The following is a 144,179-nucleotide window of genomic DNA, read 5'->3' on the forward strand; positions in this document are numbered from 1 at the left end:
TTGTCTTCTAACCTCCTGTGTTTCAGAAACGCATTATGCAGTACCCCCAGCACCCCCTCATCCTCTATCCATGCCTGCAGTCTTTCCTTTATAATCTGCATCGCCAGCCTGTAGACCACTGATGTCACTGTTATAGGACGGTAGTTGTTTATGTCAGCTTTGTCCTCTTTTCCGTTATAGATCATGCTCACCTGCTAAGTTTCCATCCATCGGGGACTTCAACATCGATTATTGTTTTGCTCACTGCCTCTCTCAAAGTCTGCTTAGGCTTCGGACACAATGTCTTTATCAGCATAATTGGAATGCCATCTGGGCCTGTTGATGTACTACTAGGAACCCTTTTCTCAGCCCTTTCCCACTCTTGTTGTGAAAAATGAGCCATTGCGCCAATTGTTTGTTGAAATTTTTCTGTTACCCTTGTTCTTATATATTCAATAGCTTCATCCCCTTCTAGCCTAGCACATTGAGCTGGTTATAAACCTCTGCTCTAGGCTTGTCTCATATCTTAGGGAGTTTAAAAGGTTCTAAAATTTCGCAGCTGCCTTTCTATCCTTTTTATGTACTTCTGCCAGCCATTGAGCCCCCTTTCTTCTAACCTTTTCATTGATCAGAAGGGATGCTTCCCTTCTACAGCTTAGAAAGATGTCCCATTTTCTTTTAACATCATCTCTCGGTTCACTCCGCGGCTTAGCATGTCTGTGTTCCCTAGAGGCTTCCTGACGTTTTGCTATGGCTCTCTTAACTTCCCGATCCCACCAACTCTTGGGCTTGTGTCTTATTTTCTGGGGTGACTTGTCACGTGCCTTAGCAAGCTCTAGCTCAAACAGTCTAATTAGATTCGTGTATGTCCACTGTTCTATTATCCTCAGTGATTACTGTTGTGTATTCATATTGGTTCTGCGACGCCACCAGAGATGGCGCTGTGATCTATGTACCTGTTTGTCGTGTATATAAGTCCACCGTACAATAAACACCGGCAGTCGTCGGTAGCCCATGGCGGCAGTCATGTGTATGACTTCCTCTCTTCCGTGATAGCGGCTCACCGCGCCGCAATACCACATTGGCGACGAGGATGGGATCCGGTATATCTCCCCCGCCACTGTTCCTCGAGACTCCGGGCACGCCAGCGATTCCTTGGCACCGCTGGTTCCGGTTGTTCCAGAACTTCGTGCTCGCGTCCGGCGCCGACGAGTGGCCAGCAACCCGCTGTCGCGCGCTCCTGCTTCACTGCCTGGGCCCCGAGGGCCAACGGATTTTCGACGCCTTGCCGGCACCGCCCCCACCCCAGCCGCCACTTTCAACTGAAGCCACGGTCAGCGAGTCGATGGAAAAACAGACGTCCGCGCACACCGCTGCCGCAAGCCCTCCAGACCCATAGTGTGCCAGTGTGTCGACGACGTTGCCGTCGACACACTGGCACACTACTTCACCGCCACCGTCAACGTCCGAGTGGAACGTCATCATTTTCGTGAACGTCGACAGCTTTCCGGTGAGTCGGTTGCCGAATTTGCTTTGGCGCTCCGGGAACTGGCAGCCCCGTGTAATTTCGCCGCTACCGTGGATGATAACTTGTGCGAACAGTTCATTGCCGGAGTAACTTGCCCGCAACTCAGAGAACGACTGCTCATCATCATTCGACGCATCACGCAGCGCCAACGCGGACGCAACCCGGCTAGGCATGATAGCCCCCGATTTCGCTTCAACGGGTCCCGCCCCCCTAGTCAGCATCGTCATAGCTTGTCGCGCACTCGCCAAAACTACAAGCCTGAACCGGAAACTGCCGCTGCCGACCCCCTGCACGCCGTATCTCGTGATAACTGCGATAACTGCGGCGCAACAGGATGCGAACGGTCGCGCTGTCCCGCCCGCGGCTGCACCTGTTATGGTTGCGGACGCCGCGGACACTTCCAGAGCGTTTGTCGGAGCTCGCGTCGCGGCCAACCACGAAGGCCTGCACCAGTCCGCGAACTCCTCTGCGACGATGACGCTGAGAGCGGTCACAGTATTTTGACCATCTACACTAACAAACGCAGAGGCCTGTATGTTGACGTCGACGTGTCGGTGATTAACCCGAAGCCGCTCACGCGCAAAGTCTCGTTTCTCATCGACGCAAGCTCTGCAGTGTCAATAATTGGGGAAGGTCACTTTCGAAACCTTTTTCAAGATAAAGTACAACTCAGGACACCCAGCATTACTCTGACTTTTCACGCCAGAAGATCCCTGTGCTTGGCCTGTTTGAAGCAACGCTGTCGTACAAGGCACGAACAGCCGTCGTACCGCTTTGCGTAACGCGCAGTGAGACCTCCCTTTTGGGATTAGATGCTGTGCAAGCCCCGAATTTTCAAATTTCAGGGAAGGAGCTACGTTGCCTGCACACGGTCGTTCAGCAAACGTCCGCCTCCGCAATCTCAACGTTGCCTGCAACGAGCTCAGACGCACAAGGGCGCATTCCACCGCAAGGCGCTATCGTAGAGCAACCGCAGAGTGAGCCAAAGTTTGGCATGCCTGCATTGCTGTGGGCCAGGTTTTCTCACCTGTTTACCCCAGGTTTGGGCCTTGTCAGAGGTTTTCAGCACAAGGTGAAGATGAAACAGGCAGTCTCCCCAGTCGCCCAAAAGTTGAGGCGCCTCCCATTCTCAGTACGCCAACCAGTAAGCGACAAACTACAGACCCTGCTCTCTGCCGACATCATCGAAAGGATCGATGCCTCTGAATGGGTTTCTCCCATCGTCGCAGTCCAGAAAGAAGATGGAAGCATCCGTCTTTGTGTTGACCTAAGGGAGCCAAACAAAGCCATTGTGGTCGACAACTTCCCGCTGCCTCACACTGAGGAACTGCTGCATGCCTTAAACGGAGCCCGCCACTTCTCAAAGCTAGACCTCGCCTCTGCGTACCACCAAGTCCTGCTGCACCCGGACAGCAGGGATCTCACAGCGTTTGTTACGCACGAGGGTCTTTTTCGGTTTAAAAGGGTCTGCTTTGGATTGGCGTCGGCCCCAGCAGCCTTTCAGCAGCTCATGACAAGCATCCTGCAAGGCTGTCGTGGTGTTCTTTGTTACATAGACGACATCATCGTCTTCGGGAAGACTGAGAAAGAACATGCGAAGAACCTGGAAGAAGTTCTGCATCGCATTGCGAAAGCAGGTCTGAAACTTAACGAAAAATGTGTTTTCAAAGCAACAGAACTCTCTTTCCTTGGACATCGTGTCAGTGCGGAAGGCATAGCACCCCTTCAAGCCAAAGTCGATGCAATCGTCCACGCCCCCACACCAGCAGAACCCGGCACACTCCGTTCATTCTTAGGACTTGTCGAATACTACGCAAAGTTCATTCCTAGGCTAGCCGAGGAAGTCGAGCCTATGCGTCGACTGCTGCGCAAAGACATATCTTTTGAGTGGGACACAGCCGCCCAAGCATTTTTTGAGAGAGTGAAGAATCTTCTGGCCTCCCACAAGGTGTTGCACATGTTTGACCCAGCTCTTCCAGTGACTGTCGCAACTGATGCTTCTGCATACGGGCTAGGTGCCGTTTTGCAGCAAGTGGACGGTCAGAAAACCCTGACCATTGCGTTTGCTTCGCACACTCTAACCAATGCAGAAGGGAAGTACTCCGCCAGCGAGGGTGAAGCATTGGCTTGCGTGTGGGCATGAGAAAAGAGGCATGTTTATTTGTGGGGACGGCCTTTCACTCTTGAGACGGATCACCAGGCATTGATAGCGTTGCTGTCTAACAAGGGAACAGGGCGACGTCCCTTTCGCATTGCAAGGTGGGCTGAGCGACTTCTACGCTACAACTACACTGTCGAATACCGCAAGGGCTCGGAGAACAAGGTAGCAGACGCGCTGTCACGTCTTCCAGCGGAAGGTAAGCCGAAATGCACACCTCAACCTAAAGACGACTCTACAGAAGTTGTGTTCCTAGTCGAGCCGCTGTGCATCGCTAAGGACCAGTTCGAGCAGTCCACCAGTGACGACGCCACTCTGGCAAAAGTCAAGGAATACGTTACTTCGTCATAACCTCCGCACAAGCTCGTCCCAAGCCATCTGCTGCCGTAATTCATGCTACGCAACGAGTTGTCAGTAGTAAACAACTTACTTCTTCGTGGGGAGCGACTTGTAGTTCCACAGTCCCTTGCGCATCAGGTAATCTCCACAGCGCATGAAGCTCATCCCGGCATCGTCAGGACGAAAGCGCGACTTCGAGAACGGTTTTGGTGGCTGGGTATGGACCGGCAAACAGAAGTCGCAATACAAAACTGTAGCGTCTGTCAGAAGGCCGACAAGAGTGCGAAAACGGCACCTGCTCCACTGCAACCTGTTCCATTTCCAGAGCGCCCTTGGCAAAAAGTCGCCATAGACATTGTTGGCCCTCTGGAAAGAGCTCCTCAAGATTGTAGGTTCGCCATTACACTGGTTGACTATTTTTCTAAGTGGCCCGAAGTACAATTCTCCAACGAGGTATCTACAAGAACGATCACCAACTTCTTGCTGTCAATTTTTTTTCGAGAGGGATACCCTGACGAGATAGTCACTGACAACGGGCCCCGATTTTCTTCACGAGAATTTTCGCAATTCTTGGATGAGCGTGGTATCCGACTGACACATTCTTCGGTGTATTACCCTCAAGCCAACGGACTTGTCGAAAGGTTTAATCGTGTTTTTAAGGACTTTGTACAGGTTGCTGCGTTAGGACATGGCCCTCTTCGACAAGCGGCACTGGAGTACTTGGGTGTTTACCGGTGCACACCTCACGCAACCACGGGAGTAGCAGCAGCCTTGCTCCTACATGGACGACTGCCCCGAACACGACTGGACATCATTGGGCACCCATCCCCATCATTCTTCACAGACCCTGCCAAAGAACTTGGCCAGCTTCGGAAGAGAGTCGCACAGAAGCAAAAATACAGCAAGATGTACACAGACTTCCGCCGTGCAGCCAAGAAACCAAACATAGCAGTTGGAGACATGGTCCGTGTGAAGAAGCCGGCAGTCTCTTTTAAAGGAGACCTCTCGTTCAGTCGTTCTCGGAAGGTGGTGGGACAACGAGGGCCAGCCTCTTTCTGCCTAGACGATGGGCGAACATGGAACTCGTCCAAGTTGAGCAAGGTTCCTGATTGATTGATTGATTTGTGGGGTTTAACGTCCCAAAACCACCATATGATTATGAGAGACGCCGTAGTGGAGGGCTCCGGAAATTTTGACCACCTGGGGTTCTTTAACGTGCACCCAAATCTGAGCACACGGGCCTACGACATTTCCGAGCAAGGTTCCTGCACAGGCCGCCCAGCCTCACCCAGTCATCCAATCACCAGATGTTCACGCTCACCCAGCACAGCCTTCAAGCCCGTCACCTGTGCCTTGTGACAGTGGGCAATCAGCAGTGCCACTCGGTACCCCCCTCAGTGCAGTGCCTAGTGTTCTGTGCAGCCCTTGTGTAGCATCGCAAGAGACACAACAGGCTGTCTCTTCTCCACCCTCTCCACAACCGCCTTCTCGCCGGGAGCTACCCGCGAGGACAAGACGACCGCCTCGAAGATTTATGGATTACGTTTAGAGTGGATCCAGTGACATGAACGCGTGTGCTTGCTGCAATTGAGTGTATATTTTGGTGTAAAGTTTTTGGCATTTTGAGTGTACAGTTGTGTAAATATTCCATGCTTATTGTATATAGATGAAATGCCTCTCCACTAACACGTACTAACAATTACTAATCAACTAAAAAAAAAATAAGAGAGGGAATATGTTGTGTATTCGTATTGGTTCTGCGACGCCACCAGAGATGGCGCTGTGATCTATGTACCTGTTTGTCGTGTATATAAGTCCATCGTACAATAAACACCGGCAGTCGTCGGTAGCCCATGGCGGCAGTCATGTGTACGAGTTCCTCTCTTCCGTGATAGCGGCTCCCCACGCCGCAATACCACAATTACTTTCTCAACTTGTTTAGTAGCTATTTCTATTTGCCTTCCTGAATAAAAATTATCCTGTAGTTGCTTACCTTGTCTCCTTCCCACTTTAACTGCTCTTCCAAAACATAGCTTGTTACGTTTGTGATCACTACCACGACTTCTGGAGCCACATTCATCTATGTGCATTCTCCTAGGCCTATCGTACATCCTATGTGACATATGCTCAGGCAGCATTGGCAGCATGCAAGCACTTGTCATCGCCTGGACCCGATGGAGTCACTTACATGGCCCTTGCTAACCTAGGACAAACAGCTCGGCGTGCCCTTCTAGCTGAATACAATGACTCGTTGAGCAACGGTTTGGTTCCTCCTTCGTGGAAGTGCAGCCGCCTTGTGCCCCTGCTCAAACAACACAAATCGCCTCTAGACATGGCCTCCTATTGCCCCATTGCCCTTGCCAGCTGTTTTGGAAAGGTGATGGAGAGAATGGTGCTGACTCGCCTGGAGTGGTACCTGGAACATAACACTATATACCACGATGCTTTGACCGGCTTTTGATGTGGACGGTCTTCCATAGACAATGTTGTTGATCTTGTCACGTCTGTACAACAGCAGAAAAGCCTAAAGAGATTATCAGCAGCACTTTTTTTGGATATTAAGGCTGCATATGACAACATACTACATGAAACCATCCTGGACGCCTTGGGCAGCATTGGATTGGGAGGCCACATTTACCAATGGATCTACAGCTATTTGAAAGACAGAACTTTCTTTGTTCAGACAAGATGGTGCAACAAGGCACCATCATACTTATCGCGGCGTACCTCAAGGTGGGGTCCTAAGCCCCATACTTTTCAACCTTGCACTCATCGGTCTCGTTGACGTCCTGCCACACTTCGAACATCTGTCGATATACGCGGACGACATCTGCATCTGGGCATCAGGGGTCGTGCGTCTACACGTACAAGCCAGGCTTCAGACAGCGGCTACACTGACGTCAAACTACCTTCAAGGACGAGGACTGGAGCTCTCATCTGAGAAATGCTCACTGGTTGCGTTTACGCGCAAGACAATGACGCCATATCGCATCAGAATTAATGGACCCACGATCAGCTATCCAAAGACCCACCGTTTACTGGGAGTAATAATAGATTGTGACTTGTCTTGGAGCCCTCATATCACTCACATGAAACTGACCATGACCACCCTTGTCCTAAGGTTTCTTGCGGGAAAATCATGGGGTGCATCGGTACGAGCCATGCTTCAACTGTATGCTGCACTTTTTCTTGGCTTCATGCGCTACAGCCTACCTGTACCTGTGCTTGGCAAGGCCCGCATAACAAACGTACGCGTCCTGCAGTCATTACAAGCTCAGGCACCGAGAATATGCCTCAGGCTTCCGAGATGCGCATCCTCAGCAGCGACTGTCGCAATCGCTCATGAACACCCTATCACAACCTACATTCGTGTCGATGCTTTAAGAACGCACATAGGACATACCACCCGGATTCAATCGCATCACCTCGCCTCCCTTCCAACTTCCAGGCCACGCTCTGCGTTCTGCTCTATTATTGCCCCACATCGCACGGTGATTCCCACGAGCTTCATGCACGCAGCAAAACCGTCGTTGCCATTGTGGTGTCTACATCCACTGGAAGCCCTGATAACCATCCCCGGAATGCAAAAGAAGAAAAATTTGTCAAATTTGACCCTAAAACAAACAACATTACTGTTTCTGCATGAGAAACACAGTGGAAGCATTCACATTTACACGGATGGGTCGGTCACTTCAACAAGTTCAACAGGCGTAGTGGTGATTCCGGAGAAATCCATCACGATAAAGTTCAGGACCTCGCATCTGACATCGTAAACGGCGGCAGAACTCGCCGCCATTCGTGCCGCTCTGGAGTTCCTAGTTGAAGAACCGCAACAGACATGGTCAACTCCAAAGCAGCCCCCAGGGCATTGCCTCGTCATATCGTCATGAACCAAACGAACAGCTAATTGCTGAAATACGACTGCTTCATCACCGGGCTATAGAGAAACAACATGACATAGCGTATCGATGGATACCAGGCCACTGCAGCATTGATGGAAACGACCGTGCAGATGAAGCAGCCCGATCTGCTCATGATAATGTCCCTTGTGCAGCTATACCATTATCAAGAACGGACGCCGCTACAAGGCTTCGATCACTTGCACGAGAACTGACACTTGCTCAGTGGAATTCACCGGCATTCACCAACGTCCGTGCACATTCATAATTTGGACCCACACCTACAGCTCCGTCTTCCAGCAGGAATAACCAGAGCTGAGGAGACACTTTTGTGCCGTCTGTGGATTGGGGTGGCCATTACGAATGCTTGTTCGTTTCGAATCGGAATGGTCAGCAGCCTGACATGTGACAACTGTGACTGTGCAGACTTTCTCCGATCTTCTCTGCGAGTGTCCTCGCTTCAGAGCGCCAAGAACGAACTGTCGAAAGCTTTAGATAGACTAGACAATCACCAACTTTCGGAAGAAAGGGTGTTAGGACACTGGCCGAGACCGGCCTCTGCACGCAAGGCATTGAGAGCGTTGTTGCGCTTTCTGCGGGCAAGTGGTCTTAGAGACAGACTGTAAGCAGCGTTGTGGATCGTCCTTCTCTCTCTTTTTTAACGTCTTTTCTCTCATCTTTTATCTCCTTTACCCCTTCCCCAGTACAGGGTAGCCAGCAAGTCTGAGAACTGGCTAACCTCCCTGTCCTTCCTCTTTCAATCCTCCTCCTCCTATGTGACATCAGTGCATAATCTATCGTGGACTGCAGCCTTCCTACCTCCCATGTTATTTTGCCCGTCACACTACTTTTCGACACGCTTCTGCCGACCGGACTAAATGACACGTCTCGGTATGCTCGGGATGCAATAATGAAGGACCACGCGGCGCGCCAAGTTGCTAGACGAAGACTACTGGACTGACGTCCACTTCACATCCGGCATGCTCGTTCTGTTTTGGTCCCCCTCGCGGCACGTTGGACTAGAGGCGCAGAAGCTGCTCAGCATTTGAGGTACGGGTCAAAAGACTTCTCGTGCGTCCGAAAACGCTGTAAAATTGAATAAATACAACTGTCTAAACCATTGTGTGCTGCGTCCTGCCCCAAATCGCTCCACCTCGAGAATAAAGTGGGGGACTTGAATACTTCACATCGAAAATACGGGCGCTATTGTGGAACAGCATTATGTGACGGTAAGATGCACGCGATCATAGCCTCCCATATTTTTCTTGCCTGCCGGATGAGCGCAAAACGCCCGTCATCTATGCGGCGTCACCTACGTAGGGTTAAGGGTCTTTGTTCCTGGCCTTTGAGATTAGCAACTTTGGCTTTTGCTAATTTCAGAGGCATTGCTTTGCATTTAAAGGGAGATGCGGGTCGAAAAACTGCGATTTTTTTTCGAAAAAGTCAATTTTGTGTTTTCTTGCGTTTTGTATTCCTTCAAGCCTTCTCTTAATATACTGTTACGGTTAAAAATCAAAGCTGAGAATCGGCTAGAAGTTATCGAGAAATACAATTAAAGCGCTCGCGGTGGCTCGTGAAAGTGCGAAGTTACCCGATTTTCACGCACGCGGCACTTCGCTCTATGGCATCGCCGGCTCTTGAAATTTTGCGGGCGTGTAGGCCTAACCCTCTTCTCCCAGAGCCCACTTCGGCAAAGTGGCATTCACGCTAAAAATACAACAAAAAAATCTTTTTCCCGCAGCATTCTAGCGTGGCGACTGAGCCTTCGATGTCACGTGGTATGATCGGAGCCCTGCCATTGGTTGCGAGCATTCTGCCGCGCAGTCGGATGCGAGCGCGTTCTTCGTTCTCCTGCTTTCGCCGAGATATCGACTAACACAACCGCCGGAGTTGTTATTTCTGCATCTTGTATGCCGGCGAGAAATGCTACTTTCGTTCACAGAAGTTCATTACACGGCACCAGTATGAAGGAAGGCACCCCAAACGCAAGCAGTGAGCGCCGGCGAGAGGTCTGTCTGCTGCTACGCCTAGCCGCGGCAGCGACGCACCCGATTTGGATTGTTCGAGCTTTATTCCTACCGTCTATGACTTCGGCAGCACTTCGGAGTGAAAGATACAGATTTTCGACGACTAAAGCAAGTGTCAGGACGAACGCAGAAGCACATTTATTTGTGAGACTGATGCCATGCAGAACCTTGTCAGTGGCGTAGTATGCTCCAACTGCTGGCGGTGCGAGCTGTCTATTTGAGTAATGGCAAGTAGACGATAAGGACTGGCATCGCTTTCGGAACTTTAGTGCCGAAATGACGCATGTGCTGCAACTGTTTCGTCCACGTATGCGTCAAGTCGCGTGTATCCGTCATGCAGGGAAGCGAGGAGACGTCCGCCAGCGGCAGAGCACGGGACAGCTTCGCTGTGAGTGTGAAGTCTGTGGTCGCACTGCGTGCGATAGGCGTCGGACACAAGCAGCTTGTGCAGGTTTTGTGCAATCATTGGTGTTAAAAAACCGGTGTGTCACAAGAAATGCCATTCGCAAAAAAAAAAAAAAAGTTCATACCGCCGCCGAACCTCGAATGAGCCCGAAAGCAACAGCCCATCGCCGCAGTATCGGGAAAAAAAAAAAAAAAAAATGCCCATTGGGAGGAGACAGCTTGCAGAGACTGTAAGGGTCCAATATAGAGTACTGGATTAACTGTCAACATTTTCAAGATAGCTTTGCCGACATTCTCTGTGAATTTCATTCAGATTGGTTGAAGAGTATAGTATTAAACATGTTTTTGAACTTTCAAACTGCTTTTTCTCAGTTGCTCATTTTTCGGTGTTTTTAGAGCTTGTGCACTATAATTTGTACGCTTTACGTAGTCGGATTGCAATGAAACTTGGCATACTTAAAGTTTCACATGTCCTGAATTCAAATTATCAACTTTCAGAGGTTTCCAATGCATATTCAGCTGGATAATTTCAGAAGCTTACTCCTTGAGTATGGTAAAACTCAAATACAGCATTAGAATTTTTTTCTAGGCCAGCACACAAATGTTACGCAATGTTTCTTTGCGTTATTAAGTTCTGCAATTCATTAGGAGCAACATTGGCTATCTTTTAGAGCTTTCTTGAGCTTACTATTGTTGCCTAAGCTAGCACAAGAATGCATTTTTTGTACAAAAGCATGGTCTGCAAAAAATTAACCAAATGAGCCATGAAAAAAATAAAAGCAGATTTGAAAAGAGGAGCTCCAACTCTATAACTGGAGAAAGTTTCATTGAGCTGTCACAAATATCTGAAGAAGTTTTTCGAGGAGCATCTATCTCCCCTAAAAGGGTTGCCTGCTGAATGAGCACAAAAGGCCTGTCATCTATAGCGTCGTCACTTATGTAGGGTTAACTATAATTATGTTTATGCCCTTTTAAAACTTTTAAACGTAATTTTCGTTGCATATAAGCCCCCAAAACGTAAAAATTAATTTGAAGACAACCCTACTTAAGTGGTGCCACCACTGCAGTTCCGATGACGGCCGCTTCCTAAGTGACCGCCGATACTCCGACAGGCAAGAAAAATCTAGGAGGCTGTGACGCGATTTGGCTTCATAGCCTTCGCTTCAATCAATGCCAAGAAAAGTTGTCGCCGAGATAGTGCGCACAAACGGAGTCGGCCTAGCCGAATGCCTGTGTTCGCTGTATGTCTCTATTTTGTAACATATTTTATGCCCATATCTTTTATTATTTTTTTTGCTCGAATTTCAGCATACAAGTGTATGCTATCTTGTAAAATTGTATTGGTTTTCTACTTGTGTAAAAACTCCAACTTGGCGTTGACATGATCAATAAACACAAAAAAGGCGGAGTAGAGGAAAAACACAGCTAATTATCAATTGTAGCTTTTTTATTAAATTATCAATTGTAGCTTTTTTATTAAAGTGTTTCGACTGAATTATGGCACCAATAATTTGCTCCAGTAATGGTCTTAGCAAAAATGAAACGTCAAAGAGCTGTTCCAGAGATCGTTTAAGATTCGTTCTTTAGAGAACAAAATAGTGAAGACAGCGAGCATACATTTCATTTTTCAGATTTTTCGAAAATTCTTGACAGATTGCTTGAAACAACCGGTATATGTTTTTTTTTGCTCCCTAAAAGAACTAAGCTGGGAAAAATAGTTTTTGCTACCAACATTATGGTTGGGTGTGCTCCATTTATTTTTGTCAGCTTACTCATGTCACAAAATTATCTGAAATCTATAAGGTGGCTAACATCTACCTGTATAGATTACTATCGTTTGCACTCGGGAGTAACATTTGGCAGATAGGAACATTTAATTTGGTCTTGAATTCGCCAGTGAAGTAGTCTGCATTGCAGTGAATGATCGATATGTCAATATTTTACGACAAACATAACACCATCCTTGAATTCCATTGGTACAGTCTATTGCTGCATGGACGTAATGACGATTACTAGACATGAAAAGCGAATCGTGCCTTCAGGCAAAAAGAGCATCATTTTGAACCATCAGACGCTATTTATTATTCTTAAACATCTATTGAAGCCTTGAAATATGCTCTTTATACACCACGCTGTTTCGAATAACTTATTCACGACTAGATTAACACATGGGTGTCGGCGGAATTTCGCAGAATTTCAAAGAAGCGTTCGTGTGGCTTGAAGGGTGTAGCTGCCCCCTTTTGATTCTCTTGCTGACGCCCATGATCCCATCAGATCAACCCTTGGCATTATATCTAGCATCCATGCAACAGTCAGTGGAAGTGGGTGGCTGAAAACACTCTTGGCCGAGTCTCTTGGATATGTTAACATTTGCAGATTTAAAGCCTCGTTATAAACTAGTACAATGCTAACACAAAGCTTAAAACAGTCAGCTAATCAAGTGAAGGACTTCCTTGTTTTGTCAACTCAATGTGTTAGTAAAAACTCGTCAACATCATTGAAGGTTCACCTTCAAGAGCTACAATGAAAATAGGCATGTGCTGGACGAACTCGTTTCATGACTTAGTTGATCTTCACGAATGGGTTCTTCTAGGCTTTTATATGCAAACCCTCGAAGGCACTGCTATGTTGTGAAGCCTATTACGGTGTCCAACTTCCAAAAATCGCTCGGCCAGCTGACCGCATCTTGGTTTGTCCAAAATGCAGTTGGCCATCACGGTCTATATTAAGACCTGCAAAAAGGGGTCAGCAGGGGGGGAGGGGCAAACACATACTTTGTCTTGAAACAAAAAAATAGATTACGTGCACGTAGAATAGCACCTTCCAATGGTTTCTTGTAATCACACCAACACTGTCACATAAAAGAACAGCTTTTATATACACACAAGTTTTCAAGCATCATGACTGAGGCTTTACAAAACACCTCCCGAAACCCCATCCCCTTCCCGGGGAGAACCCACTGCAGGCCCAACTTGCTCGCTTCTAAATGCACAAGAAAGTAAAAGAAAAAGTTGACATCAAAACTGTAACTGTTTGTACGATAGCATAACAACAAAACAAGGGCAATCATCACAGCTAGTAGTTCGCAGCTAATATTACAACAAGCGATGCATATAACCATTCACAAAGCTCAGCAGCCAACTTCGAAAATAGGGTTTCCTGCTTAGGCTTTGGCCTGTGTACACACGATGCTATACGCTAAAGGCATAGCGCAAACAATGCACAGTGTACTAATGAAACGCTTCCAGAAAAAAACACTGGCTGTTCCAGCGACTGCCGACAGGCGTTGAGGACACCCCTCCCCCTCCGAAATTGGGAAATCGCAATTTATGCTGGCTAAAGTCAGTGGCGGTGACTGACACAGGAAACTAAATTAACTATTTTTTACCGACAAAACACGATTATTCCAGAATCATTACTTCAATCTTATAAAGCAGATGGTATCACATAAGCTGTTACAAGCTTGACACCTTCACAATGCCATTTAAGCGCAGCAAACTTAAAAAGCACAGCTTGCTTGTTTATAAGCTTGAGTGAGCTTTCAGTTACCGATAGTTCAGCGAACCGATCGAACAAGTTCCCACATCTTTTGCCAGAATACCAGTCGGCCTTTTTTGCAAAAGTGCGATTCTTCACCTTGTAATGTAGAATTTACAGTTTCTGGCGAAGCACGAAGCTAGGAGCATGTTATGAAAATACACAAATATAGCTGGCAACCTTCTAATACATGGCAGCTTGTCAGGAATCTGTCAGATTCCAATGCCAGTTTCAACATCTTGCAGGTTTGGGACTTTCAAGGGCATCTCACTATCTCTCCCTCGCACAAAGCCTTGCTCGAGCAGCGCAAGCAAAAAGCTACACGAAGGGGCCGTGCTCGAACAAGCAATTTTCGTTCTGCAGTTTCAAGACGCACAATAAAATCGCCAACTGAAGAGCTTAACTACCGAGCCCTGTGCTGCGAACTCTTGCCAGCAAGAATGGCTCGGTCAGTGTTAGCATAGAGCTCTTGGGAACTGGCAATCGAAGACAGTTATCGCTGTAACACACAGTACAAGGAATGAACGCACGAATCACTGCGCAGGAGTTAGCCAGACCCATCTCAGTGCAGCGACATCACAATATAGTGCCAGAAGTTCACACTTTCGCTTTGTAAAACACTCGACGCTTAAAACTGGCTAAGTAAACAGATTATCACAACTTGGCAAGAGTAATTCGGCATATGGCAGTACTACAACTCGTACAGGTGTATTTTCGTTCAAGCATGGGCTTTCAGGCTAGCAAAGAATGCCATCTCCTTTGAAGAAATCGGGCTCATAGAGTGACACAACGACCCATGTTTGTGCCACCTACAGGCCACCATAGATGCAATGAATCGTCTCATCATGCCATTTAACGTTACAAATGGACGGCGCTTCAGCAACCACCATATTTGCAATGTACGTTGCTCATAATACCAGCATTGTGCTGCAGCTGTGTACTTAAATACAAGTGTGAGGGCTTCAATTGCGCCAAAAACACAGCAGAGGCATAACAAATTTCTGATACACGACCCACCGTGCGCAACGGTCTCTCGCTCGAGACAAATTCAACAAAAAATACCCAGATTTGCTGGCAATCTTATCAATGCATTGTTACAGTACTAAAACTGGACAACAAAAAACAAATCGGACTTCTGTGCTATTTTCGAGCTTCAACATTTATCACGAAGGAGGAGGAGGAGGGTTGAAAGAGGAAGGACAGGGAGGTTAGATTTATCACGAACTTTCGCAAAGAACTGCCCTCGTAAATTCATGAAGGTTCCGGAAAAAATCTTGGCAAGGCCAATGAAACCACCGAAAACACACACTCCCCACTAATGAGCCAGTCTCTCAGCAGTAAACCCACAAATGCAGTGCAGGTTTTGAAGGACATTTCTGGAGAGTTTTAGCAAACCGCTAATATTTTACTGCTACCCTTGGGCCCGCTGCCAAATCTGCAAGTGTGAACCACACTGCGAGATACCCGCACTCGCTGCATACTTAGCACTCTTGAAGTTCACACATGCTGAGGTGGTAACCACAACAATTCACCCAAACACATCGAAGACCACGCACCAATAAGTACAAGGTCTTGAGACCATGCAGCGATTACGACTCAGTCAGAGAGAGAAATCGGACAGCAGCTAATTGTTAGCGAGACGCCTTGCAGTTAACGCTTATTGGTGCTCCCTTCCAATAAAATTTACAACCACACCATGAGAGTTCATTACTAGGAGCTTTTTCAACACACCTGTTTTGAGCTACACAAGGAACTTTTGACATAGTATTCCCATTGCATAAAAAAGCCATATGAATTGCCATCTCTCATTAAAAAGAAGACTTCGGACTAATGTTTCCGGCTACCATCTTGCAAACCACAGATTTCGTTTTGACACAAACACAAGCACCTTCGAATTACTAGTATCAGTTGTACAATCTGCTAGAAAACAAAAAGCGTGCTTTTGCAGAGATTCTTGCATGCTCACAGTAATGTACACGCGATAATTTTTCTTTTCTGCTTGAGCTCAGTTTTAAACAAGCACCAACTAATAAAGAAATGCTTCGTGTAGTCTTGCAAGGATAAATGCCTGGTTGTTAACACAAGGCTGATGTCCATTCTTGAAGGCATACAGAAGCAGCCGCCATTCACTGCAACCATATACCATTCAACCTTAATTTAACAAAGTCAATGAATCTTCTAGCGTTGATTTAACCAAGTGAAATCAGTTACTGCACATTAAGCCCAATTATTAAACCCAATATTGAAACCCTTTATGGACACGGTAGACTGCTTGTCTAAAATATGGTTTTGAGGACAGTTGTGCATGCAAAGTTTCAATTCATGAGATGGATGCAAATGATTCGCCAAGGAGATGTGCTTTGTAGTTAACTTATGTGCTGCTAAACAATGAAGCTTTGCTCCTCCTATAAGGAGCAGTGGTTCCATTGTCTCTAACTTCATACAGGGCAAAAATTGACCTCTTCACTGGCTTCGAAGAACTACGTAACGTGCACGAGCCTTTCAAAATCTACTGATCTTCATTTCCCAACTTGTGGGCTCCCTCAGCTTCGTGAAACCAAGACTTAATTAACTGTATTACTATCATAGTGCTCAACAATAACAGTCACCCATATTGCATGGCTTTTCACGCATTAACCGCTTCGTGCCTCATTATTACAGCTAGCAAACGACAAGTACGTAAATGTTCTCAAAGAAGTTTTCGACAGAAAAATGGCAGGGGCTGTGCTTTCAAGAAACAAATGATGGCTATTGTTGTGGGACAAAATGGCCATCTAAATTGCTTCAGAGGGCAAATAATTGCTTTCAGAGAGCATGCCGCGCTAGGTCTACCTCCCGCATCCCTGCCGTGTGCTAGACTACAAGAGGCTATAATGAAACGGTTATCGTTCGTTGAATGCAATCCACCGTCGAGTGGGGCCTGAACTGAACAAACGGAAACTTCTATCGACAATGGCCTGTGAATAAAGACAACTGGACGTGTTCTTTTTCTTAAAGTAACAATGAATTAAAAATAACAAGCGCGGGGTAAAATGAGAAAAAAGATAAAACAACTCGGCTTTTTAAGGTTTACAGAGTTGTTTGTCGCGAACATGCGCTTGCGCTGTGGCGCTTTCTGGTGCTGCTCATCAGGGAATCGTGATGATGGCTGCGCGAGATTTCCCAACGCCGATCCATTTGACTGCAATGAAATAGAAAGAGGAAATGTTATATGTTATGACCTTAGTCTTTTTTCTTTTTATGTGTTAGAATACAAAAGTTAGACCCTACAAACAATGAAAGTTGGTCTATTTAAGGACACACGAGGTGCGTTCAAAAATGAAAACGAACGTTTGAAATAGTACGCCACCACCGCCCTTCAGCAACTAAGCCCACATAGCCGCAGTTTAAGTGAAACAACTCTCGTTCGCTGCGTTTCACTATAAGTGTCGATTCATAAGCCACAGCCAATAAATTGGGCCTATCGATGAGCTGTCTTTCGGATTAGTACTAAAGTGATAATAAAAAAGCCAGAAGAACAACATGTCAGTGGGTGTGTGAAAATTTTTTTGACAGTAGCGGAGCCTGGAAGGCAGCTTTGTCGCAATACGAGGGTGTGCTGAGGTGAAGCATATTAAAAATTTCAAGGGGGTAACTATTGATTGGACGACTCTTTGAAAAGTTCAATCACAGCAGAGCCTTAAAAACAGCTTTGCAGCAAGCAATACGAGAGCGACATGAGGTGAAGCATATTTAAAATTTGAAGGGGTCACTTCTAATTGGACATTGGCTGTATCTGTATTTTTTGGCTTTTGGGAAGTTCGAATAGTAAAATCCCAGTGCGAATCGAATCAAAAACACAATTAAAAAATATATGCACTATTTCGAACATTCGCGCAGCCTTAGTACACCATCGTCAGCCTGATAACGCCCACTGCAAGACAAAGGCCTCTCCCTTGTTCCGCCAGTCAACTCGGTCCTGTGGTTGCTGCTGCCACTTTATACCTGCAAACTTTTTAATCTCATCGGCCCACCCAACTTTTTGTATCCCACTCACCCATTTGCCTTCTATGGAAATTCAGTCAATTACCCTTCGCGACCAGCGGCTATCCCACCTATGTGCCCGGCTCATGTCAATTTCTTCTTGATTTCAACTATGATATCCTTAACACCGGCTTGTTCCCTGCCCCACTCTGCTATCTCCTTGTAGGTTACACCTATTATTTTCCTTTTCATCGCTCACTGCGTCGTCCTCAATTTAAGCTGAACCCTCTTTGTGAGCCTCCAGGTTTCTGCTCCATAGGTTAGTACCGGCAAGATGCAGCTGATATATATACCCTTCTCTTAGTTGGACGGCGGGAAGCTACCAGTCATGATTTAAGAATACATGCCGAATGTGCTGAATCCCATCCCTATTCTTCTAGTTACTTCAATCTCGTCAATGACGAGATTGAAATAACCCCTAGTAGATATGGTGCATTAAAAAATCACTGAATTGTGATTCAGTGATTTCAGATTGATAATCTGAGAGCTAGTCATTTCTGAAAATCGGACAATTCTTATGTGTTCGCTGGTTCCGGCCAACACAAGCAATGTATAATGGCATCAATCCCTTGTTCATTCCCTCATATTGGCCACAACCCAGTTAAATCGGACAGTCCTTGGAGAGCACCGAGCACGAACTGCCACAAATGTCCGACGCAAAGGAAAGAAAACGGTGTTCGCGACGACTCAAACAGCTGCTGGCTTTCAGAAATTCATGGTTGCCAACCACAATCAGGTTGTTGGTAAGTAATAAGGTATGAACCAGGCTGAGAGCACGTCTCTGATTGAAACATGGAAGTCTTAGGCTTCACAAATGACCAAAATTGCGGCTTTCGCATTACTCCTACACAAAATGATGGCTGGATTTATGTATTCCTTAAGATAATAGTGCATTAGTGTAATAGACATTTACTTACTGTTTGCTTGACCTTTTCGATAATTCAGCACTCAGTGTTTTCATAGTTTTTCCGGTCCCATGAAATGAAAATTAACAAGCTTGTACTGTACTCTGATTGCTATGTCTGGCCCCAATGAAAAGCATACCTAATTCAGAGTGAAGTAGGGCAAACCTAATGTGCCTTAAGCTCTTTGTTCACAAGAAAATGCTCTTGATTTGAAAGCCGACACTTATAGAAAACGCCCAACAGCTCCTGGAAAGTCTGAGTGTAAAGCGAGCATCTGCGAGTGACTGCACATTTGCTTAGTTCATACTTTGTCTAGCTTTGATTGAAAGTATGTAAGATTAAGAGTGCAGTAGGGGCCTGCCGAACGTATGGTAAGCTTTTTGTCCACCAGGAAATGCATTTGGTTTAGAATGCCAACTTACACACGTTGTCTAGCAGCTCCTGGGTGGTCTTATTGTAGTGGCGAATGCCAGTTAGTGGCTGAGTGTTTGCTTAGTTCATACTCTGTCTGGCTTCAATCAAAAGCAAGTCAGTTTCAGAGCGCAGTAGGGGCTAACCGAATGCACCATGATCTCTTTGTCCACCCGGAAATGCAATCAATTTAGAATGCCAACTACAAGGGACGCCTAGTAGCTCCTGGACAGTCTCAATGTAGTGGGGAGTGCAGGTGGGTGGCTGCACCTTTCGCTAGTTTACACTTTGGCTCTGATCAAGAGTAACATTCAGAGCGCAGCAGGGGCAACCAGAATGTATCGTAAGCCCTTCGTCCACCAGGAAAGACCTAGCGGCTCTTAGTCTCAATGTAGTGGGGAGCACCTGTGAGTGGCTGCACATTTCCTTAGTTTATGCTTTGTCTGGCTTCGATTGAAAGCACGTGAGATTCAGAGCATAAAAAGTCGCGGCACGTAGTCTGGTCATGATCAAATAGCCAAGACAAGACTACATGCAGCCACTTTTTATGCTCTATGAGCCAGATTTGACCGGAATCCACAAGTGCTTTGTGCGTTCCAGTGGCCTGGAACGCACAACTGTGAGCGCACCAATAGACACTAGTCGAGTTGGTAGTGTCTAGTGTCAGGCTATATGTACACAGCCCTCGCGTTTTACTAGCATGTCGTTGTTGTGGCCAGCGTGCCCACTCATGCAAGAAGGGAAACACGTGAATCGATTTTCATTCTGATCCTGCCATTCGCTCCAGGGAGAGCATGTGTGTTCTATTGGTAGATTCCCGTCGGTCGCTCTCCACCAGTCTAGTGCTCCGGTGCAGAGCTCACCGATTATTACGAATCTGCCAAGAGATTACACTATAAATTATAATGCCAACTTTGGACGCCTAGCAACTCCTGGACGGTCCTAATGTAGCGGCGAATGCTGGTGAGTGAGTGGCCGCACGTTCGCTTAGTTCATACTTTGTCTGGCTCTCATCAGGAGTAAGATTCAAAGCGCGGTAAGGGCCTTCAGAATGTACCATAAGCTCTTCCGTCTACTAGGAAACGAATTTGATTTAGAATTCCAACTTATAGAGGTTGCCTAGCATCTCCCGGACAGTCTTATTGTAGTGGCGAACGCTAGTTGGAGGCTCAATGCTTGCTTAGTTCATGCTTTGTCTCGCTTCGATCAAAAGCATGTCAGATTCAGAGCGCAGTAAGGGCTAGCCGAATGTGCCATAAGCCATAGAGTTTCCTAAAATTAACTAGAGGGGACTCTGGCACTGCTATCGTTCAGCGACCATGGGAATGATGGGTAGTGCACACATTTGCCTAGTATTCGTACTTGCGGGCGGCGGATCATACTTGCGGCTTCATTTATTGCTGGTTACAGTTTATTTTGCAGGAAAGAACCAATCCTTTTGAACTTTGTGACCCGATTCAAAATGGTAAACCTAAAAAAATAAGGTTGTAAATCGCAAACGCTGGACATTTGCTAACTTATTTTTCGTGAAAAAGCAGCTCCAAGCCACACGAACACACACGAAGCCAAAAGCAGGCCAAAAGTATAAAGATTAGACAAATGTGTGTACTACACATCCTTCCCATGCTCGCTGAAGCACCGTGCGTTGCAGCTCCCATAGACACTAGCACCAGAGTTCCATCTAGCGTATATTAGAAAACTCTAGGCCATAAGCTCTTTCTCCACCTGGAAACGCAATCGATTTAGAATGTCAACTTGCTTGGGGACGCCCAGCAGCTCCTGGGCTCAACTCAACGTAGTGGCGAGTGCTGGTGGGCAACTGCAGGGCTGCCTAGTTCATGCTTTGTCTGGCTATGATCAAGAGTACGATTTGGAGCACAGTGGGGGCCACCAGAACGCACCGTAAGCTTTTCGTCCACCAGGATACGAATTTGATTTGAATGCCAACTTAAAGGATATGCCCAGCAGCTCCTGGATGATCTTAATGTAGCGGCGGGCGCTTACGGGCAAGTCTGAAAATTTCCGGCACTCGCACGTTGATGTTCGCCAGCCACTTGCAGTGGCGGACATCAACGTGCGAGTGCCGGAGGTTTTCAGACATATTGTTTTTGCAAGTGCCAGCTCACGGCTGTACGTTGGCATAGTTCATACTTTATCCAGCTTCGATTAAAAGAAGGTCAGACTTAGGGCGCAGCAAAGGCAAACGGAATGTACCGTAAGCCTTTTGTCAAACAGAAGATGCATTTGACTTGGAAGGGCTACTCACAGGGAACGCCTAGGAGCTCCTGGACGGTCTCAACGTAGCGGCGGGCGTTTGCGGGCAAGTCCGAGTACTTGCGGCACTCGCACGTTGATGTCCGCCAGCCAGGCATGACCATGTAGTCTACTTCCACCCTGGACATCTCATCGGCACTAGCTGGAATAGAGAAAAACTGTTGCAAAGCTTGATACAGCAGACCACCATGAAAAAATGAGATTATGATCAACAGATACTTAATTACAATTTAATTATGATTAATTACTCAGGAACACATAAATTAATGTACAGAGGTACCTTAAATACACGACTTCAAAAGTATTGTGCAAGACCGCTGTGCAAGCGAAAATTAAAGAATACGAGCGGTGATGCTCACTTTTGCCGCCCAAAAATGGCCATAGACTGCCCGACTAAGCCCACGAAATGACCCTGCCCTTCTCCATGCAAAGGCTGATCACATCCCATTTAAAAATGACAGTTAAGCATTTCAGTGGAGGTAGAGAGAGTGAATATTTATATTCAACTCAAAAAATCAATTTAATCTCATGTGCAACTTCTCTATGAAACAAGTACGAAAACTGGCTGTGTATAAAAATGAACCTGAAACCGCACTGGCAACAGCCTCCTGTCAGTGAAGTAGGACACAGTGCCATTGCCATGAGACAATGGCGATGGAGCGCACTTTGTTGCAAAATAGAGTAGGACGATTTCGAGCACGACTGAGCTGCGACGCGTTGTTCGTTCCCTTACGACGTGCAATTAGTGATGTGCCACTATTATGAATTCTCGCATAAAAGGGAGCTATTTCGCACATTGAAAAAAGCTGTGTCGCTTCCTTTGCATGCCTGTGACCTATCACTGAGAGCGCTGCAAACCATCGAAGATCTTCAGCTGCATGTTTGTAAGGAGTTTTCACAGGCCGAAAACGTTGAGATATCCAGGTCTCGAAGGTCAACGCATCAACTATCTGAAGCTACACCATGTAGAATGAGCTTGCCTAGGTAGCAGCCCTGGGATAGTCCCACGATATAAGCGTATTTAGAAGCGAGACGGCAAAACTTGAACGACCAGAACAAACGTTCTACTCTATAAAGGCGTACTGTACCTGTCTTGCTCTTTAATAGTCCACCTAGGGGCCCCAAAGTTTTTTTTTACTCAGCCGCAAATATTAGGTGGAGTAAAAAAGGCGATTTTTCCCTACCACATGGTGTTGTAGAGTTGTTGCATGATACAGGGTTGGTGAATTCCAAAGTATAATCGAGGTTTTGAATACCATTTTTACCAGAGCACTTTCACTGAAACCACACTAATTTGTTATAAAATGCGAGCCATTGCAAAACCAGAGGACATTTAATTGAGGTTACACTGCATTGCGATATTTTTGTAGCAATACAATATTACCCTTGAAATGTGCGAATTTTGTACATTTAGATGAAGCTCTCTGTAGCTGGCACTTCTGAGGATTAAAACTCCCTCTAGACTTAGAAACATGCTTGCTTGGGCTAGTTGGCACTCCACTGAACTGCTATGCAACGCATGTGGCAGCAGATTCGTGAAACAGACCAGGGGCCCTGCTTAAATGACCATCTCGGGGAGCATGTGTACTATGTCCGCAGAGGTCTGCGAGGCCACGTGGCGACGCATTGCCGAAGTCTGCTCATGCAGACTACAAAATGCGAGAAATAGTAGAATCAGCAGAGATGGCTAAGGATGATAGCCATTGTATCCGTGTGGCTTCCATTGCTTTGTCAAATAATAAAAGAATTGTGTTTTATAGGTGTTGGTGCCCTGTGACTTCACATTTATTTATTTTGTTCTTCGTAACTGTTGTGCATTTGAGACTAGAGAGCTGAATCCCATCACTTTAGGGTGTTGTCGTTTTGTAGATGTGAAGCTGCGCAGACACGCAGTTATCTGCATATTCAATGCATTTCTTAAAAAAAAATTTCTTTGTTGGAAGATAGCGCTTAAGTGTGTCGCGTTATGTTGTCTCTCGTCCCAGGAGTACCTCTCGACACAAACTTTTCAGCAATCCTTCAGCTCCACAACTACAGCTCTAGCTCTTGCAACTGTAACATTTTCAACCAGGCATTTCCGAAGCGCTCACACACGCTCTAGCGGAGGTTCAGGAAACTCAAATTCGCTGTGCTTTGGCTCAAACTGCGGAACTCGTCGTGCGCGGAAAGACCAATGACCCACTTACCAGGCGGATACTTGTACACCTTGCCATCCACGCGATAAGCCGTGCCAATCTTGATCTCATCGAAGGTGTCCAGGATGTCAAGCTTGGTCAGGGCCAACCTGTCAGCGGGAGAGAGGCATGCAAACATTATGGAAATCTCTCCCGCGCTCGCAAACAACGCCTGCAAACCTCGGCAAACTATAGTGTACCGAACTCTTTAGGCTAATCCTGAATGCGTAAAGCTCATCTGTGCTGACTCAACGTAAAAATTTTCCATCAGCCCGGCTTTCACGTAAGGCGATAGCCATTGTCACCAACCCATACCTCGATATAATGAACATGGATATAACGAATTATCGGTTATAACGAAGTAAGCGAATAGTCTTATCATAGATACAGCGCTACTGGTAAACGTTTATAAGAAATTTTCGATTATAACAGTTATTTTTGTGCCAGATGTGACTGTTTAAACGAGGTTTCATTGGATGACGAAGTTCTACATAACACAAAAATAAGTTTATGTCCAAAAATTCGTTATAAAGCTATATTCTTAACACTGCATCTACTACAAAACATTTTTTCATTGAATGCATTAAAATTAATTTTTACAATACATCCAGGTTCGTTATTCAAAGTTTGAGCGTAAATGCAAATATACAGGGTCTCTTTGACACCCACTCAAGACGACTGGAAGGCCAAAGTCATCTCATTTTTCCTCTTCAGTAGACGAATTGTGCCGGTGTCACCAACCTCCGAAAGTTTTCTACACCTGGCGTGATTTTGCGTAGCTTCCGAGATTGGAGGCACCTCACCCGGCTTTGCAAATCCTCTGTGGTTCAAGCCACAATGTTACATCGTTGACCAAGCTATAACGTAACGTTATGACCTTTCACGTGACGTCACACGGCGATGTCCTCATGCGATAATTTTTCGCATCATGAGGATGCAAGACACTAATCACTTTTTTTGGGTTTAATGAGATATGTGGCTCTTGCCTTAAGAATAGAATGCTTTCACTAGGGCACCTTGGTTTGAACCCGGGCCCTTTAAAGGCGAGTGCCTTATCTAATACGCTATGCAGCCGTTCTCGCAAGTTATGAATGCAGCTGAGCCCCTTTATAAGAGAGGATGCGCAGATGCAAGACACGGATGCAAGAGACAAATAAGTATAGGTGACACCAGTGTGCTTGCATAAAAATAGGTGCTCATAAAAAAACACATACGCGGTATCCTGTTTCTAAGAGACACCTCCTATAAAAAACAAGAATTTCTCCCTGACAGATGTCTCCTATAGCAGGTTTCAACGGTACACTCAAACCTTGATGTAACAGTCGCATCTCCTACAAAAATAACATCATTATATCCTAAAATTCGTTACACACATTCATTAATAACGCTGTATCTATGACAAGACTATTCTTCACTTACTTCACTATAACTGAAGTGGTTATACCCAGGTTCATTACATCGAGTTTTACGTCTGTACCCTACTCACACTATCGAACAAACGTAGCGACATAATTTTGTGGAAGCTGCATGGACACCTGAAGCCGACGGGGAGGACTATAGAAGTCAAGAAAATTCAACCTTTGCGCAATTTCGCTGCCAGCCGAACAAACGCTTCAGTGGTCGCGGGAAGCATGTGCCGTGGGACAGAGTCTTTTGGCCCACCGAAAAACAATCTTCCCGAATTTTTTGAAGAAAAGCTGAATGTCGGCTAACACAACATAATTGTAGACCAACTTCTGGATTAGTCAAGTAGAGATAAATAGTAAGCAACCTTCAGATAATGCAGTTACACTGCACGATCTTGAATCTGTATTTGATGCCAAGATCATTAATGATTGTTAAGTAGGCCTTATTCACAAGCTAATGTAACATTCTATCTGATGCAAATTTCTACCTAATACAAATACGACATTCGATGTTATACGAGATTCGTTGAACAAAAACTTCGTTTACGTATTCATGTTCTTGTTAATTATACTGTTTAATAAAGCTTGAAGATATGCTTAGCACAAGTTTATATTAATGCAGAGTTGATTAATAACGCAGTCCCTTATGAACCGGGTAGACATGGCAGTCTCGAACCGCGAAGCGCAATGGCGGGCGGCTCTGCTCAGCCGTGACCTCGCCGATCAACTGTGGGCCGTCCGGCACGCCCAGGAAGCCGCCCGTGTCCAAGGACTCGAGGCTGTCGCCTACGCTGGGGTGCTTGTAGCCCCACCCCGCTAAATACCGCCTGACAATGTCAATAAAGTTTTCACTCACTCACTTGATTAATAACATGCTTAATCAATGCATCTCATGAGTGTGAATTCACATTGATATACACAATTACACATTGGAAATAATTAGCAGAATCAGTGTCTTATGAAGTCCGGCACATGAAGACCTGCACATTGCTTTTACCCTCCACAGGGTAGCAAACCAGACCACCACCCCGACCAATAAGCCATTGCACTTCCTCTTTTACCCTTTCAGGCAAATGGAAATGAACAACGCTTGTCCAGTTTTCTTCTTGCCCTGCGTTCATTTTGGCGCTATGTATTCTGCTCAGTAATGAGCTAGTCGGACCCAATTCCTTTAAATTGGCCAGACAGATAGATAGATGAACAGACGCGTAGAGGACGTTAAAAAAGGCTTACGTACGCGCTGTATCCATTGATCATGCTGGAGTAACGTAACAGCACCACGTCGAGCCAGCCGCACCGCCGTTTCCTCTTGGTCGTGACACCGATTTCGCCGCCGATGGTTTGTAGTCGCTCCCCGACGTCCTGCAGAACGCAAAGAAAGGGGATTACCACTTGCCACCAGTTGCCTGGTGCCCCCAAAATTCAATTTGATGTCGTTGCACCGCTTTCTTCTTGGACAAGAGCAGGCAACCGTTCAAGTCCCCTTCGAAGCTCGGGGTACAAATTAGTGCACGCAATTAGACCCTGGGAATTGTGACCATTGTTGACAAAGAAAAACAACAGATATTGAGCTTTAAATGGCACAATGGAATGCTGGGTAAGCTGGTTCTCTCTCGCAACGTAAAAAAAAAAAGAGAGAGAGGGACACTTAGGGATTCTTGTTTAAGCCAAATTACAGACCTCCTAGACTATGCCTCAGCTGCACGACAATTGGTTCTGAAGGCGACAGGCACGAACACCAAGCAGCCTACAAGACCTGCAAATGTGCTGTGGGGCTATCCAAATAATCGGTGTGCAAGCTGTCTGTAGGAGACGGTCGTGAACGACGACTTCGTGGGTTAAATAAGCCAAATCTATGGCGTGACTACAAGATGCATTACAGTGAAGGGATCTCAATATATTCAACCACTTATGGTTCCTCAATGTGCACCTATATTTACACAGGCCTCTGGCATTCAACTTCCAATGAAATACAAGAACAGCGGCTGGGATCAAACTCGTCATTCACATCAGCAGGAGTGTGCTCTTACCATTGACACAGCCTGATAGTAGTTTGTAGCCAAGTGACACAACCACTTTTTACCTCAGTTACTCCACAGCAAACATGCCCTCAACTCACATTCTTCTGCTCGGTGGGGAAGGGGCCGTCACCAACACGCGTTGTGTACGCCTTGACCACGCCGTACACGTTGCCGATGGCTCGCGGCGGAATGCCGAGACCCGTGCAGACGCCGCCCACGGTGCAGTTTGAAGACGTCACAAACGGATACGTTCCTGCGAAGAAGGCGAAACAAAAAGAGAACCACAGGTAAGATGAGAGCATGGCGACAGCTAGAAATAATGACAAGCAAAACGGATAGCAGCCTATGACTAATACGAAACGTGGCTGTTACGAAGAGCATGAACATTTGTTTAACAATCCTACCACGCATGACATAGCATAAAACTTGCAACGTAAGAGATGTTAACAGCAAGACAGACACCGGGTGAACTACACGAATCGAATGATGAACATTTTTTTCAACCCCTTTGGAGACACTAGTGATTGATAAGACTCCTGCAGACTTTTGAACTTGAAAATTGAGGATGCATGCAGAAGGGTTGCGCTGCCATGAAATGCATGAAAAAAAAAAATTAAGGATAAGTTCAGCTCATGGCTACCACTCTTTCAACCCATCTCATTGCTTTTAATGAAACTCTACTATGACTGCACCTTCCCTGCAGATCAATGCTCAAAATAGCAAACAGCAGGCACAAACAAGTATAAATAATAAGAAGGATAAGAAAGGCAGTGTCATCAAGCCAAACATTAGTTCTATCGTCAGCACAGTTGTACATGAAAAGTCTTCGAAAATAAATCAGCAGTTAAGCATAACCTACGGGACTTGCTGCAAACTGAAGTGACGAAAGTCTTGGAGGCCACACATTAGTCCTTAAATCCATCATGTTTTGTATAAGCCCCAACAGACTAGTTGGTGGCAGTATGGTGGGTGCTGCTTAACTACGTGGCAGAAAGCGAAGAGCTGACGCCCCAGTAAGGCTCAAAAAGAATGCATGTATTGGATTCATCAATGGCACATAAAATGTTTTTTTTTACTTGGTTTATGCAGCTGGCTAGGCATTGTGCTAGTACGTACAAAGATGTGAAAGAGTCGAAACTGGCGTAAATACCGTATTTACTCGCATAACCGGCGCACTCGCATAATAGGCGCACTCCTAGTTTGGTCGGAGAAAATTCGATCTTTTTAAGCACATAATAGGTGCACCCTGAACTTGGCTGTGGTCAGAAAGGATTATTCAAAAAAGTGCACCTATTATGTGAGTAAGTACGGTAAAATCGGAAGGTATCTGGACAAAACATACAGATATGCTTTGAAATGTCAATACTTCACCAAAGAGAGAGCCTAACACACTCACACACAGACTCACCTGCGTATCTGACTGTCAGACTCAAACAGGAAATACTGGATCTTTTTACATACAAGCTGCAAAAATACAATGACACAGGTATGCAGCGGCACTGCTGTCACTCTTTGAAAGCTGGGAAAAGTGTATCCCCAATACCAGTCGCAACTAGTTGTGAGCAATGAAGGCTTGATGAAAACAACACACTGAACACCAATGGATTCTTTTGAAAGTGGAAATCATGGCACCATAAGCATGTGACACTATCATACTGTAAGTCTGAAGAATGGTGAAGCTCTGTCAGTTCTCAAAGACTGCACTTTTGAGAGCATGCTAACATTCATGTGCAGAATATTAGTTATGTTTAAAGCACTTTAAAACATGAAAGCAACCTTGTTTCCGACAGTACTACAGTTGACGTCCGATTTCTCGGATGCCCTAATTTCCGGACAAGCCCGATTTCCCAGATTCATCTGTGGCACCGTCAAGTTCCTCATAGAGTCACTGTATTAAAATAAGTCGGAAATTCCCTATGTTCATAGCTTTCGCCAGGCTTTTTACCGTTAATTGCAGGCTCGAAGTCACCATAGACGCTGCCATATTGAATTATTTTTGGACCCTCGAACCCACCGCTTTGCCGCTGCCATACGCTTGAAACCGAAAAAGCTGCGATCTGAAAAAGTTGCCAGCCATAGCTTAGGCCGCATGGTGCTGTGCAGCCTATGCTCCTACAGAGGGAAAAGCTACGCCATTGACCAATGGTCTGCCGTTGGCATGCTTGCAGGCTCGTGGAAGGCAGCTATGCAACAAACCCCCCTAAACCATTTTTGCCATGCGAGCTTCATACTGGACGCCAAGACGGCCGCCTCGCCCAGAGTGGACAGTGCGTGCGATGAACTTCCACCCACGAACGTTGCCTTCAACGATCTGCCTGTTGCCGGTGTTTCAATTCCAGCTGGGATAACCCTTAAGGGTTTCGCCGACGCTGGCAAAGACCCCGAGCTGTGTGCAGAATTGACCGATGACGAAATCGTTCGTCAAGTTACAAAGGATTCAGACGGCTTCAGCACCAATATTGAAGAGACAACGCCTACACAGCCAACAAGCTCAGAGATGACGGCAGCACTGACACTGTCATTGGAGTACAGCGACAACATGACGTTAACTTAAATTGAGGCAGACGTCATCGTGGGCGAGTGGAACGCCATGCAAACGAAACAAGCAATTTCTTTTTTTCGCTTAAGTGTTCACAAATGCGGTAGCGCAAGCTACACTGAATCCTTTTTTTTTTTCGTTCGGCTCTTTTCTTTTCAGAGCCACCTACAAGATGCATTTGCTGAATTGCAATCCTGCACTCCTGCTGCGACCCTTTCCATCAGCGAAAAATACATATTAAAAACATTCGGTTTTCCGGACGTTTTTGTCGTCATTTGAGGGTCTGGGAAATCGAACATCGACTGTACTCGCAGCAACGACAGACACATGTGCACTGCTTATGGCTAGTAAAAAAATGATATATATATATATATATATATGTATAAATTGCGTGAGAAAAAGGAATGCAAACTGAAGAAACCCATAAAGAGACCTCTGAAATAAAACCCATAAAGAGACCTCTGAAATAATTTAAAAATTTAAGAGCACAGCAACTGGAGAAATGAGGCCAAGTGAAGCTGGGCCTAGGTGTGCGTGCACTGCTTCCCGAAATGCACACTTCCGAATACCGACCTTGCTTGTTGTCTATCAAATCTGTTTTTAGTTCGACCACACAATTCAATTAAGTGCCCAGTGTACTGCTTCCCAATTGTTTTTTTGCATCACCAGTAGAACGAATTTGTATGCTACAGTTCAGTTCACATTGGGCAGGCATGGGGATGTGGTTCAAGGCACCAACATTCAGACAGGGGTGGGGGGTTGAAAGTACAACCCAGGAAAGGAAATCTATTTTGTTTTTATCTATTCTTCTGATGCGCACCAGCTGTCGGTTAGGAGGGTTTTTTTGAACAGCATCACTGCCAGCTTACAGGTATGCCAATACAAGCTCCACACGAAAAAGAAGGGCAAGAAAAGGCACACCGACTTTTGGTCCAAATAATGAAGCCTTTCTAGATGCTTCATTATCCTTTCCAGGATAACGAAGCCCTCCGTTCCCCGCCGACACACCTAAAATGCTGCACCGAAGACTTAAGCCGCTGCCTCTCACCGAAGTCAATGTCTAGGAGGCAGGCGTTGGCACCTTCGATGAGAATGTTCTTGCCTTCGGCCAGCGCGTCGTGCAGGTACGACACCGTGTCGATGACGAACGGCCGCAGCTTCATCGCCAGATCCTGCGTCGAAGCGACGGCAAGCGAGGCATGCAGCATATACCGCAAAAAAGTGCGGCGACGTAAAGAGACGTAACAAGGAATATATATAAAAAAAGCAAATAAAACAAATTAACGCAGATGCCACACAAATCACGAGTGTGCTGCGTCTTGAATATTTTTTACTCACAACACAGGCACATACATTGGGAAAGAAAAAAGAAAAATACCCCCCCCCCCCCCCAATCGTACAACGAGGTTACGAAGAAATCCATCCATTTTTCAGAGAGAAAGAGCCTTAGTTGCTGGACTATTTGTCCAGGTCTGGTGATCCAAACCATCACCGGTGCTTTTCCGAGGCAGCCACTCTACTCTTCCAAGAAATCCGTAGATTTCCTGGCCACTTACCTCTACGACTGGGTAGTTAGACCATTTCCCTTTTCTAAGCCTTCTAACACCTTGCAAAATACCGCAGGACTAACTCGCGATATGCTGTGTCCATGTGCTTTGCAACGTTCATTCCTACGCAACCAGATGCTATCTTCCTAACCGACTCGTGTGGCGGAGCGATTGTACTCGAAAGGCGGAAGCCCTGCTCTTGATACCATGACCACTGCGAATTTTTCACCAACTGAGAAGCTTTCTTTCCGAGAAAGCCATACAGATCTCCCAGTGGCTTTATGCTACTTTTGGATAGTTGTCGATTTCCCTTTCCGCACCCTGCTTCCAGCTAGGGGAATTTGACAGAATTCGCTTGCAATCGGCATATATATGCACCATACTCTCCTTGACCACTACTGTGAGCTGTAAATTAAACTTCTCTGTATGCAAATTCATCATTAATGGTAGATCAGCAAATACGTAATGCAGAGGTTGCGGGTGTATCCAAGCTGGGCAGCAACTTGTTGCTTTATTTTTCAGTCCGACTTGCCTGCGGCTAATCATTTATACACTGCCAGCGAAACTAAAAATAACCACGTTACTTTTGCATGGTTGTAACGAACAAAAATCGGGGTGCTAGATTTACTTTCACTGATGTTACATGGTCAGTCGTAGGCCGTTAAAAAGTCTTTGAAACGGTTTTTTCATATTACGTTTTTGATTAGACCTGTACTGCAGCAAATCATTGGCACCAGAGTTAAATCGAAACAGCCATCATTAACGGAGCTACGATAGTAAAAAAGTACCCTCCTCCTCCGCTCTCCCTTTCACCTTCAACTGCCCTCAACTCTTCCTTCAAGTGCTCGGGGCTAAGCTCCACCTTAACAGCGCCTGCGTCACGATGTGGCGTGAGACCGCATATGCGTAAATCTCGTCGCCGATCAGATACCAGCAGTCTGTGCTGCACGTTCCACAGCCAATCAGATCAGCTGGAGACGATGACGTCAGTGGGGCAGAGCGTGTCGCTTGGTGTATGGCCGGTTGAAAATGCTTTTGGCCGAGTCGCGGCTATGCGGAGCGATTCGCAGCTTTAAAGCGTTGCAATAAATTACGCAGTTTACGCAGAGAGCTCAAATTGGTCTCTAAATTACCCTTAGCACTTGGTCTACCAGCCCAATGTGTTTGTAAAAAATCGTCATAACCGTTTCTGGGTCCCTTCAAGCATAAAACTTCTTCATGCTACTGTGCAAAACACTTAGACAGTATCGTACCCACGCATGAGTGGCAAGCGACATTTATTGCATAAATGGGGATGACTGTTAGAGAGCACACACTTTCGCAAATATAAAAAGTTTGCATCCTCACCTTGTATTTGGCAAGCTCCACGTCGAGATCAACCTTGAGGGCAGGAAATAGCCGCTGGTACGTAGACACTAGACTCCGAAACCTAGGGCAGGCAACAGTGCCAGCACGAGGTCACGGTTTCGAAATTTACAAGCTTTCACAAGAAAAGCAACTCCTTGTAGAATGAAATCTTAATGATTAGACCCCCGTTAACTTGGAAAGTCTGACGATTCAGACCTGTTTTCTCTGTTTAATAGCACTAGACTCTTATTACAATCAAAACAGTTTGTTATAGCCAAAAATTCATTATCAAGGTACATTTTTAACACGACATCTATTGCAAAATTGTTTTTCATTTACTTCGTTATAAGCAATATTTCGTTATATGTAAATTAATTACGTTGAGGTTTGAGTGCATTTCCTTTGTACTTGGCTGCAACCCAGTTAAGGACAATCCTTGAGACGCACCAAGCACAGTGCACTCCAAATGTGCGATGGCAAAGAAGCGAAAACAGTATTGGCGAACAACTGAAACGACTGCGGGCCTTCAAAAACGCTTTGTCACCATGCAAAATTTTACTACAATCGCATTGTTAGCGACCAGCTCTACAGCGGCTATGGCCGACCTGTTTCGTTTTCGATTTTACTCGGCCCACACGAAGTGTGCGAGTGCTATTCGCTTCTACAGCGACTGGGCTCAAAACAGCAAGCAGCAGTAATTCTATTTCCACCGTGCGCATTCAGCACTGCATAGACGTTACAAGTAATTGGGCATTAATGAGACGGTTTTATTAGCAAGCAGATGCAGTGCTCGGCAGGTCTGCATCGACTCGACGCAAGCTGTGCGCGAGCCTTCCGAACTGCGTGAACACTATGACAATGTACTGTGGTTTTGTCCACAGCAGACGTGGCAGTCAGTAGCTATGTTTTGACTTTCGGCATAGTGCGTGCAACGTCGTAAAACACAAACATGGTGGAAGCCATTGACGAGCTTCAGTCACTGTCCTCATGCTGGCTTAAAACATGCCTGCTGAATTGTGATGAATAAATAATTAGTTGCCACCCATCTTTTTCTTTTTGCAAGAAGATAATAGTAACGTACATCTGCTGGTGGCGGCGATACGTAATAAAGAATGGGTTCAGAGCATGTTCTGGCTTAAAGGGTGTCTTGAGCTGTGGCCACATTGCGAACGAAGTTGTAAATGCAGTTTTTACACTGATATTATACAAAGGAAGTACTATATTTATTTATTCATCTCAAAAATGAAAGTATAATGATAGAATGGAGATTTGCTTACTGTTTCTTTCAAATATAATTTCAAATATTTGGCATCCGGTTCATTTGGACATTTTTTTTCCTCTGGTCTTCTTAAGTTTGAATACACAAGCTATATAGTATAAGCATAACAGTTAAACACCAATAATTCGAAGTTTTTGATGCAACAGTATACTTCACTTATTACAACTTGACATCTCTGATAAACAACATATAAGAAACTTTTATACAACGAAACATGTCATTGCCATTTCAATAAAACAAAGTTTCAGTGCTGTGCCACAGGACGAAAGAGGAGATGTGTTAAAATCTTCTGGGGCTTTGGTCATATGGTTGAGTTACACACGATTTTTGCGAACGTTTATCCTAAACTACTACAGTGAACTGCAGCTGCATTTATTTCGTGTTTCCACATGACACTCAGCCACTGTTAAGAGAGAGGACTTCCTCACCAGTGCTGTAACACGCTACGGTTGCCATATTTCAGGCTCAAAATGTTTGTTTTTGAGTAATTTGAACTAATTTTATTTTTAGTGCCCTAATAATTCAATATTCTTATAGCATATCCTAAGCAAATAAGCCTTTGGCAACTATACTTTGCTGAAAAGCTCCAATTGGAATTTAAAGGGACCGACAATCGATTTTTTTCAATCCTGTTTTTTTCGGCGCCACCGAAAGCTTGCCCTTCATGGTGTTCGTAGCTGCCGTAGTTAATCCCAAAAGCGAGTAGTCATTTTATAAGCAGTATTTTTCGATCTGAACAGCTCTGAACACGAGTGAGCCCCTTCATCCAGCAACGCTGAGAATTGATAGCCACGTCAGTAGCCTTTCTGGCAACTTGTGCACGCTGTCGTCCTGCTTTCTCAGGAGTTCCTGTAACTATGCTTAACCACGTTTGTACTGAGCTTTACAACTACTTTTGAAAATAACAAGCTGTTACAATGAGACGATGTTGCTTCATACAGCTTCCCTGTATTTGTACCGCATTGCGTGCACCTGCGCCCCAGGTTGTTGCGCCTGTGACGTGGATGGCTCCTCCCATTGTCGTTACTCTCTCAACACACGAGCCAAGCCAAGTCACTATAAACTGCGCATATGCGCAGCCGTGCCGACTGGCAGTATACGTCATTTTTGAAACAAATTGCAATTAGAAACATTACTATAAAATCTTAGCGACACGAAAACCGTGTGCACGGTTTCACGAGAAAAGTTGCTCAAGACACGCTGACAAGCATGAGTTGATTACATGTGAAGGCAGCGTTACTTTAATGCATACTACTAACGCAGGCTTATATGTACATTTTTATGGAGTAATATCTTTAAGAATAAAGAAACAAAAAATATTTCAATACTAACAAGAAAACTGTTGACCATGTACACTAGTTTACGATCACATGACAGGGCACATCAGATATTTTAATTTTTGGCCCTCAGGTGGCACCACTGGCTATTTCAGAGATTCTCAATGAAGAAACAAAAATATAGCTGCACTTCTCACAAGAAAAAAAAACATTGTTGGTTTGAGTCGCTATGAAAGACTATCTTTCCATTTGTGCAGTCATCTCATTTCATGTTCTTGGCAGTTGTTGAATTCTTTAACGAAGTTGCACTGTAACAAAGAAAATTGCCAATTTTATCAACCTTTTTTTATGTGGAGGTTTAAGCAGCCTATTCACAGTTCTGGCTGAATCATACGAGAATAAAACACTGTTTTGCTAGCAGGAAGCACCAAACAATGATGTTTGCAGCATTTTGAATCTTTAATGTGTAATAATGCCCCCAAGTGCTAACAAGCTACTAATAGACGAACCTAACTTTTGTCAACAGCACATAGCACAATGAATTGTGTAAAAGACCTCGGACAGAGCCATTGTAAAAGAAGTGCCAGCAATACAGGGCCGACATGCAGCGTCACTAACAGCTCGTTAACATTCATCAGTACAGAGTAATCGTGCGACTTCGTCCCGGACACCTCCATTCATCTTGTCTACAAAAGAAGCGTGTTGAGAGCCCCGTTGTGCAGCAATGCCATTATCTGTTGACACGCGACTTGCCTGTTCCCACTGCAGTAATTACTCGTGGGTACAGGTTCAAGTAGCCACTAACAAAGCTCATTTGCCAACAAGCTTTCACGACTCGGCAACAATGAGTCCTGGGAATGCACAATACCCGTCAATGGGCACAAAAGCAAACAGAGCCGGAAGGACTTCGCTAGTAGCATGCATGTGGAGTAACACAGACAGAGGATTGCAGTGGCGTCTCGCCTAGCACAAGCAATTTTTGTGAGATAACGCTTGTAAACTGTGCGACAATCATTGAGATAAGGACTGCAGGCAGGTCTGGTTGCGCAACGCTTGCAACATCTCCAGCCTGTGATTACGAGACACGTGCCGGTCTTATCGTCTGTCGCGAGTGCGGATACGGAGGAGACAACAATGCGTGCGAGTGTGTGTGCCTTTGACACCATGTCGTTAGAGCAAACGCGCCTATGAGCATATAGGGTCGGTTGAGGAAAGCTGCATATCTTATCTGGCAGCAATTGCATGTTTCTCAGAGGTAGACAGCAACCAGTTGCAGCCCTAAATATAACGTTTAAGTTTTTTATCCTGTACGGCCCAAGCACTAACAGGCTTCTCTGCACGATTTCGGAAACTATGCGCCCAAAACTTGGACATCAGATGTCTTAGCAAAAGATCACTGTGCATACAAAAAACAGATCAGTTCACATAGTGTAGTTTAATTAAGTGATGGTCAGGCACAACTTTAGAATGAAACAGCACTTTCACCTCAAAGGAGAATACACACAAGCCCGCAATGAGTACAAGACAGCCCTAGGACGGCTGCCGGTTGCATCAGCGACTTCCGATTGCACCCGTAGGGCGCCTCTCTTGCCTTCTTGAATTGTATCTGATTACAGCCAGAAAAGTCAGGCTGAGTAAGAAGTCTGTATGAATGGGAGCCTTGCTAAACACTGCCAGACGATAAGAAATAACAGCATAATGGTCTTTCTGGTCACGCTTAACACATCACCAACAATTTGTACGCTGGGGAATGAAAAGATTCACAAAGCTTTTAGGTTCAAGAATCCGCAGCACTCACCTCTGTTCAAATACTGCAAAGTCACCAACTAGATCTGCCATCCTCAGCCCTGTTCTCGAAGCCTGAAAATTGACATCAATGTGCATCAGGTGAGAAGCAAAAGAAGGCGAATGGCTATTAGACATCACTCAAAGCTGTCCTTCATTGCAGCGTTCTTTTTTTATCGAGAAATATGACGAACGTGACCAAACTACAGTGGTGCACTATGATCGAGCTCGTTTAGCCAATAAGCCCTGAACGACTAAAGGAAAACGAGTCATGTGCGTCCTTAAGTATTCCATTTTCTACCAGCCATGTTATTACTGTGTAGAGATGTCTGATCATGGAATACCAACCACTACAATTCAAACAGGCAATGCTGCCCCCCATTACAGCGGGCATCGACCCTAAATGGTTTTGCACTCATCAAATAAGGTGCGAACACATTGATGCAAAACCTTTAACCGTACAAGAAAAAGATGACAATCCAAGCAACTAAGCATTGCCAATTGTTTTTTTGTGAGTATGGTTCTAAGCATGCGCAAGCGTTTGCATGCGTTCGTGCCTTGCTTGATGCGTGCAGTACGAATTGGCTCACGCAACAACTGTTCTGTTAAATTGTTTCGTTTTCAGTTTTGCAATGACCTTATTACTGACAACGAGCACGACTGCACGCTGTGTCGGTGGTGCAAGCTCGACTTCAGAAAAAAAGAATAGGGATTTGCTTTATTAACCATTACAAGAACGGGCAGTGAAACAACACATTGTCAACATGACCGTTTTGTTCACTGACCTTGCATGCATAGGTTGGACCAATGCCTTTTTTCGTCGTACCAAGACTGGAAACAAAGACAAGAAATTTTACAATAGGATCGCCCACACAAACATCGCACCACATCACAAAAGAAAGAGGCTAGAGGCAGAAGTGAATCATGTCGTACCAACTCGCCCAAGCAACCACGTTAGAAGAAAAATTAGTCAGGACATGATGGCAAACGCTGGAGAAATGTCTAATCACTAGACGGACCGACAGTTGGCTAGAACTCGCGATTAGACTCTGGGGGATAGAAAAAAAAGACCTTGAATTATGGTGACTGATTCAAGCATCCTTTACGCGACTCGTACAGGATTTGTATTTTTAAATCGCGCTTAAAAGTCACAAGAAACCAGTACGTGGCAAAGCCTGGCGAACATTTTCAAATAATAAGTCCTCAGATGCACACAAAACAAGCGCACATAAAAAGACGCGAATAGAAGAGTTCTTTTTTTATGTATACGTGTTTTGTGTCCCTCTATGCACTGCTTCTTTAAAAATCATGCCTCAACAACTAGTCCATGAGAACTTAGCAAAACACCTTGAAACTTGATTGTGGACTCCGTTGCTTTGCCATGCTTTCAAGTACACAGATTTAGCGCTTAAAATGAGAGTATGTATATTATTACTCATCCCCATTCTATTCAGCACTGCTTACAAGGTAAAAAATGTTGCACACTTGGAAGCGGCGCTGCCTTCGTGGAAACTAGCATAATGTGTCGAGCTGCGGGGCAAGTGTGCAGAGCGGAGTTCATACACGAGTGGCAGACCGCGGTGCCCAAACACCGAGCTGCCCTCACACCCATATCCAACTGTTGGCAGTATGTGTTGTGTGTATAAGACCTCATAACCACTGAAGATTGAAAATTTCGATTATAAATGTTTCGCAAAGTTTCCCCGATTGCCATTTGGTGATCGGATACTCTGACTGGTAAACTTTCCACTCAGCTAAAGAAAACAGGAAAACCATAAAAATTGGCAGTTGGACCTTTCAAACTATTTTGGCAAATTACCTTGACAGCAAATATTAGATATAGACAACAGTGCTGAAACTGCAGAACTAAACAAAGCAAGGCTTTTTAGTTTAGTCACACCGGCACTGACCAAACACTTGTTTCTTTTGCAAATACTTCCGCTCGAGCACTTTTATTTTTTATTTTATTTATTTACAAGATACTGCAGGAATGGTACAGGCAGTAAGGCAATCAAGCCAAACATCACTAAGCATACAATAATTCAATCATCACACACATACAACAATAATGCAACCAAACTTATAGTAACAGCGATGATTTAAGTGGGATTGCGTGAATTGCAAAGGGAAACAAAGGGAAACAGCATGGCACTGAAAGTAAGAAAAAAAAAACTGCAAAACATTTTTACATCTTCAGGAAAACATGTGCGTCAATAGAATCTGTCGACAGCAGGGCGGCGAATGGTAAATTGTTCCACTCACAGATTGTGCGCAGGAAAAACGAAAATTTGAAGAGATTAGTTTTGGAGAAATACGGAGTTAAGGCAAGGGAGTGTGAATGACGACCACGTCGTGTTTCCAGGCGACTAATGTAGGGGCTGTGATCAAATAAGAGCTTCCGGTTAACTATTTGGTACAGTAATTTTAGCCTAAATGATTTACGTCGTGATTCTAATGTTGGGATACCATGTCTTTCCATCTGGGCAGAAACGGAGTCTGTTGAACCGTACATACCATAAATAAAGCGGACGGCCTTTCTTTGAATTCTTTCGAGGCATTCGATATTGGTTTTAGTGTGAGGATCCCAAATAACGCAGGCATATTCAAGTTCCGGTCTAATTATAAAAGTATATGCTAAGTATTTAACCTCAGAGGGAGCGGTTTTGAGTTTGTGTCGTAATAAACAAAGTTTACGGAAAGCGGCAGCGCATATGTTAGTAATGTGAGAGTTCCAACTTAAGGTACTGGTTAATGTTACGCCAAGATATTTGTGTTCATCTACTTGCTTAAGCGGTTGGTCACAAGTACAATAAGAGACTTCAAGGGGGTGTTTCTTTCTAGTCATTCGGAGGTAAACTGTTTTGTCATGGTTTGATTGCATGTTTGTAGTTTTACTCCAAGAAGCAACGTTTTCTAACGCCGAGGTTAACGTAAGTTGGTCCTCGATGCTATTAATTTCATTAAAAAGTATACAGTCATCTCCAAAAGACGTATTTGGACTGGACTGTTTATAACGTTAACAATGTCATTACAAAAAATAAGGAAGAGTAAAGGGCCTAGCACACTTCCCTGCGGTACGCCAGACGTAACAGGGAGAGCGTCAGAAGTGCTTCCATTAATGTCGACGTACTGTCTACGGTTACTTAAATAGGCAGTTAGCCAAGAGACGATGAACGCTGGAAACCCGATTTGAACTAATTTATCGATTAATTTGTCGTGCGATACGCGATCGAAGGCCTTACTAAAATCTAAGAGTATGAGGTCAACCTGTCCCCCCTTATCAAGAACTGAAGAAGCGTGGTGAACAACTGTAAGTAGTTGAGTGACGGTTGAGAATCCCTTGCGAAACCCGTGTTGAAATGGAGAAAGGATTTGATGGGTATCTAAAAATTATGTAATGAACGTAGCAACGTGTTCAAGTAACTTACAGGCGAATGATAACATAGTGCCACCTGATATGCTTGGGTGAGATCCGGGAGAGGAAGAAGACAAAGACGATCTGTCTGAGCTGCTGCTTGGCTAGTCGACTCAACGAACCCAATAAACCAAGTTTGTCTTAAGAAACGTGACAATAGATATGGGTCTGTAGCTGGGAATTAAGAGTGGGTCACCTTTTTTGGGAATAGGTACGATACAGGCTATTTTAAAATCAGAAGGTAGCGTGGCCATATGAAGAGAAGATTCAAAAATAAGTACAAGAAACTTCGTCAAAGTTTCAGCGTAACGACGGAGAAATGCGTTCGGGATGCAATCGGGCCCTGGCGTCGATTTGTTTTTTAATCGAAGTAACATATTTAAGACACCATTGTGCGAAACAATATTGACATCAGGGTATGAAGCTACTGAATTACTCTGTTTCAACTGAGACTGCGAAAATGCGCTATGGAAAAACAAATTGAAGTGATTCGCGATTGCTCGAGGATTAGTCAATTTAGAGCCGTCGACTGAAATTTCAGTTATGTTTTCATTGCGCTGTCTAATAAAGTTCCAGAATTTACGTGGTTCCTCTCTTAGGAAGTTCGGTAAAGTAGTGTTAATGTAGAAATTTTTGGCACGAGTAATAGCATTGAAAAGGGTAGTACGAATTTCGGCGAGTTGTTGAGGCGCTGTACGTTTTTTTCGCAAGCGCTTCGCTTTGCGTTTAAGGTGAATTATAGATCTAGATATCCAGGGCGTATATTTAGCGGGCTTCTTAGCTTTATCGGGTACAAAGTTTCGCAAACAGAATAAACACATATTTTTAAATTTATTCCAAAGGACTTCAACATCGTGATCATTGAAATTTGGCCAGGTATTTTCCAAATACTCAGTAATTGCAGTGTCATTAGCTTTCGCAAAGTCTTTCACATTTTTGAGAGCTGGGCAACTTTTTGCATTTTTTTAATAAAGGTAAATGGATGCAAAAACAATTTTGTGATCTGAGAAACCGTGTTCCACAGACACGTGGTACTTTTCGAAAGATCTGGGCAGGAAAACAAGGTCAAGTAGAGAGTATGAACTGCCACAAACTCTGGTTGGTTGCTGAACTATTTGGACAAGGTTGTGTGAAAACATAATGTCGAGAATATCGTCACTGTGACAAGAATCAGGTCTTGTTTTCAAGCGGTCCCAATCAAAGTTGGGCAGATTAAAATCCCCTAGGACGAAAAGCTTGTGTTTACTGAATGAGGCCAAATGAGATCGCAAATTTACAAGAAAATCGGGCCCAGAATCAGGCGGTCTGTACACAGCGATAACAATGATTACTTTGTTTCCGAAAGAAACCCTTAAACATAGGCTTTCAGTATCTGGCGATTGCGCTAGAAGGGATGCTTTGATACTGGTTTTTAAAATCACTGCAACACCCCCACCTCTAGTTGGCCGGTCTCTTCGAAATATTTTGTAACCTGGCGGAACTAAGTTGTCATCAGGTATTTCACTGTGAAGCCATGTTTCCGTAATGACGGTCAAGTGTGGGCTATGACATAACAAAAGGGCTTCAAGCTGTGCCGTTTTGTTAACGAGACTGCGGGCATTCAAGTTAACGACCCTGATGGCAAGTTCAGATGACTGTCACAGAGCAGACGGGTTAGGATTATTACCGTTACCATCGGAGGACGTGTCTACGATGTCAACCGGGAGAGTTTCAATGCTAATCACCCCACTGGATTGTGAAGGCGCGCGCCGTTGATCAGAATGAGAAGAGATTTTTTGCCGCTGATTAGAGTTTGCGTTCCAGATAAAAGTATCGCCGTCAACGTGCAGTTTATCATGTACGAGGTAAACTTTTTTACCAGCAGCTTTCTCACTTTTGGCACTTTCCCAGAGCATTTTTCGTTTTTTTAGGCGCAGAGCGAAGTTCATGCATGAGTGGCAGACCGCGGTGCCCAAACATCGAGCTGCTCTCACAACCATATCCAACTGTTGGCAGTATGTGTTACTCCCAGTTTCCTGAGCAGTACTCATTAAGAGTCTTCAAAAATATATATATATTGATGGTTACTGTTGCTGTTGAGTTACACTGGATGAACATGATATCGGTGTGCAACTTGACTTGAGATAAGGGCCAATGAACTGTCAGCATAATTATTGAAGATTTATTGAATAAGCTCATTGAAAGAGCAAATAATTTCATCCGAGCAGCTGAAATCGTTGACGCACTTGGTTAAGCAGATTTCATCCAGAATGCGCTTTTTATGTGACCTCCGAGATCCACTTCTGCAGCATACCAAATACTTAGGTAATTCAAGAAATACGTCAAGACACATGAACGCCGCTGTGCGAGTGTCACTACCAGACTCCTAAGTGAATAATTAGGGTTGCTTCTACGATTGTTCCGACGAGTGATTAAGTAACTAAGGGCCATTTATTTTTCTCCCTACCACCAATTTGAAAGCCGCAACCCCATCAAGTGTTGGCTCTTGAAACTGCTAAGATTTTGCGCAGTTAGCTTACCTTTTGGCACCCTTTTCGATTTCTTGGAGCCCATCAACGGCCTGGTGGAAATCAAAAACTGAAAAGAATAGAAAGACCTGGTGATAACTTTCTGTGCACCCCGTGCAGTGCACAAAAGAAAAGAGAGAGAGAAAGAAAGAAAAAGAGGACACTATCAGGGCAGCAGTCTGATGGATATAAATTCTAATTTCTAAAAAATTTCTATCTCGAAGTAAGCCTTCCCACATCAGAGTTCTACATTTACGCTAGACCTAGAATGAGCTCCCCACACCTGTTACCTGCATTCCTTCCCTGCATGCTTCATTGACCATATGTTGTTTAAAAACGCTATCACTAACACTGCACGTACAGAAAGACAGATGGCACATTATTATTGCTATTATTTTTATGCACTTTTGTACATGTGCCACCACTGCTCTATGTAACATCCAAGAAGACCAAAAAAACAAACACACACGAGAAGTAAACTCTTTTTCCAAGTGACGTAACAAACGATAGAAACAAAGCAGACGACAACCTGTTATAAGCACGTTTTCGCATACCGCGTAAGCTGTGTCTACGCCAGCGCTACATACATAGTAAGGAGGCCAAGTTTAGCGAAGCGTGCTAGAGTAGGAGTTTGGTACATGCATGCACTCTATGCAAAACGTAACATTTCTACATATGCAATGTCATTACGAGCACTAAATACAGTAGACTCCTTTTAAATGAAACCTGAAGGGACCAGGAAAATGTGTTTCCTTTAAGATGAGTTTCGTTTATTGAGAGTAAACAGGGGTACAATATTCAAGTACGAAACCAAACACCTTACGGGCAGTTGTTCCATTTAGGCAGCAATTTCATGTAAGAGAGTTTCATTTATTAGGAGTCTACTGTATCCTACAGCAAATGTTTGAGACTGCAAGTTTCCAAGAAAGTTACACTGTCGCTTCGTTTGGCAACGTACCTTACAATAAACTGTTTCAGTTTGTAGTAACGTTTGTGACCTGTACAGCTATATACTATATTTAGGTGTCACGCACTAACAGAGCAGAAGTTTTGATTCGCAATGGAGCCCGTGGCCTGTAAACTTCCGTTGTTAGGCGTACATAGTATTGAAACTCGCTAATAATACCACTGCTGTCATTTTTATTCTGGGGCCCAACACGTCTATTCCGGACAGGCCAGCACGAGATAAGCAGGTTGTACTGGCCTGACAAAAGCTAGCGCAATGTTGAAACGAGGAAAACAAATAAGGGAACAAACACTGTGGTGGGATCGAGGCGCACCTATATGAGATCGGTCCGATATTAGTAGCCGAGACGAGATCTGGAGCCCCTTCTCTTCGTTCGCCTTGATCTCTTCGAAGAGCTGCGGAACGTTGATGACCACTCCGTTGCCTGCAATCAACGAGAGAACGGCACTTTGCACACGCATGCGATCTAGCATAAAAGCCTGCACTATTCACCTTCGTAACAGCCTTGGTTTCTTTCAAACAACAGGTGGCACGACAAAGCTGATAGACAACAGGCGTTGTTAGCACTATCTCTCCAATGTGGTGAACGATGGAAACAGAAAGGGTGTTTTTTCTGCTACGCACAAATCCCAAAAAAGAAAATGTATCCCGATTTTTTCAAGAGGCTAACATATCATCAAAGAGGCCACCGTTGTGAGATAATTGATTGTTCTAAATGAAGTAATCAGCGTAGGTCCTTTTTGTCAGAATTTTAGGGTTTAAAAATGATAACATACTCGAGACACGTTTATATATCGCCTTCAAAGTGAGACACGTGCCACCGTGTTACACAATGACATCAATTTATCAACCATGTTCCCTGCACTTTGAAAAGCACACGAGCCTCAAAGAGCTGTGGCATACAGATCTTGGCATGGCAAGCTTGAAACTAAATGCTCCCTGCCACCACAGCTGCCATCGAATCTCATGCCTCTGATGAAATGTGCCCTACGAAGCAGGTTAATTTTTCCCTAACATTCATGCTTTTATCATATCTACGAAATTTTATTTTCTACAGAGAGCTGTCAGTCACCCACAGCTGTCCTGAAGAGCCATCCTCTCTTCAATACATAAACAGTCTGATGCAGATAACCTTTGTGAAGTGGCCCGACTGAAATTCCCTATGCATTTACTTAAAAGGCTGCCGCAGACGCGTACAAAATGAATATGCCCATGTGTGCATCGCAAGTTTAGTACATAGGTGATAGACGATCAATGCAAATTTATGTTCACATACGCAGTGATCATAACATTCGTCTGATGCTCATTACATTCAGTCTTAGCAAGAGGCATTGCTCAATCAGCGCTGTGAAATAAAATTTGGAGTGCTTACATTAAATTTCATTATTTTACAAATTTAAATATCAAAACCTGTAATACCCCATTTATAGCATTCAAACAAAAAGTACACCATTGTGTTATGAAAGACATTTAAGTTATTGAATGGTCTCATGCAAAAGCTGTAATTAAACACCATAATATCCCGAATTTCACCTACACATCCCTTGTGTTACTAACAAGCAATGCGTAAGAATCTCCTAAACTAAAAACGGGCATTTGATGACCAGGAGTTCATTAAAGATGCATTACAGATTTGACCTGCACAAGTTTTCCTTCGCTGCTGCAAACAAGTTTAGCGCCTGAGCTTATGGGTATTTCTACTTCAAAACAAAACGACCTTCAGTAGTTATCGCAGCTGGTGGGTGAACTTTTACGGTCAACTGTTGGCATAACGGTGCTCTAAAGCAATGAATCACTAGGCGCATTTGTCTGTGGATGCTAACCTTCACAGCTCTTTTGAAACGAACATGCGGCAGTACAACAGCCTTGAAGCGCTCGAACGCTCAAATGCCGAGGTGGAGTGCTTGGCAAAGATAGCCATCCTCCAGTCCTCAAATGCAGAGCCACTTACACTGCCTCTTGTCTCACGATGCTTAGCAAATATGCTCTCCACCAAATTATACACTGAAACAACTGTTAGCAAAACATCCTCTGCGACAAATATACACTTTCAAGTGCACATCTTCAGCACTTTGAGACATGCATTTTTATAAACTATCTATGTGCATGAGATTTGTATAACTTGAAGCAAAGGTTCTAGAGACTCAATTTAAGGCAAGTGTAAATGTTTAAATCAACTATGATGTATTACACAACGCCTGATTGAAAGCATAGTGTAATTATCTAATTAAGCCTAACTACTAGTCATGCAATATTGCTTGATGAAATGAATTCAATTACCTACACAAATTAATCCAATGGTCATCTCAAGACTACAATCATTCCCAAACAATATTAAATATTTCTAAAATGCTACTAAAAACACCTCATTCAAAATCGTACTGCTTTCAATAAAGTTATTGCATGTAGCAAATTATATCAGCCAGAAATAATAAATAAGCACTTTATGTAACCTAAATGTTCAATTTACCATTACATCAGAGTTCGTTGTCTCTAGAATGTGACTAGTGCATGAAAATGGTAAACGTGATCTGGCGTGTACACATGTGCACGTCACGTTAGAAAGACTTGAGAAAGTGTTTGCTTATGCACACATTCATCATCAAAAGTTGGTGCACACACAGCGCATCTTTCAAATCTAATCCTTGCAAGACAAACGTACGCCTTTCACGTGAAATGACTCACCGACGACGGCCGTGCATTTTGTGTTGGTCAGCCCGCTGGGAAGGAGATGGAAGTCGTAGTGGACGCTCTCCACGACGACCGTGTGCCCCGCATTGTTGCCACCCTGCGCGAGAATGAAGCAACTGCTCGTACGGAATCGCACAACTTTGAGCAAGACAATACGAGACTGACCGCTTACGCTGCAAGATGTGAACAGAGTAAAGCATCCACAATGAAGTGCCAACAGATTGGAGATGGAGCGAAACCCCGAAAGGATGCCTAAATAAAAATTTGCTGCATTTGTCCGAACCCTTAAACTATTCTACTAAGAGCACTAATAAATGTCCTCATAGTAAAACATGTGGATAAAGAGGTGTTAATGTTTCGTGTAGCTCGCTAATATGACAGTCTCTTCTTAAAGACTTCAACGACTAAAATGCTACCTTATAGAGATTATTTGTGCAGTTCATATTTTCAATTTTGATCTCCAAGTAAAAAAAAATTGGCCCCGTATCTGCATGTAATCTGCAAATGTCGAAAGACGATAGTCTTGCGTGTGGAGAGAGTGAACGGAACATTTATTTGATGTTCTGCACAAGAAAATAGGTGAATGGTATTCCGGAGGCGCGGCGTTAAAGTGCCTCGAGCGTGCAGTGGAGGCGCACGAGCGCACCAAGTCACGTCACGCATGAGACATAAGCGCCATCTGGCAGTTAATATTTTTTTGAAAACAAAGCGCATGGCCCTGAGACGGGCATGCACGCCCGTCTCAGAGGTGATAAGGTGTAGAACGCAAGGCGACGGGTAGGTGCCACCACCGTGTCGTCTTAAAGCGTTGCAAACACTTGCCATTATGTGTAAGCGTTGCATGGTCAGCACAGCGTAAAAGACGAACATGCAAAACATATACATGTTGTCATGATGCCCCAGATATGCGCAATAACTGCTTTTTAATTGACAATCGCACAAATATGAACGCTATTCCTTGAGCAACATTGGCGAGCTCTGCGGATGGGGTCGGCCGTTCGGGGTATCGACTAGTGCTGTATAAAGTACCCGATTCGCGGCAATGGTGGACAAACAGACAAATGTACAGACAGACAGACAGACCGAATTGCGTTGAAGGTCCTCAAGAAAGACTCTTTAAAAAATCTATGGGGTCGTGTGTGTCTAATTGCAAAGGCGACAGAATCGGTTTGATAAAGTGTTCCTGGGTAGCATCACAACAAAATAAGCGATTTCTCTCTTGCCTCTTTGTGAAAACAGCACTTACTGCCATCCGAATAAGTCAGGAATATTCTTGGTTGCTTATCCTATTCTAACCTCCCTGGCTACTTTATAAATATTTTGTCCACGCGCATTCAATCACCACAACTGGCATCTAACATCGATAGAACAAGTCTATCCTTTTTTTTGGTCCTATAAAAATGCAACCAGATTTACTTTATCCTTGTTTTCGTCCATCACATTTACCTCAGGGTGATTAGTGACATAAGAATATTATTCTTAAAATTGACTGGTTGGCTAGTTGGTTGATAATACTACAGAGAGCGCACACCATATGAAATAGTGAAACGACAGCAAGCTTACATATGCTGTGAACCCTTTAATGCTCAAATTAAGAGACTGCTGAAAAAAATAAAAATATATTTCATTTTCCAGCTTTAAATAACAACCCCTAAATGATTCTGCAGTTAAATTATCCAAAGTGCAACTTCAATGCGTACGTTTATGTACGTCACGAATTTTCCATATGCCGCAGAAGCGAGGGCCTAGCAACAAAAAACGCACTTCAGAACTACGTAACATGTTGTGTACCACCTATCGGGTGTGTACATACCAAGAAACAAAACTATTGAAGATTTAACCGACATCATTCAAGTGAGAAAAAAGGAACTGAGAGCTGTTGCATGCGCTTTGCACTCTCTACCATCAGCTACAAAACAATTGGTTCTAGCATAAAATACCTTAAATGAGACGGCGCTCGATTTTTTTTACGCTGAAGGCTACATTCCTCGCGAGTCCTTCACATTTGACATTAAAGGCGGCACGCATTTTGCGACTTGCTTGGTCGAAGTTTTTCGGCATGTTCCAAATTTGCTACACTCGGCAGTAAAAATTTAAGAAGGAAGAAGGTTTTTCACCAATTATTATTTCGTCATTTTCTATGTAGCTTTTGGTTACTACATAGACACTGGGTAGCATCACAACAAATGCTGTACTACAAATAACTTGCACTACAAACGACAGAATGCAATAATAACAAATATACAATGAGCTGAAGTTCTTGAAAAACTGAGGATGTAACTTCACCGGTATTTATCAATAGACTGCTCAGAGTCTTATTCGACCTAGACACAAATGTAACCCTTCCTTCAATACATAAACACTGTTGCGACACAATGCTCGACTGTCAAGAGATCAAACCGAAGCACAGGCGAGGCTTCTTGGCAACCGCCAGTCGTCACTTATCGGCCTGCCAACTTTTGCATTGACGTCAAATCACGAGCGCGCTTGCGGAACCCATGTTTGGCGAAGAGCAAGAATCTATGAATCACAGGTGCACGTGCGAGAGAGAGAGAGAGAGACAGATGGCTTATCCAGATGTTGCATTTCGATTAATTGTTGAAGGGATATTGCTACGATAACTCAATTTTTATTTTTTGCAACAAGTTAGAGATGAAGCCCCCCAAAGCTTAGAAAATGTACTAGAAATAATAAAACTTCGGTTCAGCCTAGTTGGGACATGGCATTTAAAGTGAAAATGTTTGTGCAAATAAGAAGAACCACAAAGGATAGAAGAGACGAGCACTGGCACTGTAAGTAGAGCATACACCAAAAAATTACTTACAATAGGTTATTAAAGGCCCCTTCAATTTCTAGTGTACCCTGATATGATGACATGGTACGAGCTTATTGTCACGTACTTGTGCACGACATTGCGATACTTCAACGACTTCACCCTCCTTAGCCAATGATGCTCAAGTGGCCATTTTAGATGTTTCAGTGCCAGAAGTCAACTCATCGAGTCGTAACACTCCGTAAGGTCACAAGCATAGGTGCCGTAGCCTGATGTCTAGCCAGTACCTACGTCAGTATGTGTGCCATGTGAAAATAGTATTAAATGCCAAAATAAAGTATCAGCGTTTATAGATCCTTACATGTGCTCAGAGATCTTTATGTAGTAAGAAAACCTGAGCAGCAGACTGAACTCTGCTCTGAAATTTAGCGTCGTTACGTCATTAAAGGAGCTATGCTCTAGCACTTATTTTAAGGGCAGGGCCCAAAGACGAACAAGAGGAGGTGTGCATAAAAGAGAACCACATAAGCGTCGTTTGCGCGTATAGAAACCATGCCTCCTTGCCTCTATTGTTCCCCACTGTAAAAGGCTCGTTCCAACAATAAACCAATCAGCTCATTGCTGAAGCGCCAATAAAGCTAAGCTCGCAATCTGGAAAAGAGTTACGGAAATTTGTATGACAGCAATTTCATACACATGCACTCCTATTTCGGGGCTGAACCCGTGGGTTTATACAAGCTTTAAATTATGAGGCATTTTGGGTAGCAATGAACAGATTCGAATTTAAGTGTGATTTAGTGAGCCTCGTTCAGGTGAAAATTCTGTTCACTAAAAGCTGTTCAAATGTGTTTTTATCTCTGGCATCAGTGAAACCAGGAAAAAAACCCAAAAAACATGCATGAAAATTTTGCCCAACACCAACAAATAGGTAAATGTATTACTCCTGAATTAAAAAAAAAAATAGATGGACAAAATAATGCCAAAAATACAAAGATACAATTTTAGCTTGTGGGTGAATGTTTAGAGTGGTACTTTTCACCATAGTAAAAATTGTTCAAATGAAATCCCCACAGATTTGAATTTTACCGTTTCTGAATATGTGGCATAGCTAGTACACTATAGTGGCTAACAACTCCCATCAAAGGGGGAATCTTCAAGGCCTCGCCAATGAAGCATGGACATTTCGGTGTAGACTACTATTACCGAGCAAAACCTGTTAACACATCACAAAAACTACTAATACAAAACTTAGAACATTAAAACCTCATAACACAGTTGCATATTGCACGAAAATAACTTCTTTATAATAAAAATTCGTTATAAATGTATATTGCTAATACTATCTATTGCAAGACAATTTTTAACTTACTTATTACAGCCAATATTTTGCTACACCTGCATTCATTAGATCGAGCTTTGGATGCAATAGTTCTGAAAGAGCGCACCACACGTCCAGAGTAGCGAAATGTTCACAAAAACTCTGCTCTAGGCTTTTTGTACAGTCCTTGCATCTGTTCACCTTTTCTAGAAAATTATGCTGAAAAAGGCTGACCTTCCCTGTTCAGTCAACATGCACTTGCCATTCACTTGCAGGACTCATAATGAACCATTTCACGCAGTTGAGAGGGTGAGGTGGCACAATGTAATTACATTACTACCTCATTCAGTGCAAACTAATTGCCAACACACTCCACCACCTTACAAGATATAGCTATGGGCCAAATCATCAAACATGGCACTGAGCTAGTGCAAGTTTTCATCCACAGTTCCTTCGATTCACTAGTGCAAATTAATTGCCAACACACTCCACCACCTTACAAGGTATAGCTATGCGCCAAATCGTCAAACATGGCACTGAGTTAGTGCAAGTTTTCATCCACAGTTCCTTCGATTCACTAACGAGTGCTTCGTGCCCTCAATCCTGGCAATCGTCTCTCACACAAGGCCAGCGACTGAAAACAAACAATACCAACAACGGTGACAGAGGCAGAGAAGGGGAGACACTCATAATAGAAAACGAAAGCCGACAATGAGGGGCCAGAGATTGTGCTCCCACTCTTCTTGAATCATTGCCACCTGCCCCCCTCGATCCAAGAATAAAACCTGGCAGCCACGTTCGCCAGCCCTACAATGAAGCGGAATGCAGTGGCAAGGGTGTGCCATGGAATTGCGACAGGCCGGCTGGAACGACCGTGGCACGAATGGACGCACACGTGTTTCATTTCACGCCCTCATTGTCAGAGCCTTCAAGTTATTATTACGCTGTATGAATGACAGGAAAAAAATGCTTTCAGTGCTGTGTTCAGCGTGAAAAGTGACATGCAAGCTTGGGTTAGCAAATAGAATTAATATAAAAGTTAATGTGAAATGTTACACTTATAAAATCAATGAACATTTCATCACACTCTGACTTTGGCGCTGTTGCTTTGTAACGAAGTTTCTGTGACCTGAGCATCTGCCATTAGCTAGGTGCCCTTAAAGCTGCGTGTAGTTTAAAAATAACAGAAAACCAAAAGACACTACAATTGTGTGCTATTTTATATCCAGCATATCTTTATGTCAGTAAAAGACATTGGAATTATTACATTGCCATAAAATGGTAGCATTGAAAAAGTCACATCAAGCAAAAAAAAATTTAGATCTGCAATCTTGTAGAGCTCCTCATAAGACGAGCTAAGAACGTATTCTACAGCAATTCAGATGATGATGTTACCGAAGGTACAAAATCAGCCAAGTAGTGTCCACTGGCGCAAAAGCAACCAAGACTGTGCTGGACTAGCGACGAGGTGGACAAAAAATAGTGTACAATTAACAATGGCTATAGAGGGGCCTAAGATTATTTGCTTTATTAATGCATGTAACATATACAGATTAAAATTATCACAATGACCCATGGTGTGTTCGATTGGTATGGAGTGAGTCCAATGACCATGTAAATCGTCAGGACACTTACAGTACTCGCAGACTACTTACTGCGAGTACTGTACTGTTCAGGATAACCCATGTCTCGGTATGGCACTGCTGCCTTATTGGGCTCAAGAACAATGGCGAGGCAGTAATACAATGTGCAGTAATTGTGAATTGATACACAAAAATTTAGGGCCTAGTATTGCACTGCTTTCGTTTTCAGTGTCTAAAATGCATGCCATATCGGCATAACCGACTCAAATACTCACATCAGAGCCTACAGTACCTTTAGCGCCCAGAGTGCCATACCAGGACACGGGTTATCCTGAACAGTACCGTACTCGCAGACTGCGAGTACTGTACTGTTCAGGATAACCCCTGTCCTGGTATGGCACTCTGGGCGCTAAAGGTACTGTAGGCTCTGATGTGAGTATTTGAGTCGGTTATGCCGATATGGCATGCATTTTAGACACTGAAAACGAAAGCAGAGCATTACTAGGCCCTAAATTTTCGCATATCAATTCACAATTACTGCACATTGTATTACTGCCTCACCATTGTTCTTGAGCCCAATATGGCAGCAGCATATGCTTTAAGTCGACTTCTACAGCAGCAGCCTTAAGCAGCAGCAGTAAGACAGGTCAGTGGCACAGGGCAACAATATTTTGCTAGTCTAGTAAATGGAGTGTGTGCTGCAGTACTTCAAGCTTATTCAAAAATTATGGTTATCCTAAATAAACAGTGCCTGTCATAGATATGAGGGCCTCATCTTCGAAAATAAACGTACGGAGAAATGACCCACGTAACTTGTACAGCATGTGAAAGTGTCTGCATCGCATACATGTCTATGCGTTTTGATATATGGACGTGTAATTGAATTTGATCGTAATGCTAGCGGCTCATGGCACCTATTACACATTTGCTTGTTCCTCTATGATTCATAAAAAGCAAATGTGCATATGTCTCCCGTTAAAAGTTGGCACACAATAACTCTTATGGAACGCTCTCAATGATAACACATCTTTCAATCACTGAGGACCGGTTTAACCAGTTAGAGGTTATTGTGTTGCCTTTATTGTTATGGCCGTTACAGTAAAGAGGCCTGCATGAAGAATCTGTCTTGAAGAGACAGCAGAGGAGTCATGAAAGGCTACAGGAAATGTTCTTGCGCAAAAATCGAAGAAAAATAAAATGCAGTTGGTCGTTACAAGCTTTACATGTTTGGCTCCTTGGGATAAGCTCAGAGATAAAACAGGGGCCGTGGTAGCCTGTGGTGCAACATGCTGCAAGTGAGAGCCCCACCAACTAGTAAGCACATTCGTGGTCTGCTCAAGCGATTTTTAGAGCCTGGCAACCAGATAAGTGCATTGCTACTATAAGCTGTGAAAATTTGTGCGGAGTGCTTCGGTGGTAACACTACTCATAACCAATCTGGTCAAAGCTGAAATTTGCAAAGAAGCCCCATTAACTTTGCTCTTCCCTGCCATTCACACGTGCGGAGACGAAGAGATCGCACACCTTGAAGAAATGCGTAGAGTGAGCGGTGTGAGCACGAAGAGCGCAAACAACAGTTGACAGGGTGAGTGACTCGAAGGAATTCGCAGCACAATCTATACCCGAAGAAAAGGATTGGTTCCTTTGTTGTCTGTTTCACCACAAACTTTTTCATGCATGATTCGCTGTCAACTAGCTCAAACAGGGGTTCTACATGGAGAAAGATCGTACGTCATAGTTCCCAAGTCAGGCAGGACACACAACACTTTTCGGAAGACTTTATGAGTTTATTAGGCGAGCCATCGTGCGCCGCCCAAGCGCTTGACATGATCCGAGTTATCTCAGATCCAGCAGGCTGGAACGTAATAGGATGGGAGAGTTTCTTTTTTCATTTTTTTAAGCTCCTAGCCTAAAAACCTAAAGGGCAATGAACTGATCTTTGCAGGTGTTGGTTTTCATGAGGCATGCCAAGAGCTGTCAAAAAAAAGAGGGGGAGGGGGGGGACACCATTGCAGCAACTGGTGTCGGCTGTTTACATAGCTGTAAATTTACGCACAGTATTTACAACATGCTGCGGTTGAAAGCCCAAGCAGCACTGTGTAACAAGAAGTAATCGACAAAATAAATTCGCGTATAATAAATGTAAACAATAATAACAGTGTGAAGCAACAGTGCACGGTATAGTAAATAAGCACAGTTAAAAGTGAGTAAGCCAAAGCAAAGAATAACTTCCCCATACACACTGTCACAATGTCAAAATCAAGGACATAAATCACTCATCAAGAAGAAGAGCTTCAGGTTGGTTTTCTTTGTATTTAAATATTACACACTACCGCCTACTTTTATGTCTCTGTGGCTCCTGCAATAGACTGAATGTCTGCACTGTTGATCTTCATTGCAGCGTAGTCATAGAAACATGCCGAGTGAATTTGCTCTGCCTAGCTATGTTACTGCCTTATTGAATACATAGTACCTGTTTACAACCTTTATTTCAGTGAACCTCAGCTAGAATACCAGTGACATCTACAAAGCTACTGCAAGGCTGTAGGAGGCAACCACCTGTCAAAAGAGCTTCACTAAATGGAAAATAAAGATGAGAAAGACAGCAATGACTCAAAGGAACAGACAATGCTTGCTCGTCAGGTGATCGCCTCATCATTCAAAACTGTTGCTGCGGTGCCAAGTGGAAGTGAAACAAAGAGGAAGGCTAATTTTAATCATCTGCCTGACCATCGCTAGAACCTTTCGTCACCTTATCTGCGAGTTTACAACCCGCACAGACACTACCGGGAAGATATGTAAAAGCTCTGTTTCCCTCCTTGTTGAATGTGTGTTTGGAGCACATGTTTTTGGCATGAAACAAATTGAGGTCTTGGGGAAAAAAAAAAGAAGAATGCGAATGTGTTGTGCTAACACATCGGAAAGCCAGGTTTGAAGAAGAATTATCCTTTGCAAGTTGAGTGCACAATTTTTAAACATAAATATTCTGAACAAGGCTATACAGCTTGGTAGTAACTCACCTCATGGATCAATTAGAATACTTTTCATGTCAGAGGCCACTGTAGGAAGCGAGAAATTCGACGAAATGTGTGTAAGACCTAGGATTCTTTGAAAGGCTAGAACTTGTGTGTCAGCTGCACAAAACATGGCTTAATCCCTGCAAAAGAAACCTAGGAACTCATAACGATGACACAATTAAAAGTGATGCCCAACGACACTCGAAAATTACGGCGTATAAGGGGTCATCAGTGCAATTAAAGCTCATAATTTCTTAGAAAGACTGTAGGAAGCAAGAAATTTGACAAAATAGCCATCCAGGAAAAACACGGCTCCGTTGTTTTGGCGAGCAATGACGGCCTGCTTGCAGGGTAGACCAGCATTTTCGTCATAAATGTGCTTCAGGCCAATAATCTCGCTTGCTATGCAAATGGTGTGTTGTCTTTGGTGACAAGTGAAACGAGACAAAAAAGGTAGCTTTACAGAATAAACCTGAGTTGGTAGTTTAGTACTGGTTCTTGTTTTGTATTTATTTATTTATTTATTTTGTTTATACAATACTGCAGACCTCAATTAGGTACATGCAGGAGGGCAGTACATAAATGCATACATTAATGAGTAAACTCAGAAAAAACAACGTAAAAAAAGCTATATGGAAAAACTATAACGAAATAAGTTTTTAAAAGACCCTAAAAAAATGAATAACAATACCTTCAGAAATAAAGTAATTATAGAGAACACAATGTGCATGCATAAATATTACATAATACTCTTACAAGATTAAAGACAACATTAAAACTTTTTGAACTATTCTAAAACATGAACACCAACTCTAAAGAGCGAAGGGTTAATTAAGGTGCCACTGTTGATAACAATAAACAGATATACGTTCAATAAAATCTGCATTTAATATTTGCAATACCTCCAGGTTATTCTAATAGTTGCAGTTCGTGGGTAAAAGGAAAACATAAACAAGTTTGTTCTGGTGCTGTATGGCGCTCTAATACCTTTGTCTCACACGCAGATTAAAAATAAAGAGAGGGAGGAGCAGGAGAATAAGCAGCATTTGTGTCTAAGAGAGATGCATTCGTGGAGCTGTGGTTTTTTCGGGAGAGCTCAATAAACACTCTATGAAAGCGCTGTGTTCTAGATTCTTACAGCTGGGTACTGTCACTGATAAACGGTTTCAGTGGCATAATAAACGAAACCGTGCACTAGAAATACATCGCTTTATTTCTGAAATAAATTATAGAAGTTAGAAACAGCTACTCGCACACAACAGATGCAACAATTGATGTATCTAAAGTAGAATAAAAGTATTCCAGATGAACGGGAGTGGAGCCGGTGAAGTTGAGCAACCAAACCGATTGCCTAACCGCACACCCCAATGACCAAGCTGAACAACGCAAAAGCTCGGGGCGTACACAGAGCCGAACACAGTGGCTTCGTTCGAACAGAAAACGAATGCCAGGCAGAACATTTCCAGATGCCCTGGAAAGATTCCAAGTGGGAGATCTGAGGAGCCCGCTGCTTTTTTTGTTACTGCTTGCGCCAATGGGAAAGACCCCCGAACTGCATCAGCAAAAGTAGGTTCCTTTCGCCAGCGAGCAAGGCTCTGAATGTGGGCAGCTGCTCGCAGTCGCTACGTTATCTGCACGTGTGAATGCACCGGATGCGGAGATAAGACCTCACCCCTACGATTTTTGTTGGTAAACATCGCCAGAGGAGCAAAGCTGCCTGCTGTGCGTGCGCGTGTATATTGAGCGCAGGCTGGCTGCATCCTTTCTCCTGTTTTCTGTTTTTCGCACCCGTTCTTTCTCCCCCCGTGCATTCAAATGTTTAAGACCTTACTTGCCGCGCAGTCTGTCACATTTGAGAAAAACCTTGAAGGAACTCTAGAGAGAAACAGTGGAACAGTTTATATTAATCAATGTTACTCTGTTAATTTTACTATCCCAGGTTCAATGAGAACGCAGAAAGAGAGAAAATGAGAAGGGGGAGAAAATCAAGGTCAAAAATTATTTATAGGTCTCACTAGCAGCAACTAAATCACTGCTGAATTCATTAGCAACAACTAGGACCTTGCAGACGCCTTCAAAGACTATGATGTTCCGACAGCTTCACAGTTGCAGCATAGTGCTTGTCATAAGGTCTTTATAAAACCAGCTTCAGTGTTCAGAACTACTGCTAACGATGACAGCCGTTCCTGCTTAGCTTGTGCAACATTTTTTGTGGCTTGTTGCAGTTATCTCGCTGCTACCGCTGTCATGAGGCTTAGATTGCATGGAAAGACAGGAAAAAAGAGAACTGTGACGGACACAGGCAGAAAGGGTCATCCACATCTTTTCTTGCCCCCTATCTTCCTAGGAGCTGCAAATGTCACACTTTCATACCAACAAGCCGAAAACGCTACTGCGAACGAGCTGCTGCTATGGCAACTTTACCATTGGATGGAAATTATGAGTGGGGAGACCTCTTTCCTACATCGCAAAGGCTATGTTTCAAAAAGTGAAATTTAATGGCTTTAAAAGCTTGCACGAAGTGGTCGCGTGGGGTTTCCTTTAGTGAAATCACTCCTGGGTTTCACTGCCTAAGGGCTGTCCATTTATGGTCAGTATGAAAACGATGTGGCCACCGGAAATATCAATTGTACAGCTGACTTTTTCAGTAGTAGCGTAATCGGCTTCCAACACACTCATCTTGAAACAGTACTTCACAAAAAAAAAAAAAAAAGAGAGAGAGAGAACTGAAATGACTTTTACGCCTTTTTATATCACGAACAGCAGTAAAGTTTTCAAAAAGGCAAAGAAACAAAGAAAATAATCTGAAAAAGCGTAACTTAGTAGAACCAATAGCAATAATCACTTTCTTTACCAGACTTTTCCAGCACATACATAAGGACTTTTTACAGCACATACATAAAAAATGTAAATTTGTAAAGACACTTCAGCTTCCGCCACAAGTTTCTTGCACTTAAATCTGAAGCGCCAAAACAGCACAGCATATATTCATGTTAGAGATTTTTCTTAGAGCGCAGAAAAGACAGGGACACGCAGAGAGAAGGCACGAGAATTTTTTTTTTTGTGCACACTACGAAAAATCTTCAACATGAATTCATAACAACTTGCCCAGCTATTAGTTTTATAATATATCTTATATACTGGTTATAACAGAGTAGAATGAAACATGCTTGACGACTGTTACAAGCATTTCAGAAGCCGGACGACGAACTAGGCAATAGCAGCTATAGATGCTACGTCACGTAAACAGCTTTTCAGACTGTCCTAGAGAATGTACAGACACGTCAGAGACTCAATTAAACTGACAACAGACTATTGAAGGAAAAAGAAAGAAATTTACGAGATGCATGTGAATCGCGTTATTTAACATGTCCAACCGATAACGTGCAATAAAGCTAGTGTAGTACGCAGAACTCTCTCATTAGCGCACAAGTCAGTGCCCCCTACTGCACTCATTAGGCTGTTATTCTTTGACCTAGTGGCCGTGTTTCACTGATAACAGATGCCATAGGAAAAGGAAATGTGTTTCATGACAAGGACTTGAGAGCAGGCGGATCGCTTCCATACTGCTTGTGTTATCTTTATTACCTATCTTAATTTCATCAAGTCTGAAGTATGACAAACAGGCTCTTCAAGCTGCTAGCAACGAGAGCTCATTGTTAACAATCTCACTTTGACAGATTCCAAAAGGTCCAGCTATAAGTGATCAAGTGATAACATTTATACTATGACATGATGTGCCCAATGCATAAGTGGCCAGATGACATTCTGTCAATGGTCTTATAATAGTATTTAAATCTTCACAAATAATAATTTGTTCTCCAATCATGTAATCAGTGTCTATCATGTAGGATAACTAGCCACTACGGCAGTCAAAAAGTCTTCAGGGGCCATGAACTATATCCAGAAAGATAGTTCCAGCAACCTCGAGGCAGTCAAAAATTTGGAAAACTCTTCAGAGGTTACGAACCCAACACTATCTAGCAATACAGTTACAGCAACCTCCAAACAGCCTTTATTTCCCACTTGAAACAGCTTAAAGGGACCCTAAAGATAAAAAAAAACGACTTGATTGAGATTGACAGACTGTACTCTGTGAACAATAATGCCCTATGTTTCACTATTGTAAGTTCATTATTACAGAAAAAATCAAAGTCAGTTACATTTTTAATATTCCCACCGAAATCTACACCCCTGATGTCAAAAAGTTCAAGAAGTGTTTTTCCTATTTTAGCGACATCGGTTCAATGAAATGTTCTAAAACTTCGTATGCTAGGTTCCTCACACCCCTGAATAACAATTTATTTCATTCTTATCGATTAGAAGCTAAATAGGACCCAGCAAACGCTTTCGAAAGATGCGACGTGGGAACACCAAGGTGGCGTTTTCCTCCACATTTCATTTTTCCTAGTTTTCTCGCTTTCAAGGCATCAGGTAGTGGTAAGAGTGGCATTTTCGGAATTACAAAATTGTACTTTACAAACACACGAAAAATCTTTTCGCTCTTTAGTGTCTTGCTAGAGAGCACTAGAAACATTGCTAGAGAGCACTAGATGACAGAAATTTCAGGGCCTCTCCGATATGGTGTCCCTCAATATTAAATCATTGTTATCGAATGCAAAACCCCAACAATTATATTACAGTTTAGTAGGCAAGCAGTTACTGCTACGCAGCAGACAGGCAGCCTGAGGCCCAGCAATATGAGTTTAACAGCAGAGCCCTGCCAACTTCGGCCACTATAAGGCAACTATTCCACGGTAATTTTATCCTAAATTTGCTATTAGCCCTCCCAAAATAGTCTAACTTGTGCAAAATCACCGTGCCACTGCCATTACACCTGTCAATCAAGTGGCAAATGGAAACCACAAAGCTGCAACATCAAAACGATGAGCACAAACACAACGGCAAATGATGTAGAAGAAACTTGAAAAATTCTGTGAAACAGCCAAAAAGTGCCAGCCCCCTTCTTCAAATTAAAGAAATAGAGGCGGCAAATTCCATTTTAATTAAAAAAAATATAATTATGGGCTAATTAATTTGCTCGCTTGAGCTGGCTTCGAATAATCTGTGCCAGAACAATTGGGCGGAAGCTCTCTTAGGTCACTGCATACAAAAAGAGTCACTCACGAGTTATTACAAAAGTTTCAGCTTTCTTTTTCATATTAGCAAACTGTTTAGCATACTAAAGCATCACGTGTTTTTGCAGCCTTCAATGCACCCTGCCTCCCTCGTTATAAGCAAATGGCCATGGCACACATGATTTCGAACAACTGGGGAGCGTTATTGGCAGATATGGAACAGAAAACAAGCTGATCAGCTTTGTATCATGACATCTTTTGGGGACATGACATGACATCTACAGGGGATCAACCCTGTAGAATGGTAACGCCCAATCACAGCAAATCATCAGCGCATTGGTAACGATACATTGATGTTGTCTGCTGCATGTTCTAGCCGGGACTTAATCATGTCGAGGAGGGAGTTGTTCCCTCACAATGTAGATGCAATTGCTTATTGGGCAGATTCTCATTATAGAGCGGTAAGAGAAGTTTTATCAGGCAGCTCTTCATTGCAGAGGAGTCTCAGTGGATCGCAACGAAAAGCATTTTCTGATAACCTCGTCAGCTAGCACCATTTCTGGACACCTTAAAAGCGCTACATACCAGTTGGAGATTATTAGCAATGGCTACATGCGGATAAAGGTGTGAATATGCGAGCAACTGCGAGTATATATCGGGTACAGGGGCGTAGCCATGGGGTGGCACACCAGGACCGTGACCCCCTTCCTCTACCCCAATTTTTTTTTCCGGCATGGCATTTGAGAGCAAAAAATGACCACTTCATGAGGGTGCCCTCCCAGAAATCAAGACGGTGTACCCCCCCTCCCCCCAAGAAAAGATTTCTGACTACACGCCTGATGCGGTATAACACCTTGAACGCACAATATGATCACAAGGTGTGTCACAGAAGAGCTCCGGAAATTTCGACCACCTGGGTTTCTTTAACGCGCTGTGCCACACTGCTAACTTGTCAATGCAATCTACGGCTGCAGCTCTTCATGCCAGAGGATTCTTAGTCGAGAGCGAAGGGCAATTTCTGGTCACTTTGCGAGCTCCCGCTGTTTCCAGATACCTTTGAAGCACTGCAGCCCTGCTCTAGATTATCGACAGCACTTACACAGCCTGGAGCCACGGATGTGCGACCTACTGCCAATGCCACACCGTTTGTTCGAATGCCAGCATAATGCACGGCCACTGGCCCCATTTAAATTGGAACCTATCTGCCAGTGACAGAATGACAACTTAGGTGTTTCGAATGCCCCTTTCACATGAGTCTAAAATACTGTTTCCCCAGCAGCCACTCTTGCGCTGTACAGACCGTGCGAACAGCCGAAAAAGCGCGCCAACTTTTTGCTTATCGACAGCATGTTTTCCGGCGTCACAAGCTGATACAGCTAATCTTTCACTGAAAAGCTACTGTCCTATCGAGCCTATATCATTAAGGCAACAACAAGATGCCCCCGCGTTCTACTTTCACAAACTATCTGCACCCGGTATGACATACTTTAACCCCCCCCCCCTTTTTTTATCTCTTCTCAATACACTTAGGAGAGAAGGCGGGGCCATTAGCATGCGCGAAACCTGTGATAACGGTTGTTCCCGCGAGGCAGCACGCCGGCCCGAATCAAGGTCACGCAAAAGAGACTTCGGTAAGCGCGATCCCGTACATCAACCACGAATACGAACATCGCTCACGTGAACATGTCAAACTCTGGCCTCAAATAATCGAAAATCGGCCAGAACGAGCCACCAAAATAAGAGCAATAAGTTACAACGAACGAGTCCAGGCAAGCGATATCGATGCACGACTTTCTCCACACGAGGCGAGCTTTCACGGCACAACCGCAAGCCCGAGTTCGCACCTACGTGCCCAAATTTTCGTTTTTAGAGACTATCGAGCTTGTCGCGGCTGAAATGCGTTCCACGATTCGGATCTACGCGTTCAAACAGGCGCGAAACGGCGGAAACCGTTACTTGCCACCCGTGTAGTGTGTCGTGTTCGCGCGCTTGCCTCACGTAATGCAAGTACGCCCCGGTTCAGCACAAACTGAAACCTGCACACCAAAGAAGAAACTACAATGCCGTCCGAAACAACGCACTGCGAGACAATGGAAGCCGTACTACGCGGCGAGCCGTTGAGGCAGGACGCTTCGGTATTTTTCCACCTGCTTTGCCGAGCGCACAGTTAGCGCCGGCATGGTTGCCACGAAAAGGGAACTCGCCACAACATAAGTCGCTTGACGCACGTGTATCGAAAAGAATGTATATACGAAAGAAAAGAAGACAGCTTTGCGAACAAAAGGAAGGACTGACTGTTGTAGTTGTGCTACAGCATGCGCGCGAACTCGGGCTTTTCTTACCTGACACCGGCACACGATCTGAGCCTCGCTGGCTAGGAGATCGACGATCTTCCCCTTGCCTTCGTCGCCCCACTGGGCACCCAGGACTACGTTGGCCCGGCTCTTTGGTTCGGGCGGTGCCCGGTGGAAGGCGTCCGGCAGGTCGGCACCACCGTTGACGCCGTTGGGACAGCCGAAATTGATGTAACCCGACATGCTGCCCTCGCGGACCGCCCAAATGCGCGCTCGCGGGTTGTAGCCTGGTTGGCCTAGCTCCTCGTCTAGCAGCCGATGGGGGGCCGGAGCGCGCTTTTTAGCTGCTAGAGGGCGCGAAGAGCGAAAACGGCAAATGAATGGCTCGCGCGGGACTTTTGAAAAAAGATATAGGGACAACACTGCCATCAAAACTTGTGGAGCACAATTTTCCAAAATGATCAGGTGTGACACTACCTTGTCGGTAGTTTTAAAGCTATATTACTGAATAATACATTCATTATTTCGTTATATACTGTGGCGCATAACGACGAAGCAAACGAACACCGGTGCACTGGTTATAGAAACAAGTACAAGTTCACTGCTAAATTTAACAATTTTTACGCAGAGTTATGGAGACGACTCACGTCAAGTGGGCTGAATTAATGGTTGAACTGATGACATAAAAAAAACTCTTTAAAAGGATGTTAATTACGCACCACGTATTTTAAAGAGAAAACGCAATTTGGCGCACTTCTCAGCTTTTTGTGCGGCGTGTGAATTTCTTTTTAGAGCAATAATTTACGTTAAACAAGTGCAACGAGGTCCAGTAAGCTGATATGTTGCGTAGCTTAGGATAAAAATCAGCTGCCATTAACAGCATCGCCACTCATCCACAATATACGAGTGGCTACGCACGTGGTTGGAACGCCTTTAGTGACTGATTTATTGATATGTCGGGTATAACGCACCAAAACCAACATATGAGTATTAGAGGCGATGTAGTGGAGGGCTCCTGTAATTTAGACCACCTGGGGTTCTTTAACGTGGAGCCAAATCTGAGCACACGGGCCAGCAACATTTTCGCCTCCATCGAAAATGCAGCCGCCGCAGCCGGGATTCGATCCCACGACCTGCGAGTCAGCAGCCGAGTTCTTTAGCAGCTAGACCACGATGGCGAGGCAACGCGTTAAGTGGGTGATGTTCTCTCGGTAATAGCTTTATTAAGAACTTCACAAAAATATTTGCCTGGGCCTAGACCTTTTCCGAAGAGGATCGCACACCTTGTCTCCTCACCCCATTGCTGAAGTGCACTTGACTGTGGCGCAAATACGTTTCCTGAACAGGGAGGAAGCAGAATAGAAGGAAGGGAATATCCGAGCTACGAACTGTTTAATGAAAGTCGGAAAAGCATACGGGAGAAAGAGCACGTTTCCGTGCATGCATGAACAACTAACACATTATTCTATTCCATTAATCTCTTACTAAATATTAATCATAAATTCAGTATGCATGATCCGCCGGAGTCATGGCCGATCCCCCAGCCTGGGGAATCGGCACCTACCCACTGAGTGGGTAGTTGCCAATTATCCAAGGAACATCATCATCAACATTAAGCATCCTGCCACCCGGTTCTTGTCCCACCCCTTTTCTTGGTGAGTGCCATTCATGTGAAGTCATCATCATCACATATTTGGCTGGTAAAATCCTTTTATCTTTAAGTACCTACCGTGCGTTTTCTGGCTGATACCCCTCGGTGGGTTGCGCCAGGACTTAAACCAACCAACGTGACGTGCAGTGACAAGGCCAAGACAACATAACATTGGAAAGTGCATTTCTGTCTAATGCCGGGTTGCTGGATGGCCCCCAGTTGATCCTGCAGGTTGGAGCTGCACAAAGCGGCCGACCACCGCGCCACAGCTTCATCTAGGGAGACTGCATTTTCTTCGTCTTCAATCGCACAATACCGAAGAATGCGCCTACGAGATGCGGGAGTTCAGCCGCATAATTGCAGTGACATATGTCTGGATATAATCGGGTCCTTCTAGCATATAGGCATGCGCCTGGTCCCCTTTCCATGGGGGGGGGGGGTGACGGTTCATCGCGCAGTGTCCCCCCTCCCTCTTATGTCAATGTACGGGACAGGCTTTACTCCCCCCCCACCCTCCTCTTATACCTGTGTCACACGGGAACATTTCAAAGAAGGCCATCAAGTCGACGGCCATCGAAACGCCGAAGCTCCATCGACTCAATAGAGCTGTCACGCTGCTACACGGCAGTCTTCTACGGCCGTTAAGTGGTTCAGGTGTTTCTCGCAAATATTGTGTGGTTTCGTTTTCGTGCCGTAAGTGAAAGAATATAAGCACACTTCAATATACACATGCGTCTGTTTTTTGTTGGTGGTGTGAAAACGTTTCAATAAATTGTTTATAGATAATTACGAATACAAGAGCAGGCATTCAACCGGTGGAAGTCGATGCTCTCATCCTGTCCTGTCCGTAGATTCTGTGATCTATCAAACGATTCATGATTGATATGTGGTGCTTAACGTCCCAAAACCACCATATGATTATGAGAGACGCCGTAGTGGAGGACTGCAAAAATTTTGGCCACCGGGGGTTCTTTAACGTACACCCAAATCTGAGCACACGATCTATAAAAAGAAACAGTCGTCGCCACCGATGCTCAGCAGTAAAACTGTGGCCACGTTTTACCGCTCGTAAACGTTAACACGTTCACGCTGTGTCTGAAGTTTTAACGCAGCTGTGGGGTGCTCCATAGGTACTTCGATAGGCTATTGAGTCAATGGCCTTTGAAAGTACCCGTGTGGCTGCTCGTGCTTGATAGTTGATTCAGTAGACATCGGTTCAATGGCCTTCCAAACGCCCGCGTGACACGAGTGCATATATATATATATGCTTTTGAGATGCACGCTATATGCTTTTGAGTTCGGGAAGGCCTGGGCTCATAACTGTCTCTTATCTAGCTACCGCTTGGGCTCTGTGAAGTTTGAGTTTGTTTTTTTTTTTTTTTGGAGAGAGGGACGAATACGCCTGAATTTTGATAAACTTTTGTAATCTCTCAGTATTTCGTCATTCTGTCACTCTGTCTTCAGTACTCTACTGGATTTCCATCCCCTTGAGACTGAAGAGGACCCTTCTAAGCGGGGCGTGGAACGTGAGGCCTCGTGCCATGTGGTGGGCCTCCTCATTGAGGTTCGATAGAGGGGACGTGTGAGCTCAGAAAAACATACGATGTGTCGATCGTTCTTCCTTCTCTTCGGAGGTGATACTGATACCCTCTCCGGAAGCAATACCACCCAGTAATTATTCTCGTATGAACACATATATGTGTTCATGTGAGATTACATAGTATGTGGCACATGTGTCATGATGTTTTTCAATAAGATAGTGATTAAAAAAAAGAGAAACACTTATCTAATACAATTACTGCTGACTTGTAACACACAGAGCGCGTGTGATGGGCCCTTTGAGACTCTTCGTTCACATATGTGCACGCAGATTGTCGTTCCTAAAGTCCCTGGACTTTATACTTTATACTAAAGTCCCTGGACTTTATAAAAAATCTAAGGACCTTAATTTTTGCTACTTGTCTCGACTGGCTAGTTAAAAAATATGCATTAATGTTCTTGCGAATCGAACCTCTTGTGCAAGAAATCTGTCTTCACTTAACTTCATTTTGCAGTGTACGGATGCATACGATTACTTAGCGGAAGGAACTATTTTTGACGACTCGTTCGACGTGCCCTTTTCCGCGAACTTCGTGGAAAGCATAATTTGTACGAGCTAGAAACGAACGTAACCAAAAACGCAATCGCCGCATGTGTTTCTAGCCTGATATTCGATTCGATTTGATAGAAAATCAGACCATATAAATGACTTGCGGAAGTAGATGTATCGTATCGATATAAACCATGACGAAAATCAAGGAATGGTCCATCAAGGCGACGAAAATGACGATTAGAAAAGAGGTGGTGTTGTCGTTGCCACCCTGCCATCTTGGCTGAAGGACTCTGTGCACTCCGTGTACAATCTGTAAATGTATTTCTTTCTACGTTTTGTCTATACTCTCACCCCGTGACATTTGGGTGGAAGTGCTGAGTACCAAGACGGTATAATGGAGCTACGCAGCGGCCGACGTTTGGTTTCCTCCTAAAGGTCAGAAGTTGAGCACCCTAACCGCAACACTATGGTCCCTAGAATACACTCAAGGGACCATAGTCCACAGAATATATTCTAACGACCATAGCAACACCACCAGGGTTTAGGGGTTAGGTATACTCTATATTGTGCAATGTTCAGATTTACGTTACAACCACGCAATAACAGAGGGGAGCATAAAATAAGTAAGCATGAACAGGCGCTGATCAACTGAAGTTTTATTTCGGAAAAGCAAGCCAATATAAGGAACAAGAGAAAAAGATTATGACACGGGAAAGGCGGAGGGTTTAATATCGTTGCGATGTTGAAGTTCTAATTCATGTAACGAAAACGTTAGTCGCTTTACGCGCTTAAGTAGAACGCCTTGCGGCGAATCGGGAAGATTCCCCACTGAATAAATATGTAATATAGTCGGCACTTTTATGAAGAAACAGGAAGTGGCCGGCCTAAACATTTCCGCAACACAAGCGCCATATTTCTATTTTTTTACGTGACAATAGCACAGGTGGGTGCGAATAATGAGGACGTTTCTGCGTTTAGAGACATCGAAAAGGGAATAAAAGTAAAATCTAGGCTACAGTTTCCTGTTAACATGCATGCGATTACTCTCTGTTTTTTTTTTTTTTTTTGCGTGTGGCCCTTCAGAGAGCGCATCGAATAATATTGCACCGACCTGCCGCTTGTGGCTGCGCTGACTCCCACGTCAAATACAGTGAGATGGAAGAACATCCTACCAATTGGGAAATGAGCGCAGGATTTTGCTCTTTCATGAAAGTTCATTTTCCTGAGCTGCAGGTCAGCGACATGCCGTCCCATTTACCCGAAGCAACTTCAACCCACACTGTCTCGTGGTGCCAACTCAAGACTATCGTCATTATGAATTGGCACGCGCACTCTCTTCATTGTCATCTTCATCTTCTACCACTTCATCTTCTGCGTCACTGCTTTAACACGTGCGCTAGTTTGTCCGGCTAGGAATGCAAAAACTCTGATGGGCGAGAGAATAGTTGCGGACAGAGGTACGGAAAGAGAAGAAAGAGACAGAGCGAGAAACAGTCAGACGAAGAAATTAAAAAAAAAAGAAACACGACAACAGAGAAAGAAGAGAGAGCATACCTAGCCATGTGCAGCATAGTGCAACTGAAGTCTAGCTGAAAGACGAGTTAGTTTGTGAAAATACATTTTATAGGAACTTGAAGCGCGGACTGTGACATGGACAAAGGCTCGTTCACACCAAAGGCGGCGCGGCCAGAGCGGCGACGCGAAACGCGGGGAAAACCTCCTCTCCAGGCGGTGAAAGCGGGAGGAAAACAAGGCGGCAAGCTCGATCGCTTTTCGCGACCAAGTTTTTTTCCGCCCGCTAAAGCTCGCCGCTATGCCGCAGCCAGTCGGAACGCCACGCGGTAGAGGCACGGTGGTGTACCTTTGGGAGAAGTATTTCCACGTGACAGTGACATATCCTGCATTTTAAGTTACTTCCTTTCTAAAAGATTTCTTGAATAAACTGCTCAAAACTAAACTGTTTTTCTACTCATTTTTGAATTTATGCACCAATATTTAATCGAGATGGACATTAAAATGCTGGACATACCTCCGACAAAAATGCTGCTAGCAGACGACGAAAAAGTGTATTCATGACGTAGTGTGCGTGGTGGAAAGAGTGTAAGCAGCACAGTGTAGCTAGGGGTAGGGAAGAGAATAGAGGGCGAGTAGGAGGGGAAGGAGGAGGTAAGAAGTTGAAGTGTGCATAGCATATTACAGTGTAAAAGGGGTGGGAAAGGGGAGTGTGGGTAAGAAGTGGAGAAAGAAGTAGGGAACGCTACCCTCTTTCTCGCTGCCTCACACTTCACACCACAGTGCGTACAGTTGCCCCCGGTGGTGCACATTCTTTTTCTAAGTGTGACGAGACGCAACCATCACAACGTTATGATCCTTTAAGTCGTTTACCCGTCAGTTTTATTGAACCTTACATTCGTCCAGCCACTTCGGTCGTTCAAGATGGCTGGGCGCACTAACGGACATTGCCACGGGCTCACGCTTCATTCGAATACAGCTGAGCCACCGCCACGTCCTCACTCCTGGTAGGTGTGAGGCGGACCCATACAACGTCTCCGTCTAGGGACTCCCCGCGGTAGACGTTGAAAGCACGGACGCCCAAAGTGCAAGACTTGGTCGGGCTGACGCTGGGAGCCACGAGTTCCGTCGCCTCGGGGCTCAGCACTACGCTGGGTCTGCTGGTCCTGACGTTATCCTCGACGCAGGCGACACTGACTTCGTAGCCGGTCCGGGGTCCGTTCCACGATTCCGGAGGGAGCCAGGTCAGGTAGCGAGCGCCTTCGCGTTCCACAACGGACACGCTCCGGGGTTTGCTCGGGGCTGAAGTGTAAACAAAAAGTATTTTGTAATTTTGATTTCGGAATGTGCATTGTGAAAATTCACGAGCCATTTCCCTGTCCAGAAAATGGGGGCAAGTGAAGCTTTGCGCCTGTGCAGCTGACGTGCTGTAACTTTTTTCTTTTTGTTTCTTTCTCTATCTTTCTTCATTTTTTTCTCTTTCTTTCTTTCTCTTCATATGATTCCCTTTTTCTTTCTTTCTGCCTCTCAGTTCTTCCTTCCTCTCTTTTTTTTTTCTCATTGCCAATTGTTTCCTTTCTCCACGCCGTGAGTGGGATCTTCGCCGAGCCAGTTGGTGCGCGATCTGAAACTGAAGGGTTCCAGCAAGTTTCAGGCGGGTGTCTAAAAAGACAGGAACGCACTGGAACAGTCTTTTCTCGTGTGTTAGTCTTTTCTTGCGCTCCCGTCTTAAAATTGCTGGAGCCCTTCACTTTCACTTCGCCCATGTGCTTATCAGAGCAATATAAACTCATTTTCTGCAGGCAACTACAACGGTATACTGCGTTCATGTCCAGGCAACAATGAAATGTGGCAACGTGAAACGAGTCGTGACCTCGATAAAAGAACAGATTGTCATATCAGAAAGAGCTGATTACCGACAAGAACCACTATCGAAAGCATCAATTACTTCGAAATGGCGCATGCAAATACGCACGCGACAGGCGAATTTCCGAAGATCGCGTTTCCGTCCACTGGCGCCAGGTTTTATGAGTAGGCTGCCGCCGGAGTCCGTCACCTATGAAACGCTTCGATTTAAATTAAACGAAGTCACGCGGACACATTCCGGACCCACGAGCAGCTGCTATAAAAAAATCTAATGGGTAATTATTACTCAAGGTCGCGTTGGTGTAAACACGGTTAATACAGCGCGCCAATCATTCAAAGGTTGACAACTATTGTACAAGAATGTTTTATATGAAAGCGGGATCAAGCACAATTTTATGTGAAAGCGAGATCAGGAACACAGGGAGGAAATGAAGCAGCCGCCGCGATTCAGGGGCACACACCGAAAATAAAGTAAGGATTCAGCCATGCGTTATTAAGTTGCGGTAAGGCATGCTAGTTAAACTGAACTGACGCAGTGAGATTGAGTAGTTTCGAATTGGTATCGCAAATAATGCTGTGAAATACTCAAGACACCCTCAGAGGTATCAAAAATATACTCGAAAATATATATGCCTTGCGATTGGTCACACTCGAACACATCGAAAAGTTTTGGAGCACTCGCGAGTGTTCCGATAGGCCGCACTCTTACCAGAGTATACGTTCGAAAACTCGTGAAGAACTTACGTTCGGCTGGTGTTTCGAAGGCTGTGTTAGCGCTCTCACCCACTGCAGCGACTCCGATCGCTGTGACTCCTGGCGTGACGGTGACCGCGTAATTTGTCCACGGCTTCAAGTCTACAAGGTCCAAGCCGCCATTACTCGCAGGGACTTCTCGCACCACGTACTGTTCCAGGACACCCTCACCGGCATCCAGCAGCTGTTCTTCGACGACGTTTGTCCCAGCGTCCTCTGCAGGCCTTTGATTTTCGTTCGCGCTCAGCCTAACGCGGTAGTGAGCACCGGCGACGCCGTCGAGCTCTGCCAGCTTCGACCAGGAAACGTGAGCCGATTTGCCAGTCACCTCGCTGACGACCAGATCTTCGACTCTCGGAAGCTCAGGTGTCCAACTCGTACCTAGTGTCACACTGGCTTCACCTTCGAATTCATTACCCGGAATTTTAAAAACCGGTCGCACAGAGGCAAAAAGAGTGGCGAAATTTCGCACTCCAGGGAAGGTCACTCTTGTGCGACCACCCTGGACCGTCGTGTTGAGGCAGCCTTCGTCAGCGAGTGCTTGAGAACCCACGCATAGAGTGACTCGGTATTTGTGGTGTTCGACTGCCTCCGGGTCTGGGGCCGTCACAGTCCATTTGGCGGACACGTCGCACAGAGAAGGCTTTCGATTGGTGGTCGAGAGGGTGACGTCAGACACGCGTACGAGGCCTTCTGGATAGGTCGTAGTTGTAGCGATCTTCGACGGGCGTCGCACCGTGGTGTTGCCGCTTTGCCAGACCGCGACAACCTGGACGGCGTAAGTGGTGTGGGGCTTCAGCTGGTCCACTGTTATAGAGGATCCGTTGGTGAGTGCGGTAGTCTTGCCCTCGGCGGGCGCGCTGTCCTGGCGAGGTCCGCGCTTCCACCACGACACCTCGTAGTGCTTCACAACGCCGTCGTCACTGTCACCAGCGTCGTGAATGTTCGTCCAAAAGGCTTCCAATTTCTTGGTACCACCCGATGAAACTTCTAGGTGGGGGACTTTTTTCGCAGGTTCTGAAAAGAACGAAAGTGAACGAATCAATAAATCGACCAATAAATAGGCGATTGAACGGACTAATGCCTCATGACTCTGACACTATGGGCAATGCAATTAATACGAGTGACAGACTACACATTAGTCCACGAGGAGGGCGCTTTTTTTGACAAATTACGCGGTAGGCGACAATCAAGTGAACTCCGAAAAAGACAATATTTCTTTGGCTCCTTTTTGAGGGTTGGCTTGCCACTCACACAATTCTCTTACAAGAGATACGTACGCTCTTTGGAGATCATTACACTCTCTTTGGAGAGTCGTGCAATCTTTCAGAGCCTCTATGGCACTTCGGTGAATGCAGCCGTAGCCTAGATGTTCTCTAGTCAAAATACTGTCATTTATTATTCCGGGCAAAACTGATATTAGGGCTAGTTGGTGACACAATACGGGCGGTAGCAACGCAAAAACTCACGCTACGAAGAGAAGGGACACAAACAAGCGCCGACTCTCGAGTGAAGATTCATTGAAATATACAAATTATCTGAGCACATAAGATAAACATACAGAACATGCGCAGAGACGTTGACACGGCCCCTCAGTGGTCCCTCTGCGCATGTTCTGTATGTTTATCTTATGTGTACAGATAATACGTATATTTCAAGAGTCAGCGCTTGTTTGTGTCCCTTGTCTTCGTCGCGTGAGTTTTTGCGTTGCTACCGCCCATAATTCCGGGCAACACAACTTCTCTAAAGAGTGCCTACACGGAGAAACGCTCATCGAAAAATGATACTTCACGAGCAGATTACATATACACACTACCTGAAGCCAAGGTGCGAACAGTCCTGCAAACCGGCGATGAAAAGTTGGCCGGCGAGCACTGAGTCTGCACGCAGACCGTGTGGGTGTAGCCGGGCCTCAGGTTCAGCTGAGTGGTGGTGAGACCCGTGACGCCTTCGCTGCAGTCCGAAGAATTGGCGTCCGCCGAACAGACGTTCGCGTAGACACCCGGAAAGCCACACGCGCAGTGCAGGGGGCTCGGAAGGTGCCTGCGCGTTGTCGATGCACGTGGGAACCAATTCGAAATTGGGTGCGTCGCAACGATGTACAATGATCACTGAGAAGGTGAGTGATCGGTTATAGCGAACTAACTACGAATCTTGGTTAGGCACGACTTGTTTCAGTTGCAGAGCCCCCTCCCCCCCCCCCCTTCTCAACGATAATCTAATGGGGCCCCTATGCCTGCCCCATACGTTCGCTCAGGCGTAGCCTCTCTCTGCATTGGTTCAAGCGTGGGGTACGGTACTGCATTCAACTTTTGGACGATAACGGCGGCCGAGTACATCTGATCGATGGTGGCTGTAAGTTAGGAGCTCGTAATCACTTTTCAGTTTTTGCACTCTCTCCAAAGGAATGGCCACCCCTTCAGCCTAGACGATCTGTTGAGCCTCAACAGAAGCCGCCTACACGACCTGTTGAGCCTCAACAGAAGCCGCCTCAAGAACAAGCACAAAATTCTGCAACGGCCGGGAAGCCAGATCATCGCGTGATGGTGATGCTAAGATTATTAGTGGACACCATTCGCATGTTGTTAAGCGACATGAATACACCGTCAGCCAAAAGTGCCCTTCAAGTACTGGATGCGCTTAGTCTAGTACTAGCAGCCCTAGAATAGACCATGGCTAACCCACCACTGTCTTTCACGGATGAGGTTCGTAAAGCAGCAATACTGCAGTGGAATGCCAGGGGACTGAGATCGCGCATTGGTGACTTTCGTCGATTTGTGTACGTCAATATGTTTCCCGTAATCGTCATTTGTGAACCGAACTTATCGAGTGCAATACGACTCTTGGGATACGAACCTTTTAGGTCGTCTACTGTTACTGAAAGCAGCAAGGTTCTGGTGTACATTCGCCGAGACCTCACTTACATCCTTAAACCTGTACCACCTCATGACGGAAACCAATACGTATGCTTAAGAGTGAAAAAGAGGAGACTCAACATCACTGTGGTTGGCGCATACCTATCACCATCAAGCCGTTTCGATCAAAAAAGACTACGAGACATCATAGCGTTAACTCCTGACCCGTGTGTTATCATTGGGAATTTCAACGCTCATCATACATTATGGGGAAGTCGGAATACCATCATGAAGGGCAGAAGCTTGGTGTCTTGCCTCCGACAACCAACTTTGGTTACTGAACGATGGCAGTCCTACATTTATACGTGGCTCCACATACAGTAGCTGTCTCGACTTGGCTTTTGTTTCGCGAAGCCCAGTGAAACATACTGAATGGTTCACGGATATAGAAACGCACGGGAGTGATCACATTCCAACATACGTCAAGATCAGAGGATTGTCGCCTCCTAAAGTGCGCGACATGGTTAAAAGAGTGGACTGGAAAAAATTTCAGTCCCGTATGGAAGACCAACGCCAAGAACACATATCCGATTTACAAGAGGCCGTCAAGAGCACTGTAAAAGAGACTGTGTGTACGATCCCATGCCCTGTAAGAATCACGGACATCGACATAGAGCTGGAGCAGCTTCGAGCCTTGTGACGACGAGCTGAAAGAAGGTACCGGTGCACGAAGGACATAGAAAATTTACGGACTGCTAGACGTATGCAGAAGAAGATCAAACGTCGGTTGGACAAGCTAGAATTCCAACACTGGATTACTTTCCGCGAGTCACTCGACCCTCGTAAGCCTTTATCGCAGATATGGAGGACGGTTAGAGGTTTGCGGTCATCACCCATTCAGAAGTCACCATTCAAGGCCTTAGCCCTTCACCAAAATCGACCAGATGTGGACGTTGCTGAAGAGCTCTGTGCCGGATTATCAGGGCAAACTCCAGCCATCAGCAGCTCACCACTTTCGAGCACTTGTCCACCACCACGTGACTCCTGTATGGACTTCCCGTTCACCATTCAGGAGCTCAAAGCAGCACTCGCTTCAGGCAAACGGACCTACGCACCAGGACCTGATGGAATCTCCTACAGAGCCCTATGCCATCTGGGTGAGCGCGCGAGAATAGCTCTACTTCAGCTATATAATGATTGTTGGCTAGAGGGCACTGTCCCCTTAAGTTGGAAAACTAGTCGTCTAGTACCATTACTAAAACCTGGCAAATCACCATTGGTACTCTCCTCCTATCGCCCGATCGCATTGGCTAGTTGCGTGGGTAAAGTGATGGAGAAAATGATTCTCGGCAGGCTCGAGTGGTACTTGGAGTATCATGAGATCTACCCAAATTCCATGGCTGGCTTTCGACGTAGTCGATCACCGATCGATAGCGTCATCGAGCTAATCACGTACGTTGAACACGAGAAAGGCCATAAGCGTCTTTGCACCTCTCTGTTACTTGACGTCAAAGGAGCCTTTGATAACGTTACACATGAAGCTGTCCTTGCTGCACTAGAAGAGATTGGAGTGGGTGGCCGAATGTTTAAGTGGATACGCAGTTATCTCCAAATGCGATCCTATTTTGTGAGTACAGAGACCGGGAACACGTCTACACATTTCAATTGTCGTGGCGTCCCTCAGCGTGGTGTACTGAGCCCCGTGCTATTCAATATAACACTAATCGCTCTCAATACGCACCTACCAAACAATATTTATCTATCAATATACGCTGATGACATCTGCATCTGGACATCTGCGGTAACTCGCCTGCAGTTACGAGCGAGAATACAGAGAGCTGCTACTGCAACTACTTTGTATCTACGCAATCGAGGCCTGGAAATTTCCTCCGGAAAGTGCGCTCTTCTGGCATTTACGCGCAAACCCATGTCGAATTACAGAGTGTCAATTAACGGTCAAAATATACCATATCGTCGATCTCACAAATTTCTGGGTGTCATAGTCGACAGAGACATATCATGGAGCCCCCATGTGTCGTATTTGAAAAAGCGATTGACAGGCATATGCCATCTTTTCAAGTTTCTCGCTGGAAAGACATGGGGAATGCAGCCTAATGCTATGTTAAGACTTTACAGGGTGCTTTTCCTTGGCTTTTTACGATACAGTCTGCCTGCATTATCAAACGCCAGCAAAACAAGTCGACGCATGATACAAAGCGTTCAGGCACAGGCGCTTCGAATATGTCTAGGTCTTCCTCAGGGTGCCTCAACAATGGCGACTATAGCTATAGCCAAAGACCACCTCGTGCAGACCCATATTGAAATTGAAGCTTTGAGGACGCACATAAGGCATGTGGGCCGGACTCCTCATCACCACCTAGCCTTTCTACCAGTAGATAGACCTCATACTTCCTTTTGTCGAACAATAACTACACATGGTGACTCCCTACCAACTGGTTTTACGCCCGCGGCGAGACCTTCAATTCCTCGACGGTGCCTCAAACAGCCAGTCATCAACGTGACAATACCAGGCATCCAGAAAAAACGAGATTTCTCAATACCAGCCCTCAAGCAGCTCGCCTTACTTCTGCTGTACGAGAAGTACCAAGACTGCACCCACGTCTACACCGACGGCTCCGTCCTGCCAAACAGCTCAACAGCGGCGGTCGTTATTCCAACGCACGCCACAGCCATCAAATTCAGGATAGCTCATGCAACCACAACAACGGCAGCAGAGCTTGCAGCGCTTCGCGCTGCGCTGCGTTTCATTAAGGACCAAAGCACGCAACGGGGGACGATTTTCTGCGACTGCAAGGCGGCACTGCAGTCACTTCTGTCAAATCTACGCCATGGTCCACACGAGCAGTTGGTATTTGAAACAGCAGAAATGCTATACCATATAACAGAGAAAGGGCACCACGTTATATTTCAGTGGTTGCCAAGCCACTGTGGAATTATCGGTAACGAACGAGCTGATCAAGCTGCCCGTTCAGCCCATACAGAAGACAACGACCAGTCAATACCTCTCTCAAGGACGGACGCTGCTAGGAGGCTCCGCATTCTTGCTCGCCAACGCTCCATGGCTCTTTGGAATGAGCCTCTCTTTACGCATGCAAGATTATGATCCCTTGATCCAACGTTAAGCATGCAGCTTCCAACAAAATTCGACGAGGCGACGCTACTGCTCTGTGCAGACTATGGTTGGGAGTCGCGTTTACCCGTGCGTACGCGTTCCGCATAGGTATGGCTGACACCACCGACTGTGCACACTGCGGAGATGAAGAAACAATTCGACATATCCTGTGTGACTGCCCCAAATACAACCTGCAAAGACAACACCTTTCTAATAAACTTAACAGGTTAGATGACCGGCCGCTGTCAGAAGAAAGTATACTGCGCCATCGTCATGACTGATCGTCACAGAAGAAAGTCGTGCAAGCGCTACTGGGCTTCTTACGAACTACTGGCCTGTCGGAACGCCTCTGAGTGGACTGATTTTGTGTGTGCGTGTGTGTCGGTGTTTTTCTCTTATTTATTTTTAACTCTCCCTTTCTCATTCAACCCCCTATTCCCCAACCCCAGTGTAGGGTAGCATACCGGATACTAGCATCTGGTTAACCTCCCTGCCTTCCTTTTTTCTCGTTTCTCTCTCTCTCTCTCTGTTGCATCCAATGATGAAGCTCGCTTTCTTTCAAGATTGACCATTGAAGGGGGGGGGCACTGCTGTTAAACTTGGCCTACTCCAGTATAAATCAGTGCGTACGCTTATCAAGCGTGGGGCCAGAATTTCTTTTTTTGGGGGGTGGGGGGTACTTGTTGAAGACCTTGTTGAATTATTTATTCAGGCTGAAACAACCCTTTATTACGAACTTGGGGGAGGGTGGCGGGGCTAGGATACGCTTTTTGGCTACGGGCCCAACGCTTATGGCGAAGCACCAACGGCAATACTAGCTTTAAATGAAAAAAGCTTTCGCCCCTGCAGGCACGAGCGTGCCAGTATGCAGGTATACTCACTCCGTCGCATTCCATCTGAACGTGACAAAGTCGCTGCCGACGTCGACCACGTCGACACTCGAAGGTTCCGGACAAGACGCAGCCTGCGGATAGAGAATGCATGAACGAAGTGTAAAGTCGTCAGCAGGCTGAAATCGAACGCTCCGCGGCGTGGGCAATGGTTTCACTGAAACCCGTCGCGAAGCGCTGGCCGCTGCTGCCGAGATAATACATTGGCATGCTTGGACAGTACGTCGGCATGCATTGCTATAGCATCTCGGCAACAAAATCCAAAGCTAAGCGGCGCTGGCGTCAATCAAGTCTTTTCTGGACATGCTGCGGAGCATTCCAGTTACGCTTGCCGACGACTAAAGATGCGATGCAGAATAACCGATAAGTGGGCAAGTTATTTGTGACTGATGATCGTAATGATGACGATGGTGATGATGCCCTTCTTCTTGATGGTGCACGTGCATAAAGGGGAACTGGCCAAGTACTGAGAAGAACCAAGTGTTGGACGAGTAGCTATGCCATTGTGGATGGCTTGTCTGTGCTCTGTTGCTTCTTGTCCGTTTTGTTTTTGTTTTGCGCAAAATGCCATCGTATAACAGTTACCGAGTGGTGTAATATGTTTAAAGGCACGCTAAAATGAAACTACGAATCCTCTTAGACCGATAAATTTTGCTTTTAATGCAACGATGTCTTTAATATAACCATCACAATTCTACAAATGGAGGGGCAATTCCAGGTCAAAGTTCCATTCGAAAATCTAGAGCCGAAAACTCCTAGCGTGACGTTACGGGATTTCAAAGTGTATTATTCGTATTTGGGGGATATTGGCTTCACAAAACTCGTTGAATTTTAATATGATAAGCCTCCGGCCCCATCAAAGGACAGCGTACGTACCATGTTTTTACCAATTAGGGACGACATAGGCCTTACCAGACGACATCTACGAAGGCACGGCAATTGGTGCGGGAATTGCAAAGTGGCGTTGCCACCCACACTTGCTTGTTGGGAATTTTCTCTTTCACCAAGCGTCTTCTCGTGTCATTCGGGTATTGCTAGAGAGTAATAAACAGTACGAGAACAATCGTTTTCCTGTTTAGTATCTTTTCAAGGTCAAGACGTACCGATCTGAGAAACAGTGAAAACGTAGGTGAATAAATGAAAATGCTTATCAAGCAAGCGGCCAGAGCAGATGGGATATATAACACAAATAGTGAATACTTTGGGACTAAAAGTATAACGCAATGAAAGTCGACTGGAGCGTCAAATTTTTTGTTCATTTATGTAATCGAACACAACAGAGGAGATATCTCTGTGGCTATAACTTAATGTCGTGCCGACATAAGATAAAACTAATGCGTCTTATTGCTAATACTATATTCTATCTATATTCTATAAAAGTGGAGCTACAGATACCTCTTTCTCTCATTAGAATATCGGCGACTCAATAATTACTGAGTGTACATGCCCTGTCTTCCTCTCAATCCTTGCGTATTCGTTCCTTAGCACTACTCTGTCATAATAATGTATCGAAAGGATGCGCAGACGGGCGTACGTATCCGCCAGCGCGGAGATTAGAGATGTGCTGGTGCTGTCAGTTGGTAACATCCGTTGTGGTAGATATGCGAATAAATTCTTTGTTCCGCTTTTTAGCGTCCTATATGGGTATAGTGTTGCGTCTTTACAGGATGCACCAACTGTCTGTAGTCAGAGTTTAAAAATATGCAGTCACACTCACGACTGCACGTTTCCGGCTATCGCACGAAGCCACACAGCTTGTTTGGTGTTCCGCTTAATTGCTTAAATAGGCAGGACCAATCAGGCCACTTTAGAAGCAACGAGGCTGGGCGAACAGTTTATATTGGAAAATTGTAAATTGGCTTGCGAAACGCCTAATTAGATAGTCTATAACATTGACTCTAATATGTACCAGTATTTGGTGCTTACTACAGATTCTCTGGATATTTGCCGCTTTTATGTATCTTGCTCGGGCTTTATGACGCAATGTATTTAGGTGTGATTTTGGGGTGCAAATGAGTTTTAGTTCATATAACGTGAGATTCGTCCCAGCCTGGACAGCAGACAAGTCATCAGCATTAAGGTACGGATAACGAAGCACGCACTTACATACGTCAGCTGGACGGCTGCTAAAAGACACACCGTGGATACGAGACACGTCATTTTGTTGGTTGCGAACGGCAACATTGTCACGCTTCTCCAGGTCTTCGTGTCCGCACGAGGGCTGCAATCACGCACTCAAAGAATCGATGTGCGTATCGCGCGCATGTCCCGCAGATTGGCACGAACGTAACCCTTGCACACCCTGCAGGCCGTCTCGAAAGTATGCCCGAAGACCTGCCAAGACTCGGGACGTCTTATTGCCGTCTCGCGACGACTCTACGTCAGCGACTTATATCGGATTCTGCCGTGGGAGCACGATAAAAAGTCTAAAGTGTGCCGGTTCATTGACAAGTAGGTCGCTGCTCTCGTATCGTTTCCTTGCAGCAGGCACTCGTGGAGGCGGAACTGCAAGTGCGAAGGGATTGGCAAACAAGAAGAAAACGCTCTTTAGAGTGCCCTTTGTAGGTGAAGCAAGAAGGAGCGAAATAGTGGTTCCCCCTGCTGGGAGTCAATTACAACCTAAGAAGAGGCACAAGCAGCCTCTAGAATCGCTGCGCGTTTGTCAACCACACACACACACACACACACACACACACACACACACACACACACACACACACACACACACACACACACACACACACACACACACACACACACACACACACACACACACACACACACACACACACACACACACACACACACACACACACACACACACACACACACACACACACGCACACACACACACACACACACACACACACACACACACACACACACACACACACACACACACACACACACACATATATATATATATATATATATATTGTAATGAATTAATTAATCTGAATAACGGACGCTCTGCTGGCAATGAAGAAGACGACGATGATCGGTGGCTGCAGTAGTAGCTCGCGCACGCTGTTCGCCATTTTAGCCAGACCTGCCTGTTAAAGCTCATTTTGCCAAGCTGCGTCTGAACCTTTCTCGACGTACAACACCTCTATTTTAAGTGGTGGAGGAGCCGGGCTTCCCATCAACCTGGAACTTCGCAATCGGACACTACCCTCACCGTTCACCATGACTGCTCCTGGCCCTTCTCAAGCTGCCTTACCAACGACAGTCTACTGTACTGGCGTGCCTCGGCAACGCGACCCACCAATTTTTCGCGGCAACGACGAACAAGACGTCGAGGACTGGCTCGTCGAGTACGAAATCGTAAGCGCTTCCAACAAGTGGAACGCCTGCGACCAGCTCACAAACGTGCGCTTTTACCTCGATGATGTGGCCAGCCTCTGGTTCAAGAACCACGAAGGCGAAATCACCAACTGGTCCGCCTTCAAGACCACCATCGCCGCGGTCTTCGGTCGTCCCGCCGTGCGCCGGCTTCGCGCGGAACAGCGTCTCCGTAGTCGAATCCAGCGCAGGGACGAGACCTTTACAAGTTACATTGAAGATGTCTTGTCTCTTTGCAAGCGCGTCGATGAATCTCTAACCGAACGCGACAAAATCAAGCAAATCATCAAAGGAGTTGACGACGATACCTTCCAGATGCTCGTCGCTCGGAATCCACAGACCATCACCGATGTTGTGCAGCTCTGTCAGGAGTACGACGAGTTGCGTAAGCAGCGTGTCTCGACGCGCAGGGCCGCTGAAGATACGGCTGAAGTTTCCGCCCTCGTGCACGATGTCGCTGCTGATCACACCGTCTTACTGCCCCACATCAAACAGTTCATTCGTGAAGAAGTTGCGCGTCAGCTTTCTCTTGTGGCCGAAGCATCCGCGCCAGTGACATCGTTAGACCCACGTCTACGCCAGGTCATTGAGACACAGGTCACGCAGGCACTGCCTCCATCGCCATCTGTCCCTACGCCGCTGACCTACGCTGCCGTCGTTGCTAGACCCCCAGCCCCACCTGTCTCTGGCGCATACAGGGGCACCGGGTCCTCCTACCCTACGACGCTGCCTACATACACGGCACCCCATCCCGTTTCGCCCCCTGCACCTTCTGTCGTTAACCCATGGCGCACCTCGGATAATCGGCCCATATGTTTCGCATGCGGTTTCGTGGGACATATAGCACGCTACTGTCGCCGTCGCAACTTCCAGCCTCCAGACCATGGGAATTCTGCAAATTACCAGGCTGCCCAGAATCCCCGGCGACCATCTTCTCCTATCACCGACTCATTGTCCCCACGACGCCCTGTCGATTCTCGCCGGTCATTACCGCCCCGTCGCCGATCGGTCTCCCCGATGCTTCGGCGCACGAGCCCCGCTCGAGAGGAAAACTGACAGCCGCAGTTCCGGAGGCAAGAACTGCGTCGCCGTCGAACTTTCTAAGACCTCCTCTTTGTCCAACCAACGAAATTGATGTGCTAGTAGAAGGTGTTGCTGTACGTGCACTTGTCGACACAGGCGCCGTCGTTTCTGTAATTAGTGAAAAACTGTGTCGCGATTTGAGAAAAGTTACAACGCCGCTTACGAATCTTGCTCTGCGTACAGCCACCTCCCATTTTATCGCGCCGACAGCTCAGTGCACAGCACGCGTTTTTATTCAAGATGTTTGGTACGCCGTCAACTTTGTTGTTCTCCCACGTTCATCTTACGACGTCATACTAGGATGGGATTTCCTTTCTACCCATCAGGCCCTCGTCGACTGCGCTCGTGCTGAACTCACGTTGACGAATCCGTGCTTTGATATCGACCACCACAGTCCCTCCAAAGTGTTTGCCGCAGCTGACGTCCGCATCGCGCCGTTGTCCGCCGTCCTAGTGCCTGTGTTTTCCCCTGCTGCCACTAACTCGACGCTCCTGTTCTAGCCAACTATAGCTAGTGTGCAACACCGAACCATCGTCCTCCCGTTTGCCGTCATCAACTTTTCCAATAGTTCGGCGGTACTTTATGCGTGCAACGTTTCTTCTCATCCTGCTACGCGGCGAGTGTCTGGGAAGCCTCGAGACCTTAAATTGTATTTTCGAAGACCCGATCTATCCAGACAAGCCATTTTTACCGACTTGTGCCATTACACCCGCAACAGACGCTAATGAACCTATAGATGTATTCCGCAAGTCCATTGATTGTAACCTCACCCCTGGGCAGCAGGAACAGCTGATCAAGCTCCTACAGCATTTTCGAGCCTCGTTTGACGACAATCAGCCTTCCTTAGGTCGAGCGTCATCTGTCGTTCACCGTATAAATACCGGTCAACAGACGCCAATACGGCAGCGTCCATATCGTGTGTCGACTACCGAACGCCGTGCCATCAATGAACAGGTTGACGACATGCTGACACGTGGCATAATCGAACCGTCAAGCAGTCCCTGGGCCTCTCCAGTTGTGTTGGTGAAGAAGAAGGACGGATACATCAGGTTTTGCGTGGACTACCGGCGTCTCAACCGAATCACGCGCAAGGATGTCTATCCGCTGCCACGCATTGACGATGCCTTGGACTGCCTACAGGGAGCCGAATTTTTCTCTTTAGATCTGCGCTCTGGATACTGGCAGGTACCCATGGCAGAGGCCGATCGTGAAAAAACTGCTTTCATCACGCCCGACGGGCTTTACGAATTCACAGTCATGCCCTTCGGCCTCTGCAACGCACCAGCTACTTTCGAGCGGATGATGGACTCTATCCTTCGAGGCCTCAAATGGAACGTTTGCCTTTGTTATTTAGATGACATTGTCGTCTTTTCAACCGATTTCGCAACCCATTTAACCCGCCTCGAGAAAATCCTCGCGTGTATTTCTGCCGCGGGGCTGCAACTGAATCTGAAGAAGTGCCATTTCGCTGCTCGAAAGCTTACGATCCTTGGCCACGTGGTTTCAAAAGATGGCATTCTTCCTGACCCTGCCAAACTTACAGCCGTTTCAGCGTTTCCCAAACCGACCACCATGAAAGAGCTCCGAAGCTTCATAGGCCTTTGCTCTTACTTCCGGCGCTTCGTCCGCAATTTCGCGACGATCATCGCTCCTTTGACCAAGCTCCTCGCCGGCTCTAGAGACCTTTCCGCCTGGTCTGCCACCTGTGACGATTCTTTCAATGAACTGCGCCGCCTCCTCACGTCGCCGCCTATTCTGCGACACTACGACCCATCGGCACCCACAGAGATCCACACCGACGCTAGTGGTGTCGGGCTAGGCGCTATTCTTGCACAGAAGAAAGACGGCTTCCAAGAGTATGTGGTTGCCTACGCAAGCCGAACTCTTAGCAAAGCCGAAACCAACTATTCAGTCACTGAAAAGGAATGTCTCGCCATTATTTGGGCGATAGAGAAATTTCGACCTTACGTGTACGGGCGCCCTTTTGACGTCGTGACTGACCACCACGCCCTCTGCTGGTTGTCGTCACTGAAGGATCCAAGCGGTCGCCTCGCCCGATGGGCATTACGCCTCCAAGATTATAATATTCGCGTGGTCTATCGCTCCGGCCGGAAACATTCGGACGCAGACGCCCTATCCCGTTCGCCGCTACCCCCTGACCCGGACTGCTGCGAAAGTCTAACCTGTGATGCCACTGCCGTCACCATCGCCGAGATGCCATCTGAGCAACGCAAGGACCCTTGGGTTGCTTCGATTCTAGACATCCTGACTGGGCACACGGCTTCCCCCCCTTCTCGCACATTGCGTCGGCAAGTCGAGCACTTCGCCACTCGCGACGACGTGCTGTACCGACGCAACTACGCACCCGGTGGACGTCAGTGGCTACTCGTGATTCCACGTCATCTGCGATCCGAAATTTGTTCCACGTTTCATGACGACCCCCAATGTGGCCACGCAGGTTTCTTGAAGACTTATTCTCGCATACGTCTCCGATATTACTGGCGTGGCATGTACCGTTTTATACGACAATACGTTCGGGCCTGCTCGACGTGCCAGAGACGAAAAACTCCCCCTTGTCACGCCAGCGGTACCTTGCTACCCTTACCATGCCCGTCCCGACCATTCGACCGCGTCGGCATCGATATCTACGGTCCCCTTCCCAACACCGCTGACGGTAACCGCTGGATCATAGTTGCCGTCGACCATCTCACGCGGTATGCCGAAACTTCATCCCTTCCCTCGTCTACAGCAAAGGACGTTGCGACTTTCGTTCTTCACAACATCGTATTACGGCATGGAGCACCTCGGGAGTTACTGAGTGATCGTGGTCGCGTATTCTTGTCAGACGTCATCACAGCATTGCTGCGTGAGTGCCACGTCGTTCACCGCACTACAAGCGCCTATCATCCCCAGACCAATGGAATGACAGAGCGCTTCAACCGCACCCTTGGTGACATGCTGTCTATGTATATCTCGTCAGACCACTCCAATTGGGACCGAGTGCTCCCGTTTGTCACGTTCGCTTATAATACCGCCATTCAAAGCACTACTGGGTTCTCTCCTTTTTTCCTCCTTTACGGACGCGAACCTTCTTGCACTATGGACACCATCCTTTCGTACAAACCTGACTCCTCAGAGTCCACGACTTTGTCTCAAGCCGCTACATACGCTGAAGAATGCCGCCAACTGGCAAGATCATTCACAACTCAAGACCAAGGACGCCAAAAACACCACCATGACGCATCAAATAACACTACTTCCTACGATCCAGGTTCACTCGTCTGGCTGCATGTCCCTTCGGCTACACCTGGCCTTTCTACCAAGTTGGTCCCCAAGTATCACGGCCCATATCGTGTGCTACAAAAAACGTCACCGGTGAAATATCTCATCGAGCCACTGGAACCATCTTCTGACCAACGTCGTCGTGGCCAGGAAATTGTCCACGTCTCGAGACTTAAGCCCTGCTACGACCCTCCCGTGTTTACTTGTCCATAGGTCGCCAGGATGGCTCCTTATTTCGCGGGGAGTAATTGTAATGAATTAATTAATCTGAATAACGGACGCTCTGCTGGCAATGAAGAAGACGACGATGATCGGTGGCTGCAGTAGTAGCTCGCGCACGCTGTTCGCCATTTTAGCCAGACCTGCCTGTTAAAGCTCATTTTGCCAAGCTGCGTCTGAACCTTTCTCGACGTACAACACCTCTATTTTAATATATATATATATATATATATATATATATATATATATATATATATATATATATATATATATATATATATATATATATATATATATATATATATATATATATATATATATGAAGCTACAAAATGGAGACACGTCGTGGTCCAGGTGCCATACGTTTATTCTAATGCACGCGCACTTCATCTTCGTCGGCTTCTCCTAGAATCACCTTGTTAATGCGTCACACTTCCCCCTCCCCTCGAGAAAGTCTCAGTTCACAAGGTTCAAAATAAAGCCGCAGTTTGCTAACATGAACAATATCAGAGTTTCTACGTAAGGGTAGCACGCAGCAGTTGATCTCATAGTTCACTGTTGAGACCTTGCGTTGAATCTTGTAGGGTCCTTCCATGACGGAACTCAGTTTGCCGTTGTTGGGATGCCATGGTGTCTCGTAAAGGACAAGGTCACTGACTTGGAACTCAATCGGAAGAAATTTTCTATCATAAATGACTTTGTTCTTATTGTGGTAGACGATAGAATTGGTAACTGCAGTTTTTCGCGCTTCTTCGACAGTTTCTTCTCGTTGTTCCAGTACAGTAGGATAAGATGGAATTCCATACATTAGGAAGGAAGGTGCGTAGCCGGTCACTTCGGGGGGTGTTCTGTTGTATTCGTCAATTACCTCCGGAAGCAGCTTAGTCCAAGACTTCTGTGGTTCGTCATTGATCTTACATTTAGGTCTCGTTACGATAGTCTGGTTTGTCCGCTCGTTCATGCCGTTTCATTGTGGATGATGAGATGAGGTAAATAGTTGGTGTATACGATTATGTTTTAAAAACTGCTTGAATTTTCCTGCGGTAAATTCTGTTCCACGATCTGAAAGGAGCTTCCGTGGTTTTCCAGAAGAAAAAATTGTTTTTAAGCATGAAATGTAGGCGTCGCTGTTCTCACTTTTATGAGCAAACGCCCATACGTAGCGAGTTGCATGATCAATAACCAAGTGTATAAACCTTTTTGACGAGCCATATCCAGAAAATCCTCCAATGGTGTCTATGCAAAGAGGTCGAAGGGCTCTTCAGCTGGAGGCAGTGATTCAAGCGTCCCAAACTTTTTTGTTTTCGTCTTCTTGCATCTCTGGCATGTATCACAATGCCGAATGTAAGTGGAAACATCGGCTACCATATGCGGCCAATAATATTGCGGAGACAGGAGTGATAGCGTCTTCTTCACTCCGATATGCCCAAAATGTTGATGTGCATTCTTCAGAATGGTTGGGCGTAGTTCACGGGGCACGTATATTTTCTGTAGTCCTTTTCTTTTAACGATGATGATGTTATTTTCCAATGAGTGCGTTCCTTTTGGACGCTCATTGTTGCATCACTGAAGGTCGTCGTGTGATAGAAGATTAACTATTGGGGCTCTGGAGAGCGCATCTGCTTCGACTTTACTTGCTCCCTTTTGATGTTTGATGTTCACATCATACATCGACAGTTTCAAAGATTACCGGAAGAGACGACCTTGAGGATTTTTAACATTCTTCAGCCACTGGAGTGCAGAGTGATCTGTTACAACAGTGAATGACTTTCCATGAAGGTAGCAATGCCATTTATCAATGGCAAGACATTCTCTTTCTGTAATAGCGTAGTTCACCTCGTGCTTAAGTAGTTTGCGGGAATAGTAAGCAACAGGATGTTCTTTGCCTTTGTCATCAGGTTGTTTCAGCACTGCACCGATGCCTTCGCCAGATGCGTCACAGTACACAGTACATGGTCTCGAAGGGTCGTATATGCGAAGCACCGGTTCTTCAGTTATCCGCTCGTTCAGTTCACGAAAGGCTTGCTCGCATGCTTCTGTCCACACCCACTTGCTGCCTTTGTGGAGTAGTTTTGTGAGTGGAAGAGCGATATCGCTGAAGTGGGGGATTTACTGACGGTAGGTGTTTACAGTGCCCAGAAAACGCTGGAGATCTTTTTCTCGTTTTGGTGTCGGAAATTTGAGTATGGCAGCCACATTACTTTGCTTAGGTGTCACTGTTCCTTGTGAAATTCTGTGGCCCAGGTATTCAATGCTGCAGCGTGCAAATTGGCACTTTTCTCGTTTGAGTTTTACGTTCTCGGTTTTGAGAGCTTTCAATAGCACCTCAAGGTGTCGTATATGATCATTAAATGTCTCTGAGTATACGAACACATCGTCAAAGTAATTGATAACATTGGTGAGCTGATGTTTCGCTATTATTGATTTCATGGCTCTTTCAAATGTAGCTGGAGCGTTCTTCAACCCAAACGGCATTACCAACCACTCAAAATGACCATTAGGCGTGACAAATGCAGTTTTCTGAACATCGTCAGGATGCATTTGGACATGCCAGTATCCCGACGTGACGTCCAACGTAGTGAAAAACTCCGCCTTTCCCAAGTGGTCAAGAATATCATCTGTACGTGGAATTGGTTGAAAGTCGGGTACCGTTATGGCATTGAGTTTCCGGTAGTCAATACATAGACGAGTGCGTCCTTCACCTTTCTTTTCTGCTAAAATGACAGGTGCGGCGTAGGGCGATAATGAAGGCCTCACAACACCTTGCTTGAGGAGAGCGTTAACTTGTTTGTTGATCTCCACTTTGTCTGCCTGTGAACGTCGGTATGGTGCTCGACGAATAGGGACAGCATTGGTAAGTGCGATCCTATGTTTCTCAGTAGTGATGCACCCAATATCTGTCTGAGATTTCGAAAATATCTCGTTATACTTGCTTAAAAGAGAGTCGAGCGCCACAGACTCATGCTCTGATAAGTTTTCTGAAGTAAGGGTTCGCATCAGCGGGGCTTGAATGGTTTTCTTTTCATTGTGATGCGGAAGGTTCATATTCTCACGCGCTTGTGTCACTGACTTGCTTTCCAGATTTACAGAAAGATTGAAGTATGAAGCGCTGTCTAGGCCAAGAATTAATTGCGTTCTCATGCCTCGCAGCACATGGGCATGAACTTTCTTTATGACGTTCCCAATTTGTAACTGAATGTTTACGCGACCCAAAGTTCGAATGCTTGATGCAACTTGCTGGACTATGATGCTGGAGTCTCTCATCAACTGAAGTTTTAGCTGTTTGTACACATCCTCGCTGATACAAGTAATTGTTGCTCCTGTATCGAGAATTGCATATACTGGCTTTCCGTTGATGAGAGCACTGAAGTGTATTAATGAAACTCTGGGTCGCTTTCCTCGTTTCCCCGTTCAGTATCAATAGCGGACACATTGCCGTGGCGCGGACATTCGTTGTGCCAGTGAAACTGTCATGGAAAACCAGCAGCTGAGCAGTATCTACATTCGTTTTGCAGGGCACGCGGTTGAGGAGTTATTGTTGGTTGCTGCGGTCTGCTGAAGAGACGTGGAGCTCTTGATGCGATACTAGCGTTACGAGTAAAGGAAACTCCTCTCACCCGTTTTAAAGATGTCTCGACCCGTTGAGCAGCGGTGAGCCACTTTAATGACGAGTTGAAGGACAGTCCGGCGAGTGCCAGTTCCACATCAGGAGGAACGCCATCAGTCAGTCCAGAAATGATGTGGCACTTTTTCAGGCCAGCCAAGGAACCCAGTCGCTTTTTCTCGTCGTAGTAGTCCTTGATGGCCTGCCCTCTTTTCAGTCGGTAGTGAATAAAGAGATGGAAGGCATCTTCGTCAGTCATAGCAAAGCGGGCTTGCATGCCACGCTTGATATCGTCCCAAGTTGTTTCGCCGTTGCCGAAAATCTCTGTCAGGTACCACTTGAATGCTTCCCCTTTAATGTATTCGCTGAAGTGACTGACCCGATTGCGGGGAGTCCATGACGCCTCGGCTGCCTCCATGTTGAAAAGAAGAAGCCACTTGTCGATGGGGACGTCTTTTGGTGTTCCCTTGAACTTCTGTATGTTGAGCGGAGGCTTTGGCTTAGCCATAGCACGTTGATGAGGCTGATCCTGTCGACTTGTGTGACGCTACAAAATGGAGACACGTCGTGGTCCAGGTGCTGTTGTTGTTGTTGTTGTTGTTGTTGTTTCCCTGTGCAAATGGCTCGTACCCAAAGAAGGGGATCGGCAGATTATAAGGTGAATTTGCCCTAAACTTTCAGCATTGCGTCATTCCTAAAATTTTTTTTGTAACTTAATTTTGATTTGAAATACCGATATCAAGTTTGCAGAAAAAAAATAAGAAAAATAGTGAGACAGCAATTTAGCAAGAAAATCGTTTAGTCGCAGTGGTGTATTCTTGAACGGCGAATAAAACATCCCTGTGGCTGAAACCCAGTGTAGAGGCTCCAAATGAAAGAAGATCAGGTTGTGATAGTTGCAAGCCCAGTCTTTGAAGAGGTGGTGCTAGTATGCTTTGCCTGAATAAATCGAAACGGCGACAATGTAATAAAAAATGACTGATCGTTTCCTCTTGATTACAGTAAATGCACATAGGGGAATTCAATATGCCTGATCTATGCAAGTAAAAATTGAGGGAGGTAACGCGGCAACAAAATTTCGTGATGACAACTTCCATCATCCTTGATTTAGTCAGTTCACTGCGCCAGGGAAATAACAAGTGTTTGTACTCTGGAGAAGCCGTCAGTGCAGGGTCAGATAAATTTTGCCTGATTTTAAGTGTGCGAAATCGCGCCACCGTAATGTATACTGTATGAGGGAAAATAAGAATAATTGGTGTCGAAAGGGATGCCTTCGCAAGAGAATCAGCTATTTCGTTTAACAACAAACCTTTGTGCCCCGGTGTCCAGATTAAATGAATACTTCGGAGATGACAAGGGATCAACGATTTAAAAAGTTTCACTATAGGTGAGTGACCAGATGCGGACAGAGAAGAGCACACTGATAATGAATCAGTTACGACTGCTACAACTGGAATGGAAATATTTACCTTTCGCAAAGCTAACATTATTGCCATGAATTCAGCCAGAAAGACAGGAAGAAAGTCCGGTAAGCGAAGTGAAAATGACCAATCAAGTACGGGGCAATATATTCCAACGCCCGATTTTTCATGTGATTGAGAAGCGTCCGTTGCTATAATGACATTTGTTGGCAGAGTACTTAAATGGTCCTGCAATAAACCATTTAAAATGCCTGTAGGTAATAGCTTTGCGTGAGTTGGGAAGATATCATGGTAAACAATTTCTGGAGAATTTTGTTGCTTAGTTAAAGGAATCAGATCACGAACGTGTACATTTAGGGGCTCAAGTAACGATTGAACAAATACTACTTGTGGTTTGGTAAATCTGGGCCAATGCACGGAGAAGAATAGGTCACGATTGGAAATAAAAATAATTTGTTCAGGGTTAAACGGTTCTTCATATAGTCGTAAAAAGGTCTGCACAGTAAGAATGTTAAAGCGACATAATAAGGTTGGTATTCGTGCTTCAAGGTATAACACTGCATTTGCAGTATACTTTGGAAGTCCTAAGCAGAGCCGTAAAGCCTCTCTTTCCAACAGAACGAGCGGCCGAAGTCTGTAGGCTGGCGCACCAAAAAAAAAAAAAAGAATGCAGCCAAACTCCAACACAGGTCGGACATACATTTTATATATAATCAAAAGTGCCTTTTTTCTCATACCTGATCTACAATTGCTCAACCTCCGCAATACGCCCATCGCGCGTACTGCTTTTGTCGCGATGTATTCAATGTGAGGGCGCCAATTTAGATGCTCATTATACATAACTCCAAGATATTTCAATGATTGTACTTGTGGGATATCTTGAAGCTTGTAATTAATAGATATGTGCACGGGATCTTTGATTGGAAAAACGAGAATAGCACATTTACCGGTATTCAGGTTCAACATCAATCCATCCAACCAATGTTCTATTTTATTAAGATATGTTTGCAAGATAGTGTAGAGACAGTGGAAGTCATGTGCCATAGCAAAGAAAGCAATGTCATCGGCATAAACATAGGTTTTCACTTCTGGATAAACGGGGATGGAACTAAGCAATATGTTGAATAAAACCGGGGAAAGTACTGACCCCTGAGGTACACCTCGGGTTTGCTTGTGCTTGCAGGAAGAGAAACCGCCTTGATAACAATAGAATTCTCTTCTACTTAAAAATTCCGTCACCCATGCTACTATATAAGGTGGAAGTCTATGACTCCATAACTGACTAGTCAAGATAGAATACTCTACACTATCATATGCTTTACATATGTCTAACGTTACTAAAGCCGCAAAGTGCTTTTTGTGACGGGCAATATGAATACGACTTTCCAGATCTACATGTGCATGCCATATGGAATATCCAGATCTAAAGCCAATTTGGGAAGAACTCAACAGTTGTTTCTCGTTAATAAACCTAATTATACGACCATGAAGTATCCTTTCAATAAGTTTTACTACATTAGATGTTAAGGCTATCGGTCGTATGTTGTCTAAATTATAGCCTGCCCCCTGTTTCTTAAGCAATGGTATAATTTTCGCAATCTTCCATTCAGAAGGGATCCATGCTCTTCTAAGGGAATAATTGACGAGACCTAACAGATCATTCGGATATTCCCTGTGAAGTATTTTTAGCATTGTATTTGTTATTCCATCGGGGCCTGGTGCTGCATTTGGCAATCTTTCCATAGCCTGATTTAATTCGGAAGTCGATATTTCTGTGTAGTCATAAATGGTTGTTGTGTAAGCCGAATTAGGAAGATGCGTTGAGAACCTGTTTTCTAATTCTTTAGCCAACTGATTCAATGATTCCTGTAGTTCCTGTAAGGTGTAAACTACTGAGTCAACGTTTCCTGGTGTAGGGGTCTTCTTCCTACCACGAAGGAAGTTGAATAAAGCACGTTTGTTATTTGATTTAGACAGGTACTCGAAATGTTCTTGGTCATATTGCTCTTTCGCTCGCGATACAGTGCGTTTAAATGTTGCCGCAATGAACGGATAATCCTTCCAATTTTTTGGGCTCTGATTACATATAAGTCTTTTCCATGCAGCTTTTCTTCTTCTATAATCTCGTGTGCACTCATCATTCCACCATCTACTAGGTTGGGCACTTTTGGATGACGACGAAGCAATTACAAATTCTGAAGTGTTCTTGGAGATTTATAAAGCAGAACAGAGATTTCTGCCGAGGTCTTCATTTTGACCACTGGACACTGCCCTAATGTTGGAACGCAAGCAGTCTTTAAATTTTTTGTAATTGATCAATGTTTTCTCCGTCCTTTCAATAGATTTCACAGCACATGAGATTTCAAAGTATACAGGAAGATGGTCACTGTTTGAAGAGAAATCAATTGTTTTCCAAGACTTTATTGAAACACTTGGGCTGCAAAACGTGAGATCTAATACCGATCGTGTCCGTCCGCGAATAAATGTAGGCTGTCTATCATTTAGGCAGGTAAGATTTTTATTAATCATCCAATCCCACAGAAGAGTACCAGAATGGTCTGTTCGAAATCCCCATGAAACATGATGTGAGTTGAAATCACCAGTCAGAAGGAAATCATTCTTGCAATTAGCTAAGGCAGTATCTAATTGTTGAGTATTATGCAAACCCGTTGGAAAATATGCGTTTATAAGTGAAAAATGGTGGTGCCCGGGCAGACAGAGGTCTATTGCCAAAATTTCACAGTCTGTGGACATAAGCTGAAAAGCTATGCTCGCTGTGCGGCAAAATTTATTCGAGACTAGTATAATTAGACCGCCTCCTAGTGATGGATGGTCTAACCGAAATGCTCTAAAATTGTTTAAATGATACTTCTTAACAGGGTTAAGCCAGGTTTCTTGTAATAAAATTATATCCGGATATAACTGATTAATTAAGCAAAGTAAGTCAGTAGAAGCAGAAATCAAAGACCTACAATTCCACTGTAGTACTTTCAAGGTATCTATGTTGACGAGCGAAACACTTCAGCAACGGCAGCTTCTAAAATACTCTCCTTAAAAAGTGCACTGGCATTTTCGCTGCCCTTTTTGGGTTTTGTGTTTGGGCAAGGAGATTTTAATGGAGATCCAGTGCGCTTCTGACGCCTGAAATCTTGGCATACGTCCATTTCATTCTGATCCTCCACGTGGGTCGACGTAGAAGGTACGGACAAAATTGGGGTTTTCTCCTCGCGGGATTGTCGCTGTGGGGCTAAATTCGGTATAACTTCCACTGCACAGGGTGCCGACTTGGCCATCGGTGCTGCTATTGCAGAAGCCAGCTGTGTCATCTGTGAGCAAAACACTTGAGAGATGCACTCACTCACGCTCGTAACTATGTGTTCCAGCGCTTTCGACATCGCCTTTTCTACTACAGCCTCAATAAGATTAAGAATCTTCGTCTCACTTAGTTGTTCGTGCCTCGACGCGACTCCAGCATATCCAAAGGCTCTATCCTTCACAACTGTTATTGCTTCTCGCCGCGAGCAACGACGTCTGTCCATGATTTCTAGAAGTTGCGTTTCATTAGACCTTGTGGTGCAGTTCAGATAATCGGCCGCGTGATTTCCTGCACAGAGGCAGCACTTTTCGGTTTCGGCGATGCACTCCTTCGATGGGTCGGTATCGCCACAGATGCGGCAACGTGAATTTGATTTACAGCCCCCTGCACTGTGACCAAAACGCCAACAGTTTTGACATTGGAGAGGACGAGAAGCGAGACGTTCGACTCTGAAAATGAGCGGCCATATTTTCAACTCGGATGGACAGGAAGTGCCGGCAAAGGTAGCAATAACCGACTCAGTGGGGACTTTCTCACCGTTAACTAATCGGTTGCATCGGTACACAGCTATGACCCCAGCATCAGACAGCTTTTCCAGAGTCTCAGCGGGCGTTAATGTAGAGTCGACTCCTCGTACAATTCCCTTAGTGCACGCTGAATGAGGCGGGATAAATGCACTTACTGGGACCGAAGCAAATGTCTTGCATTTTAGTATGTCAGAAACGCACGAAGGATCTGACGGTCTGCATACCAAACCACCTCTTCCGAACTGACGAACATCACTTATCAGCTGAAAGTGCGGCGTCATGGCCTGCAACCCCACCTAGATCGCCTTCGGGTTGTTGAGCCTAATAAATCCACCACTCGAGGGCACCAGCGCAACAGGGATGCTTCCAACACCACTGCGGAAAAAATATTCCAATGGCAATTCATCATTAGGCAAGGAGGCTGACCAAGGGCTATGCCCTTGGCCAGGAGATGAATTAGACATTAGCACTAATTCGATTGCTTAAAGAAGTAATATGCAACGTCAGCTAGTTTCAACAGGTCAAATTCACCCAAAACTCAGCCAAACCACCGTCCGAAAGAGTCCGAAGGGACGAGCCCGGTTCAGAACGAAGACGCTTCTGGAAGGTCCAGGTGCCATGCGTTTATTCTAATGCACGCGCACTTCATCTTCGTCGGCTTCTCCTAGAATCACCTTGTTAATGCGTCACACACACACACACACACACACACACACACACACACACACACACACACACACACACACACACACACACACACACACACACACACACACACATATATATATATATATATATATATATATATATATATATATATATATATATATATATATATATATATATATATATATATATATATTTATTTTAGGAATGAAGATCGATGGTCCGGTGTAATAGATGATTGAAGAGAAGGACGCACGTACGAAATGTGGATTTATTAACGTTTCGGCTGGTGGACCAGCCTTCGTCAGAATGATTGCAGTATGTTACAGGCACTTAATATATAGGTAGGCGGATGTATACACAGGAACAGTGCACCACTGCCAGATGCTATGCGCAATGAAAGCAAGGTACATGCGCATGGTGGACACAACACCGCACTGTGACTCACAATCACAAAAACAAAGATATCGCGTAAAAAATAATAATAATCGCGTCACTGGCCAGTGAGATACCACGAGCACAGAACATATAAGAAATATAGGCAATGCGCCGAGCGTACATAGCACAAGATTGACTCTACAAAATAATAATAATAACGATACATAATGCACTTTTACGAAGGATTAAACATCCATTCACACACACACGAACGAGATAAGTCTGTCGCCGCATGAGGCCGAGCACGCACTGTATTCTACGCAATTATGCTAGCCAGTTTGCCCGCGTTTTCGTTTAAACCCCTAGAAGCCGTTCCGAACTTATGAATTAGAAATGATTCGCGTATCTCACGCTTATAATGCGACGTGAATCCCGCCTCCAATACAGTTGCCCTAAATGATTCAAAACTATGTCCGGTAGTGGCGACGTGCCTTGAAATCGGCAGATGAGGCATGGAGTGCACATGGGCCTTGTGATTGTTGAAACGGTAGCGAAATGAATTTTCAGTATGACCGATATACTGCAAGTGACAAAAGGAGCACTCAAGCAGGCAAACCGCATTATCTGTGTCACAGGTGAAATCGCCACGAATTTTTAAAGTGAAATTGTTTGCGGAGCTTTTAGCCACAGCGGTGGTTGTCATCTGTTTGCATAACTTGCATCGAGGTTTGCGGCATGGATGGCAACCAACGTGTGAAATGTAATTGTTAGTCCGTACTTTGGAGGACGTGAGGATGTCCTGCAAGTTCCTACAGCGACGAAACACGGCGCGGGGTGGCTCTGAAAAAACTTCTTTTAGGTGATCGCTTTGCGTCAATATGTTGTGATGTTTCCTAAGAATGGCTGCTACATTGGGTGCGGAAGCGCTATGCGTGAGTACTAGGTTAGCATTATTGAGGCTATGGGAATGTTTCTCTGCATTGATCAGTGTTTTTCGGTCAAGCATATCAGCACGTGCCACTGCGTCATCAATCATCGGTGCCGGGTATTTCTGCTTTAGAAGAGAAGCACGCAGTTTATCACAACTAGCGATGAAGTCTGCTTGCTCGGAGCAAAGGCGTTTAAAACGAACAGCTTGGCTATATGGTATGCTGGATTTACAATGTTTAGCGTGACTGCTGTTGAAATGTAGGTATTGTTGTCGGTCAGTAGGCTTTTGATAAAGCTTGGTGGTTAGGTTGCCGTTTATTAGGCTAATAGATACGTCTAAGAAGTTTATGGTTTCAGTCGAGTAGACGTGCGTAAAAGAGATGGATGGGTGAACGTTATTGAAATCTGATATGAATGAGAGAAGGTGCGATTCACCATGAGGCCAAATAAAGAAAATATCGTCAATGAATCTTTTATAGCATAGCGGTTTTAATAGGCGACTGCGTAAAAACTCCTCTTCAAGCTTCCCCATAAAAATGTTGGCATAATTTGGCCCAATCTTAGTCCCCATCGAAGTGCCGCTGACCTGTACATAATGGACTTCATTGAATATAAAATTGTTCATGTGGAGAATCATTTCAAGTAGCACCGCAATGGTAGTGCTGTTTACTGGCTTATCATCGGAACATTTCTCATACGCTTCTACAACCGCGAAGATGCCATCCGAGTGAGGGATGTTTGTGTAGAGTGACGATACGTCCAGCGTTACCAGAAAGGAACCATTAGGCACGGTAATGTCGTTAACTACCGACAAAAAGTGGTTCGTGTCCCTCAAGAAAGACTGATACGTGGCGGGAAGGTGACGAATCAACGAGTCTACATAACAAGACAAGTCTTCTGTCACCGTTCCGTTTGCAGAGACTATGGGGCGGCCTGGGTTGTTCGGCTTATGAATTTTTGGCAGCATGTAAAATCGGCCAGCAGACGGACTTAGCGGGACTAGTGTTGTGGCTGCCTTATCACATATTTTTTTATCTCGCCAGAGTGCATATATCTTTTGTTTTAGAGTTTCTTTGAAGTCCATTGTGGGGTCTGCATCAAGTCGTTTGTAAAATGAAGTGTCATTGAGCTGCCGAAGAGCCTCCTTAATATAGTCTGCTGTGTTCATAACCACGATGGCACCACCCTTGTCGGCTGGCTTAATAGTGATGTCGTTGCGCTTCCTTAATAATTCGATCGCTTTCAGTTCTCCGTCGCGCAGATTTCGACGGAACGAAGTTTTCTGCCTATATGCTTGAATTACATCGCGCTGAACAGCATCAATATATAGATCAAGGTATTTATCGCGTTGTAATGGTGGTGTCCAACGTTTAGCTGACGGCAGCACCCCGGAAGCATGGCTACTGTTATTTCTACCGTGAAAGAACTCCCTCAATCTCAGGTTGCGTGCGAAATTGTCTAAGTCACTGAGTAGCTGGAATTCACCGCGCTGACATCAGCGCGGTGTCATCTCTTCCTCTGTCCTTGTCTATATTTTTACTTCCCAAGTGTGATTTCACAACAACGAAAACGCCCCTCTTACTGTGACACGACACATGGTGAGTGAAAAAGAGTGCGAAAAGAAAACGTGGTTGGAGACGTCACCTTGAGATTACTGCACCAAACACCGTGACGTCACAGATTTTGAAGGCGTCTTCTGAGTCCTACTTGTTTCTAATCAATAAAAATCAAGTGCGTAGCCATATACGGGTGCCGTAGGCTTCGCATACGAAGTTTAGAAAAATTTCATCCAGCCAATGGCGCGAAAGCATGAAAGATGCATATTGAAATTTTCGACGTCACGCGTGAACATTTCAACGCGAAATTAGAAAAAAAAAACACGAAACTTCACCCTTGATTTTCTCCGTTAATAATGAACTAATGATAGCGAAACATATTACATTAAAGTTGTCAAAGTGCAGTTTGCCCATTTACACTAAGTAATTGTTTCTTTTCAGTGTCCCTTTAAGGCTGAAGCAGCCCTTGCTACCGGCTCACTTATCTTTTCAATTAGCACTGCAGCGTTTCTATAGGACAGGAGTCCCGAACTCGGCCCTTGACAGCGGGCCACAGTCCCGCAATTAAGTCTCGTGAGGACCGGAACCCTGGACAGTGTTCAAGCAGGGAGGAGGGTTAGACGTTTAACGTAACCTAACGGAGCCATTTTAGAGAGCGCATTTCCAGTATGGGACGTATTATCATTTCTGAAGGAGAACTGTTCCCAGGATTTGGAAGACATATTCATACGGTTCACAAGGGCTTATCTGAGCACACGGGCCTTCATCATTTTCGCCTCCATCGAAAATGCAGCCGCCGCTGCCGGGATTTGTTCCCGCGTACTGCGGGGGAACTGCGCGAACCTTAGGCACTAGACCACCACGGCGGGGCCAGGTGGCCCGGTCATATTGGTTCATAGAAGTCAGAAGAGCTCGATGGGCACTAAGCCATTTCACAAACATGATAATCTTCGCCCTGGGCTGCAACAAAACGTGCGAAGGCCACGAGCGGCGCGTGTGGTTGAGGCGTCTGCTGTAAAGGAACACACACGCCCCCCCCCCCCCCCACACGCGCCACGTCACCGCTCCCGTTGAAACCAAATCCCGAAAAAATGTCATTGTGAGTGAGTGATTATTTATTCATTTAGACAAAAACAACAATAAAAAACCAAATGAATGATGATGAGTGGGCGAAGCACGGGATTGATGTTATCGTAAACCACCCGTGACAATGACCACTCACGTATGTAAATGAGTGACAAAGTGGTGCACAGTTATATACAAGATGTACTGCTCATAAGTTTATTGTTGTGTGAAATTGCGAATTTCGTTTTGCTTTTCTTATTACTGCTTTGTGGTATCTCATCGAGCCTGAAGTTGGCAATGACGAGGTCTGTGCACGTTCTCCTGGTGGTTGTCGGCTGTTTCGACTGGTCATACGAAATGCCTCGTATATGAGCATATCGAGACGTCCTATACTGCACAAGCTAGTCGTTGCGAATGATCGCCATCATCATCACGGCTACGGCGAATGCCGCCAAGGGACAAGCCTCGACCTTGAGAAGCTTCGTCTCTAAAACATGAATGTTGGAAGGGAAAAGGTAGAGAAATGGGGTAGGAATGCAAGATAGCTGTCTCAATGAGGACGGGATGTGGTTAGCTTCGGTGTGGAAAGAAGGGAGGTTCACTAAGAAGGAGAAGGAAGGACGGAGGAAGGACAGGGAGGTTAGCCAGTTCTCAGACCAGCTTGCTACCCTGTGCTGGGGAAGGGGGTAAGGGCAATAAAAGATGACAGAAAAGAGACGTTTAAGGAGAGAGAAAAAAAAGGAGAAGGACGGCAGTACGATCGACGACGCTGCTTACAGTCTGTCTCTAAGACCACTCCCCCGCAAGAAGTGCTACAACACTTTCATATCTTGCGTGCCGGGGATAATCTCAATCTCGGCCAGTGTCCTATTACTTTTACTTCCGACGATTGGCGATTATCTAGTCTATCTAGAACTTTCGCCAGTTCTTTACTTGGCACGCGGAAGCGAGGACACTAGCAGAGAAGATGAGAAAATGTCTCCGCGCAGCCACAGTTGTCGCATATCGGTCTGCTGGCCATTCCAATTCGAAACGAATAAGCCTTCGTAAAGGCCACCCAGAGCCATGGACGGCACAAAAGTGTCTCTTCAGCTGTGGTTATTCTTGATGGAAGATGGAGCTATAGGTGTGGGTTCAATTTATTAAAGGAAGTTAACTAAATAATTATTAAATTTATTATGAGGGTTCACTAAATAAGTAGCTTTGCTGGGCGCGAGAACCACATGCCAATATGACGAAGCCGCAAGCAGAAGTGCGACGGCTTCATGGTGCGGCATGACGCACGCAGAATCTGTGACCACGGGGCCACAGAAGCTGTCACCGAGTGTAACGCAATATCGCGACAGCTTGTGTGATAGGAATGCTTGAAGGTGCACATCGAGAGCTATGCGTGTTTAGAAAAAAGTTGTTCAGCGATTTAGAGTACTTCGTAATTTACCACGGGAGAGCATTGAGCCGTCCCAAGTGTGCTCTCGAATGAACGCAACTGCGCTGAGAATAAATGTTTGACAATTCAGAGTACGACGTATTCTACAATAGAAGAGCGATACGCCATCCCATCTTCAATGCACGACTTCACTGAAGTAGATTTTTGAAGGGGTGAAGCTCCTTAAGCCATGGGTCGTGCGTCCCCGATGTATACATGTAGTAGTTGTAGTAGTAGTGCTATACGTAGCCACCTCTCGTTTAGTCCTTGGAATGTCCGCTGGATGGTGGTACATGTATATGATGACTATATGATAAAAAGATGCGAGATGGTGGTACTTGGAGTGTTCACTAGATGGACGGACAGGTGGATGGGCAGACGTACAGACAGGCGAACGGACACACGGAAGCATGGTCAGACTGACGGACGTTTCGCCTCACTCGTCATCATTCACTCCGTGGATATGCTGTGACACCGTTTTTGTTGACATGCAATATAATGCAATTGGCTACTACGACGGCTACGACGACACGGCACATACGACCCATGGCGTAAGGGGACTTGCCCCTAAAATTAGTTTGCATATGTGGCTGCCACGTGCTCGAAAAGTCTTGCTTGGATGACCGCGAGAAAGTTGTGAAAAAAAAAATTGAAGAAAATATCATCACACCAACTGTCACCAGAAAACATTTGAATTAGGCGCCGAAAATGCCGAGACGATGCCAGCGCCAGCTTCCGGGACAGTGAAGGAACCATGCGGCGGCTTCACAAGCGCCCGCGTTGGAGAGTGGGGATGCGTCGTCCAGCCTTATTAATAGAGGTCAGTGGTCTCGTGGACTTCACTATAAATTAGAGAGAATGAGTGTCCACGGAAACTCATACGTGAATGAAATAAATGGTGAATGGTGTTTTAGCGCTACCACAGATGGTTAAATCTATGCAAAAGAAAACCGCATTACAAGCTCCGGGTGATGCAAATGAACATCTTCCAGTACATATTTGCAGTTTGTAATATGAGTCACGAGATGAAAATTCTTAAGTGTGAGTGCTCTACGAACCTTTTAATTTAAAATTGATCACATCAGTAGTAAAATGTTGAAAAAAAAAACGAGCAGGATCAAAGCCTGGAAACGTTGAAGGGGAGGCCACGGACACGAGGGCAGTGAAATTCGTTGGGGTTGGCATACACCAAAGAGGTTTAAAAAATTGGTGGAGTAGAAAGCTCCGGCAATGCGTTGCCAGCAGTACTGAAGCCAGCTTTTGTGCTCCAAAAACCTCAGAAATGTGCTTTTTTCTAGTGGTACCCACTTAGACATCAGGTGGCTTTGATTTCTTAGCCTAAACGGTACGTTAATTATAAATAAAAAAAATAGTCGTTTCCGAAGAAATAATCAACAGTGACTAGTATGGGTGACTTATTATTAAAGTAAATTTGCCTTGAATTCGAGGATTACTAAAAAAAAAAACTAGTGACACAAGGACGCACTTTGAGCACAATCTGATCCGACAAGGTTGCCACTTAAAAACTTGTTGGGCATGCGAGGAAAACGCTCCTATTCAAGCGCCTCATCGTGCGTCTAGTAACAAGGAGGATTAAAAAAATTGCTGGAGTGGAAGCTCCAGCAATGCCTTGTTAGCAGAAGTGAAGCCACTTTTTGCCAGTGCGAAGATGGCAGAAATATGCACTTTCTAATAGTGCGCAATTGAAGATCAAGTGGCTTTAATATGTTATGTAAATGCTACGTTAGTTCTATATTAAAAGATTGTTGTTCCCAACGAAATAACACAGAAACGAGTATGGATGACTGAATCTTCAAAGAACTTTGCCTCCAATTAGAGGCTCACTAAAGAAAAAAAACTAGTAACGTTAAGACGCACTTGAAGCACTATGTGATCCGAAAAAAGTGGCCATATTAACTTGTTGGGCGTGCGAATGAAACGCTTCCACATCTTTGGCTTTCGCATGGCTTACATGGGAACAGAACGTGGGCTGTTTGCAAGACTGGTCTTTACAGTGACCTTGTACGTACTGTGGGGGCGACGCTGTTTAGCGGAAGTACGGCACAAGCCGCATAGAGGCATCTATCTCGCACTACAGAAAATACGGCTCATTGTGTGGAATTACCTAGATCAGCAGCTGGAAATGCACGGTGAATAGGCTTTCCTTCGACGATGGCACACACGTTTCTTCAAAGTAAGAGGGACAGCTGAAGTTTCCACTTGTTCCGTACTAGCCATGCGTACACTCTAGTACGCATGAGTAAGACAAGCCGCACACGTCCATGGATCACTGACAGAAAACGACATGATCACTGCCACAGGAATTCCTCTTTTCCAAGGCAGAACAGTTGCTCCAACAAGAAAAACAAAAGTTGCGTGTATAATCGTTCCAAAACTGGAAACAAAGCACGGCGACGGTGACCAGCTGCAACAGCTTCATACCTCTTACGCCACAAAAAAAAATGTCAGCATATTCACAGGGTGAATGATGGAGAGTGGGGCGAAGCATCCGTCCGTCCATTTGTTCTTGCTTCCGTCCATCCACGCGTCCGTCTGTGTGACCATCCATGCGTCCATCTACCTGTCCTTGCGTGCATCTGTTCGTGCGTCCACACGTCCATCCATGCGTCCATCCATGCGTTCGTCCATGTATCCGCCCCTGCATCCGTCCATGCGTCCAACCGTTGGTGTGGCCATCTACGCATCTGTCTGTGTGTCCGTTCGTCCATCCAGTCAACACTCCAAGTACCACCATCTCGCATCTTTTCATCATATATTCTGCATATAAAAGCACCGCCATCCAGCGGACATTCCAAGGACTAAACGCACACTTTCTTACGGCTTGCGCTTCGGTTCTACTTCCCACCTTTGACCCCCTCGAGTTCATGGTATATACTAGTTCACTGCATTCATGGCACTGAGGCCCAACGCTCGCTAAACCTTTCTGAAACCAAGGAGGTTACGCCCAGCGGGTATAACGTAGCAACCCTTTCTTGTCAGATAGTGCTCAATGTACATGCCAATGGCTGCTAATGCGGAATGAGAGACAGGAGAATTCGGCTTTTAGTAAGCGCGCACGCTGCAAATTTTTTATTGTTCAACAACGCACAGAAGAAATCTCTCACCGGCACCACCTTGCAGGTCAAAGCGTAAGACATGTTACGTACTACGACGAGGAACGAACAGGTGCCGCTTTAAGGAGCTTCGCCCCTAAAAGCTTCACAGCAATCAGAAGGCGAAAGACTACTGCTTGCTGCACGAACATCAACCCGATGTGACAAAACAGTCAACTCCTAGTTCATGAAAACCAGTGCTTGTGGCTCTCCAAAATGCCATCAAAATTACGCACTGATGTAGTACATGCTGGTTTAATTCATGTAGCGGGCAATTAGGCAAGTAGAAGAGTGCAGCATGTCCCACCTTTTCAGTCTGTCTCGTGTTGCGAGCACTCTTCATCCCAGACGCTACATGAAGTCGTGAAGATGGCCAGGCAGGAAGGACGCTGTTTTAGCGCTCCACGAGACACATCTAGAATGTTCTAGAGGGACTGGTGGAACCAGATGGAGCAGCAGGGCGGTCGTTATATCTAGAACACGGCTTTTCAGTATGTCAATATCAGGACAAACTTTCTGTGCGTGGCGATAAAACGCTACATTCGTTGAGTAAAAAAAACAGGTACGTTAAGAACTTTCGGCGAGGCATTAAGTCATGCTTCCGGTAAGAAATAGCGTATCTTGGTGCCTAGGAAGCAGCAGGCAAGATCACACGCTGGACACTGTTCATCGTGCAACATGGGAAGTAGAAATCGCATAGCAAGCAGCCACCACCGAACAGACCTGGATAGGAAAGCCAATCCACTACTGTTGCGTGGTTGCCCAAGCGCAGCACATTGGAGTATAGCTCCGTTCTACCCGACCAGAAAAATGAGCTCAGAAGGAATTATAGTATCCAAGTTATTCGGAATGGTGGCTGTACAACATGAGAAATGTAGTATGCTCAACCACAAAATACAGTCTCTGCGAAGTACCTTCTCCCCAATAGTGGTAAATTGTACTCTTACACTTCCCGGGCGTGACATTTTACATATTCGAGTACTGAAACACACACATAGGTTTGTATGCCATCGCAGGTATAACGAAGCCCCCAAAATGCGAATAGAGCTGCTTTTTTGAATACGAAAAAGTGCACTAAGGCATGTGTCTGGTAAAACAATGAACAAATATCAACCTTTCTACTAATTTAAAGCTGTGCCTGAAATGGTTCCATACTCGGCAAAAAGCCGCAGGCTACGGATAGACTATTCGTTCTTCAGGTACAATATGGCGTCTTCGGCGAAAGCTGTCACTTTTAGAGTACCACTTACAGGTAGTGGAAGGCCTTGATTGGATTGTTAGAGCATAGAAACGGCTCGAGACTAAGAACAAAAAATCACAGCATATGCATGAAGTGAATGATGATGAGTAAATCGAAGCGTCCGTTAGTCCGTCAGCGATGCCGTCCATCCGTTCGTTCTTGTTTTTTCCGTCCGTGCGTCCATCTGTGCATCCGGCCGTGTACCCATCTGTGCGTCCTTCCATCTGTCCGTGCATCTGTATGTCTGTATGTCCATACATCCGTCCCACTAGTGAACACTTTAGGTACCGCCATCTCGCATCTTTTGATTATGTATTCCTAATATAGAAGTACCGCCATCCAGCGGACATTCCAAGGACTAAACGAGAGGTGGCTACCTGGTACTACTACGACTACTACTATTGCTTCTACATACATCGCGGACGCGCGACCCTTGGCTTAAGGAGCTTCGCCCCCTCTCCCAAAATTATACTGGTAATAGAGGACACCCTTGGCGAACTGCGTGTTTAGACAAAGTGGTTAACAATCTAATATACTTAGTACTTTACTATAGTAGAGATTAAACCCGTCCCATGGGAAGTGATACGTGATGATGATTGCGTGTTAAGAAAAAGTGCTCAACGATTTTGTGTGATTCACGACTCGTAAAACTTGGCGAAGGCGCTATTAGTATATAGGAACAGCGCCATTCCTAAAACGATTCTTCCTTCCGATTCATCTAAGTCATTCTGGTTGCAACGGCTACTCGGTGCATGTTTAGAGGTACTGAATTCACAAACGTTAAAATGAAACAAGCCCTAGCAGGCGCTTCATGAGTTTTTTTCCAACTACATATAGCTTTTCTTTGAAAGAAAACAGAAAGAAAATAATAGTCTATATTGTACGCCACAAACGCATCTCTTTCCTGCAAGTCGATGCGAAATCCATCCTCGTCGACACGCATTGAAAACGCACGAGATTACGCTAGATCGAGACTGTTTCACCAGGTTTGACAGTTTTGATGATTGGTTTTGTGTATTGGCGCAAGGGCCATTTGATGGCCAACGAGCGCCAGTAAATGGTGACGAATGTGAACAGTGAATATGTGAAGTGGCTGCACAGAGGCCTAAAATTGCTCACCCTAAAGGTGGGTAAAACATATAGGTATATTAAAAAATGAGTGTGGCATGTAATGTGTAGAGTGAAAATGAGCGGCACAAGGTTGTGATATAATAAACGTTCTGAAGAGGTGGTACCAGCACGGATGTCTCGTGACACGTCTTTGTCTCCAAGGACCACGAGACAGGTGCATTTCGTGACGCATCTACCGCAGCAGCGGTCGCCGTTCAGATTTTGAGCTGTCGGACGCAATGCATACATGGGACTTCCACGATCACGTCTGCCAAAATTTTCCACCCTATGCGCCGCGGAAGGGGGGAGGGGAGTAATATTAAATTAAAAGGAGAGAAAAGTGAGCCCCGTAACTGTCTCTCAGGGGGAGGATACTTCAACAGTAGCTCATGAGGGATTGGGGTAGAGAAGGTATTAAAAGGATAGGATTAAAAAATAAATAGATAGAGAGAGAGAGAGGAAAGGAGAGAGCGAGGCGAAGTGACAGCGAGCGACGGAAGTATGAAGACAGGAAAGATGGACACGGTTGCAGAACGGGGCACCATTGGCGAGAGCTCTTGTTGGCGTCAGGAGATGGCGTAGGGCAAGTCCAGTAGCACAGAGCTATGCTGTCGTGGTCGTCGGGTACCGGCGTCAGGAGTTGGCGTAGGACCAGCCCAGTCGGCCAGAGCTACGCTGTCGTCCGAGATGACGAGGGAACAACTGGTCGGCACCGAATCCAGCGAGTGAGTCCCCTCGTTGTAGTGGTCAACTTTCAAGGCGAACACTGCTTTCCCTTGTTTTCGCGGGCGCGTGGCCAGAGAATGGGGACATGACGTCGACGGAGGAATTGGCCTATACGCAGACGGCACGGCTGTGACGTCGGTCTTCTACGTAGGCGACTGTGCTCTGACGTCACCACGAGTAGCACGTGAAATGGTGAAAATCATTTCACACGGCATGCGTAAATTGTGTAATTTGTTGCTTGAGTAGATGAACAAATACTAAGATAAACGAGGAGACACATGAAGGCATAGGGCGCTTCTTTTTAGGGACGAAGCTCCTTAAGCCGTGGGTCGTGCGTCCACGATGTATGTAGTAGTAGTAGTAGTAGTAGTAGTAGTAGTAGTAGTAGTAGTAGTAGTAGTAGTAGTAGTAGTAGTAGTAGCAGTGCGTCGTAGTAGTACGTAGCCACCTTCATGACCAGACTAAAGAAGCGGCACGCGCACACTCATTTGAATTTTTTTTCTGGGTGAAGGGGCCAGTCAAGCTGTGAAATGCAGCTTTTTTCCCTTCGCACCAAACCGCGTAAACAGTGTATTTTCGTGTACTTGTCACGTGGTTAAATAAATTCAAACTCAAACTCAAACTCAAATTGAGGAGGAAACCCGCGAACGTTAATCAGAAATAAAAAAAAAATAGTTCTTTCTGAATAAATAACCTACAAAGAAGAGTATCGGTGACTTATTCTGCAATAAAATGTGCCTTAAATTTGAAGATTATTAAAAAAACTAGTACCAGAAGGACGCACTTTGAGCACTATCTGGTTGCCACGTTGAACTCGCTGGGCGTAACCTCCTTGCTTTCAGCAAGGTTTCAGCAAGGGCACGAGAGCGTCGCCGGGAACCAGTTTGCGGATGAGGCGGCTCGAGGCTTCACAAATCACTGAGCTTCCTTGCACACTGCAATAAAGGATCCAACGCCCCCACACCCTAAATTAGGTACAATTCTTCAGTATTACAGGGAGAATAGAAAACTGTATCCAGCACCGCATAAGAACCTCACAGCATTGGAATCGGCGGAATTACGCAGAATCCAAACAAACACAGGCTACATGTATTCTACCCCACAGCATATAGAATACATGTCCGTGGTGTGGGGCCACACCAACTCTGTTTCCCATCACGTGGGAGTGTACACATCACAATGAAGAACACCACAACATGAACAACACAGAGGAACATTGGAAGGCACTGCTGTCAAGCTCGGCCATTGCTGATCAGCGTTGGCTGGTTCAACGGGTAGAGATGATGGCTAGAGCCAGCAGCCCCTGGAATAGGGGCCGGACCATTTGGAACTGATTGATATGTGGGGTTTAACGTCCCAAAACCACTATATGATTATGAGAGACGCCGTAGTGGAGGGCTCCGGAAATTTAGACCACCCGGGGTTCTTTAACGTGCACCCAAATCTGAGCACACGGGCCTACAACATTTCCTCCTCCATCGCAAATGCAGCCGCCGCAGCCGGGATTCGAACCCGCGCCCTGCGGGTCAGCAGCCGAGTACCTTAGCCACGAGACCACCGCGGCGGGGCCCGGACCATTTGGAATGCTCCGCGTTATGCGCGAATAAAGTTGTTTAAAGATGATAGTCTTTCTTGGGGACCTTCGGTGCAAAAATTTTCGTCTGTCTGTCTGTACATTTGTCTGTTTGTCCACTCGTAACGGCACTGGGTACTTGAAACAGCCGACCTCATCCGCAGCGACCACCAGTTTCGCTCAAGGTTTAGCGTTCATACTTGTGCAATTGTCAATTAATAAGCAATTATTGCGCAGGTCTGGGGGACCATAACAACATGTATATATTCTGCATGTGCATCTTTTACTAGAAAATGCATACATAAGTAATTTTAAGGACCGTAGCGCTTATCCCGCTGCGCTGACCACGCAACGCTTGCACGTGAAGGTGAGTGTTTCAAACGCTTTGATAAGACGCGATGGTGGTGGCACCTACCCGTCGCCTTGCGTTCCTCACCTTATCACCTCTGAGACGGGCGCGCACACCCGTCTCAGAGCCATGCGCTTTGTTTTGCAAGAACACTGTCAGGTGGCGCTCACGTCTCATGAGCACGTGTGACGTGACTTGATGCGCTCATTCACCTCCGCTGCACGCTCGAGGCACTCTAACACAGCGCCTCCAGAATACCATTCACCGATTTTCTTGCACAGAACATCACATTAATTGTTCACTCTCTCCACACGCAAGACTATTGTCTTTCGACGACATTTGCAGATTACATGCAGATACGGGGCCAATCTTTTATTCTCCCTCTTTCTCTCTAGTGAGTGTTGAGCCGCAGTTCCATGAACTAGAGGCGGCGAAAGGTGGGAAGTAAACACGAAGCGCAGGCCGTAAAAAAGAGCGGGTGCGCCGCTCCTCAAGTCCGGCTGTGCCACCTCTCGTTTAGTCCTTGGAATGTCTGCTGGATGGCGGTACTTCTATATAATGATTCTAGATGGCGGTACTTGGAGTGTTCACTAGATGGACGGACGGATGGACAGACGCGCGGACGGAGAGACAGATAGATGCGCGGACGAACAGACGGACGCATGGATGAACGGATGCACGGATGGACGGACGGAAGCAAACAGATGAACGGCTGAGCACATGGATTGACAGATGCTTCGCCCCACCCATCATCATGCACTCCGTGGATATGCTGCAATTTTTTAATATTCCTTTCAATGGAATCTTTCTCAGTTTTTTTGGCAGTGGACAAGACGACTATTTTTTACTCACAACCGACGACGCCGATGCCGGAACTTTTGCGAAACGAGCTGTCTTTAACACGATTGCATTACAATGCGACAAGCGACTGGAAATTTGTACACGTGACCAGGCAAAAAAAGATGCCCGAATCAGCTTACTATAGCTGGAAATGGCAACTCTAGCTTGGGTTCTCCTCAGGAAACTTGATTAGTATGCAGTTCACGGCTGGACGATGAAATGAACGGTACCATTCGCAATTAATTCATTGAAGATATAGAAGATTATGTTGGTCCATGCAATTGATTGATTTGTGGGGTTGAACGTCCCAAAACCACCATATGATTATGACAGACACCATAGTGGAGGGCTCCAGAAATTTCGACCACCTGGGGTTTAAAACCTGCACCCAAATCTGAGTACACGGGCGTACATTTCCGCCTCCATAGGAAATGCAGCCGCCGCAGCCTGGATTTGATCCCGCGACCTGCGGGTCAGCAGCCGAGTAACTTAGCCACTAGACCTCCGCGGCGGGGCTTGCTGTTCAATGCCTCGCATTAGGTTTAAGCTCGAAATTTTCTTCTGCTCATGTGGCGTCAATATTACACGGGAAACACACATCGCCAAAAGTTGCTGCGTGTGTGAGATTTTGGAGCTGTGGAGGTGTAGAGTGGCCACCCGCTAACACATAGTACAATACAGAGTACAAAATTTAACAGCGTGTTCGGGAATGCGTTTAACGATTTAGAAGTAGTTGATACTCAACTACGGGAGGGCATAAAGCCGCCCCAATACACTGTGTGGAGAAAACGTGTTTAACCATTCAGAGCACTTGGTACTCTACTATAGGAGAGCAGAAGGCCATCCTGACAAGTGAACGTGGTAGTGTAAGACAGTTTATGGTCACCGCAGCCAATGGAATGTAATGGATTTCTTTTCCGATTCCCCAGAGCCACCGTTGTGGGTACGTTAATCCCGTGCATGTTTTAGGAGCTCTGAAGCTAGAAACGCTTTAGTGAAGCAAAACATAATATGTGATGCACAATTTCATTTTGCTACACATGTCTTTTATTTGAAAGAGAAAAAAAACAAACTAAAATTTACGCAAGGATCGCCCCTTGCTTAAACCTGATGAAAAAAAATCACAGCATATACACGGAGTGAATGATGATGACTGAGGCAAAGCGTCCCTCTGCCTGCCCGCCCGCCCGCCCGCCCGCCCGTCCGCCCGTCCGTCCGTCCGTCCGTCCCTCCGTCCGTCCGTCTGTCTGTCTGGGATGGATGGATTGATATGGCTGTACTATTTAGATCGGGCAGACTGGCTAACGCGACCAAGCCGTAATACTTAGGGAACCAAAAACTAGATTTATCTTTTTTTTTCACTTTAAATAGTGAAGTTTAGAGCTGGTTTTTACAGTGAAGGGTTTAATTTTCACTCGTTCCTTGACTTTAGCCACCAATCATATAACCTCCTTCTAGTTAATTCTACCCGCTTAAAGTTTATTTTGCCCTCCTTGTCACTAAACCCCAGTGCTCTGAAGAACTCTGCGCCATCATCCTGAACTATAGGGTGAAGCCCTTTAAAGAACATTATCAAGTGTTCAGCAGTTTCTCCTTTTCTCCACACGCACTGCATACCGTGTCTACTCTTCGTATTCGGCCCGATATGTCTTGATTCGCAATACTCCCGTCCTCTCCTCAAACAGTCACATAGAACCGCTAATGGCTCGGCAACTATACATTGGGATCTGCTGTGTTCTACAATATTCTGCGCTACTGAGCAGCCATTTCGGTCTCCTTCTCCATGGCTATAGCATATTGACAAACACCCCGCTATATGTATGTAACGCCGAGGCCGACGGAAACAAAGAGAAAAGGGGTGCTGGGGGAGTGGATGCCACGATCTTAGTGCGTCTGCTGCGGCTATGACGTCACTCCTCTGGGAAGAACGCGCAATCACTGCTTCACGTGGTGGCACAACATGGCTCTCTTACGTGTATGAGAAACCACTCTAGCTCGGCCGTGTAACTAACGCTGCAAAATATTTGGCGATTTAGACTACTACGTTCATTCTACAGTATATGTACATAAAAAACGTGTGTTTAGAAAAAGCGCTCAAAGATTTAGAATACTTCTTCCTCTTCGATGGCAGAGCCCCTTCCCAGTCCCGCATGCACAGGCTGCCTCGCGTGTAATGACCCGTTTAGAACGAAGTGTCAAACAAATTAGAGTATGCTGTATTCTACTGTGGGAGAGCCTTAGGTTGTCCCAATAACAAATATTCCTTTTCTGATCAACTTGGAACATGCATGTTTAGAAATGTAAGTAACAATTTAGAGTACTGTGTTTAGAAAAACTCATTGTCACAAACGTCAATAACATTTCAACAGTACATTTTCTTGTTAGAGATACATTAACGATGACAAAACAGACTTCATTTACATAATTATGGACATGAGATGACACGAAAAGAACATGTACAATAGATGGTTCACACAAACACGGCCTCACAAAATGTGCCACAAAAGGACAGATACACTTATGTATATTGCAAGGTAAACAAGATGCACAAATAAAGCATGAATATTGCCGCATTCATCCTGCAGAGGAGAGCTCGCACAGCCAGAGAAGAAGACGAAGCTCTTGCCCGGTCCTCTTTACGAGCGCCTTTCATTTTTAATTAAAGTGAGCTGTTCTATATCGAACTCCTGCTGTGTCTGCGTCGTGACACTGGTGGAGGTGCTGGGTACATGTCCAGGACACCTCCCAACAGCCCGGGATCAAGTCCACAAAGACTTCCGCTCGTCGAAACACCCGTTCACCGCGCCAGCCGCCGCCTGTTAGGCCTGAGCCCAGAGTTCGGTCCTTGGACGGAAAACATGACCACGCCGGGAAGCAGTTGCCCCACCATGACGAACCCAAGCACGACACAGGTGACTGCTTTCACCCCTAAAACTCCTGTGGACTTCCATGGCAACTCATATGAGGACGCAGATGACTGGCTTGAGGAGTTCGAGCGCACGGCCAACGTTAACGGGTGGAACGCCGCACAGAAGTTGGGGTACGTGTATTTCCCTTTTCAAGACGGGGCTCGCACGTGGTTCACGAATCGCGTGTGGTCAACGTGGGACGAGTTCCGGCGGAAGTTCCTGGACACCTTCGCAAACACCGAAAGGCGCTCGTAAAGAGGACCGGGCAAGAGCTTCGTCTTCTTCTCTGGCTGTGCGAGCTCTCCTCTGCAGGTTGAATGCGGCATTTGCCTCCCTCCCTGAACGACTCCTTGAATCACGGATTCAAAAGCCCCAGCAACATTTCAGAGACTGATGGATACCGTCCTATCAGGCCTTAAGTGGCAGACGTGCCTGGTATACCTCGACGACGTCATTGTTTTCTCACCAACATTCGAGGAACATCTAAGACGGCTGCTATTAGTATTTCGAGCAATACGGTCCGCTGGCTTATCGCTGAAACCTGAGAAATGTCATTTCGGTTTCAAGGAACTCCGATTCTTAGGACATGTGGTGAGCCATGAAGGTGTTCGTCCAGACCCCGACAAGATCGACGCCGTCCGAAAATTTCCGGTGCCAACAGAAAAGAAGGCCGTAAGACGTTTTCTTGGCCTTTGCGCCTACTACCGCAGATTTATCGCCAATTTCTCGCACATAGCGTCGCCCTTAACACGCATAACGAGAGACGATGTTCCATTTTTATGGGGCGAAGAGGAACAAGCAGCATTTGACGGTCTACGACAGCGCCTGCAGACACCCCCTGTGCTTGCTCACTTTGACGAGGACGCTCCAACCATGATCCACACTGATGCCAGCAACGTAGGTTTAGGCGCTGTACTCGTCCAGTGGCAAGACTCAGCCGAGAGAGTGATTGCATATGCAAGTAGGACGCTTTCCCGTGCCGAGTCCCATTATTCCACAACGGAAAAGGAATGCCTTGCTGTAGTATGGGCAGTTCTGAAGTTTCGCCCATACCTCTACGGCCGTCCCTTCCACGTAGTCAGCGACCACCACTCTCTTTGCTGGCTGACCAACTTGAAGGACCCATCCGGTCGGCTAGCGCGCTGGAGCTTACGACTACAAGAATTCGATATGACGGTCGTCTATAAGTCGGGACGACAGCACTCTGATGCTGATTGCTTATCCAGGTCGCCTATAAAGCAAGATGATGTCTCAGAAGATGATGACATGGCATTTTTAGGAGTGGTCGACACGGTCACCATTTCGTCTAAGCAGAAAGAAGACAGTGAGTTGCTTTCTCTTATTAATTTTCTTAACGGCCAGTCTACAAGCGTTCCCAAGATATTTGCAAGGAGCCTGCCATCATTCTGCTTGCGCAGTGGTGTCCTATACAAGAAGAACTTTGCCCCCAGCGGAAATGCCCACTTACTTGTCGTCCCGACATCCATTCGCGATGAGATCCTGAGCGCTTGCCACGATGAGCCAACCTCCGGCCACCTCGGATACACGCGCACATTGGCCAGAATCCAACAAAAGTACTACTGGCCGAAGCTTCCAGGCACTGTAAAGCATTACGTCCGCACGTGTCTCGATTGTCAACGACGAAAATCGCCACCTTTAAAACCAGCCGGATTGTTGCAACCAGTCCAAGTACCCACCATGCCTTTTGCACAAATCGGAATGGATCTCCCTGGACCATTTCCGACTTCGCATACTGGAAATAAGTGGGTAATTGTCGCTACGGACTATCTTACTCGCTACGCAGAAACAAAGGCTTTATCAAGTGGAACCGCAGTAGAAGCGGCACGATTTTTCATTGAAAATATCGTTCTGAGGCATGGTGCTCCTAGAATTATAATAACAGACAGAGGTACCGCTTTCACGGCCATGCTCCTCAAGTCAGTGCTTGAGTTGAGTGGAACAGCGCATCGAAAAACTACCTCCTACCACCCACAAACCAACGGCTTAACAGAACGCCTCAACAAGACAATTGCTGATATGCTTAGTATGTACATCGACGTGGATCATAAAAATTGGGACGACGTTCAACCATACGTGACGTTTGCTTATAATACGGCGCAGCAGGAAACTACGCGGAGCACGCCATTTAGTCTTCTTTATGGCCGTGGAGTGACGACAATGCTTGATGCCATGCTGCTGCACAGCTGCGAGGATACAGACACGGATGTTCAAGCCTTTACCCAACGAGCTGAAGAGGCACGGCAGCTAGTACGCGTGCGAATCGCCCGACAGCAGAGTTATGACGCACAACGTTATAACCTGCGACACCGATACGTCACTTATCAACCAGGCGAGAAGGTGTGGGTCTGGAGCCCTATTCGCCGACGCGGCCTTTGTGAAAAGTTATTGAAGAAGTACTTAGGTCCCTACAATGTTATACGGCGCCTAAGTGACGTGAATTATGAGGTCATCCCTGACAGTTCCTCGCGAGCTCAAAAATCTGAAATCGTACACGTTGTGCGGATGAAGCCATATTACAGTGAGCCAGTTGCGTAATAGGTCAACTACATACATCGCGTATTCTGTAGCCGAGCATCGGGTCGATGCTTTTCCTGAAGGGAGGCAAATGCCGCATTCAACCTGCAGAGGAGAGCTCGCACAGCCAGAGAAAAAGACGAAGCTCTTGCCCGGTCCTCTTTACGAGCGCCTTTCATTTTTAATTAAAGTGAGCTGTTCTATATCGAACTCCTGCTGTGTCTGCGTCGTGACAATATGTACATTTTGCGTATTTACATGTTGCCATGTCATTTTTTGCCGACGCATCGACACATTAGCCTACCAATGCCAGGCCGGCCGAAAGACAAGTTTCACTAGCCCGTCACAGACTGACACAGAAGGGCAAGACCAGTGACGAATGAATTCTTCTTCACCGAGGAAGAAGAGCTCCTCCAACGAAACAGATAACAGCTCCGAGTACAATCGCTCTAGGATCGGGAAGAGCGTGCGTTGGTGACGGCCCGCTGCAACCGCTTCGCAGCGGTTGCCCCAGAGGCAGAAAGGACCAGCAGCAATGAGAAGACAAGCGAAGTGGCATCGAGAACGACGCCCAGAAAAAACGAAGCGATTTACTCTGAGGCTGCGAAATCCAGCACGTACGGCTCTCCACCCCCCCCCCCCCAAAAAAAAAAAAAACACGAGCAATGACACAATGCCTCAAAACATGCTGCTTTGTTTCCCGAAGGGAGCAGTTTGAGCATGTTCTGACTAAACAATTCTCCACCTCTTGAGGTGATCGAGAGCGGGAAGTACACCCCAGCCCAGGTGCCACATGAAGTCTCGGAGATGTTCAAGCAGAAAAGAAGCCGCAAACGTGCTCCAAGACACTTGTCTAGAGCGAGCACAGCGGGCTGAGGGGAACCAGCGGGCGGAAGCAACAAAGCAGCAGTAGGCACTTGTTTAAGAGAATTTTATTTCCGGATATATCTTACACAGCTTATGCGTACACAGAAAAATGGACAATGGTGAACAATGCGTATGTACAATGCAAGCTGTTATATACAGCGAAAAGAACTTATTGCATATACAGTGACGTACAATGCAAAATTTTACAACAGAGACAGGACATTCATGAGATCGAGATAAACTTAAATAAATAGTAAGGCTATGTGAACAAACAAGGGGGGGGGGTCATTCACAGTGTAGGGTGATGTTTAGCATTCACCTGTGGGGACAGTTTGCTCTCGCGCTCAAGAACAATATTTCGCAATGAGGACATGTTTCTAAGGAAGAAAAGAAAAATACACACTGTAATGTCACAGTTTTACAAGCTCTAGCCCACCTCCTCAATAAGGGAGGAAAGGCATGGACACTGTTGTTTTTTACCATAATAAATCGCGTAGACCAGCGACGGAGGAAAGCCTCCTCTCCCAGCATGACTAGTTCTGGGTTAAGATGCATAAGCATTATGTTTATTAGCCGATGTAGTAGGGGAAACATGGATCTCTGGGGGCGTCCCCTCAGACAGGCCAGTCCCCTTCCTTTCCATAAGACGAAGGCTCCGATAGCCATTAAGAGTATGACGAAGTTATCCCTGTGGCTAGACTTCCACTGCATACTTATTTGGAACAGTCTGGTAACCATGCGCCAAAAGGTGCGCGCTACTATACATTGATGGAAGAAATGGTTCAGTGCACTTGAGGCAACACGGCGGCACAGTCTGTTCATAAAGCCAAGGGTAGTGTCACAACGCTTCCCTCTTTCAATTCGTCAGTCACCCTTGTGGGTACGGCTATTCTGCGCTTGCTTGGAGCTACTGAATCTACAAACGTTCCAACCAAACAAACAACCGCAAGCACTTCATGAAATATTTTACACTAACCACGTCTTTTATTTGAAAGAAAACAAAAGGCAAAACATTTACGGAAGAAACACTTCTCGTTTCTAAAAGCCGATGCAAAATCCATCCTCGTGAAACATCGAAGACGCATGCGCTTACGTTATATCGAGGCTGATTGAGGTAACGTTAGCCAAAAATTTTTCATAACTCTCTGAAGGATCTTATTTCTTTGCCTAGGTGTATGATAATTTACACTTCGGATTGGCTGTTCCCCGATGTGTTCCTCGGAATAACATTGTTTCGGCCACTCTCTCGAATAGAATCTCATAGGCCATGCAAAAAGAAACGCTTGGTTGATGCCTGCAACACCAGATGGAGCAACTACCACCACTTCCTAAAAAGCATACCGTATACCCTGCTAGTGAAGCTTTTCAATTGTTTTCCTTTATCTCAACAGCAAATAAGCCTCGAGTTATGCTCCGCTGTTATATTTGTCTAATGCATCCTTGAAAATTATCTACGACTATCGATTTCTAAACACCTATAGTTTGAGAAAACCTTTTGCTGAATATTGCTATAACCAGAAGAAAGTGCTAGAACGCAAGTTTTTGAAAAAAAAAAAACAAAAATCAAAACGAGAGAGTCACTCTTACAACGTGGCACCACAATGCGGTCACGTGAAAGTCGCTCAACGAGCCAGAATTTACGTTTTGCGAGACACTGCCTTCAAATAATTTTTTCTTTAAAATTGCCATAAAACATTCAGGATGCCAAAATAAAGTTTTCGGCACTATTCCCAATAAAGTCGGTACTCAGAAAAATTCACATAATCTGCCAACATCGTTACAGCACAAACCAAATGTCGTAAACACGTGTAATGCTGCCCTTAAACATTTTTTTTATCAAAAAAAGCAACAGTTAGGCACCCGTTCTTCCACTGAGGGTCGTCATATGTTGGCGTTGTCGACACTGGCATAACTGCCAGAGCGAAAAAAAATTGGCAGCATATCCACGGAGTGAATGATGGAGAGTGGGGCGAAGCATTCGTCCGTCCATTCGTTCTTGCTTCCTTCCGTCTGTGCGACCGTCCATGCGTCCATCCGCTCGTCCGTGCGTGCGTCCGTTCCGTTCCTGCGTTCGTCCATGCATCCGCCCCTGCGTCCGTTCATGCGTCCATTCATGCATCTGTCTGTGTGTCCGTTCGTCCATCTATTCAACACTCCAAGTACCACCATCTCGCATCTTTTCATCATATATTCCCCTTATAGAAACACCGCCATACAGCGGACATTCCAAGGACTAAACGAGAGGTGGCACACGCACACTTTCTAACAGCTTGCGCTTCGGGTCTACTTCCCACCTTTAACCACCTCGAGTTCATGGTATATACTAGTTCACTGTATTCATGGCACTGCGGCCCAACACTCGCTAAACCTTTCTAAAACCGAGGAGGTTACGCCCAGCGAGTATAACCTAGCAACCTTTTCCTGGCAGATAGAGCTCAATGTACAGCTGCATGGGAAATGAGAGACAAGAGAATTCGGCTTTTACTTTCTTACGGCTTGCACTTCGTACCTACTTCCCACCTTTAACTACCTCGAGTTCATTCATGGTATATATACGAGCTCATTGTATTCATGGCACTGCGGCTCAACGCTCGCTAAACCTTTCTAAAACTAAGGTGGTTACACCCAGCGGGTATAACGTAGCAACCCTTTCCCTTCAGATAGTGCTCAATGTACATGCAATGGCTGCTAATGGGGATCGCAGCGTGCATGTTAACTAAAAGCCGAATGCTCCTGTCTCTCATACCCCATTATGAGCTATTGGCATGTACATTGAGCACTATTTTTTGTTGTTCAACAACGCACAGAGGGAATCTCTCACCGGCACCACCTCGGAGGTCAAAATGTTTGCAGGTCAAAGTGTAAGACTGGTTACATACTACGACGGGACGTAGGACTAACGGATGCCGACGTTAATTGTAGCAATTATCCAAGTTATTTGTGCACGGGACGGCTCTAGGCTCTCCCATAGTCGAGTACCAAGTACTCGGAATCGTTAACCACTTTTTCTAAACACAGGAGCTTCGCCCTTAAAGAGAAAAACAGAGAACGCGGAGTCTGAATGTCACGAGCCCCTGGCGCCTAACCAAGGGGGCTTCAATTCTTTTTGAAACCTCCTTGCGCTTAGCTACACTTTTTTCCTCCGTCACGTGGTCTAGCCCCTTCGTCCAAGCTTGTGCGTATGGAGGGTGGTATACATGCACTGCGGCTGCCTTCGCTTGTCCTAAAGGTCTTGAAAGTGCCTCGCTTGGTTCGCAGTAGTGTGTGTATCACACGAGCGCTGCATTTGTTTGTGGCAACAATTACTACGGATCCAACAACTACTTCGGCTACAACTATCCGTAGTTGTAACCTATGCTACAACTACGGACCCAACAACTCCATCGGCTACAACTATATCCTTAGTTATAGCCGATGATCCAACTACGGATAGCCGAAATTTCGAGCCCAATTGGCGTTGCCCCTACACGAAGATGCGCTCAAAATGGGCCTTATGTAATCGTCAGTGAGTTGTTTCAAATGGGAGTATGCTCAAACGGGAGTTGTCATAAATTTGAGTGCAGCGGAGGCGAAGGCTTGCAAAGCGGCTGCAGCACGGTAGTGCCGCCAAGCCCCGAAATTGAGATCTCGCGAAGCTGAAGCAAGACGCCAGCGTCCGCTAGCCAGACGCGTAGCCAGAAATATTTTTCAGGGTGGGGGGTGGGAAGGGGCAACACCTTTATTTTGGAAGGAACACCCCCTTAAGAGGGCCATTTTTTGCTCTCTCTGCCATGGGACAAAATTCCGGTGGTGGGGTAGGAGCCACGTGCCCGGTGTGTCACCCCCTGGCTACACCCCAGCCGCTAGCCGACGCCTGCGGTTTGTAAAATCAATGAATCCGCAGACGTAACTTGAAGCGGATGATGTACGAAAGGTACCCAGAACGTCTACAGTGAGGAATAAAGAGGACCTTTTGACACAACTCCAAGTCGACCCATGGCTTCACAAACGACCCATGGCTCACCTAATGACTTCACAAATCTTTATTCACCTTGTCGCCATTGTGGCGCAACTTCTTGATGGAATCAAGCGTTAACAAGTGATCATGTGACACCACCCGTATTCATGCCAAGTCAATCGTGAGCAATAGCTTCTCGTGTTTGATGGAGCAGCTAACGCTTTCACCTCGATACTCGAAGCAGTACCACACGACGACAAAATGCGGTTGGTTAAGCGCAGCTGTGGTTAAAGGGACATTCAAGTAAAACAATAAATCAATGTAGGTGAATAAACTACGCTTTTAAAACTCTGCCATCATCAATTTCGTGGTTAGACGTCAATTTATAAAAAAAGGACAAAGGCGAAAATTTCATTTTCAATTTCTTCTCGAAACATCCTCGCGTGATGTGTTGGGGTACTGAATGTAATTTCCGTATACCGTATATGAAGAAATTTTCAACGCGTATGCAGATGCCCTGTGGAAAACAACGTACGTCATTTTCGCTGATTCGAAATTGCTCTGATTTTTGTAGATGCTGTCAGTGCCTATGTCGTCCCGTCGCGTAGTGTCGGGATTCCAAAGTGGCGGCACCACCAAGGTCCCCACCAAGGTCCCCACCAAGGTCACCACCAAGGTCACCACCAAGGTCACCGCCCACATTTTTGTTTTTCACGGGTGTTCACGCTTCCTGAGCGTGTTTTCGCGGCAAGCGAGCCGACCTTGTAAGTGAGGAACTCTACTATTACGAAAACAACAACAAAAAAGAAGTTTTCTGTTTTCTTGTCTTAAACCCTTTTATCAAGAAAAGCTGTGGTTTAACTAATCTATGCCATGGTATGCATAGCCAGAGCTACAGTTAATCTCATTGGGCATATTTAGTTGATTTAATACGGTTACGCTTCCCGAAGCGTACGTGTGGCTCGTTCTACCTCGGTCTCCTCGGTTCGCCGCCTCCTTTCGAGTTTGATTCCGTGAAGAAGCCTGGCTACTTTCAGTCTCTACGAATCACTTTTCATATCTGCGACAAATTCCACTGAGACACCTCTTCTATATGTACGAGGCAACACCGTCTCCTTCTCGGCGGAGAGTTTGAACAGTGCAAATAAACAAAAACAGAACGCGCGCGCGCGCACACACACACACACACACACACACACACACACACACACACACACACACACACACACACACACACACACACACACACACACACACACACACACACACACACACACACACGCGCGCGCGCGCGCACACACACACACACACACACACACACACGCACACACACAAACAAACAAACAAAACACTGGCTTTCAACTGGAAACGCGGCTGTAACGCGGATCCAGTTGACGTGATGTCAGATTACGCGGCGAGTTGTGGGGCCATCGGCCACGGCAGAACGGCGAGAATACGGCTAATGTCGCTCTGGCTACGTGATGCGTAGTAGTGCAAGTAAGATCATGAGACACCTCAAATCAGGTGGCCGAGTGCTTAAAATGCTCGAGGACGAGAGCAGATATTTAATCAGCCCTGAGAAAACAAAGTCGTTTCCAACCGAAATGCCGCTTTTTACCATAAAAGGCATGTGATGGGAATGAAATACTGCAAGTCATCATAGCACTGTAACTTTTTGAGGCGTTTCTAACTTCGGTGCCTCGAAATACAGGCACAGCATAGACGTAACCGTTAGGGTGGCTCTGGCCTATCGGAAGTGATAAACATTTCACACAGTAGACGGCGTTACAGTGCTGTCTTCTTCACATGGTCAATAACACGAACAATTGTTGGCCGATAATCCTCGTTCTGCACAGTTGTCGGGACGGCTCAATGCTCTCATAGTTCACTACGAAGTGCTCGAAATCGTTAAACACTTTTTCTATGCCCCTCAGTTCGTGTCATCTCAAGTTCGTGATCCTTATTTAAGGACGGCTTACTGCTCTCCCATAATTGAGTAAAATCACTCAATATAGTTAAACATTTCTTCTAAAGACACTTCGTGTCATATTACGTTTTGAACACTAACACAAAGAACGGTAACGAGACTACAGGATACTATATCATCATTTCAAGCAGTAGTACCAGAATTTAAACAATGGAAACCTTCAAAACCACCTTGGACGCTGCCACTTCTCAACGTTATCCGTGAAATAGACGGCATAGAGAAGAAAGCAGACATGGCACCTCTAGTAGCGGCACAGTTGGTACTTCATCAGCTTCATGTAATGCATAATGAAAAAACGAAGATATATACAGATGGATCATGCACAGAAGAAGCGTCAGCCTGTGCGGTCTTTATACCCGAAATTCAGGAAAAGAAGATGTACAAATTATCGCACAAATCTTCATCGACGACAGCAGAATTGGTGGCTATCTTTGAAGCAGTCAAGCTTATCTGCGTGAATCCCGAGCCACGAAAATGGGTCATATGCACTGATAGCCAACCTGCTCTTCAGCTAATCAGAAATGTGAGATCACCTTACAGAAACGGTGAAATAGCACAATGTATCGCAGAAACTGTGGAATATGCCTCATCGCAGGGTCACAACATCGTATTCCAATGGATACCCAGCCACATTGGAATAAAGGGAAATGAAGATGCTGATAGTCTCGCGAAGAAAGCATTGAAGGAAGGACGGGATTGCCCAATCCCTATATCTGGGATGGATATTCGACATTTTATATTGCAAGGAGCTAACCATTGTTCGATGGAGAAGTGGTTTGAGAGCCCTAAATCAAAGGAAACGGTACTTTATGAAGTTGATCCACACAGAAAATTTTCCATAGCGACAGACCTCCCACGACACCTAGAGACATTGATCCACCGACTTAGATTGGAAGTGGCATACACAAACAGCTTCCTGCACAAGGTACATCGATCCAACTCACCGGAATGCCATTGTGGTCATGCAGAAGAAAATGTTCGCCATATTCTTTTGGAGTGCGTTAAATACGCGAAGGAAAGAGAAAAATTAAAGAACAAATTAGCAAGTTTGGACAGACGGCCCCTCACAATAAAGAAACTACTTGGACCATGGCCTGAGATGCATCTTCATGAAAAGGCAATAATCTTCCTGGCAGACTTTTTAGTGGAGACCGGACTGGACAAGCGCCTATGACTGACAGCCAGAGATGGGTATTATGTAAAGTGTGGTCATGAATATACTGGCATTAGAGTAGTAAGGTGTGCGTGTAAGTAGTTTATGAATGTGTGAACTGCGTGAAGAAAACTGTGTATTGGCATGTTATTTGAACTGGTTTCAGTGTGCTATTATGTGTTTTTTTTCCTTTTCCGTATTGTTAATTTTTGGGTACCGTTCTGTATTATTATTTTATTTTTCGCTGCAGAACTTTGTGATATGGAGTAGCCGAGGCAATAGGCTCCTCAGCCTCTCCACAGCAAAACAGTTAAAACAGAACAGAACGTTTTGAACATTTATGCCCACGGGACGGCTTTAAGCTCTCCTATAGTGGAGTACCCTGTACTCTAAATCGTTACCCTTCTTTTCTACTTCCCCTCCCCCTTTGGTGTAACTGTAACTGAGGCCCACTGGACGGCATTATGCTCTCGCTAAGTAAAGTACCTGGTACTCTAAATCGTCGCCCACCTTTTCTAAACACACCGGGTCTTTTCATTCTGATTCGACATGCTTGTGTCTGGACTGGGATGGCTTTCTACTCTCCCATTGAGAGTATCAAGTATTCTAAATTATTTCCTCCGTACGAAGTATGTAGGCACCTCTAGTTTAGGACTTGCTCAATAGATGGTGCTGTGTGCATATGTCCTTGGTAATAACATAGCTGGATGGCGTTAGTTGTTTTCACAGCATATGCACGAAGTCATTGTTGATGAGTGGCGTGAAGCATCCGTTCACCCGTCCAGCCATCCGTGCGTGCTTCCGTCCGTCCGCCTGTCCTTCCGTCCGTGCATCCATGTGTTCGTCCGTCCGTGCTTCCGTGAGTCCATCCATGCATTCGTGCCTCCATCCGTCTGTCAATACGGACGCAGCTCCATCAGGACGCACAGACGAATGGACACACGGACAAAGGTACAGACGCACGGACGGACGGATGGACGGACGGAGGCAAGAACGAACGGAAAGACGGAAGCATAAAGGAATGTGTAGATGGAGGCACAGATGGATGTATGGACGAACAAAAGCGCGGACGCGCGGACGAACGAATGGACACTTCATTCCACTCACCATCGTCTACTCCCTAGATATGCTGTGTTTTTTTTAACACATGAACAGTACGGGCCTACATGCAGGATGCTTGATTACCACACATTTCGCTACTCGCTTCATATGGGTCACTAAGAAGATCTTGAAACGCGACTCGCCATTGATTTAGCATCAGTTCATGCCACATGAATTTGTTCAGGTCGTAATTTTTCTCAACAGGGCCGCATCAAGTGTAAGGCCCATGGGACTGCTCTATGCTCTTCCGTAGTAGAGTACCAAGTACTCGAAATCGTTAAACATTTTAGACGTGGATCAGCTGACTAGCCTGTGTAACGCTGTCCATCCGTGTCTCCGCACACGTGCCGCACCATGCTACCCTCACCGAAGGTGTTGGGGTGGTGCCAAGTAGGTCACACCTTCCATCACAGTGCACGGTTATGTTACTCTTTCCTTCGTCTGCCAAGCGCTCGGCACGTGTCACCTCTCGCACTTCACCTTCTCCACCATTCACAATGTTTGAGCGCACATCGAGTGTACACTCGGCTCGTTTATCTGCGACGGAGAGGACACCGGAAAGGATCATCCACGCTTACAGGATGGGACTGTGAAATTATTTCGGCGCTTATACGTGTCACACCCGACTACGAAGTGATTACATGAAGCGCGGTTCGTTTGTGTATTGTGTGTGCTACCGCCCACCGGTAAGAGATTTATCAAATTTTTATGCTTTTTGGGTGCACTTTTGCAATTCGTTGATGACTTCAAGTGTACGCTGATCATTGGTGGAGACCTGAAAATTAGTTTTGGCACCAATAGTGCTGTATAAAGCTTGAATTACAATCATTACTAAACAGATATTTGTGTTACAATGTAATGGCTGCCTCTGCACGCATTACTGCAAATACAGTTACAATAGTATATGCATTTACCAACTGCAACAAATGTCACGTTAAAGCAGGCGTCATTTATTATGTTATAAGTGATCACTTGGCTGTTTGCATTTTTTTTGTGTCAATACATAAGTGTAAAAAAGCAGATAAGAACCTATGCGTAACTATGACGTTTATGAAAAATGTTTGTGCAACTCTATGCGGATTTACGATCAATGTTTTCTTTACAAAACATCTAGATGGTAACAAGCCATGAATGAATAATGATCTGCTCAGCCAAATGAGAAAACGTGAACGACCTTACAGATTGTTGGTTTAAGTAAGGTCTGCCGAATCACTCGAAACTTATAAAATTTTCAGAAGGCAGGTAAACAAAAATATTTGCTTAGCCAAAAAAGAGTATTCCTGCCATTTGTTCAGCTTTTTTCAAGGAAGTTAAGGGCAGCTGTGTAAAAAATTAAAATTAATAATTGGATAATTGACAATTCGAACCACTTAGCAAACTAGTAAAATACGGAATAGAGTTAAAAGAATCGGCGCTTTCTGATGCATTTAATGACTTCTTTGTCTCCATTACCTCTTCGTAAAAGAGCTGTAACTCGGCGCTAAAATATCACAATGAGCACACCATTTTTTAGACCCCTTCAGTGAGGCTCAGGTAGTTTCCTTTTTCGGTAAACTGAATAACAGCGAATTTCTCGATGCATTGGGAACGCAAATCACACTAGTAAAATTTCTTATAGACATAATTTCGCACTGCTTAGTTTACATTTTTGTTATATGCCTTACAAGCTGAGTGTTCCTACGCTAAATAACATGTGAAAAAGTAACTGTTATCTAAAAGAATGGTGGCAGAATCACTTTTTCTAATTACCGTCCTATTTTCATCCAGCCAGCCTTTTCTGAAACACTAGACAAAACAATACTTAAAGGACTCACATCCTTCTCGACCGTTAAAAGATTCTAAAAGCAGTATGATATGGCTTTCAAAGAAGTAAATCATCAGAGCTTGCCCTCCTTGCTTAAAAAGAATATAAAATTGAAATATTAAAACATCACAACCTCGTATTAGGTGTTTTCTTAGAAATCACGAAGGCATTTTATAACCTTAGCCACCACATTCTTCTGCTGAAGAGAGAGAGAGAAATAAACAGAAGAAACAGGAAGGTTAACCTAGAAGAGCTGGTTTGTTACCCTTTATCAGGGGTGGGGAAATAAGGGTCGGAAAGAGGATATAGATAGAGAGGGAATAAACAAATTAGGAAAAAAATCACATATGCACACACATGCAGGGCATTCCGATCACAGCCGTTCGGAGGGCCGGTTGAACGCAAAAAGCGCAGAAGCGTTTTCACAGCCTTATTCTGCGACATAAAGACTTGTCGGTAGCGCAGGATTCTTTCTTCCTAAAAAGTCTAGTTGTCCAGTTGGTCTAGTGCATTGCAGAGTGACTGTCTCTGCGAGCGGTACTGTGGGCATTCGCTCAGAATATGCCAAGTTCTTTCGGCACTGCCGCAATGGTCTGCGACATAAAAGTCCTGTCGGTAGCGCAGGATTCTCTTTTACGAAAGAGTCTAGTTGTCCAGTTAGACTAATGCATTGCAGAGCAGCTGTCTCTGCGAGCAGTACTGTGGGCATTCGCACAGAATATGCTAAGTTGTTTCGTCACTGCCGCAATGGTGACATGCAGCGGTGTTGGCCATTCCGATGCGGAACGTGTTTCTGCAGAAGTTCAATCACTTTGGTATTAGGGGGAATGCTCGCTCTTAAATATCATCTTATCAGCAAGATCGCTCACAGTATGTAGAAATGAATGAACATGGACCTACTCAAGAAAAGTTAATTTAAGTGCACCTCAAAAAAAAAAAAAAAACATCCTAGGCCACTTTTTATTTCTTTTGTATATTAATGTCATTTTCAGCATTGATCAGACGATGAAGTATCTCATCCACGCTGATGATACGACCATTTTTTTCGCTGGTGGGTAAATACGCCCACTCTTTTAAAACTGTAGGCACATATTTTTCCGCAACAATTTCATGGAATGCACACGTTGACTTCCTGGTAAAAAAACTTTTTCGTACTATAGGGCCCTTGTAGCGAAGTGGTGCAACATCAGCGGTTGCAGTAAGGAAGGAAGGAAGTGCCTGGAAACTGTGGCACACACCCACGCTGGGTGATTGGCCCAGAACCGGGTAGTTTTGACGAAATACTGTTAATTTGTTAGCTCACGGTTTTTAACTATTGAAAAAAGGCAAAAATTAAATGAGAAATGAACAATTACAAATATCCAATATAAAAAATGAAGCAGATTGTTTCAGCAACAACAATAAGTAAATGAATGAATAAAGCAATTTTGAAGAAAAAGTAATTTAGAAGTAATATTAAGTTCTACAGTCTGAATCTTTTTGAAGCTTGAAGAATGTTAGAGTAACTTGCACGGTGCCCTATTTGTCACATACAGCTGAATTGTTTGCCAATTTGCGTATTATTTGAATTCCTTCACTCTATGTATACAGAATTTATCGTTATCACAAACAATGCACAAAAAAACCGAGAAAATGCTTTACAAGCCTTAGCAAACCTTAAAATAAATATAGTAATATACAACACCCGAAACACAGAGAAGTGGCAAGTGGCACGATGCCGCAAAAACTATGGGAAGTAAATGGCCCGTTACCAGCTACCATCACTGTCAAACCAGTTGCATAGAAGAGATGGCGTTGATATTTAAATGTTACCAATGGAAGAGCTCCGTGATGTATGTATGTAAATAAGTCAAATTGTTGTTCATAATATTACAACCTTCATTTGTACACATCCTTTCAAGGTTCGCGATGGGTTACCTTATTTTTGTTCTTTTTAAATACTTTTTTCACGTAGGCAAAACTATATCTCGCTTAGATTTATTTTTTTATTTTTATACCAATGTTCTACAGTTGCCACTAGCATGTGTCAAAACGTCTTGTGTACCTTGCAATCTGTCCAATGATATTATTTGGCCGACTCACTGCCTGCTGCTGTCCTACCCAAGAGGGGCTGTCGCCTCGTTAAGCTACTCGCTGTAGTAGCTCTTTGTTACGGCTCCTATCTTTCTTCCTTCGAAAGATGAATAAAATTAATTTGATTTGATTTGAAAGGGAAGCTCCTTCGTCCACCGAAACATGCGCCGAAGTGATTTGGCCTAACCCGGCCGTCGCCAGCGTTGCGAGTGTTAGCAGAACCAATCGCGTTCGCCAATGGCGATACCACGCCTGCAACACCGACGGGGTGCAAGCCACGGAAGCCGAATGCAGGCGTCGGCAGTGGAAGACCAACGACACTGTCAAGGTGTGCGTCAAGCACGCCAATCGTGTTTGAGAATGGAGACATTGCGCGGGTAACACCGACGAGACCCGAGCCAAGGAAGCCGAGCGCAAGCGTCTTGAACGCGTCGGCAACGCCGACGAGACGCGAGCCAAGGAAACTGAGCGGAAGCGCCGACAGCGGAAGGCTACGCCGGCGAATCCTCGACGCCGCCGTCGTCGGCAACGTCTCGTGAGCGCCCTCCGCTGAAGCGGCCGCCCATTTACGTGTTGCGAGACACAAATTTCAAATAGAAATAGGTTTCTTAGAGTGTGCTAAACAATATCTAGTATGCGTTAAGAAAAGCTATAGTCCTATTTAAAGAAAAAAAGGTCAGTGAAACAGGATTTCAGAACTGAAATTGAATTTCATTTCAGCAAAAATGAAGTACAATTTGCTGACGGAACCGGCGAAAAGGCATGGAAGCCTGACAAGGCGTCTGCCCTCTATAAACCCAAAATCTCACAAACGTGACACAATGCTCAGTGTAAAATAAACGGTGAACAAGTAAAAAAAGCAAAAACCAGAATCGCAAATGCAAGGCATACGTGTAAAAACAAAAAAAGAAACAAAAAGATGACAATAAAAGTACTTATTCCACCATTATGTTTATGATGTGGCACGAAACGTCGTAAACATGTAAACTGCTTTTCTCGACTGGTGTGAAATGAAAAGAAAATCACAGGGTGTCCTGTGAAAAGAAAATCACAGGGTGTGTAAAATGAAAAGAAAATCATAGGGTGTTTACGGACTGAATAGGAAGTCTTAGAGTAATGTTTGCGGGCGCTGCGGGCGTTGCGGGCATAGCCAGCGCCATATGAGTTTTCGAATAGCGTTTGCCCTCCTGCAAACCGCAAAGCAAGATCGCAGCAGCACCGTAGCCTCCAAACCAGCGTTTGCGGGCCGCACACGCCACCCGCTATTTCGGATTTTCCGCGTGCAGGCCGCGACTGGCGGCTCGCGTTACGACGCATGCGCAGTGTCAGCGACCGCATCGCAAGGGTTCGTGGTGCGCTATTCTAAAACTCCCCATAGTCACCCGGCCATGCAGTTTACGAGATCTGATGGCAGCGCCTGGAGACACAGCCTAGCGAGTAGGCGCAGCAAAACCGAGTCTTCCTAAGCGTAGCCTAGCGAGTAGACGCATCAAAATCAGACTTGTACGTGCATATCATTTTCTTTAATTGTGAGCAGGTGGGTCACGGTTGATCATGAAGGCGCCCAGGAAGCGTTCTTTGAAAACGTGCCCGAAAGGACACTGACACTTCAGCGTGTCACTGTGTTCAGCGAGCGTTTCTTTTTCCTAGTATCCCTGGCAGTCGGTACCAACTATGCTGAGCCAGCCCGAAAAGCTCCGTCACGCCCTCTGGTCCACTGTGGGGCGCCTATAACGCCAATGAGTGGGGCGAAGCGTCAGTTCGTCAAGTATACAATATCATCAGCTATACGAAAACCACTAACAGCGTGGCGAAGGATGAGACGCAAACAGCGCCGTGTTTCTTCTCTGAACTGAACAGGAATTTCTTAGGCATGGTGTCCGAGATTACCTGGGGGCACGCCACTCTCGAGGGCCATGTATTAGGCCCTGAGAAGAATGCTCCTTGACGTTTCGTTGGTGCCAGTCGAGAAAGCGCGTTAAAAACGAAAACTCTCAGATAATTCCGGCTTTTAGTGTTTCACACACTCCTTCTGAAATGTTTGCTCTGAGTTTTTCCAACAACGACTACAACAACAACGAAAAAAGAAAACACTTTGTGTCTCCAAGTATACTCCATACGTTGGGAGGACACGTCCTAGCATCGTAAACTCGATTAACTTCGGCATTGCAGGACTATGCTATAAACAGTATGAAGAAACATTCCAACAGAGTCAATCAGTTCAACATTGACACACCTAATTGGCCCCTGGATGAAGGGGGAACATGACACTTGCTTCGAATTCGGTTTTTTTCACTTTGTAAGCCGGGAGACCTGAACCACATCGTTTTGTCTTAGCCCTCTGCGAACATCGCGGGTTTCAAGGAGACTTCATAAAAGAATTCAATTATTCTCCTGAACAATGTTTACTGAAAAAGTGTGGGCAATTTGCAATAGAGCATAAGAAAAGAATTATGTGCGGATGATTTAGGACTTCCCTCGATCCGAATGATCTACCAATTTCACCGGCATGAAGAACTGACTTCACGCCGGGGAAGTGAGCACCGCCGACATTGTAAAATATGTTTGTTTGATTTATACAACTTTTGAAATGTTTGCAACCAGGGGCCACCGTATAAAAATACGTGCTTTCTAACTCGAGGCTTTGCCGATGTCACCATTTTCGCAGCGCATATTCGAACCAGCACGTTATCCCAGGGTCTGAGATCCCGGCTGAAGCGTGTGGTCGCCGATTTCTCGCAGGTTACTTGCTAAATAAGATATTAGCTTACCTTTAATTCGCACCTAAGAACCTAGGGCTGGGGCGTTGTTCTCGTTGGTTTTCTTGCCGCCAGCAAATTGCCATGAACAGAGAAGTAACAATGGGGACGAACGTATGTTCTTTCAATTTTAGTGAAGCCGCCCGCTGCTTCCACAATCCAGGTGACGACGGAAAACGATGCAGCTCGAACATGTAACACGTGCGCGCATGACATGGCAATCGGCGCTGCGCATGCTCGGCTGCACCTTAGATGCTTGTCTCGCGCTGACTGTTAGTGCACCCATAGACGATACAATAAAGGCCAGATAGTGTTATCTTCGAATACGCAAGATTGTAAGCCATTGAACTCGTTTTTTTATCGGAGAGAAGTGGCCATTACGCATACTACATCGAAATCATGTACTTATGTTGCAGAAAACAGCAATGGCAGGTGCAGCGCTAGGCACGTTGGCAACACTGAGAGAGTACCCTCGACCCCGGCAACGCACTAGTTCGGGGGTTCTCTTGTGAGAAGGTGTATATTGGGAACTGAGCTTGTGAATCTTTTAGGAAGGATTACAAAAGTAAAACAAAGTGTACCGAAGTGACCCAAATACGTGTGTATAGTACAAGGCTAGAAGAGCTCTGTAAGTGAGAAGTGGTCAAGTCACTAGCTGGCTATATTTAGGTTCAGTGCAAGGAAACATGCAAAAACAGAAGAAGACACGATGATCCGGCAAAGTTAAGACTAGTCCATCGGTGTTATCAAAGACTGCTAGCTGGCATCAGCATCCGGGATGCATTGCGGGACGAAAAGATGTGAAACCTCAACTGAAGGCTCTATTCCGGATGAATATTGCGAAGTCAGATTTGCCACTTCGTTCTAGCCCGATAAAAAAAAAATGAGATTGCCTTACAACATGCTGTGATGGCATTCCCGGAACGAAATAGCTAAGCAAAAAGCATGGCCATGTTATTGCTCTTACCACCACTTATAATACCATAGCTGCGGAAATTAATAATAATAATAATAATAATAATAATAATAATAATAATAATAATAATAATAATAATAATAATAATAATAATAATATCATCTAGGGTACCACGTGCGAAACCAACGATGCGATGATGCGGCACGCCTTAATGGAGACTCGCATTCGCGATTCACAGGCATCTAGTTTTCTTAAACATGTTTTATCAGAGCACCGCAGGTGGGCGTCATTCAGTCCCTCTCCATCAAAATGGAAACCACAGTGGCAGGAATCGAACCCGCAACCTTTAGGTCAGCAGCCGGGTATGTAAGCACGTACCAAGACAGCGGATGACTGGCTGCGCTGCAGCACAGAGAATCCGCGAACGTGCTTATTTTTGAGAAAAGTGATTGCGCTGAAGAGCCTTCGTTCGGAAGCTGAGGTTCTTCCAATGTTCTTCTTGTGAGGCCGTCAATTTGTTTCAGGTGCAGTGATCCTCGTCAACTCTGATGCCTTGGATACGCTGCTTGGATGAGGAACGACTTCAGAGAATCTAATCCACTCTTGCGCCAGCCGAGTGTCACAGAACGAGCGCTCAAAAAGGGCGTGCCGCCAAATTCTCGCGACGAACCGCCGGAGTGACGCCACGAGGTCAACGACAAATAAAGAAAAGAAAACAAACATCTAAAGGCTCCCCGGGCGCGCGAGCCTCTCCTCTCGGAAGCGTGGCTTCGCCGACGAACCTCCTCACCCCACAATGGCGGCCGAGCAAGCGCTGGAAAGTTCCAGAAGGAAATAGGCGTGGTCATGCCGAGTTCAGTCATCCGACGCGGAGGGCATTCGAACCGTCTCGCCCTCTCCCCAGCCTTCGCTGCGTATCGTGCCGACAAAATGACGACAACCTTCTGGAACCTCGCGCGGAAGGTATTTAATCGAGCAGCCGAGACGAGAGAACAGGAGAAGACGGAAGTTAGCGCCAGAGTGCGTAGGGTATCCCGCTGTGTAGTCGGCGAAGGTTTTGTCCGTAGGGACAAAGCAGGAGAAGACGGAAGTTAGCGCCAGAGCGCGTAGGGATTCCGCCGTGTAGTCGGCGAAGGTTTTGTCCGTAGCTACAAAGCAGGAGAAGAAGAAGAGGATTTCCACCTGAGGGGTGAAGGCTCGAGCTACAGGCAAGAGCTTGTGTCTACCGCTATCGAGCGAAGACGCGTGGCAACAGCTGCGTGTGTGAAGCCGACGTGTTTCCGGCGAAGAAGTTTGAAGCTTGGAGAGTGGCCTATTGAAGACGCGAGGTTTCCTGGAAGAGAAACTTCGGCGAGGTTTCCTGGAAGAGAAACTTCAAGGGGCAGCGGAACGACAACAACGCTGGACTTTGAGTGAGTGATTCTCGGAAGAGTATCATACAGACTTTTGTTCCAAGAACTTTGGACTGAATAGGTTTCCTATCTCTTTAGTCTTTAAGTGTCTTTGTTGTTCGATGCATGTGACTGCATTGTAGTGCGTATTGTTGTCTGTGTCCGTTGTTTCGAGTGTGGCTGATTGTACTGTGTAGTACGTTGTTCGATTGGTGACATATTGTACTCAACTATTGTGGAGTGTGCATTCTTGTGTATTGTTTTCGATCTGCCATTTTTGAGAATATAATTTTTGTTTTGTTTATCAACTCTCGGCTCTGACTTGTTCTTTGGGCCACATCCGGCGTCCGCTGGCGCGCCAAATAGGACCACTTCTAAATTGTCCACGCTTTCGTGGTGCGGTTCGGGGGGCCGATACTTTGGCCCTTGGAATTAGCCCGGCGATCGCCTCCCTAATTAACGGGACCTGTGTGACAATTAATCTGGCGTCCGCGACAGGACCTTTTGGTGCACAGTGTGTCCAAAGTAGTGAGAAAGAGCCTCGAGTTGTCGATACTGCTATCGGAACAATTTTACGTGTTGCGCAGTGTTCTCGTTAACGAGTGCAGGAGAGTGTTCCGATAGACTGATTTAGGCAGATATTTTTTGCACGCGGCAAGGTTTATTGGCGAGACACAATGGATCTCGAAAAGTTAGTCGCTCTTGGTGAGAAGATGGGTCTTTCTGGCGCCGAACTACGGAAGTGGGTCACCCAGAAGGAAAAAGAAGAAAAAGAGAGGGCCAAGGAAGAAAAAGCAGCTGAGTTGGAGAGAGAAAGGAGTTGGAGAGGCCGCCGAAAGGGCGAGAGAAGAAAGAGAGGCAAAGGAGCGACAGCTGAGAGAAGAAAGAGAGCAACAATTGAAGTTGGAGTTGGAGAGAGAAAAGCTGGCAGCTGAAAGGGCGAAAGAAGAAAGAGAGGCAAAGGAGCGACAGCTGAGAGAAGAAAGAAAGCAGCAATTGAAGTTGGAGCTGGAGAGAGAAAGACTGGCGGCTGAGAGGGCGAAAGAAGAAAGAGAGGAAAGGAAACGGCAGCGACAGCACGAGATAGAACACGAGCGGCTCCGTTTGCAACAGCGAAGTGAAACTCCCATCCAAGCTAGAGTTAAAAGCAGCGAACGGGAAGATCATGGCTTCCGCTTGAACCCAAGCAAGCTGCTCGTAGCGTTTGATGAAAGGAAGGACGACCTTGACGCGTACCTTCACCGATTTGAGACAATTGCAAGGAGCCAGAATTGGCCGGAACATCAATGGGCAACTGCTTTGAGTACCTGCTTAAGTGGTGAAGCGCTCAGTGTGTACGGCAGGCTGACGCCGACCGATGCAGCCAACTACGCAAAGGTGAAAGCTGCTTTGCTGAAGCGATTTAGATTTACTGTGGAAGGATTCCGGGACAGATTTCGGACAGGAAAGCCAGCTGATGGTGAGACGGCTATGCAGTATGCCGCCCGACTTTGCCATTATTTTGACAGATGGATTGAACTTTCAGGGACAGCGCAGGAGTACGATGAGCTTAGAGAGCTACTTATTAGAGAGCAATTTCTCACTAGTTGCCACCCAACCCTGTCGCTGTACTTGAAAGAGAGGAAGGCGGAATCACTTGAAGGAATGCTTGAATTGGCTGATCAATTCTTGGAAGCGCAAGGTGGAACTAATTTGGCCAAGGTCAAGAAGGAGTGTCCCGAAGATTCAAAAAATTCGGCACCCGAACAAAAGAAGCGTGCACCGGAGAGTGTTCCGCGATGTTTTATGTGTAACCGAGTGGGTCATCGCGCGAAAAACTGTCGAACGATCTTTACGAGCCCTACGGTATTAAAATGTTTCAAGTGTGGTCAGACTGGGCACAAAGCAGACGCATGTCGAAACGGAGCGAGTCAATCTCACCAGGTATCCTGTGTGCAAGCGGCACCGAAATCCGGTAATAATGCCGTCACCGACGGATTCGTAGAGTTGAAAAATGGGGAGAAAATTTTTATTGTGCGTGCTGTAATGTCAAAACAGCCAACCGGTGTTAGGAAGGGAATGCCAAAGCTGCCTGGAAAAGTTGCGGGCAAGAAGATTACGGTGTTAAGAGACACCGGTAGCTCCACGGTTATCGTGCGGAGAAATTTGGTACGGGAAGTGAGTTGACAGGCAGAACGAAACCGGTTTGCCTAATTGACCGTGCGGTTCGGATGCTTCCCGAAGCAGAGATTGAAGTTGAAACCCCGTACTTCAGCGGGAAGGTTACGGCTCTATGTATGACGACCCCCCTGTACGACCTCGTCATCGGAAACATCGACGGGGCGCCAGGACCGAATGATCCGGAATGTTTGGGAGAATACCCTAAGATAGAGCGCTCGCCAACCCAGCGACCGCGAGATACAGTGGAGGAGCATCCCGTGACGGATCTCACTAGAGCCCAAGGTGAAGCCGCGGCGCAAGAGCCAGCGAATGAGAAGCCGATCGTGTTGAATGAGTTCACGTGCTGGGCAGCGGGACGTACGTCGGCACGACCCCAACCGACCGACAGTGTAATGGTGACGGAGTTGGCCAGCCAAGCCCATTGCCGTGACATGAACGAGCTGGTAAATAAACATACAGGACCCGTTAAACGTTATGACCCGTTAACGGTGTCGGAAGTGACAACGATGGCTGAGACGCCGCCTCAGATATCGTCGTTGGAAAGGGCTCGCCGAAAAAGAACGTGGAAACACAAGAAGAGATCGAGCGAGCACCGCAAGAAAGGGCGCAAGCGCCGCTCAAAGTACACAGGATAAGTGCTGAAGTCGAATCAGAATGTGTTTGGCAGTGCTGAGTGCCATATGTTGTGTTAGTGTTGTGTTATCCTGTGTCACAAGTGTCGAAGTATCTGTGCTGTGATGTGATGTATAGTGTTGTATAATTGTTGTAAAGACAGAACCTTGTACGTTTGTATTGTTTGGAATGTGTTATGAAGCGTTGTACTCATGTACCTGCGGTTATATTTCATGTGTGTGAGATTGAATGCAATGTCCAATCGTATTGAGTGATATATTGTGAATGTGACGTGTCATGAGCGACGGACTATGTTACAGTCTTTGAGAGTGTGGGGACTGTTCGCGCTCGTTTGTGTGGTTTTGAATATTATGAGATAATATTCTTAAAGTGGGGGGCAGTGTCACAGAACGAGCGCTCAAAAAGGGCGCGCCGCCAAATTTTCGCGTCGAACCGCCGGAGTGACGCCACGAGGTCAACGAAAAAGAAAGAAACGAAAACAAACATCTAAAGGCTCCCCGGGCGCGCGAGCCTCTCCTCTTGGAAGCGTGGCTTCGCCGACGAACCTTCTCACCCCACAACGGCGGCCGAGCAAGCGCTGGAAAGTTCCAGAAGGAAATAGGCGTGGTCATGCCGAGTTGAGTCATCCGACGTGGAGGGCATTCGAACCGCCTCGCCCTCTCCCCAGCCTTCGCTGTGTATCGCGCCGACGAAATGACGAGAACCTTCTGGAACCTCGCGCGGAAGGTATTTAATCGAGCAGCCGAGACGAGAGAACAGGAGAAGACGGAAGTTAGCGCCAGAGTGCGTAGGGTATCCCACCGTGTAGTCGGCGAAGGTTTTGTCCGTAGGGACAAAGCAGGAGAAGACGGAAGTTAGCGCCAGAGCGCATAGGGTATTCCGCCGTGTAGTCGGCGAAGGTTTTGTCCGTAGGGACAAAGCAGGAGAAGACGGAAGTTAGCGCCAGAGCGCGTAGGGATTCCGCCGTGTAGTCGGCGAAGGTTTTGTCCGTAGCGACAAAGCAAGAGAAGAAGAAGAGGATTTCCACCTGAGGTGTGAAGGCTCGAGCTACAGGCAAGAGCGTGTGTCTACCGCTATCGAGCGAAGACGCGTGGCAACAGCTGCGTGTGTGAAGCCGACGTGTTTCCGGCGAAGAAGTTTGAAGCTTGGAGAGTGGCCTATTGAAGACACGAGGTTTCCTGGAAGAGAAACTTCAAGGGGCAGCGGAACGACAACAACGCTGGACTTTGAGTGAGTGATTCTCGGAAGAGTATCATCCAGACTTTTGTTCCAAGAACTTTGGACTGAATAGGTTTCCTATCTCTTTATTCTTTAAGTGTCTTGATTGTTCGATGCGTGCGACTGCATTGTAGTGCGTATTGTTGTCTGTGTCCGTTGTTTCGAGTGTGACTGATTGTACTGTGGAGTACGTTGTTTGATTGGTGACATATTGTACTCAACTATTGTGGAGTGTGCATTCTTGTGTATTGTTTTCGATCTGCCATTTTTGAGAATATAATTTTTGTTTTGTTTATCAATTCTTGGCTCTGACTTGTTCTTTGGGCCACAGCCGGCGTCCGCTGGCGCGCCAAATAGGACCACTTCTAAATTGTCCACGCTTTCGTGGTGCGGTTCGGGGGGCCGATACTTCGGCCCTTGGAATTAGCCCGGCGATCGCCTTCCTAATTAACGGGACCTGTGTGACACCGAGAAAAGTTTGTTCAGCGTTTTTCTGCGTCCATCTTGCCGAGATGTGCGCAGATTAGTGTATTCGGACAGTTTCTGGTGCGGAATGTTACAACGGGGGTAGCTGTGATTTACGGAGAGGCCTGTATGAGCGCTTGTGAATAAACGTGGTATGAGTGAGCTATCAAGAATGAGAGTCGTGCTTGCTCACACATGAATCTGGTGGCTGTATGAAAATAACATTTTTGAGCAGTCAATCGCGCACCCTTTTAAGTAGTTGCGTCGTCTATGGTTACGTTACGCAGTTTAGTCTATACTTCAAGTTGGGTGCTGTAGTTGGTGCTTTAGAATGTTTTCGGATAACTGTAGAGTTCACTGCGTGCTCAAAAATCATTGCAGGCGCCCTATAAACTTTCTTTGATGATAACAAGAATGTGGGGATATGTTTTGAGAAAGGTCAGAGTTTCGTCACAAGGGCGCAGCAATGAATGCGATAGCAGGAACTTGGAATGTAACGCCGAGAACGGCACACAGACAGAAACGTGAAGCGCACTGCTCATGCAAAAATGACGCACAAAAACAACACACACAGGACGAATGCGAACTAACAACGCTGGCAGTTTCACACTCGACGCGCTGTTTAAACAAAAACGACGCACAAAACATAATCACAGGTACAGATGAGTGCAAACTAACAAGCGTTACTTAGCTGTGCCTGAAAAGCACGCTGTTTTCGCAAACTGGGCCTGTGCAGTGAGTGAAGTGATCTTTCTGCGCCCTGCAACTACAACGCCATCATTACAGCGAAAGCCCAAGGCGTATGATTCTACCGCAACCCGAAATGAACGCACACAAGCACAAGCGTTCCGTCCCCCCCTCCGTGGGGCAAAGTACGCGTGAGAGATCAGCGCGCTGAGCGCGCTCTCTGCGCCATCTGGCTGGTAATGCGGAAAACACGCGGTTGTTCCCCCTAGATCATAATCGCCAGCTGTAAGTTGATTACCATTTGAACGTTCACGTAGGAGCGCCTTCGTGCCTCAGTGACTAATGCCACGTGCTAAGGAATGAGAGGTCGGGCGTTCAATTTCACACTCCAGAAAGTATTTTTCTTGATGATTTTGTTTCGTGCGTTGTTCTATATACAAATGCGTATATATATATTGCCACCTGGTGTTCTGTGACAGTGAACAGTGGGTCAGTTCTGTGCCGGTGAACGAGGAAGATGAAGACGAGCAACCCGTGCCAGCGGAGACGTCCTTCTTTGTCTCTGAGATTTTGGACAGTCGCGTCCCTTTGTACGTTCGTTCGAGCCTTAGCGCGTGACAACTGGTGGAGGTGCGAGGTACCCTATGCACCGAACCCCTCCCAGTACAACAAGCTCCAGCCCCATACCGGTGGTTACGCCTGTTCACCGTGCTAGCCGCAGGATCCGTGGACTGGACCCCGAGTTCGGACTTCTCTCAGAAGAGATGACGGCCCCAACTATTCCAGGCAGCGCCGTCCCAAGCGGCTCCAACACAGCCGGTATGGAAGGCGCAACGCCATTGCAATATACGCTGTTCAAACCACGAATGCCGAATCCCTTTCATGGTGCTGTCCATGAGGATGTTGAAGATTGGCTAGTAAACTATGACTTCGTTGCAGCTCATAACATCTGGGATGACACAGACAAGTTCCGACATGTCTACTTCAGTTTGAATGACGGGGCACGTGTTTGGTACGAAAACCGGGCAGGTGTGTTCACGTCATGGGTGAACTTCAAACGCCGGCTTCTCGAAACGTATGCAAGTCCCGTTCGCCGAGAGCGAGCTGAACGTGAACTCCAGTGCCGTATGCAAATGCCAAATGAAGGCGTAGCAATGTATGTTGAGGACATGACGCGTCTTTTGCGACGAGCCGACCCTCACATGCCGGAAGAGAAGAAGGTGCGATACCTAATGCGTGGAGTGAAGGAGCAGTTGCTCGGTGGTCTTGTACGCAGCACCCCCCCCCCCCCCCCCCAAGACTACGTCAGAGTTTCTTGCTGAAGCCGTCCTGATTGAAAGCACGCTTCGGCAACGGACCCAGACGTACGAGCGACAAGTGAACTTTGCTTCTGCTACGGACTACATGGGTGGTTTTGGGGCCCACGTCGACTTCTTCCGAGAGCTCATACGCTCTGCAATTCGCGAAGAACTGCAGAAGTTATCTGTACCTTCGGCGTCCACTGTCAGTTCTTTGTCCGGCATCGTCAGAGATGAAGTTCAGCAGGCACTACGAGAACCGTCCTGTCAGACAGAGCCACGGCCCCTAAATGACTTCCCTCGCATGTCGTATGCGCAAAATCTGCTCCAGCCAGCACCACCTTTGCCTCCGTTTCCCACCGCGGCCCCTGCCATGCTTCCGGCAGATCAAACTCTGCGCCCACCTGCACCACATTTCACTCCGCCTTATACCACAGCCCCAGCCATGCTTCAGGCAGTCCAAGCGGGCCCGTACCTCAGTGATCGCCGACCAATTCCGCGAAAATCAGACGTGTGGCGGGCCCCCGATCGACGTCCCCTTTGCTATCACTGCGGTGAACCTGGGCACATCTACCGACGGTGCACTTATCGAGAGCTGGGACTTCGTGGTTTTTCGGCCAACTCCCCACCTCCTAGGTTCGGCCAGCGGCCTCCGGAAATCGCTGACTACGTTGCTCAGCAGCGCGGATCGACATCTCGGTACCACTCACGCTCTCCATCACCGCGGCGGCTCCCGCCGAATCATCGTACCTATGCGGGCGTGGCGCAAGGCCGGTCACCTAGCCCGCGTCGGGAAAACTAGCCTCAGCGACCTTCAGGGGCAAGGCCACTCAGACTGGTCATGCTCAAGACCCCCTATCGACGCGGACTAAAGATACCGACAATACATCGACAACGACACCACCGGCTGATTGCGGAAGAGTTTCCTTAGATATTCCTGTTCTGCTAGATGGTCGCGAAGTCAGCGCTTTAGTGGACACTGGTGCGGACTATTCCATAATTAGCGAAAAGCTGGCCGCCTTTCTCAAGAAAGTAACGACGCCTTGGAACCAAACGCCAATTCGTACAGCTGGCGGGCATATCGTCACGCCACTCGGTATGTGCACGGCAAGGCTGCAAGTCCGCGGTTGTACATTTGTTGCCAGTTTGAGCGTTTTCCGGCAGTGTTCTCGAGACCTGATCATTGGCATGGATTTTCTCAGGGAGCATGGAGCTATAATTGACATTCGACGACGTCTAGTCACTTTCGCGACCACAAACGCCACAACAGTTTACGCCGACCCCAGCCACTCCCGAGAGTCTCTTCGCGTCGTCGACGACGCTGTCACGTTACCACCCCGTGCAACTGCTGTGGTTCAGGTGGCGTGGGACGGAATGATGCACGGTGAAGCAGTCGTAGAAAGCAATCACTCGCTTTTGCTGTCTCAGGGTGTCTGCGTAGCGAGAAGCCTTGTCGACCTTCGTGATTATCACTGCAACGTTTTTGTCACAAACTTCAGCTACGAGCACCGGTACCTTTTTCCTGGAACTGTCATCGCCTACGCCGACCCAATCGCCAATGTCACAGAGTGTTTTGCTTCTGAGGCCATCGGCACTGCTGAAGCGCCTTTCCGCAGCGTCGACATCAATCCAACGCTTTCTGAAGCGAACAAGCAGCGTTTGAGCGAGGTGTTGCTGGAGCTCCACACATGCTTTGCACGTTCTTCAAAGATACGTCAAACACCGATAACGAAACACTGTATTATCACCTACGACGACGCGCATCCCATACGGCAGCAGCCTTACCGTGTTTCGCCAACCGAACGGCACGCGATTCAAACGCAGGTTAAGGAAATGCTTCAGGATGGCGTGATACAGCCTTCAAGCAGCCCTTGGTCATCACCAGTCGTCCTTGTGAAAAAGAAAGATGGCACGCTTCGCGTTTGTGTCGACTACAGAAAGTTGAACAATGTCACAAAGAAAGACGTGTACCCGTTGCCCAGAGTGGATGATTCTCTGGACAAGCTGCGACGCGCGAAGTATTTTTCTTCCGTCGACTTGAAGAGCGGTTATTGGCAAATAGAGGTCGATGAACGTGACCGGGAAAAGACCGCTTTTGTAACGCCGGATGGCCTTTATGAATTCAAAGTGCTCCCTTTCGGCCTTTGTTCCGCTCCAGCCACATTCCAGCGAATGATGGACACCGTCCTGGCAGACCTCAAGTGGAAAAGCTGTCTCGTCTACCTCGATGATGTCGTTGTATTTTCAGAAACGTTTGACGAGCATCTTCGTCGCCTTCGGAATGTGCTCGAAGCCATAAATTCCGCCGATCTCACACTCAAGCCTGAGAAATGTCATTTCGGTTACGAAGAATTAAAGTTTCTTGGTCACGTCGTGAGCGCCGTTGGTGTTCGGCCTGATCCTGACAAAACTGCTGCCGTCACCGCTTTTTCACCTCCAACTGACAAGAAAAGTCTTCGATGATTTCTGGGTCTGTGCGTTTATTACCGGCGCTTCATTGAAAATTTCTCTAACATTGCGGAGCCACTATTACGCCTCACGCGTGATGACACACCATTTGTCTGGGCTGACGAACAGCAGACTGCCTTTGCGGAACTACAGCACCGGCTCTCTTCCCCTCCCGTGCTCGGCCACTTCGATGAAGATGCTGACACTGAAGTACGCACTGATGCCAGCAATATTGATCTTGGAGCTATTTTGGTACAAATACAAGATGGCGTTGAACGGGTGATAGCCTACGCAAGTCGCACACTGTCTCGCGCAGAATCTAACTATTCCACATCAGAGAAAGAATGTCTCGCGGTCATTTGGGCAATTACAAAGTTTAGGCCATATCTCTATGGAAGACCATTTAAAGTGGTGACTGACCATCATGATTTGTGCTGGTTGACCAATCTACGAGACGCTTCAGGAAGATTAGCACGATGGAGTCAGCGCCTTCAGGAATTCGATGTCACCATCGTGTACAAGTCAGGCAAAAAGCACGAAGACGCCGACACGCTATCACGAGCACTTCTTCAATCCGCCAGTACTAACGCAGAAGAGGACGGTGCCTTCGTGGCAACTGTCAGTGGACCGGATCTGATGTCGCATCAACGAAATGACGCCAATCTAAGAATGATTATAGACCATTTAGAAGGTGGCACTGCGCCCATTCCTCGTCCGATGTCGCGAACGTTGTTATCATTTTGCCTACGAAATGGCGTCTTATACAAAAGGAACGCCGGTGCTGGTGACAGATCTCATCTTCTCGTCGTGCCTGAAGCCCTCCGCGATGACGTCTTATTAGCTTGCCACGACGAGCCCACATCTGGCCATCTGGGCTACTCGAGAACTATGGATCGGGTGCGACAACTCTACTACTGGCCTAAAATGTCTGCCTGTGTCAAACGCTACGTGAAGGGATGCCGTGAATGCCAGCGTCGCAAGACACCACATTTAAAGCCTGCAGGCCATCTACAACCGATCGATCGACCACGTACACCGTTTGAACAAGTGGGAATGGACCTCCTAGGCCCGTTTCCTTTGTTTTCTTCTGGCAACAAACGGATTATTGTCGCAACCGATTATTTGACGCGTTACGCCGAGACGAAGGCGTTGCCACGAGGGACCGCATCTGAAATTGCCAGTTTTTTTATGCATCAAATTGTGCTACGGCATGGCCCCCCGTCACATGTCATCACTGATCGAGGGACATCATTCACAGCGAAACTCTTGGATGATATCTTCAGGTTGAGTTACACAACCCATCGAAAGACCACTGCGTATCACCCTCAGAGTAATGGTGTAACAGAAAGGCTAAACAAAACGCTAGCTGACATGATCTCTATGTACGTGGATGTGCAGCACAAAACGTGGGACGACATCCTGCCGTACGTAACATTTGCGTATAACACTGCGACGCAGGAAACTACACGCTTCACACCATTCCGGCTCGTTTATGATCGAGATGTTAGAACTATGCTGGACGCCATGATTTCATATGAGGACATCGACAAGCTCGACCAATTAGCTCCCGACATCAATGAGTACATTCAGCGCGCTGAGGAAGCACGTCAACTGGCCCGTGTGCACATCCGAACTCAACTGTGCGCAGATGCACGGCGGTACAACACCCACCATCCAGAAGGTAATTATGAACCTGGTGACCAAGTTTGGGTTTGGACACCCATTAGGCGGCGAGGTCTCAGTGAGAAACTCTTGAGGAAGTACTTTAAACCTTACAAAGTACTCAGTCGTGTGAGCGACGTGAACTACGAAGTGGTTCCAGACGGAGGCTCGCCATCATCCCAGCGCAGGTTACCACGCCCAGAGACTCTACACGTAGTGCGCCTAAAACCATACTTTACGCGGTGATGCGAATTTTCTTCTTGTGCCAGTGAACTCTTCATGTGAACAGTGAATGTGGTTTATTTCCAATTGCCGGGCCCAGGACGCATTTTCTCTCGTGCACTAATTTGTTTAATGTTTCTTTATGTTACCTACTTCGACCCACTGCTGTGCAACACTTTTGTTTGAGCATCGGGTCGATGCTCTCTTGGGAGGAGGAGTAATGCCACCTGGTGTTCTGTGCCAGTGAACAGTGGGTCAGTTCTGTGCCGGTGAACGAGGAAGACGAAGACGAGCAATAATACCAATTCATTACACATAGTTAAAATGATCACAAAAAAGCTGCACTACACTTTCTTGGCCAATCCCCTTGAGTGGGTATGAGCCAACCTCCCAGGGAAACAAAACAAAACAAAACAAAACCCGTGCCAGCGGAGACGTCCTTCTTTGTCTCTGAGATTTTGGACAGTCGCGTCCCTTTGTACGTTCGTTCGAGCTCTTAGCGCGTGACAATATATACGGTGAATGACGGAGGCGACTAACGGTAGCAAGAACTAGCCGAGAATGTCCATTTACTTTCTATCGGAATAAAATCCGGAGGCTACCCTGAGGCTACATTCAAACTAGACAACTGAAGCTAAAATGCCAGAACGGCCAGAAAACAGCACCTGTAGAAAGTCTTCACATTAGCACCCGTAGCGAAGCTGCTGCCGTCGCTACATTGAGAGTTATTTCGATTTTGCCTGCTTTCCTGAACACTAAGTTTCATACCGAGTTTTTGTTATTCACGCAAAGTACTGAACAGAAACAACTCGCACCTTTTCAACCTTTGTGTCGGAAGATACGCCAGCAGAAAGGACACGAGCTAGCGCAGTGGCGGTGGCGGATTAAGCCCGCTGTGCACAAAAGCGAGACACGTTGGGCATGCCGACTCGC

The 144,179-nt window shown here is 45.9% G+C and overlaps 2 protein-coding genes across 2 annotated transcripts; both read right to left on the bottom strand.

Annotated features, from left to right (window-relative positions):
- Positions 1-16,600: 16,600 nt before the first annotated feature.
- Adss (adenylosuccinate synthetase) lies at positions 16,601-62,822 on the bottom strand. Its single transcript, XM_075871998.1, has 13 exons — positions 62,552-62,822; positions 46,435-46,537; positions 44,063-44,173; positions 42,795-42,852; positions 37,646-37,691; positions 36,874-36,935; positions 32,520-32,601; positions 30,674-30,797; positions 27,185-27,339; positions 26,303-26,427; positions 23,672-23,769; positions 21,478-21,627; positions 16,601-17,053 (listed from the first exon to the last, which is right to left on the bottom strand). Exons 1-13 carry the CDS (start codon positions 62,744-62,746, stop codon positions 17,001-17,003), a joined length of 1,362 nt encoding a protein of 453 aa, XP_075728113.1. The 5' UTR covers positions 62,747-62,822; the 3' UTR covers positions 16,601-17,000.
- A 5,801-nt stretch (positions 62,823-68,623) lies between these two features.
- LOC119164530 (uncharacterized) lies at positions 68,624-79,572 on the bottom strand. Its single transcript, XM_075871999.1, has 5 exons — positions 79,362-79,572; positions 77,247-77,329; positions 72,194-72,420; positions 70,369-71,394; positions 68,624-69,060 (listed from the first exon to the last, which is right to left on the bottom strand). The coding sequence occupies exons 1-5, from the start codon at positions 79,437-79,439 to the stop codon at positions 68,717-68,719; spliced, it is 1,758 nt and encodes a 585-aa protein (XP_075728114.1). The 5' UTR covers positions 79,440-79,572; the 3' UTR covers positions 68,624-68,716.
- Positions 79,573-144,179: the final 64,607 nt, after the last annotated feature.

The sequence above is a fragment of the Rhipicephalus microplus genome, chromosome 8 (genome assembly GCF_043290135.1).
Source record: "Rhipicephalus microplus isolate Deutch F79 chromosome 8, USDA_Rmic, whole genome shotgun sequence".
Lineage (NCBI taxonomy): Eukaryota > Metazoa > Arthropoda > Arachnida > Ixodida > Ixodidae > Rhipicephalus > Rhipicephalus microplus.

What these genes read in the sequence shown, in the direction of transcription:
- Adss (XM_075871998.1), bottom strand. Translation starts at nt 62,746, where the DNA reads ATGTCGGGTTACATCAATTTCGGCTGTCCCAACGGCGTCAACGGTGGT. An exon ending in ATCGGACCGATCTCATATAG is followed by an intron (nt 42,853 to 44,062) that starts GTGCGCCTCGAT and finishes TATTCTTTTCAG; the next exon opens with TTTTTGATTTCCACCAGGCC. An exon ending in ATGATCAATGGATACAGCGC is followed by an intron (nt 23,770 to 26,302) that starts GTACGTAAGCCT and finishes TCCCGCTGACAG; the next exon opens with GTTGGCCCTGACCAAGCTTG.
- LOC119164530 (XM_075871999.1), bottom strand. Translation starts at nt 79,439, where the DNA reads ATGTTGCCGTTCGCAACCAACAAAATGACGTGTCTCGTATCCACGGTG. An exon ending in TTCAGATGGAATGCGACGGA is followed by an intron (nt 72,421 to 77,246) that starts GTGAGTATACCT and finishes GACAACGCGCAG; the next exon opens with GCACCTTCCGAGCCCCCTGC. An exon ending in TGTTCGCACCTTGGCTTCAG is followed by an intron (nt 71,395 to 72,193) that starts GTAGTGTGTATA and finishes CGTTCTTTTCAG; the next exon opens with AACCTGCGAAAAAAGTCCCC.